Genomic DNA, 143823 nt, shown 5'->3' with positions numbered 1-143823 from the left:
TACATCCCCCCATCTACTTTTATATATATATACAAACTTTTTTTATTGAGTTATAGTCATTTTGCAAAGTTGTATCAAATTCCAGCATACAGCACAAGTTTTCAGTTATACATGAGTATACACATATATTTGTTGTCACTTTCTCTTTCACTGTGTCCTCCTGTGTACTTTAAGTTATCTCTAGATTACTCATGGTATCTAATACAACATGAATGTTATGTAAGTAGTTGCCAGTGTATGGCAAATTCAAGTGTTGCTTTTTGAAACTTTCTGTTTTTTCAACAATATTTTCAATCCACCGTTAGTTGAATCTGCTGGATAGGGAGGCCCTAGATATGGAGAATCCCCAAGCTCCTCCTTCCCACATCCTATATTTTCACTGCAAGCACTGAAGGGGTCCAAACATAGAAGAGACCCATCTACCTGCTGGAAACCCTGAGGAATTCCGTCAGCGTATGTAGAGCAGGAGAGAAGGTTTAGGGCCAACTAGTGGGAAAGGAGGGCCTGCCTGGAGAGGATGGAGGAAGGACAGTAGTGGAAGCCATCACGTACTCTTACTGGAACTAGCTGACAGCAGTGAGGGACGCCAAGGAACTGGGTACACGTCACGTGTGGGGCGATCCTGGCCACCAGGTGCAGGGTTCACATAACTGGGACCCAGTTTGCAAGATCAAAATAACAAGGAGGCAAAGGGGCTGCCTCAGTCCCAGGATCCTGACAACGGCCACAGCGACGTGACCCCAGCTAATGCGGTTCCCCTAGTAAGCCAGAAAAACGAAACTCTGAGCCAAGATATTGCAGATTCCACTGCAGCCACATGGATAACTAGATCTCTAACCTGACAAAATGTAACCACCAGAAACAGGAATCTTTCCTTTTCTCTTCCTTTGGAACTTTGGACAGGGAGTCACAAATCTTTGACGGGAACCACCTATAAACCAATTGAGAGCTCACTTTTTCAGGAATAAGCATGGAGAAAAAGAGTGGGGTGATGGTTTAAAGCAGAAGTCAAAGTTGAAGCCCATCTGAGAAATGGTAAAAACATGTTTCTCAATGAATTCGAGTTATGGCAAAAAGAAGGAGGAAGGTTAAGGAAATCTCTATTAATATCCATTCACCATAAAAGACTAGCCAGCCATAAAAAGACAACACCTTAAATTAATAATTTTTTTTTTTGGTGATGAAAAACAATGCCTTAATTTAAAACAAGGCTTGGGCCATCAACAACACTCTGAGAATTGTTGACGAGGAGAACATAAATCTGCATATAGATATGTAAGTGTTCCAAGTCCACCACTCAAAAACAATTAGTCAATCATGTGTCCAGTTGATTGGGAAATCCCAATAAGTAAATAACTCAAAAGTGGGAAAGACATGGGATTAAATAGTGGTAGTGAGCAATGAAATCCAAGATGTATATACCTATATTTTCTTTGTTAATGTAACAAACTTAAAGCAACTGTCTAAAAAGTAGTAACTGGAGCACACAAACACACACACACACAATTTAGAACAACAGAGAGGTAAAATATGCTAAATTTATCATTATTGAGGAACAGGATCTAATAGATTATTTCATTTTTGAGACTCTTATAGGAATACTGGTCCAATTGCATAAAAATTTATGAACTTAGAGATGATTTATAAAGATTTAGAGAGAATTTTCTTTAAGAGGCAATATAGCTTCCAAATCACTGAAGAGAAAATTAACAATAAAAAAATTAATTAATCTAGGTAATATGGAGTAACACTGACCATATTTACCACCCAAAAATAAACCACAAAATGGATAAAATATATGAAGCAATGATTTTTAAGACACGTGGAAACGATCATCCACTAGGACCTTGCCTTGCCACCTCAATACCAAGGCTCCTAGTCCTCCTACTGCCATCACAAAGGATGTCCACCAGGAGGCGACATTTCCTTCCTCTGCTCCTACTGCAGAGCCAGTCCTGAGCAGTCCTTTTCCAGGTGTTGGCAGGCAGCTCCCAGAAGTGCTCTCGTGGGCCTTGGTCCCTTTTGGCCACCAGCAAAGGGATCAAGGATGAGCAGTGAGCCTCCTTCCTCATCCAAGACCTAGGAAACTATCTGACTTCTGAGCAGCCCTTCACTCTTGTCTGCTGTCTGGTACTCTCCACCCGGCTTCCCGAGTCCCCGGCACGGGCAGCCTGCACACTGGCCACAGCCCATCAGAATCTGTTCCCCCGCCAAGAGGCCACGCATGATCATGAGCAGGGCTCCAGGCCTCTGGAGCAGTGCGGCTTGGACTGGGTCCTGGCCCTGGGCGCGCGAGCTCCATGCCCTTGGTTGAGTCAGTCAACATCTCTAAGCTACAGTTTCCTCATCAGTAAAATGAAGACATAATCAATATGGAAAAAAAAACAGAATCTGAGGGGGACTAAATTTCTGGTGATTGAAGATAATTTTAATTTTGATTTATACAGCAAAGGACATCATACAATTTTTACTACATCGTATTTCTAAAGGACAGCTTCTACTATTAAAAGTAATGCATGCACGTACACACAAACACACGTGCAGACACACTGGCTCTAGTCCACATACATCCCCACGGGCACACACACATGGAGTCATGTACCACCCACACACCCATAACATACGCACAACCACACACATCCTCAGGCGCACACACACACATAACATACAGAACCACATACATCCCCAGGTGCACGTGAGCACACACAAACACACAGTCATGTACAACACACGTCCCCAGGTGCGCGCGTGCACACACACACGTCTTACACACTTTGGCGTTATTCTAAATCAATTTACAATTGAGGGTCACAGTGTCCATTGTTTTATCCACTCAGAAGGTCCTGACTTTGGAACGTGAAGCAGGAGCTCTCCTCTCTGGAGATGGTCTTTACCAATTACAGTCTCAGTAGAGCCAACATAACTGCTCTGGACCTTTGGAAGTGCAGGCCAGAGCATACCTGGGAGCTCACATCCTGTACATGTAAACATGTTAAGTGCAGTAGGTTCTAAAGTCCTGCCTTTACAAATATACGTTCATTATAAGGGGGAAGACCAGGTTCAAATTTAGAATTCCAAGACACAGGGGAGTCCGGCAAAGAAAGTGAGCGTGTGGGGAGAGCTGATTCCCAGTCTCTGACCACTAGCCTGATCCTTTTCTTCCCAATGCTGGGTCCATCCCTTGCCACAAGTGGCCTTGGATGTTCACAGGGGGACACTCAAAACTCACATTCGGGATCTGCTCATACCCTCCATACATACAGCTGCCCTTTGGCCTCTCTGTGAGTCCTGGGAATCTGAGCTTCCGGGAGAGCCGGTGCAGGCACTAGGAATGGGTCAGGGGCTGCTGAGACAGGGCATCTGGGGTCCTGGGCTTCTAGAGCATGGGATGGAGCCAATGACCCTGCCCCCTTGGCCCTGCTGACTCCACCCCATGGAGGGCGTGGCCAGAGGAAGTGTCAGGGCCAGAGGGACCCTCTGCAGTGCAGGACCCAGGGCAGCGGGCCCCCTTGCCAGGGTCTAAGAGCAGAAGGCCTAAGGAAAGATCTGAAGAGGCTGTAAGGTATCTTCATTCCCATTAATTAAACAAAAATAAAAGCATACCACAGGCGTGAGTGGAAAGGGATTTGTTAGAACAAGGGAAGGCACTTGCCAAGGTCTGGCCATAGAGGGCTGGTGGGTTTGTCAGGTTGATGAGGAACCAAGAGGCTGTTAGTCCCTTCTGGGTCTAAACACCTCTTGAATTCCTCCGGGTGACACTGAAATGCAGTGAGACACGGAACTCTCTTAAGTTGTTAAAATCTTCATGGTGAACCATTCAACTCTCTCCTCATTCTTGGCTGCGAAAGCACGATAAACACAGGCCAGAAACTCATCAGCCTGTTGGTTGGTTCACTATCCGTCTGGCGCCTCCTCTTGTAGGAGCCTTTATCACATCACCCAGGGCTGACCCGGCTCAGGATTATAGCTGATTTTCCGCAGGTGGCATCACTTGCTAGTGACATGAAGCAGGCACATTAGCCACCTCCCAAACACTGAGGCTCTTCCTGGGAGGAGCCTTCAGACCCCCAATCCAGCCTCTGCACCACGATGTTCCTTAGTGTCACTACCGGTTTGCTGCCTTGGCCTCTAGCTTTGACCAGATCCTCGCCAGATTGTCGATAAATATCACCCATATACCACATCTAAGCTTGCGGTCCAGATGTGACCATGGTTCTTATTTTCTTCCCATCGATGGATTGTTTGATCTTTGTGTAATCATGTCGACAGCAAGGCCAGTACAGCCCTCTTGAGGCCTCCCCGAGCCGCCTCTGTGTATAACTGTCCTAGCACCCCAGGGGATCGGGTCTGAAGCCTGGCACTCAGACACGAGGATGTCAGCTGGAGAGACAGGAATCCACTCCTGCTGTGGCTTCTGCTGTGGCTCAATGTGGCCATAAAAACGGATCCCACAGGCCCTGACGTCACTTGATTCACTGCAGGGATGCTCCCACACTGCCGCGTTCCCCAAGAGACTGAGGGCTTTCTGCTTGTTCCGGAAGGCCCCACCCCCGAGGGGACACTGGGTCCAGTGGAGCGTCCAGCCTGCTTCCCCGCCAGCCCTTAGGGCCTTTGTGGGGCCTGGAACATCAACTAACCTCCCCTTAGGGACCCCTTTGTCCTTTGCAGCCAACAGACCTAGGTCATAAGCAGTTTAACTCACCTGAGGGTGTTTTCCTCACTTCAGGGGCAGTGAGGACTGGGCTTCTTCACACTCCAAGTGCCCCCGGTCTGGATGCAGACAGTCTGGCTCTCCCCCCAGTCCTGCAGGTTCCGGCCACACCTCCTGCTGGTCACGGAGTCTGTGCTGTATTCTCTTCCAGGACAACAGGTGCACTCTGCCCCCCACCCTGTCCCCACCAGCAGTGGCAGAGGTGGAGGACAGGCGGGTGAGCTTGGGCCTGAGACACTGCCCTGAAATCAGTGCCCCAGAGGCCGCTGGTGACTAGAGGGACCACGGGGAAGAAGGCAGCATGGGATGGGAGGGGGAGGAAGGTTCAGGATAACGAGACGAAAAGGGGAACAGATAGCACCGTGAGGACCTCGACCATGAAAGGGAAGAAGATAGACAGTGACAGCTGGAGCGGTGTTGGCGTTAAAAGCTGCGGGCATTTTCATTTAATTTTATTAATTACCATTACATATAGTGACATATTTTTATTTGATTAAAGATTAGGTGCCATGTCATATAACAGGATATAGTATATTATTTATTAAATAATACATAATAGTAGATATACTAGCATGTTATGTTCTGTTTATTTATTATCAGATAGTATATAATACATATGTAGTTATTTATATACATAATATATAATTCATGCATCTATATAATATATAACACATAACAATGTAGGATTATGAATATTATATTTTATAACAAGATTACATAACAATAATGATGTAATATTATCCATTGTATATCTTGGCTCATGACACATTCTCACCTTAGGTGCCTGTCAGAAGTATTTATGTATTAAAATTAATATTATAAGAAACAGTTGTGAACCTGTCACCCAGCACCAGAACAGGACTATTGACAGTGACATACTGTGTCCTATCCTGCCCTAGGCCTCTTCTCACAGGAAGTAACCAGCATCCTGAATCCTGGCTTACACTTGCCTTGTGTTACTGTCACACACACAACATTTAAGATCAGTTAAAACAAATGAACTGCAGGTACATGCAACGAAGTGGATGCATCATACACCCTATGTTAAATTGAAAAAGTAAGCCCAAGAAGGTAGCCTATAGTGTGCTAAGCTTTTAACTGTGTATATATATGTCAACTAAACTCACTAAATTAAGAACAACTACAGCTAGAGTCCAGGTGGGAGAGGGACAGATAAAAGGTGAGGTGAGCAGATTTGCTGCAGGTGAGCGAGTTCCCTTCAAGTAACATGTCATTCTCTCTGAAGCAGGAGGCAAGGCCATCTGCTGGGAGTCAGGGAAGAGACAGAGGGAAGCTTAGAGGTGTGCAGAGAGCATAGAATGTTGACACCACTGTGTGGCAAGTGGGGAAATGTGCTCACTAGAGAAATCCTGGAGGATTGCCTGGCAGTGGCAACATGCTGGGCATTGATTTGTAGTCTTAGAAATCTGTGCTGGGAGAGCCTGCTGCCTGCAGGCTCAGAACAAATAGAGCTGGGTGAACCGAGATGGAAGTCATCCTGGTGAGGAAATGAAAAGATCAAGGGTCAAGGGAGTTTTGTTTGTCATAAAGAGAGTGCTGACTGTGGATGCAGAGCTGGAAGGTGGGGAAGTGGAAGTAAGAGGAACGTGGACAGGTAGGAAAGCAGAGGAGTCAGTGCATGATGCCCCAGTGAGGGTGAAGGAGGGCCAACGAGGCTGGTGGAGAAGCAGCTGGATGGCTAGAGTTGGGCACATAAAGGAGAGAGGCTGGACCTGGGGTGGAGACACGCCCGGGTATGAGCCCGGGGGTAGGGTGAATGGGAGGTGTCTGGCTCAGGCTGACGGAGAAGAAGACCCTACAATGACCATACTGGGTGGTGGAGGGAGAATCAACATTGACGTCTTGATGGTAGGCGGTGAGGCAATACAGAGTTGGTGGTCCAGCTGCTCCTGACTGAGGCAGATGAGCAGGGAGGCCAGGGTGGCAGGCACTGCTAGGAATGGACTGGGTTTTCCAGGTGTTCCCAAGAGAGGAGGAGAAATCACCTCATGGGGGAAAGTGAGCACAAGGAGGTCAACCCAGGCTCCTGATCAAACGGAGAGTGTGAGGGGGCAAATCGTCAACTCCAGAGATGGTGGCCTAGGAAGCAGGGACCATGGGTGAAGTGAGGGGACACTCAGAGAAGAGAGAGAGATGAGTCTTCTGGGTGTAGGGGGAAGAGAGGCCCCAGGACAAAGGAGCACAGGGGCACAGTGATGAGGATGGACTGGCTCTGTTGTGACACTGCAGGAATGGCTGGATCTTTGTCCTGAGGGCTTAGTTTGGGGGGGCTACTGGCCTCATGAGGGCCCCCCTCTCAGCAGCCTGGACAGATGCTCCCGCTCCTGATAGCTCTGTGGCCACCACTGTTCCCGGAAGGGCTCTGCCTCCATCTTCTATCAGACATTCCTGCCCAGTCCCCGACTGCCAGCGAGGGAGCCTGGGCCTCAAAGCCGTTTGCCGTGGAGGGACACAGGCTCCTTGGAGAAGCAGGCTGATCTTATTTTTCTCCGTAACCCACGGCCTAGCAAAGCGCCAGCCTATGGGTGGGCCATTCAGGGGCTCGGATACTTCTTAAATTAACTCAAAGCAGTAGAATAGCAGAGCTGGAGGAAGTGACCACTGAGCTCACAGAGTTCACTGCCCACACCCCCATTCTACAGATGAAGAAACAGAGGCCAAGCAGCCAAGGTCATGCTGCTCTTTAATGCTGGCCTCTGTTGGGCATACCAAGTGATGAGCTGCACTGAAGGGCCTGAGAGGGGGCTCTGGGGTCAGACAGCTTGGGTTCAAGTCCCACCCCTGCCATTTACTAGCTGTGTGATTAATGACTGTCCTTCCTGTAAAGTGCCACCTCATTTGTTTGTCATGAACACAGAGTTCCTTGAACAGCAGGACAGAATTCTTTAAAGGTTTGCTGTTGCTTTTGTTACTATTATCACCAAGTGAACCCTGAAATGAAGAACAAAGACAGCAAGATTTTTTATTTTAAAAGATTTTAAAATACGATGATGACTGTTTGATTTAATCTATTCAAGTTTGCATTTGACCATTATTAACAACTGCACAATGGATGACTTTTGAGGAAATGTTACTTCATGTCTTTAATTCTCACTAACTACACAGGCTATTCAACAGGAAGCAATTTTTTTTCCAGGAAGAGGGACAAAAAGTTAACAATATCTCTGTACCTCTCGGTTCCCAGTGAGTTGGTTGTGATCTGTCAACCCAACTTTGGGGAAATGCCCTCTCCTCCTGGGCTCGCTGCACTGCCACGTGGCCTCCAGGGGGCGATTTACCCCCACACGAATCCAGTATCTTGGTTCATATCTTTGCTTCAGATCCCTCAAGGACTGCCCATGCACCAGGGCCCCATCTGCCCCGCCAGTCTCACCTGCTGGCCTCCAGGAAACTATCCTGGGTCTCAACCATCCTCTGTTCCTATGCCCGCCCCACTACTCTTCATTTTGTCCTTCAAGTGTGGGCTCCTGTGGCTTGCCACCAAGCAGGGGTCTCCCAGTCCTCCACCTTGGGGAACTGCATCGTCCTGCACAGTGCCTAGCGAAACTGTGTGGAGGCCGGGAGAATACAGAACAACAGGTGCTCAGAGGGGCTGCCTTTCCCACTGCAGGGGCCCTGGAGAGCTTTCTCCCAGCTGGTTATTCACAGGCGCTGAAGCTGTGGAATCTCGATCTTACCAATTTAAAGGGCATCATCACTAATTACAAAAGAAATCATTTTTTCAGTAGCAAAAGGAGAAAAGACTTTGTGCCCCATGCCCCCATCTTTCTTCCTCCGCCTTCAGAGGTGATTCTCACTCTCTGGGCAAGGGTAGAAAGCAACAAACAGAATATTATTTTTCAATGATTCTTCTTTCCCACTCTGAAGATTGCATCCCAAGACTGATGAAGGCTAGGATGGTTTGGCTTCCCTGTACTGAGTATTCAGAGGCTCAGGGTGGAGGGGGTTAGGGAGATAATTCAGCATTATGGAACCAAACAGAGACATTAAAAGGTTCTACTCTAAACAGAAAGGAAGCAGGATGCTATAGAAATGGGAAAACCATCATTGGAAATGAAATAACGAGTTACAAGACAATAAACATGAAGATGTAAAAAAGAAAAAGTATATCAAAATACAAAAAGGTGGGAAAGGGAGATGGTAGCAAGAAAAGATAGATTTTTTTCTCTTTCTTTTTCCTTTTTCTCATTATTCTTAGGATGTGTTGGAGCCTACGTGATTATCAGTCTAAAGGAAATAGATATGATAATGGGTTGATATACTTGAAAAATAGGGTAACCACAAATCGAAAGCATATAATAGAGTTGAAAAAAAAAAACCAAAAAAGAAACAAACTCTAAATGGCTTAAAGACTTAAACATTAGACAAGACGCTAAAAAACTCTCAGAAGAAAACATAGGCAAAACATTATTTGACATATATCTCAGCAGTGTTTTCCTAGGGCAATCCACCCAAGCAACAGAAAATAAAAGCCAAAATAAACAAATGGGACCTAGTTACACCTATCAGCTATTTCAAAGCAATAGAAACCATAAGCAAAATGAAAAGACAACCTATGGAATGTGAGAAAATATTTGCAAAAGATGAGACTGAACATGGCTTAACTTGTAGACTATAAAAATAGTTCATACAACTTAATAAGAAAAAAAAATAAACAACCCAATCCAAAAATGGGCAGAACAACTAAACAAGCAATTCTCCAATGAAGATATACAAATGGCCAATAGGCATATGAAAAAAAGGCACAATATCGCTAATTATCTTAGAAATGCAAATCAAAACTACAATAAGTTATCATCTCACACTACTCAGAATGGCCACCATTCAAACATCCACTCACCATAGATGCTGGAGAGGCTTGGAGAAAAGGGAACCCTCCTACATTATTGCTGGGAATGTAGTTTGGTGAAGCCAATGTGGAAAACAATATGGAGATACCACAAAAGACTAAAAAAAGACATCATTTGATCCAGCAATCCCACTCCTGGGCATATATCCAGAGGGAACCTTAATTTCAAAATATACCTGCACCCCAATGTTCACAGCAGCATTGTTTTCAATGACCAAGACATAGAAGCAACCTAAACGCCCACTGACAAATGACTGGATAAAGATGTAGTATTTAGATATAAAAGAATATTACACAGTTGTAACAAAGAAGGAAATAATGCCATTTACAGCAACATGGATGGACTTGGAGATTATCACACTAAAGTGAAATAACTCAGACAGAGAAAGACAAGTAACATATGATACCACTTATATGTGGAATTTTTAAAAAAGATACAAATAAACATTTACAAAACAAAAACAGACTCACAGACTTAGGAAACAAACTTAGGAGTTTGGGATTAACAATTACAAACTACTATATGTAAAACAGACAAACAGCAAGGATTCACTGTAGAACACAGGGGAAAATGTTCAGTATCTTGCAACCTATAATGGAAAAGAACCTGAAAAAGAATAGACTATGTATATGTACAACTGAATCACTATGCTGTATACCTGAAACTAACAAAACAGCTGTATATCTGAAACTAACTAAACATTGTAAATCAACCACATTTCAATTAAAAAAAAAGATAAGCTCTAAATAGCTGTATTCAAAGAAAATCTTCAAATCTTACCTCCTACAAAAAGTAAAATGGGAAGCTTGAGCAGGACCAAATTATACTGAATGAGAGGTTACATACCTTCTCCAGCACGTGGCCCATGGTACACATACATCGTGTTTTCCTTCAGGTAAGAATGGCCCTTACTGCCCAGGGAGCGAGTCCTGCTGGGACAAGGCCTCTGTGGCAGTGGCCTCCTTGTCACCGCTCCATCTCACCAGAAGGCCAGGGTTTTCAGAGGGGAGGGAACACAGAGCTCATACACTTCAGATATATTTCCTGAGAAAAACTGTGGAAAGACCAAATTCACCTGCAGTGCAGGAAACATGAGCACGGCCCCTAAGCAGACTGACAAACCCGAAGCAAGACGGCCCGATGTTCACATCGGAACCAGAACAAAAACCGTCTGGCCCCAGTTAAACGATCACCATCTCACCTGCAATGAACTGTTCGTACTCATTGTCAGGGATGTTTCTGTTGAGACTTGAGAGATCAAAAAAGTCAGACCAGGGAATCCGGACCTGGTGGATGTCCAGGCTCTGCTAATGGTAGAGGCGGCCCCAAGGGGGTATCACCAGCACCGACTCTTCCATTTTCAGCAGGGTCTTCAGGAGGAAGGCGATGTGGATACAGACGCCCCTACGGAGGCTGAAGCCCTCCGGAGGGTTGACATAACACAGAAGGTACCTGGCAGGGAGCAAAGGAGAGCGGGTCTTCAGAGCCAGGTCTCTGCACAGGAATCCCGGCTTAGATAGAACAGATACAATGGGAATCTCTGCACAGCACATGGCCTAGACTCAAGACACGTTCAGCAGCTTCTGGTTTGTATAGTGGAGGCACTGCCCACCGATCTCTGTGTGGCCAATTATTTCGAGTCCGGGAGCACATGCAGAAGACATCTTGGCATCTGTCTATCAACGCTAAGCACCTGACTAGTACCTGAGCACCCGTTCTCCAGGGAATCTCAAACTTCTTGGCCTAAAGACCCCTGTACACTCTTAAATACTGAGGACTTCAAAAGGCTGCTGTTTATGTGGGTTAAATCTATCAATAGTTCCTGTGTTAGAAGTTAAATAAGAACTTTAAAAAATGCTTATGAGTTCACTTAAAAATAATAACAACCTACTACATGATACCATTAATACTCTTAAGCAAAAAATAAGTATATTTTTCTAAACAAAAATCATTAATGAGAGGAATAGCAGTGATTTTAATTTCTGAGAATCTCTTTTGGACTGGTGAGAGCTTAATTCTATCTGCCTCTACATTACCTGTTTTGTGATATCACAGACTAGGTTTTCCCTGGAAAACCCCACAGGAAACTCGGGAGTGCAAGAGTGTGCAAAAGGCAGGTGACTTCCCGGCGTTCCTACGAAAATAGTCTTGCATCTCAGGGGCCTCGGACTCACTTTGATAACTGCTGCCCTACCCTAGGCGAGACTCTCCTACACAAGAGCCAGGCAAGTGTCCTGGCTTCTTTAATGAGTTACCGCAGCAACACCCCTCCCTTCTCTGTGTTAATGTTTCCCACAACCTCCATTACTGCAGATGAGGATGTAATCCTCAACTGAGGCCTCTAATCCCAGAAGACTACCAACCTTGAAAGGGAGGGCCCATCTACCATCTCTACACCCCGCACAGTCTATTTTGAGTCAAGCCCTAGATAACTGCTAATTGACACTGACCCTTGTCTTATTCCTGAGTTTTAGCGAAGGAGCCAACATCTGGATGGAACTGAAATTTCCCTGCTGATATACAAGGCTGATAAACCACCCTATTCCAACATCTGATTCTGGGGCTCTTCAAAACGCGGGTAAGGCCCCGCTTCATAAAAGACGGGTCCTCCACCTGCCCTTCCCAGGGGTTCTGGGAGGCCGCGGCCACGCAGGGCTACCCGGAGTCGCGGTCCAAGCCCCAGAGCCCGAGGGGGAGGAAAGCCGGAGGCTGTGCCCCAGCCCTGTCCCCCCCGCCCCAACCCGCTCCCCGGCACCACAGCCCTCCCCGGCCGCCACACCAACCCGGATCCCACCCCGGTCCATGTCCACTGGCCCCGCCAACGGCGCTGCCGTACGTTTACCGTCTGTGAGACGCCGCCCCAGAAAGGATGTCGGCCGCCGACTGACGCGGCCAGAACTAGTGGCCCGGCCAAGCAAGCCGCCATCCCCAGCAGCAAACACCGCCATGGTCCCGGGCAGCTGCACACTTCCGGAGCCCGCTGCCTGCCCCAGAAGCGCACGCCAGCCCGCGAGGAGCGCGGCGTCTTTATCCATGGCAACGCCGCGGGGCCCTCCCCTAGCGCTTGCGTCTGCGTCCTCCCGAGGTTAGACGTGCGAGAGCAGAACTTTCGGAGCCAATGGGAGCAAGGGCGCGGCCAGGACGGGGGTGGGGGGAGGCTTATGGGGCAGCTGGGTGGGGCCGGGGCGGGCGGGGCCGCGCGGAGGTCCTCAGCTGCAGGTGGCACCGGCCGGAGGCTGGGGCAATGCTGCCAACAGTGGGCGCGGCGGCGGGGCAGCGGGGCGGGGGCACCCTCACCTGTCTGTGTGCGGGGCTCAGCCTGGGCTCCGCGGCCTCCGCTTGCACCGGAAGTGGACCCAGGCTACCTGTGGGCAAGATAGAGGACTGAGCCCAGGCAGGCACGGCTGGCCAGGTAGGGCACCTGAAGTGCAGATCCGCCAGGCCGGCTGCCGGCCTTGAATACGCGCTGCTAGGCAGTTTCCAAGAAGACGGGATCTGTCCCAAGAGGGGAGGTAGGGCAGGGTGCCAGATGCCTGGTTGGGTGCGGTCTTACAGGAGAGCCACGTTGAGAGGGTGCAGAGCAGCCCCTGTGTTGGCGGGGCTAGGAATTTGGGGTATAGGGTGGGGATGATGTGTGCCATTCCCTGTGGTCTCCCAAAGAACTCGCACCCCCAAGCAAAGGACCCTGCTCCCTCCACCCTTCACTGCATCCCCTGCCTTCCCCAGCACCACCGCCCCTGCCCCCGGAGGGTCCCATGACCTCTCCCCACACCAGGCACCGTCCCTGTTACAGGTACTTATCTCCTGGTGGTTCCAGCCCAAGGGTGGGGGCTGTATCTGACCAGTTAGGATGCCTGGAGCCTTTGTATGAAACCTCAGACTATAATGCAGGCGTGCACAGAGGCCCCTCAAACAGGATTCCCTGCATTCCCTCCCCACCACGCACCCACAGCGCAGCTGCCACACCAGGCCAAGCCTGCTGGAGGACCGCTGTTCCCTCTCCACCTGTCCCTGATCAAGAGTGCACCGCCCACACTGCTGGGTATTTAGTGGGCCTTAGAAGAGCAGCTGGTATTTTCATGGACAAATATTTGCTCTTTTGGGAAGAGTTGAGTGCAAAGGGATGTAGGGTATGCCTTTTCTGTTGTCCTGGAACTGGTGACTAGGATGCAAACTTAAGTCAAAGCAGTTTTTAGAGAGAGCCGCAATATATCTTACCCAAAGATCACTGTTCCCCTACAAAGGCAACACCACCTGGCGGGTGGGGTCCTGGTCCCTCTTTCTGGAGGTTGGGCTTTGCACCCTCCAGCTGGGACAGAGCCCGAAACAGCTCTGAACACGCTCCAACAGGCTTTCCCAGCACAAACTGCCTTTATTTTGAATCTGGCTGAAGGAAGCAGCTGAGAAATCTGGGTAAATCTTCCTGGGTGTAACCATGCCTTTTGTGCTGAATGAAAGAGCGGCTCTCCACATGCTAACAGCTTAGAACTGAATGTGTGTCGAAGCCTTCATGCATGTAGCATGTTGGGAACAGCGTTTCATGGTGAGGGGAACTCTATAACTTACATGTGTATGGGGAAGCCCTCACTCCAACAGGGTTTTCCTGCACAAACTGCCTTTATTTCGAAATTGGCTCTTGCTGAGAAATCTTGGTAAGTGTTCTTAAGTGTAGCCATGCCCATTATGCAGGATGAAAGAGCGGCTCTACACTTTTTCACATCTCAGAAATGAATGTGTGTTGAAGCCGTCATTCATGTAGCGTGTTGGGAACACAGAATTTAGTGGTGAGAACTATGTAAATTACATGTCTATGATGAAGCACTCTCTCGAGCCGGGTATTCCAGTGCATACTGCCTTTATTTCGAAACTGGCTTCTCAGAAGCCTGTGGTCTCCACTGCAGGTCTGTCTCCAAACCCAGGGCCAGCATGGTAACTCTGCTCCCCCTGTCTATTCTGGAAGTTCTAGGTGTCCTCCATGGCCCTTCTACCATTATGTTTTTGGAAAACCCCGCAGATGGAATGGGCCTGAGAACAGGAGAGCTGGATGCCAGAAGCCACTGCCCAGTGTGAGGCTCCTGGGAGGGGCATCTCCTCTCCGTGGGCTCTGATCTAACCTCCCCTCTCCCCCACCCCCACCCCTCTCCTCCTGCATTTCCTGATTGATCCCTGGATAATGGTCCATACCAGGAATGACCTGGGAGAGGTTTTATGAGTCTTTAAGTGGAAAAAAAAAAAGAAATCTTTAGACAAGTTACTGAAAGTAACTTCCAGCTTTACCGGGAAAGACCTCATTCCAATGTTTAAGGCTAGTTGACAGGGTGTCAAATTGCTTAACCACTCACATCTGAGCAAGTGCTACCTCTCTCTCCAGCTCCCCGCAGCATCCACCTGTGGCAACTTGGCCAAAAGAAGGCAAGAAAGCTCTTTCCCCTCGCCAGCACCAGCGTGGCTTTGGAGTCAGTGGAGGCTGAGAGAAAGAGCCCCGCCCTGAGGTTTGAGGGGCCTCCAGCCACAGCCAGAGGAGCGGGGGTTTTCAGAGTGGCCCAGCAGGGAAACCAGGCAAGGCCACCTGGCCCAAGTCTTCCCTGCCCAGAGAGCCCCATGAACTGCTTTGGGCCACACTCCCCGTTTGGGCCCCCTGCAAAAAGTTACCACGGGAGCCACACCTGAGAAGGCAGAAGGACAGCCCTTTAGCCTGGGGTCCCAGCAGGTGTGTCCTGTGAGACCTGTGGCCACATAAGTTACTTGTCTCTCCAGGTCACTGAAGGGACTGTGCTGGGCATCTTGGTGGTCAGGGACATGGGAACACCTCTAAACTCTGAAGAAGGACAGAGAGACTCTTCCTGGAAGCAAGGATTCCAGGGAGACACCTTGCCCAGAACTGGGGGACTGTGTCCTGAGCAGACCCCTGGGAGGCAATGTGGGGCTGTGGGGTCCTCTTCTGAGAAGGGAGCAGGTGAGTTTTCCGTGGGTGGGGTCCTGCTTTGTCCAGACATGTCCTTGTGTAAGACTCATTTACAAACACCTCCAAGTCCACCTAGGTGTGGCCCCAGAGGTGGGGGTAGAGGAGGAGAGTGAAGGGTGCAGACTTAGGGCCCCCTGAGCCACCCAGGGAGCCAAGGGTCAGTGGGAACATCTTGGGAGTCTAGTGCAGGGGTGGAGGACGAGCACTAAGAACATGCCAAGTCATGCAATAAAGTGACCCGTGACCACGAGACACAGGTGGCCGTACACCAAAAGAGGCAGATAGAAATTTAGACCCAGGATCTGAGAACCTTGAGAGGGGCTGGAGGGTCCCAGGAACCCTCAGGAACAGCTCTTCTAGGGGCACAGACATCCCAATACACACATTTCTCATGGAAGCTTTTTGGGGTGCAGAGTGAGTTACCAGGATCCTGAACTTAGTATGGAATCCCACCCCCTTGTTCATCACGGTACCTGGCAATAAATTGCTGTCATTTGTCCCTGGACATGCACAGGGGAGCTGACTGCTGTGGGGGTCACTGCAGGACTAGAATCTTCTGGTGTCTGCTCTGTGACCACAGAAACCCAGGGGGATTTCTCAACGGGAGAACCTGGAGACCATGCCTGCAAGGACCACCCTCATGGGATGGCCAAGGAGCTCGTGGTACCCAGGTCACCAAGTGACGAAGTTGTGAGGTTGCCTGGGGTATCCTGGGGGCATGTAGATTTCTGAGGTCAGCACGTGGGCCCAGCACTGCTGGATGGTCTGCACAAAGAGGGGCCTGCCCTCCTGATGATGGCTCTTAACACCTGCAGGGAAACTGCTCCCAGGGCTCCTGGAGGTCCATATTGAGAGTGTCCTGCCAGCCTTGTGGGGTCACCTTCCCCTGATGCAGAAGCAGACCTCTCTCCCTTGAGGCCCAGGGGACACCTGGCTCAGGTGCCACCTGTGTGCCCTGGACACGCAGAGCCCCAGAGCTCTGGCACAGCCTGGGGTGTGGTGGTGTCCGGGCAAGAAAGGCCCTGGGAAGGGGGTCATTCAAGGGCAGAGGCCACTCTGCAGGGATGCTGGACCTGGCAGCAATGCACTGCTTCAGTACTCCCTTGGGTTGGGTCTCCAACCTGTGGGATGGAAGGACCACTCCTTCCTGCGGTGCAGTCGGGGGAACTAGATCCATCGTCAAGGTCAGCCCTGAAAATGGAGGCTGCGCTACCTCCATTCCTGGAAAGAAAATCAGTCCCCTCCAGTCCAGGTGATTCAGAAAGTCATTCAGCAATGTTCGGGGCCTCCACTTTAGGCTTTGAATTAGAGCTGAGCGGCTTAGGAGGCCAGATCCCTGTCCGTGGCTCCAGGAGCAGGCTTTCTGCTGGGGGACAGGATCCTCACAAACACCTGTGTCTTTGTGGGACACTCCCCTCTGACAAGCTGGGAGGCAGGGTGCAGTTGTGGGAAATCGTGTTTACATGAGCAGAGGGCCACCATGTGGTGGGGGCACAGGAGACTGTGAGAATGAGTCCCACAGCCTTTCTGGAATCAAAAAACTGGCAAATGTGAAAAAGTGCATAATTTGTTTTATTGAACAGGCTGCTTATGTACGTTTGGAGGACCAGGTTCAAGGACTCAGCATCCCTCCAGGACAATAGCCTCAAGAGAAGAACAGACAGAGCAGGAGGAGATCTGGGGTTTCTCCCAGGAATGAGGTGGAACAGGGATTTCTGCAGATTTGCAAGGAGTCCCCGACCACTGAGCATGGGTTTACAGCCCCACGAGCCCCTGTCATGTTTGGCTTGGGCTCTGGTTCTGGCCTGCTCATGTATTCTTCCAGCAGAGTTCCAGAAACTCAGAGGGTGGAATTAGAGGGGCTGCGTTTGGAACCTAGTGAGGAGTTGGAGGGTCCTTTATATTGAGTCCCTTCATCCTAATCACCGTAGCTGAAGCCCAACACCCCCCAGGCCCCCATGGTTGCCGTGGAGGGAGAACAAGCCTGGCAGGCGACCTAGGGGTCCCACTACTGTGTCCTTCCCTTGTCTTCGTTCCCTTTCACCCCGGAAGGTGTGATTGTCTCGTGTCATGGTGGCCTCCACAATGTCCCTCCCAGTAATCTCTCTTCTCCATCAGGTGGGGTTCCCAACCCCGCTCAGCCTTCTCTGCATGGATGCTGAAGGACCAGGCCCACCTGAAGTTCTGAGCTCGAGCAGTAAGGTGGAAAGAAAGAAACCAATGGAAAAAAGAAGCAAGTGATTGTGGCAAAGCTCCCCACCACAGAGAAGCTGCCCTGAGTGGAAGGGAGAGTGTGGGCATGCCCGTTTGTTTCCTATCTCCCAGTGCTCTTAGCTTTCTTATTGCCTACCTGCATGGTTACAACAAAATGATCTGCAAAACTGAAAATATTTACTCTCTCGCTGGCCAGCCTCTGGTCCGGTACCAGGCAAGAGATTGGAGTTCCTTTCCAGTTTGGAAACATCTTGGCAGGCCCAGGTTTGCAAAGGTCTTTAAGAGTAGTTACGGAGTTTTGCTTTTAAACTTTTTTACGGCTCTATATACTTGTGAGATGTGGTTGTGATGTATAATTCTGAGTCGGGATTTTCTCAAACTGTTTCTCACTTCTTATACCAGACATTCCTAAATTCCAAGTGGAACTGCATATTAAGGAAGCCATGGAATTTAGCAAAAGGATACAGATCTCATTTCCTTTTAAGCATCGGTGTACCTCCATCATGGCAGTATTTGTTATGTGTTATTGATAGGGGAACTAAGTAGTAAACAGATTAATAGAAAATAGGGGATTTTAGGTACACAGGTTCATCTTTTCAACATTGTTTGTAATATTTGCAGTTTAAGATGACCATTCCTGAGAAACAGGCAGCCTCTTAGAATGAAATAGCATTTCCTCTGAACCATAATTAATTTTTATTTTGTAGACAGCAGGAAGGGTAATAACACGTCACACATTTGGGGACGTCAAAGAGAAAATGTAACTTTCTGGGAGCGCACTCCCCCGCCTCCCCCTGCCCTTTTTACTGTCCCATTCTCCCTGGAAGGCTCTTTCTTATCTTCTGCTCATGGCTCCAGTAACTCTTTCTTCCTCCTTGTTCCTCAGCTGGTAAGGTTAGTTTTCTACTTTGAACAAGCAAACAAGCCAACAGAAGAGAAATTTCACAAGCAACTCCCAGCACATCCGCTCGCCTTCTGATGTCTGTGACCTCACTCTCGGTGCCCCACCGCTTATTAAAAGTGGCATCGAAAGCCAGTTCCTCCAAAAGTCCCCGAGGCCCCATCCCTCCCATCTTCTCTGGGTTGTCACTCCCAAAACCATCCTCTCTTTCACTGCCTCATCTATTTTGTTCTCCTGCTAGTTGGCACCATCAGTATATAAACGTCCATCCTCTTAAACCAACAGCACTCCTTGACCCTAATTCACCCCCACCAATTGCCACCCTGTGTCTTTGCAGCAAATCTTTAAGGAGTTGTTTAAACTCACTGTCTGCATCTTCTCTTGAGCCATCCCCTTTTACACCCATTCTGGCTTTTCGCCTGATCCCTCGCTCTATGGAAACTGCCCTGTCAAGGCCATCAGTGACCCCATGTTGCTAAATATAGTGGTCAATTTTGACTCCTCATCATGCTTGGCCCCTCGGCAGCATTTGACCCAGCTCTTCCATCCCTCCTACCCCGTGTTCCTGCTTCACTCAACCCCCAGCCCATCTCTCTGTCTGTTTCTGCTTTTGGCCTGCTGGCTGGTCCTTTGCCAATGTCTCCTGTTTTTTCCAAACATATACTGTGGGTGTTCCCCAGGGTGGGTTCCTGGGCCTCTCCTCTCTCTCTCTGCTATTCCTTTGGTGGAAGCAACCCAGCCTTGGAAATTGGCATGCCATCAATTTCTCGATTTCTCCAAAATTCCCTGATTTCCCCTTTCCATCTGAGCCTTTATCCCTGAGACTCACATCACATTCTTTTCCTTTCATTCATCTTGCTTTCACATTCATACATATGTTCTACTATGAAATTACTTTTCCAAATTTTGAATCAGTACATATATATCATGTAAAATGCTCAAATATGTATTATTTCCACTAAGATGCTAATTCTACCTTAGAACATTTCTGCACTTCTGTATTTATGTGAATAAAGCGAATAGTATTTCTACAAGCCTCATAGTTAAACACTGTTAGTTTGGGGCTATTATGTAACATGAAATAATGGTACATCAACATAGTCGTTTTTCATTTATTTTTATGTAACACCGAGATGAGGTTTTTGCCCTGAAGACTGGTTTTATTGAAATTTTACCTACGTTACGGACAGTCAGTTTATGTGAAAGCCCTCATTTCTCCCCTTTTTGATATATGCTCCATTTGGCTATATATAACATATAACTTGGCATGAAACAAAATTCCCAAATCATTCACATAATACAATTAATATGTTTAATTATATTTTTTAAATGTTAAAAAGAAAAAGAAAACAGATTCCTCTACCTATTAGGCACTTCTGTGGCAATATGTAACACACCCCTTAACCATGACATTGAAGAACTGAGCTGATACCAGCCCCTTTCCACCTGCTCAGCCCCACCTTTTCCCATCCCCTTTCCCATCCGGAGAGGACATCCCTCCCATTGTCCAGGCCCAGATGTTGGAACCATGTCCTTTCTCTCTCTTTCTTTTACACTCACAGACAGCAAATCCAGCTTGTTAGAAAATTCTGGATATTCTGTCTTAATTAAATACCTGCTCTCTGCTCCCCGCCCTCCTAAGAGCCACCTTCAGCCTTTCCTGGATACCAATAGCCTTCTGTTTCCATCTTTGCTTTCCTACAATCTCTCATCCACACAGAGTCAGAGGGAGCCTGTAAAAACATACATTGGGGGTGGTGGGTGTTGCTCAGTGGTAGGGCGCATGCTTAGCATGCTTGAGATCCTGGGTTCAATCACCAGCACATTTCATTAAAATAAATAAATTACTTCCCCCCAAAAAACACAAACACAAAAGCATAAGTTGGACTACATCACCCCTCCCCTCAAAACTCACTAAACGGGTCACCATGTCATTAGGAGCCAAAGTTGTCACAAAGGCCTCAGGACCCGGCGTGCTCTGCCTCTCTGCCCACACTCTCCCCCTCACTCTGGGGGCCTCTGGCTCCGGCTCTTCCTTCTTCCTCCGGATCTATTCTGCTTCAAGTTCATTACTCCGTGAGATCTGCCAGGATTGCCTTATTCTCTCCTGCCTGCCTCCCACCCCACCGCCATCACCCGAGTTTGCTCATATCACTCTTTTTTAAAAATTTATCCAAACTCTTGCTACCCCAACATGCTGCCTGTTTCCTCTGCTAAAATTCTGAGCCCCCAGTGATGGGGAGTCATGTCTATTTTGTTGACTGATAAAGCCCGAGAGCCTTGGGAACGGTCTAGTTAGGAGATTCCCGTATGTAGTAGGAGCTTATAAACATTTGCTGAATGAATGTAGATGCCCTGGTCCAATCCGATGGAGCACTTCTGTGACGTGCTCAAAGAATAACTCTCCTTTCCACCTGAGAGGGGGTGACAACTTCCCTGGTGATTAAAGGCAAGAATTTTTTGCTTTATGCTGTTAACCTTAGGCGGGGAGACTGGGGGATCTTCATATATATTTTTAAATTTGGTTCACTCTGCACTTGGTCTTTGGTCTCTGTATAATTTTGAGAAACTCTTTATGAGTGATCATTCTTTGATCAGATTGAACAGGTTCCAGGGGGAAGGACCAAGCCTGTCCCATCAGTCATTCTATGTGTCTTGTCCTGGGACCCAGTGGATGCTCAGCATGTAAGTGAACCGACAGGAGTGAGTGAAGAGATGGGAGCATCTCATTATTGTGGCGGATCTCTGTCCAATGCCTTGAGATTTGGGGAAGGGTTTACGAGTGCAGAAGGGAGAGGTCAGGTCCTCTGTGCTTTTCCTGAGTGCCCTGGCCTTACCCATTCCCCCAGCCCCCTCTGGGCAGCCAAGCCAAGGAGCTGGGCCACCAGGGGTTGTGCTGATCAATAATCCACCTTCACCCCAATTCCGGGGGTAGGTACACATGGTTGTAGACACTGGAGTCAGGTCCTTGGAGGAATTCCTCACCGAACTATGTTTTGGACCTTTTATTTTTCTCTAGAACCTCCAGCTGAAGAAGATTGTCTTAGACACATGAAAGTTGAGGACACCTTCTGTCCCCTCACAACCCAGGTGGGGCTGGGAGTCTGCTGTTTCTATAGCCGGTGGGCTCGTGTTGATTTGGGCATCCCTGTGCCTGAATTCCTGCAGTACACTCGGTGGTAAGGATGGGGGTGCCTGGCAGGGAGGGAAGCGGGTTGGGAGACTGTACAGCTGGGCTGATGTTAACCTGGGGTGAGCGGGAGCTTGCTGATGCATGGCATCTCGGGGCAGGGAACTCTCCACACTCAAGAGGGGTTCCCACTCCCGCAGGGTCCCTTTGATCAGGGTGCTGGGCTGTCAGGGGACCACAGGGGTCCCAGTGAGGATTAGGGTGCCTTCAGGCAATGGGAAGTGTGGGGTCCAGTGGCAATTGAATTAACTCTGCACCCAAACCCAGCCCCCACCTCTTTCAGCCTGTTTCCTAATCTGCAAAACTGGAATGTTATTAAACATCTCACGGGGTCATTGATGGGCTGGGACAGACTAGACAGTCAGGAGCTGGAATTCCTCTGTCCCCTGATTGTTTGCCTTCTTTCTGACTATTTGCTCTCACAAGCTCAGTCTCTCTGTCTCTCGCTCTTTCACTTCTAAGTGTCTCTCATGCTCTGGTTTCATTTGATTTCCAACCACCGCCCCTCCCCTCCGCCAAACTCCAGATGAGTGAACTTGATTTCTATGTGTCAGTTCCAAATTACCAGGAAAGATGCTCTGTCACCTCTGGATCTGCTGTCCAACCCATGAGTTGTGGCCAGAGGAGCGAGTCCTTCTGGGACCAGCAGAGGGTCTCTGCCGAGCCCCCAGCCACCACTGTGGGAGCACATAGCTCTCCGTGGAGGAAGTACTGGCTGTGACCTTGTGTCACTAAGTGTGAATTTATGTCTTCTCTTGAACCACCTTCATCCTCCTAAACAAAGATGAAAATTAAACACTCCCGGGATTTCTGTCATGGAACACTCAGGTTGGGGGCTAATGGGGCTGGAATTTCTGCTGTATTTAAGGGGCTACACTGAATCCCCAACGAGAGCCTACAAAGGGAACAGCACCGGCCCCACCCGGCACTTAGGGCGCTGAGTCTGCGTGACGGTGAGCCAGGCTTCTGACCACAGCTCAGGGGTCTGTTCTGACCAGTTAGCCTTTGAAACCAACCAGCTTTGGATTCCTCAATCCCACCCTGAGGTTTTACCTGAACCATCAGCTTCTGTATCTCTGAAGACAGATGCTGAGGACCCTTCACGTAAGCCGTTCGCACAGCCCTGTTCAGGCCTTTGTGCTGCACGGTCTGCCCGGCGAGCTGACCGAGGTTGGTATTTTACTGATGTTAGAAGTAGTCTGGTTTCCCGATGTACTGTTTCACTGAACAAGCAACAGAAGCCACTTCTCGCTGATAAAAGCAGAAAAGGGACATAATGAAAAGATACTGGGAGGGTGTGTGGAGTGGCCAGGACCGGAGCCAACCCAGGAGCTGTAGGAGGTGTTAGGGAGCCCCAGGCACCAGGCTGGGAGGGGTGCTACCGGGCCCCCTGCCACCCCAGAAGGGACCCCCCTCCACCCGACCCTCCACCTCACTCACTGCAGGTTCATGTCCCGGCAGGGCCAGGTCACACTGAAGCCACCAGCACACACCTCAGTTGGGGAGCTGGCCCCGTCTGAGCTGCGGGCGTGCCTGGTGTGGGGAGAGGCCCAGTTAGAGGAAGGCAGTTCCCCTACTGTTCCGAGTTAAGGTGCAAGTCAGTGCCCATCACTCAGGAGAGCCAGGCTGGACGGACCTCATTGTGGTGACTAGGCTGTCTGAGTTCACTTATTACTTTCTACATTTGAAGGCCCTGGAGGGAGAAAAAGTGAAGGTTCTAGTACTTATTTTGTGTTTCCCACGTACCAGGTGTGGTAAACAAGCCACTTCAGACAAGGCCCGGAGCAACCACGTAAATAGGCCACGGAGCAAGTCGTGCAGTCAGGCCTCTGTGGTCCCGAAACCCGTGTCCCCATCGGCTCCATAGTTACCAGTGGAAACTAGGGGGATTTATGGGACTGTGTGCTCCTGTGAGGGCTGGGATATGTGTGTTTAAGTCCACATCTTCAGAAACTCGGCTAGAACCACAGCCACTGATTGCACGGTGGCAGAGGAAGGGAGGATTCCAGCCTCTGGTCCAGCTCGTGTGGAGCTCAGAAGTTCTTCCTCCTGTCCTGAAAATAACACCAAATCTGAGGGAGCTGCAAACCCACTGCTCTTCTTAGATCCCAGAAGACTGAGGGGGAAAGCTGCTTCCAACCCAGAGAGGTTGCAAAGGGAACAGCGGGCAGGCTTGGAGAGTCACAGCTCCCAAGGCAGAACCTGCTTTTGTAAGAACCCTGGGGGCAGGCAGATTTAACAGGTCCCTGAGGCCAGCAGGAGGCTCAGTGTGGGGAAATCAGAGTGTGACAACTCCAGGGGGCCAGTCAGAGGGGCCCCATGCTCTTTTTCATGTATTTTACATCCAGGACCGTGTCCTGTTCTCAGAATGAAGGTCAGAGGATAACTCCTCATGCTTCCTGCCTGGAGAGGAGAAAATAACTGTATTGAAATACACCCAGAACATTCTGTTTCATTGGGGGAAGTTGTTTTTTGTTTGTTTTATTAATGAGAAATTATTTTACCAGAGCCTAACCAACCTGGGAGAAGGGAAATCCCTTCTGTGTCACCCAAATTGGGGTGGGGGGAAAGAGACACACTTGTGGAGGTCACAGCTCAGGGCACAGGCTCAATGAGAACTAATCACAGGACTGCAGATGCCCTGCTCTGTCCCGCTCCCCCAACACCTTACCTCCATGTCAGTAGGGCCCGTGTGTAATAACAGGAATAATACTAACAGAAGTAAATGTCTCAGGAGTGTCTAGGGAAAACCCAAAGACAGCGGGGAGATGAAAACAAGGACACACAGGCTGTTTTAGCCTCTCACACCAATAGCTGTAGCAAACTACACACAGCCCAGCCCCAGTAGATAAACAGACAACCTCACAGAAGAAATTATTTATTTTGGTTCTCTTACCCAGTGCATTCCATGGTGCATCCTCGCCTAGAATTGAGTGGAAGCAAGTCCATCTCAGAAGGGACATAACTGAAGAGGGATGGCTTCCCAGACTCTGAGGGGCAGAGAGAGCACCAGCCTGGGTTAGAGAAAGGTGAGGGGTGGGGTAGGGTGTGGGCTGCCTTCTTCCCCATATAAGGAACCTTCCTGAGGCCAGCACAGTAGGAGGGAGGGCCATGGGGTGGAAGCAGCCAGACTTCATCCTGAGAACTGTTGGGATGCCTCAAAGGGACCATTCAGGTGCCCAAACTGGGCCCTGATTGAGGGAGCCAGTCGGTCTGACTCAGAGCCCAGGACTGAGGTGGGCTCACAGCAGGCCGGTATTACTTGGCCGGATCCATTTCACTTCTCCGAAGCCCTGTGTAAAACATGAAGCGTGGACGGCCTGGTGAGCACAGCTCTGCCCTCAAGACCGGTTTCAACTCCTCTCTTCCCAGAGAACAGCATCTCTGAACCCGTCCTGGGTGACCTCACAGAGATCACCCTAGTGGCCCAGGCTAGTGACCGGGAACATGTACCTTCCTGCAGGCAAACCCTGACGTCCACTGATGCATCATATACTGGCAAAGAGTGAGTCACTGTGCATTGGTCTAACAGCAGAGACTCTGCCAAAGGCCCAAGAGGTGGTGTGTGGGACATGCAGGGGTGCAGGAGTGTAAGCAGTGCAAAAGTGTAACTGGTGACAGGGGTGCAGGGGCTGTGGAGGGCGCAGGCATTTCAGGGGATGTGGGGGTGGAGGGATGCAGAATTGCAGAGAGTAGCAGGGGTGCAGAGGTGCAGGGAGTGTAGGGATGCAGGGAGGTGCTCAGGGACCTGGCCAGGATAAGAAGGCAAGTGCACATCCTTGCAGTCAGCCTGACCCCGGTAGGCTATTGCAATGCTTTTGGGCGGCGGCGGCGGCGGTGGCGGTTGGGAGGCTGCCCGGGCAAGCCGATCGATTTCTTCTCTTCCCTGCAGCCTGGCCTGGGGTGGGGCTTGGCCGCCGGAGATTCGCCAGATGTTGCACTCCAGGTAAGCTTGCTCCTGGTAGGTGGGGCGGTTAGGTCAGAAGGCAGTGGCAGTGGCAGCGGCAGAGGGGCGGAGCGGGTCTACCCCTGGTGAACGGGTGGAATAGCTGCCTTGTCCCGGCTGCTGGGCCTGGGAGCGGCCTCTTCTTCCCCAGGTCGCCGGACACTCCTGTCCCACTCAGCTTGCTGAGTGCGGAGTGGGGGCGGGGCCGTTAAGGTGCGGGACCCACGGGGGGAGGGAGGCTGCCGCGGGGGAGCCGATCAATTCGCTCCGCTCTCCCCAGAGGCGGAGCCAGGGGCGGCTTCTGCTGCCCTAGAGGCGGGACGCGGGTCTCCAGATGAACTTGCTCCTGGGAGGCGGCGGCGGAGGCGGCAGGGGCAGGGGATGTGTTCCAGGGAGTTGCTCCATTTCTTCTCTCCCCCACGGCCTGGCTTGGGGGCGACGTCTGCCGCCGGAGATTTGCCTCAGGTCCGACTCCAGGTGAGCTTGCTCCTGGGAGATGGGTGCGGTGCGGTCAGGGGGCTGGTAAGGTGGTGGCTGCAGGCATAGGGAGGCTGCCCCGGAGGAGACTGTGGATTAGCTCCATGTCTGCACCGCGTGGCCTGAAGGCGGCCTCTGCTGCTCCAGGTCCCGGGACACCCCTGTCCCACTTTGCCTGCTGGGGGCGGGAGGCAGGGTAGTCAGGGTGCAGGGGTGGCGGTGGTCGGGGGCCTGCAGCGGGGGAGCGGACCATTTGCTCCCATCTTCCCCGCGTCTTGTCCTGGGGGCGGTCGCTGTTGCCCTGTGTTATGAGACGCGTGTATCCTAGTCGGCCTGACCCCGGGAGTTGGACTTGGTACTTTGGGGGTGGTGGCAGCAGCGGCAGGTTTTCCCATGGAACTTGTCCATTTGCTCCCACTTCCCCCCATGGTTTGCCCTGGGGGCGGTCCCTGTTGTCCCAAGTTCGTCGGACGTCCATCTCCAGGTCAGCCTGCTCCCTAGAGGAGGCCACTGTGAGGTCATGGGCAAGAGTGGTGGCTGCTGCGGGGGTAGGGGCTGCCTTGGGGAGCTGGTGGATTGGCTCCCGTCTCCCCGATGGCCTGGTGTGGGAGTGGCCTCTCCTGCCCCAGGTCACCAGACGCACCTGTCCCACTCAGCCTGCTGGGGGAGGGGCGCCCTGGGCGGTGCCTTTAAGGTGCGGGGGTGGCGATGGCGGGGGTAGAAGACCTGCAGCGCGGAGCCTGTCAATTTGCTCTCCTCTTCCCCGTGACCAATCCTGGGGGCGTCCTCTGCTGCCCAAGAAGCCGGATGCCCGTCTCCAGGTCAGCTTGCTCCTGGGAGACGGGCCCGATGTGGTCGAGGGGCAGAGGCAGTTGCGACGGCCGGCTGCCCCGCCTAATGGGGCCACTTCTTCTCCTCTCCCCTGACCTGGCCTGGGGACGTCCTCTCTGGCGCAAGATTCGCCTGACACCCCACACCTGGTCTGACTGCTCCTGGAAGGTGGGCGCGGTGAGATCAGGAGGTGGAGAGGACAGGGGCTGCCCCTGGAGAGCTGGAGGATAAGCTCCAATCTCTCTGCAGGCCTGACGTGGGGGCGGCCTCTGCTGCCCCTCGTTCCCAGGTCACACTTCTTCGGGTCATATTTCCCCGGGGTTGCGGTAGGGTGCGGGGGCGTCGGGGTGTTGGCGGGGGTATGGAGCCTGCCGCTCGGGAGCTGGGGGTTTAGCTCCCATCTTTTCCGCAGATTGGCCTGAGGGCAGCCTCTGTTGCTCCAGGTCGCAAAGCAATTTCCCTGACAGCTTAGCCACCAGAGGCGGGCAGGATGGGCTGAGAGGGCTGAGGCAGCCGCCAAGGCAGCGACGGAGGGGGCTGTCCCTGGCCAGCTGGTCAATTTGTTCCCATCTCAACCTTTGCTGCCGCAGTTTCGCAGAACGCCCTTCTCCAGTTTATTCTTCTCCAGGGAGGTGGGCGCAGTGCATGCAGCCCGAGGTCTGGGCTCTCCCTTGGGAGGGGCAGAACTCTCTTGTTCTCCTTTGTCTTTATTCTTCAGCGAAGTGGTTACTGGACGCAATTCTTAATTCTGAGAAAGTGTAGCCTGTGTTATGGAAGAGCTGCTGGACAGTGAGGTTTCTGGGTGGATTTTCACATCAGCTGATGCCCCAGGCAGGCAGGAAAGCTATTACTCAGAGCTTCTTAGTCTGGGGTTGGGGATGGCCCCGCCATCCTTGCCATGCTTTTTAAAAATGTGTTACTCCCCTCTTTTTCCTAGGTGACATTTTAGGTTATTGGGTCTCAGATTGCTGACACACTCATCCCAGTTCTCAGACATCTTTTAAACTTGGGTGAAGTGATAAGTAGGGGAAGATAATTTACTGAAAGTTAAGAATACTTAAATTCGCATTAAAGCTACATTCTGTCAATCTTTCTAAAATGATTTTCCTCTGATTCTAAATCCACGACCTAGTGAATGTTGTACTCCTGTGTAAATTATTGATCTTCACATCACATTTGTTGAGTGGTCAACGAGATTTGTTAATTAGATTATTCCTGAAAGGAAAAGTTCAGGCTTTTCAGAATTCCTTGTCTGATGTCACCCAGGCAGTCACAGTAGAAGACAGAGCTGATATAAAAATCCCTCAGCTGCCTGAACTGCAAAGCTTCTGGGATTACTGATCCCTGAAATGCAGGTGACTCTTGATGATAATCTGGGGGATGGTTTAAATGATCAGATTCTTCCAGTCCTATAAATGGGTTCCGTGGCCCCAGCCCCGGGAGAACTGGACATAAGGGCCATATCGTGTGTGGTGGGATGGGAAGGCAAGGTGTAAGAGCTGGAATCACTGAGATTCCACACTCGCTAAACACAGACTCCAGAGCCTAATTGTTGTCAGGTTCTGTTCTGGATTTGAGAGTGTGTTCATACATGATTCTTGCCCTTCTGGAGTCACTGCCTGGGTGGAAGTAACCTTTACATAGATCTGTGGAGGATGACATTTAAGTAGATGGGCTGTTATGGTTCTCAATGTGCCCAGGCTTGCTCTTCCAGGCACTCGTGGGACTAACGCGAGTCATGTTATTCACTCATTCACTGATTTATTACCCTTGAATTGATCACTCGTCCCACAGTAAGTGAAACAAGGTAACAGGAAGCTGAGTTTTGTCCCCTCTCCTATCACTGATTGTTTTTCAGTCGGGCGCCCTGCGTATGCATTGTGAAACGGTGGTATTTCGTGCCCAATGGGGCAGCACTGTCAGTTCTGAGAATCAGGGGAGACACATGGGTAGGACAGCACCCTGACACACATGGCACCCCCCATCCCGTGAGACAGAATTGTCGATGCTCAGGTGACCCGATGTAGACTGCGGTGCTAAACCTGAGCATGTTTAGTTATCCTGGTGGCTATGAAAATACAGACTACCAGTCGCTACCTCTGGAGACTCTGAGGGTGTGCACCCCAGGATTCTGCATTTTAAGAAGCACTTTAACGAATCCTGATGAAGAGATCTGAGTGTCCCACGGAGAAACACTGGTGTGTGAGGCACCAATATTGAGGATTCACAGGGAACGATGTCTTTTTAGGATGGTCCATGGGCCCTCACTTTAGACTTTTGCCTTGGGTTTAATTGTATGTGTTCAGAAGTGATGTCTTTCAATTCCAGTGCATGTCAGCATGCCCTGTGCAGGGATTTACTCTCAGTAGATGGCAAAAACTATGATTCTTCAGGTCACCGAGCTACACTGTGAACGATATTTTATTTTGGTTTTCTTTGTAGCAATGCAGAGTCTCCCGAGAAGAGATTTAGACTCAACAGCTTTGTGTCAGACTTTGGAAGACCGCTGCTGCCCAAGGTGTTCTCTGGCAGTGCAATGACGAATCTAGGTCCCTCTTTCACTGCTACATCAATGAAGTGGACCACTTGGACAAGGCCAAAGCTGGTATCCCTACCATAGCCCTTTACAGTGTTATTCGGCTCCAGGAAGCCATCAGATGCAGCAGGTGGCCAGAGGAGGAGCCGAACAGACTCATGAAATGTGACATCCCCAACTTTATCAACACGGACCAGAACTCTGCCTTTGTGGAAGATGATTTCCTGATTTTGTAACTACCGATTGTTCTAGAAAATAAGCCAGTTGCCCAGAACTCACACAAAGACTTGAATTGAGAAACGTGCTTTCTCAGGTATCTTTCTGAAGATGTGAAGTCTGTCTTTGTATGGAAGGAAGTCCCCTTTCACAAAACTGAATGTGTTTGTGTCTGAGAGAGGGAAATGGAGACAGAAAGACGAAGAAGCAGAAGAGAGCCCCCTCAGAAGAGATCTAGTTAAGGTGAGTTTTTGTGCCTTTAAAAAACATTTGGGGTTTTAGGGGGAACAAATTATTTACACTGTCTTATTCTCCTCATTGGAAACCTTGGCCCCGTCGTCAGAGTCAGCGGCCTTGAACGGGGGTTGCACGCTGCGTTTCATCTGGCACTGCCACTTCCACGCTCTGCCTTTAGCACGTTGCTTTGCCTGTCAGGGTTGCCACCCTTTTAACTGTAAGGTGAGGAGTCTGGAGTAGATGATCCACCCCAGCTCTGCTGTTTTGCAAATTTCTGATTTCGTATTCGGATGAGTCTGGGATACACCCAGAGCAGTATAAACCAGGCCCTACCTCCTGCCTATTGCTGGGGCATCCCTCAGGTCTGTGCCTTCTACTCAACCCTTTGCTGAGCCCAGCTTTTGTCAGGAGCCCAAGTGCCTACCGGGATGGCAGGGGACTTGTCTTTCGTGGTCACGGTGGCCAAGAATTCTATTGGTGTGCTGAAACAACTCTTCTGAGATCCTCCACCCACCCCTGCTCAAACCTAATGACAGCACTACGGTTCCTTTCCTAGGAGGAGAATCAATCCATGGTGCATTTTATGACAATCCTGTCCCCAGGGATGCACGGAAGTTTATCAGCTGAGTGAGGGGAGGTGCCTCTGTGTCCCTGTATCTCTGTCTGCTGACAGTTCGCTGCCACCGGCTACTGAACAAGAAAAGTGCTATTCACCATGTTGTGTGTTTTCCAAATGTGTAGGTGATGGTCTTGTGGCTCGTGCGTGGGCTTTGATTTGGGATGGTGAAGGGCTTATAAATACCTCATCAACATGTATTCGAGGTGGCCTGGTGCCACACAGATTTGATTCATGAAGGCATCAAGCCTGCACACTGGTTTGGAAACAACTTGGTTTTGATCATTCACACTGCGTGCATGACTCGCTGCTAATCTCTGGGTGGTTTTTTCATTTCAGATTTATTCACCCCATGTCTTGCTTAAGCTGAAAAATACATTTATTTCACCAGAATATTCCCTGATTCTTTGTTTACACACATCCAGTTTTTTTAATTCCTTTAAAAATGATTCTGTGTTTATAATGCCTCCTAATTTCTATCATCTCTATGTTGCCAGTGGCCTGAGACATGCACCAGATTTGATGCCGGAACAGTTCCACCAAAAGAAATCCCTTTGCCGTAATATCTTTTGAGGAAAATATTATTCTTTAAGGCTCTAACAGTAAATCGTAGAAGAAAGCATGGAACATTTCTTGTAGTTAATACATGTTCATGCGAAAAGAAATGATATTTTCATTAAACAATGTTGATTTTAATAACTTTTACAAATGTGAACATTATTATTCATAATTTAAGTAACCAGATAAAACCACAGTTATTTATTATGAAGATTGAAAACTATTTACACGGTCTCTTAATTAGAAGTAGCTTTATTAGAAGACTGAAGGGTATTTAAAAGATGGAAAAATACCCATGATGACACCATCATTTTTATTAACTAAATATCAAGAACTGTGCAGGGATAAGATTTAACCCTCTGCAAACTGCCAAGTTAGCATGAGGTAGTTTGTGGATGCTGCCAGAGGACAGGACACTCCCCCAGGATCAGAGACAAAGGACTTCCTGCCAGCACAGCAGGCAGCCTGTGGTTCAAGTTCATATTGGTTCCTGAGTTCCTTTCCTATTGCTGTTGTAACAAAGGACCACAGACTCAGTGGCTTAAAGCAATACACATTCATCTTCTCACTGTTCTAGGGTGCAGTAGTGCAAAGTCAATGTCAGTGGGCTAAAACCAAGGAGTGGCCAAGGCTAAGTTCCACACCGAGGCTCTTGGGAGGGATTCGTCATCCTACCTTTCCCAGCTTGCAGAGGTGCTCACACTCCTTGGCCCAGGGCCCTGTGTCACTGTGACCTCTGCTGCCACTTTACATCTCTGTCTCTGACTATATAGATATAGAGGAAGAGTCTTCTACATCTGGTATGGACCCTTTTTCCTACATGGACATTGTATCCCTATTTATGTGCAGATGAAAACCCCTTCCCTCCAGGGTGCGGTGGCATCAGCTCACAAGTTGACCACTCTGGGCTTTAAGTGTCCTCTTTGTATTGTCATCAGGGAACTTCTCTCTCCATAGTTAGCTCTGTGTTAATTTGTTGTTATATTTTACCCAGAATTACTGAAAGTTTTACTTAAAAGGGATCCTAATTAGCTCTGTTTACCTGTTTCCAGAGCTGAAAGCTTCAGTTCTAGAGTATCAGTTTGACTTTTCCTAAAAATACATTCCAGTATATTTCTCTGGTGAAAGTCTCTAAACTGTTATCTATTGTCCCATCATTTCCTTATTTTCTTGAATATATTAAAAGTATTTTATAGCCTTTATTGGTAACTCTGATGCCTACATCACCTGGGGTTTGCATCCTTTGTCTAATGCTCCTTATTCTCATGTTATCTGTCATATAGTCTGGACATGTTGCATGTCTAGAAATTCTTTATTACATGGCAGACATTGCAAATGAAAAATCCATGTTATCTTCCGTGAGAGCTTTTCTACCTTCCCGTTAGGCAGACAGTGTGAGGGACTGATCATGTCACTCCAATCAGGCGCTGAGGTGGATCAGGACTAAAGTGCCTTTTTTCTTAAAACAGCTTTGAGGTATACTTGGCAAAATAATTTTCACACGTTTAAAGTGTACAGCTTAATACGTTTTGACGTAAGTATACCCCAAGGAACCATGACCACACTCAAGACAGTGAACATACCCATCACCCACAAAGCTTCTCTCCTGACTTTTGTTGTCCCTCCCTCCCTCCCCGTCTCTTCCCCTGGGAACCATTGATCTGCTTTCTATCACAACATAGTGGTTTGCATTTTCAAGATCCTTATATGAATGGATTCATGCAGTATCTACTCTATGTTGTCTGACTTCTTTCATTCAGTGTAATTATTTTGAGAATCATCTGTGTTGCTGTATTAATAGCTTGTTTGTCTTATAGTAGAGTATTGTTTAGTGCTGAGTTTTTACTGAAGAGTTTATTGTGAGCAGTGTTTGTATAGACCATCATTCCTTTCTGCATTTACTTCTTGATGGATGCATGGGTTATTTACAACTTGTGCTATTATAAATAAAATAGCAGTGAATGTTTGGTTACAAGTCTTTGTATGGACATATGCTTTTCCTTTCTAAAGCACCAGATGAGGAATGTCTGGATTATATGGTACACAGGTGTTTACCTTTTTAAAAGATTCTGTTAAAGACTTTTCCAAAATGGTTGTACTATTGTAAATTCCTCGTGGTGTGTATCAGTTCTGGTTGCTCTACTTCCTTGCCAGCACCTTGTAAGGTCAGTCTTTCTAACTGTATTCATTCTAGTGTGTATGTGAACTAGTATCTCACTGTGGTTTTTAAAAGCATTTCTCTAATGACTAATGACACCTTTAATCAGCATCTTTTCATATGATTATTATCCATCTGGATATCTTTACTGAAGTGTGTTTTCTGGCCTCATTCATTCAGGTGTTTGAATTATTATTGAATTTTGAGACCTCTTTATTCTGGATCAGATACAAAGAGAGACCTTTATCAGATATATGATCTGCAAATAGCTTCTGTCTATGGCTTGTCTTTTCATTTGCTTAGCAGTGTTTAGAAGAGCATTGAAGAGTCTTCATGTTCATAAAGTTCACTCTATCAGTTTCTTTTTAAAATAGATGATACTTTTGGTGTCATAGCAAAGAAAAATTTGCCAAACCCAAGGCCATAAACCTTAAGCCTATGCTTGTTCTCCTAGCTGTTTTATAGTTTTAGATTTCCTATTAAGATCTATGATCCATTTTGAGGTAAATTTTGTATATTTTGTGAGGTGTGGATCAAAGTTCATTTTTTTTTTTTGCGTATCACGATCTAATTGTTCCAGCACTACATGCTGAAAAGATCCTTTCTCCACAGCATCCTTTTTGAGAATCAATTGTCTGTATAAGTCTTGGTTTAGTTCTGAACATTCTATTGTGTTCCATTATTCTATTTTCCTGTTTTACACCAACACCCTAATTTCTGATTACTGTAGCTTTACAAAAAAAGTTTGAAAATCAGATAGTGCAAGTCTTCCAACTTTGTTTTTCTTGTTCAAAGTTGTTTTGGATTTTTGGGATCCTTTGAATTTTTATATGAATTATAGAATAAGTTTTTAAATTCCTTACATCCTGTTCTGCCAAAATTCCACCCATGTCTTTGGCCGTCTCCAAAGCCACATTTTCTGAAGAAGTCTCTCTAGATCCCAGGTGAAAGGAATTTCTCTTTCGTCTGTGCTCAAATCACATTTGATATTATTTGATTCCATTTAATCATATTTGCCTGTATGTACTTGTCTGACCTTTCCAGCCATTTAGTAAATCTCAAAAGATTAGGAATCTTGACTTGGTTCCCTCTGTGTGCTGAGAAACAAGTTCTATGCTTTGCAGGAGTGAGCCCTGCAGTAAGAGGTATCTGCAGCACACATCTAGCTCATTGCTTGAATATTGTCAAGGAATTCTGCAGATTTAGAATTGTTTATTGATTGTTGTCTCCAAGACGGCTCAGTCTTTTTTATTTCTATTGCTACTGCTGCAGTTTCAAAGAACAATGGGCTAGTTATTTTCCAAATATCAAATCATACTCTAATTGTGTTGTCACGCAAATTATGTGCTGCTGTGTCTTAACAACCTGCTTAGGGTTCACAGGCTCCTTCACTCATGGAAAATTTGGGAGAATGTCATATCCTTAGAGATAGCAATGCTGTCTTTGGCGACCTGAGCAGCAGTATCTGAATTCACTCCTGCTGTTTTTCCAGTGTCCCCTCTAGACCTCCTCCAGCCCTCCATGGGGGGCCCTGCAGTTCTGCCCTAGAAAAGCCTGTTGCTTCTCAGGAAGACTTCCCTATGAAACATAACCATGTCCTTCTTGTGGGGACATTCAGTCCAGAGACCTGAAAGCAGGGGAAAATATTTAGCCTGCTTTTGGTAGAACCTAAATTCTTCCATACTTGTTAGAAGCAATTTCAATGAGGAAACTGTTTTGGCATCTAACAAATCAGCATAAATGACTGATGAGGAAGATCAGCTTCCCCATCCCACTCAGTCGTCATGTTGATGTGACACACACATTGGCAAACATTTTCTCCTGTGAGCAACATAAAGTTCAAGACGTTATGAATGGCTTTTTGTTTTTATTTCTTAGTCTTTCCACATTCACTGTGTCTCGTGAGATTATATGAATCCTGCTTATTTTCAGCCCAGCACTAAACTTTTTAAAAGGATCACGTGTTTAAAAGGCTAGTGGACAATTTTTTAGAAGACAGAAATCCTTAGATTTTGGTCCCAGAGTTGAATCTTGGTTAGTGGTGAATGAAAATTCCCGTTAAAATTTTAAATTCAGTGATATAAAGTCTTAAAAATAGTTAAATATTAGTCAATTTCATTAAACACTATAAGAGTTATTTACCTTTAAGCCTGTTTCTGGGGCAATTTTGCAATGATTCCCTCCCTTTATCGATTCCCTCTTTATCAGAATCCTTGAGAGGCCCCTGTCATCACTGTCAGTATCATCATCATCATCATGGAACTGATTCTTCTGGAAGATTCTAGGAAAATAAAGAGATGGACGGGATTATGTGTAGGTCAGTGTGTGCATATACAATAAGAACAGCTGTCAGACATTAGATGCAAGATACCCATTTCATTTAGGGGAGAATGTGGTCATGAAATCCTGATGTGGTGAATGAAGGAAGCGGTGGGAACAGGATAGTCAATGGAAAGGAGGAGGAAGTGAGTGAATTGGAGAGCATAGATCCTTGGTTAGTTGATCAGCACATTGGTGAGAATGAGGGGAGTGTGATGGCAGAATCATGTCCCTCCCCGGCCACAGGGTAGCAACCTGTGACATGTTACTGTACATGGCAAAAGGGATGACAGATATTTTAGGATTAAAAATCTTAGAGGATTTCTGTCTCCTAAATTGTCTATTAGTTAGCCTTTAAACCCATGATACATTATTATAGATTAGTGCAGGGGCACAAATAAAATGGATTCATATAATCTCACCAGACAAACTGAATGTAGAAAGGATAAGGAAGAAAAACAAAAAGTCACTTATAAGTGCCTTGAACCATAAATTGCTCATGAGGAAATGTTACACAAGGTGAATGTCACAGCCACATACACACTGCCTGAGTGGGATGGGACAAGGGGATCCTGAGATGAGACAATAGGGTGAGTAGTCTGGATTGTCCAGGTGGGCTGAATGTAATCACAGGGGTCCTTAAATTGGAGGATATTTCCCAGCTGAGTTTAAAATCAGAGGGAGGTGTAGCGATGGAGCAATGTTCAGAAAGGCTGCTGACCATGAAAATGGAGGAAGTTGAGGGGCACAAGCTGAGGAAGGTGGGTGACCTCTGTAAACTGGAAAAAAAAAGGAAACATTCTCTTCTAGACCCTCTAGAAGGAAGGAACCCTGCTGGTATCTTGAATTTATCCCAATGAGAACTATGTTGGATCTCTGACATCCACAGCCATAAGCTAATAAGTCTGTGCTGGTTTAAGCTATTAAGCTTATGGGAATTTGTTACAGTGGTAATAGGAAAATAACATAGTGAGTGGTAGTGTAAGGGATTAAAGGTCTAGGATGGGGTGTGGAGAGAATTCTGACATTTACACCTAAAAAACAACCAGGTGAAGTGGGAAGGTGTTTTAAGGAAGACCTACCTGGCAGGGCTGTCAAGCAGACTGGAGTGAGCGAATCCTTGGAGTTAGAGGAATCAATTAAACCTCACAAGGAAAATAAGAAATAAAATGTAGCAGGGCTTCAGTGTTAGTAGATGTAGGAATGGAAATGGGCAGAGAGATATAAACATTATTTTGAAATTAGCTACAGGTTTGATGACTGCATGTTTGGGAGAGTTAGCCGATGTGTGGACTGAATGCATCCCCTCAAAATCCATATGTCGAAACCTCATCTCCCAGGGTGATGATATAGGGATGCGGGGCCTTTGGGAGGTGATTAGTAGGATAAAATGAGGTCATGAGAGTAGAGCCCTCATGAATGGTATTAGTGTTCTTATACAGGGCCCCAAAGTGCTTGCTTCTCTCTCCTCTCTGGGCCATGAAGATAGTGGGAAGACAGCCATCTTCAAGCTGGCAATCCTCTCCCAGATACATTGACCTTGAAAGCCTCAGCCTCCAAACCATAAGGAATATGCTGGTTGTTTAAGCCACCCGACACACGGTAATTTGTTACAGAATCCCAGACTGACGAAGACAGTGGAGAATGCCACTGTGTTTTGCACTGATTGCCTGGAGAATGCTGAAACCCAGGGAAGTGGGCAGCACAGACGTTTACTCATTTAATCCTGCCAACACTGTAGGGGATAGAGTCTACATTTTCCTCGCTATTTAAAAGGTAAGGAAAAGAGGCACAAACAATAACAATGACAACGACAACAACAACAACAACAGCAACAATAATTTGTCCAAGATTCACACAGAACTCCCTGGAGGGAGAGTGAGAATTAATACTTATGCAGGCTGGCCCCAGAGCCCCTGCTCATAACTACTAAGTCAGATCACCTTGCTTATTTAATCAGTTTTTTTCAACTGTGATATGAGTGTACTGTGTCCAGTAACTTATAATTTCAAAATACCTCACTGTAAGGGAAACATTAGTCCCAGGCATTACAACCCACAGAAAGCTAGACATACAAAAATAACTTGTTAAGGCAAGATAACCAATAATGTTTTTAAATATTATACCTGCTGACCCTTTGCAATAAAGTGTTTTTTATAATTCTGTCTGGCTACAGAATAACATCATAATCCTGCATGTGGCTGGTGGCTCCCGTGTTGGACAGCACGGGTCTAGAGAATTTAAATGACTTGCCCAGCCTTGCCCAGGAAGCGCGTGGTGGGATCAGAGCTATAGTCTGGGACTGTTCCTTCCTATCCAAGTCCCTCATGGAAGTTTAGAAGCTTCTCCTTTGGTGCCCAGCTGTCTATCCGTACTTATGACATCTTGTCAGGTGCCCCGGCCTGCTCCTGAACATCAGCCAGAACCCACTTCTGCTCTTTTTTGGCCAGGTAATACCTTCTAGCAACTTCCATTGCCTTCTTGGCATCAGTTTTTACATGGAAGGGTAGTGGCTAGAGAAGGAAATGTGTCCACATGACAGGTTTTTCATAAATAAAGTAGGAGTGGTCAAGAGAAGAAAACCTCAGGAATACGAGTGGAAGCAGGTCATTTAATATACCAAATGCGTACTTTCAATGTATGTTTGTGTTTCCGAGTCCACGCTTGTTCTACTCGTGCATTATAGGCCAACACATCAGGAGACAAGGATTTGGGGCAAGAAATAGCGGCTTTAATTTGTAAAGCCAGTGGAGAAGATGGTAGACCAATGTCCTGGAGAACCATCATCCCAAGTCAGAATTCAGGCTCTTCTTATATTAAAAAGGGGAAGCGGGAATGCTTGGTTGTTGCAAACTTGGTGTATGAATTCTTTGTTTTTAGAATCCTTTGTTCTTGCAGCTCTTCACCTGGGTCAGATCCGTGTAAACCTCCAACAAGCAAATGTTATTTTCTATTCTGTATCTTGTTATCTTTATACGAATGGAAAAGTGATAATATCCTTCAAAGTCAGAGCCTTGAGAATAGGGTCTCCTGTATATTTCAGGATCTAGGCAACATTGTTTCACAAAAGGTGCAGAAACAGCAAGACTAAGCCTAGGAAACAGGGCACAGGTTTAAAGTCAAAGGAACAGATCTAATATGGAGTCAGATTTGTTCTTTCCTATTTCAGTAGTGCCATGGAGAAGGCACTGTGGGCAGCTTTCTGTAGGGTCCTGGAGGCTTTCTCTCTCAGCCTCTGTGCGCCTCTATTGAAAACCCGTCATCGCTATCTGGCCTGCTGGAAAACCAGTCCGCCTGTTTTGCCCTGAAGTTGTGTTCTGTTTATAACTCATCTCTACTCCTTGGAAAACAACTCAGTAAAAACTCAGTTGGTTTCCCACCAGCCCTGAGCAGGGGTGAGGGATAGCATGTTATTATTTTATAAAAAAAATATATAAAAATGTTTTAAAACAGCACTGGGCACATAGGAGAGAGACAATCAATGCTTCCTGGCTTAAATCGAAAATGATGACTCAGTGAGTCTATGGCTGCTGTATTTGCTGAGCTAGTTACTCCTTTGCTCCATTACACATTTATTTTAACTGAAAAAGAAATATATGCATATGGTTAAAAAAATTCAAACAGAGCAAAAAATACTCAAGTGAAAGAAGTTTTCCCTCATCCTCTGTTCTTACACGCCTCCCTGGAGATGCCAATGTTTACAATCCTTTGTGTGCTTTTCCAGATATGCTATGCAAGTTCCCACCAATGTATGTAAATTCCTTTAAAGTTTTACTTATTTTTAACTTTAAGGGATTTAAATCCTCAAGTGGCTTCTGCCACAGTAATAGAAAAGAAGAAATCTGACTCCATATTAGATCTGTTCCTTTGACTTTAACCCTGTGCTCTGTCTCCTAGGCTTCTTCTTGCTTGTAAAACAATGTTGCCTAGAGCCTAAAATATACAGGCGAGCCTATTCTGAAGGCTCTGACCTTTAAGGGTATTTAACACTTTTCCAATCATATAAAGATAACACGTTGCAGAATAGAAAATAACGTTTGTTTTGTTGGAGGTTTACAGGGATCTGACCCAGGGAGATAGCTGCAAGAACAAAGGATTCTAACAAGAAGGAATTCCTACACCAAGAAGTTTGCAAAAACCAAGCACATAGGAAAGCAGCCTGAATTCTGACTTGGGGAGATGGTTTTCCAGGACATTAGTTTGCCATCTAGGTCTACAGAAACTTGCTATTCCATGCCCCAACACTTGGTCTCCCAACTTACTGGCCTGTCCTGCACTGAGGAGAATGAATTTGGACTCAATAACACTTCTACCTACCTAGCAAGTTGGACACTGGGACTGAGGGCAGCTCTCCCACACACAGGGGCCTACGGTGAGCCCTTGATTATTCCCCGAGGTTGGGGTGTGGTTTACCCAGGAGGGATGGGGACTCTACACCAACACTCAGGCAGTCTGCTCCTTCTGGGGCTCTGACATTTTACCTCCCGCTCCCTGCCAGCCCAACATTTGGGACAGTGGAGCTAAGGCAGAGATCGTGCCTGCCTGTTTCCCAGCGTGTAAAAGGGGAATATGTACTCTTCCCAAGGTAGTTCTGAGAAACAACACCTGCGGGTGCTTGGTTCCCTGAGCAACAGTAAACCTAGCTCCTTGTGGGGGCAACGGGTATGATACCCGTAGGGTTTCTGCAGAGACCTTAGCTGGAGGGCTGGGCCAGGGACGTAAAATATGAGCTGTGGGCAATGACGGGTAAGAGAAGGGTGTATAGGCAGGACTGCTGCCTCCTTCGGGGTGCCACAAGAGGTAAAACGCTTTCTCCCCATCTCTGTTACTCCCCTCCCAATTCCAGATAACTGCCTTCCCTCTGCTCCTCCTGTCCATGTGTCTCCCTCCACTTTTCCCCGCCTCCCCTCCTCCTCCCCTATTCTCCCTCCCTCGGTTCCCCTTCTCTCTCAGGACCCAGAGCGGATCGCTGGCCCTCCTGCGCATGCGCAGTTGCTGCCAGCTGGACCGCGGGTTGGAAGCTCCAGCTCCGAGCCGGGGATCGGCCCCAATGGCTTCTCAGCTCTGTCGCCCTGTAGGCCTTTGGCTACTGCCTGGGGCCGGGGCCTCTGGCTGTGGAAGTGCAAGGTGAGGGGATATCGGGAAAGGGGTGAGGCGGCTGCGGGAGGGCGGTCGGCGTGTCACAGCCCCCCAGGGCGCCAGTCAGCGTGTGTTCAGCTGGATTGCTCGGGCCAGACCCCTCTGCCCGCGCCACCTGCCCCGGCGCCCCGGCCACAGCTGTCCAGGGCCAGGTGTGCCCCTGCGCCTCTTGGCCCAGCCGGGCTCCCCTCAGTCCGCGGCTGGCGTCCGCTTCCCCTCTCCCGCCCGCGAGTCCTCCCCTCCCGGGCTTCCTCTCCTAGGCCGCCGACCCGTCCCCACCACTGGGCGGGCTGTGTCCCGGGCGGGCGGGGTCTGCACACCCGGACGGGGCGGGCGGCTTGGGCTGGGGCTGGGGCTGGCCTCCGAGCGGGGCTGCAGCCCGCGTCCCCCACCCCGCTCTCCCTGCCCCGCGACCCCGGGGCTGCCTTCCTCTCCCTTTCCCGATCCCTGAGGTCCAGATTAGCGGCGTGGGCGCTGCTCCCCAGGCTGAGAGCCCGCGGCTGTAACTCCCAGCTTCTCCTGGTGGAGTCGGGAAAAGGGAGCGGCAGTGCTGAGGGAGCTTCTGTCTCCTTGATCAGGATTTCTGCCCCAGGTAAGTACCTTGAACACTTTCAGGTGTTATGATGGCGGTGCTTGTTGATGTCACATGTTTTTATACTGAGAGGGATTACAGTGGTGAAAGCAGGGCTTGGTTCAGTTAAAAATGAGCTGAAGGCATGAGGCTGTCTCATCCTCCATCATTCACTCTCCCAGGGTGAAACGTGAGACCGTCGATCTTAAAAAGATACTTATAGTCCCTAACTAGTCCAGCCCAGCTATTGTGTGTTAACAGGAACAGCACAACCTGAGGCGTTGGAGACCCAGGGACATTGCACTCCTAAAGAGCTCCTGGCAAAATCTGGTTTGTTTTGGTTTTTTTTGTTTGTTTGTTTTAATTAAATTGTGGGACAGACTAGTAGTATAGAGGGAAAAATAATTGGCAAGAAGGATTTTTTCATATAACAGCTTTATTGTGATATTGTTCACACACCATGAAGTCCACCCACTTGAATGTTACAATTCAGCAGCTTTTAGCATATTCACATTTGTGCAACCATTATTATTCCAGAACGTTTTCATCACATCAGAAAGACCAGTTGAAATGCATGACCTATCCACCCCTTCCCAGTGGTGGTTCTAAAGAAGTTTCTTGGCTGTTCCTGACCATAAATTAACTTGTTACATTCCATGAAATATCTGGGAGGAATTCTAATCAGAATTGCAATGAATCTGTCTATCAAAGCAGGAAGAATTAATGTCTTTATGGCATAAACTTCTTCTACACATGAATATATCTGGGACCCTATCTTTTCATCTGTCCAGAGCCAGGCCTATGGGAAATCTTGGGTTTGTGAATGATGAGATTCAATACATCATTAGATGCAACTGTAGCCTTTCACTGAAGAGAAAAGTAACCTCGTAGAAGCCAAGTGATTCTCTGATGGTTAGAATGAGTGACCGCCAGTGCTGGAGTATTCGAGTGGACTTGGTGCTTGCAGAGTTCTCCACCACCTACAGCTAAGGGGATTACCGTGTTCTTTTACTTTTTTTTTTTATGGCGTTGCTTTTATTTTTACTTATTATATAAAATTATTTTTTATTGAAGTGTTGTAAATTTACCATGTTAGCTTCAGATGTACAGCAGAGATTCAGTTATAAGCTTATGCATATGTATATAAATGTTTTTCAGATTGTTTTTAGTACAACTCATTACAAGAAATTGAAAATAGTACCCTGTGCTATATAGTAGGTCCTTGTCATTTAGTTTATATTTATTAATGTGTATCTGTTAATCCTCCCTTTCCTGCCTGCTAACAACAGTTTGCTTTCTATGTCCATGAGTCTATTTCTAGCAGCACCGTTTTTGCTAGCAATATATGCTGGTTGGCTCTTTTCTGTTTCAGTAGTTCCATCTTATGTGTGGGCGTTTTTCTTCTGGTGGGCCTGTGTGTGGTTTGCACACGTGATAATAGAGATCTGTATTTGGGAGAACTCCAGGCCTCGTGTAGTCCCTCGTATGGAGCGCCCACTGAACTGATGCTTGAACTTGGAAAAAAACAGTAAATGTTGGAATTTCCACTATGGTTGAGACTTCCAGGTTTCTATAACCTCTTTAGCCCACCTAAATTTTGGCTGCACCCAATACTGGATAATTTGGTGGAACTTCATGGTATGGTGGTGTAGAGACAGGGCCTTGTATGCTTCTTCTCTTTCCTTTTTCTAACAATCATTCTCCTGGGCCTTCCAGGTACTCCCCCAGAAGGGCCCAGGGCTGGCTTGGTGTTGCACTGAGGCAATATTTGTTAATAAGTCCCTTTCCTCATCTCTTCTGAGCCTCCATTTCCTTCTCTGCACAATGAGGGCTTAGACTAGATAAGTGCTTTTCAGTTTCTTTTAAAGCCATGTTTCCTTTGAGAAACAGAAAATTCAAATCTCTCCTCCCATCACAACCCTTTAGATTTTGACACGTCCTCCAAGGAGTCACATAGCTCTTTGTGGTAAATTGACGTGATTGTGATTCCACGTGGCACAGAAAAGACTCTTCAGAGATTTATTGCAGGGAGAGGGCAGGAAAGGGGCAGTATGTCACACTTTCTTGTGTGAGCACTGGAGCAAAGGCTTGGGTTTAAATACAGTGTCTGATGTGGCATCTCTCTAATCTTGCACAATGTGATAAACCTCTATCCCTAGTTTCTTAATGTGTCAAGTTGGGGTGGTAATGTTTTAAGGCTTTTGTGAAACATTATACACATAAGCCATTTGTGTCTCGGTAGATACAAGACCTGCTAGAGAGTCGGAATTTCTTTAAAAATACACATATATTGTCCACATCACTCTGTCTGTGTGTATTTTGAAGTTCCTGGAGGGTGAGGGTTGAGTGTAATGTCCATCGTGGGACAGGTGGCCCATGGGTCTGTGTGCCTCAGATTGCCCCCTCCTCCCCAGTCCTCTTCCTCTCAGTCCAGGATGAAGTTCCCTAGTAGATTTACACACAGGTCTTGTGGAAATGGCTTTTCATTTTATTGTTTCACCAAGGAGGGTTGCCATCATGATCTCTGTGGTCAGGTTTTGGTGACCTGAAGGCTATGCAATTGGGGATTTCTATTTTATAAAAAGAAAAAAAATTACAAATACAAAATTAGACCTAGGTTGGTGGCAGGGGCTTTTGAAAGTGGGGACCATTAGCTTTTTTAGCTTCAGGTGCAGTGGCCTCTGGCCACGAGGACACATCCTCATGCTCTGAATTTGGAGGGACCAGTGGGTTCAGTGGGAATATTTACTGAGTGCATCTCATGGGCTGCGCATTCTCTTATTTGTACTGTGTGTTCCTTATTTGAGACGGTGAGCTGATTTAAACTCAATAGCCTCTTTAAAATAATAGACTTTTTATTTTTAGATGTAATGTAGATTCCCATGTAGTTGTAAGAGATAATATGGAGAGGGCCTATGGACTCTTTGCCCAATTTTCTTTAATAGTTCCATCTTGCAAAGTTGGGGTACTATTCATTCGTGACTCACTAACCCTTTTAGGTTTGTGTTATTGCCCTCATTTCTATTTATGAATAAACTGGTGTTGAGAGAAGCACACAGGTCTGCCCAGGTCACCCACGTGGTTAGTGAAGATTTGGGTGGAACGTGGGCTTGGGATTTCCAGGAAGTACCATTATGATGGTCTGTGGCAGGGAGCAGCATTCACTTTGCTTGTTTATTCATTCATTCAACAAACATTTATTGAATAAACTCTGTGGGTCAGATGCTTTCATAGGGTTATCTGATTCTTCAGCAGTATGGAGAATCAGGTAATGTTTTCTTTTTCTTTTTTTTTTAATATGAGAAAAATATCTCTGAGAGGTTATAATCTCCCCAAGGGAAAAATAGCTCATAAATGAGGGATAGTACATTTGTACAGTTCCTTCTTCTTATGCAGGTGGTACCCTAGGCATTTTACATTTGCAAACTTCCATAATCCAGATATATTCTTGTAAGGCAAGAAGTTTTTTTTTTAATTGAAGTATAGTCATGTTTACAATGTTGTGTCAATTGCAAGGTGGTTTTTTTTGAATTTTGAATGGAGAAAATATTTTTTGAGGGGGTTAATTAAGTTTATTTATTTGTTTCATTTTTCTAAAATGAGGTACTGAGGATTGAGCCTAGGTCCTTGAACATGCTAAGCACGTGCTCTACCACTGAACTGTACCCTCCTCCCCAAAGCAAGTTTTCTTACCCATTATTCTGCACCTTAGGAGTTCAAATAAATTGGCGTTGAAATCCAGATATTTTGATCCTACTATGGTTCTTTGCATTATATCCTGCTGAGGGGTGGGGAAGCAGTTCCTTTATTCATTCATTTATTCAGCAGTTTTGAGCACCGACTTTGCATCAGGGCCTGCCTAGGTGCTTGGAAACAGAAAACAAGAAATGATCCTTTTCTGCAGGGGATGGAAGCCTAGACCAAAAGCTGGGTAATGTGATCTGAGCTTCAGTAGCCATGTGCAGATGCTGAGGACAAAATTATCCCCGATTTGCTTGGACTTCCCTTGCCTTCTGGCTGGTGCACACCAGGTCGCCGCATCCCAGTGAGGCCCGCAGCCCACAGCACAGTATGTACATCGATTTACCCTCCCTTCTCGGCAGGGCCTGCAACATGAACACCCCTGACTACGTGCAGTGCGCTGAGGACCACCAGACTCTCCCGATTGTGGTCCAACCTGTGGGGATCATCTTAGAGAATTTCTTTTGCATCTATAATGGAATCTCCTTGGTGAGCCAGATCAGACCTTGCGGCTCCCAGTGGGCACTCTTTATCTACTATAGGTATCTCTATGCGCCCGAGAATGGATGGAGTGACTTCCAGACCCACCGCAATGTCATGGGCCTTGTCACCATTACTGACTGCCTCTTGGCCAAGACCTTCTAGAAGCTCCACGCACAGAGGAGCTGTATGGCACCACGCTCTACGACTCTCAGCTCTTTGTCTTTATGCTGTATGGGGAGGTGGCCGAGCAGCCGCACACCGACGTGGCCTTCAATCTACGAGGACTGCGGGTGGTGGAGAAGAGGATCGAAGACTTCACTGAGTCACTCTTCATCTTGCCCAAGTCCAAGTGGCTGGATGGGGACCCCGAAAATTCTGGGGAGAAGACCCCCCTCCTCTACATCCTATTTGAGAAGGAGGACTTCGTGGGACTGGACACAGACAGCAGGCAAGTCAACCTGAAGGCCGGGCCACCCTGGCTGTGTGACAGATTGCTTCCTTACATCCAGAATGGGATCATCAAGGAGGAGGGCTTTCTTGTAGCCAAGGCGGGAAGGAGGTGTAGCCCGCCGGTTTTCAGACGTTTAAAACTAAATCCGCCTTTGTTTCAGAGAGATCCTTTTAGGGTTAGTGTGGACACTTACTCCCCCTTTTCAGCCAGGACACTTGGGGGGACCCCTGGAGTTGCTGTCCAATAGAGTAGCCACAGCTACTGATGTTAGTAGTGCTGGGGAGGAGGCCGGTCTGAGCTGAGATGTGCTGTAAGTCAAATGCACATCAGACGCTGAAACTTGTCTAGTAAAAAGAATATAAACTATCTTGTTACTTTCTATATTGATTACACGTCAAAATGATAGTATTTTACATACAGTAGAATAAGTAAGGTCTGTTCTTAAAATCAGTTACTTGGTTTTTTTTTTGTTACATTTTAAACGTGGCAACTGGGAAACGTTATTTACATGACTCTCATTTCATTCCTGTTGGACAGCCTGTCCTGGGACAGTTTCATCCCTTTGCTTATAAATGAGACTCTGAATCCCGAGACGCAGAATGAGGTGCTGGTTGAGCTCAGGGTGGAGCCGATGTCTCCTGCCTCCCAGGCCCAGCACCAGCACGGCTCAGGCCCTCTCCCCTGCCTGACAGCCACCATGCCAAGTTAGGACATCAGAAACACTGCCAGGGGCTTCCGAATTAGCTCCTTACGCAGGGAAAGGCGTGTCACGGTGTATGGGACACAGCAGGGAAAAATTCGTCCTCACTTTGTCCCTGTGATTAGGTCAAAGGCCCCACTCTGCCTTGGAAGTGCAGACGATCACTTCTGGGCTGCCTAACCCCTCACCCTCTACTATGTTTCCCTGTGTATCTTTCAAGCTGTCCCTCGGGCAGAAGAGGGTGAGACGTCTTTGCCGAGAGGTGGTCCCCCTTTACTGGGGAGAGTGAGGTGAGCTGTGTCCCCCCGGCCTACGGCCTCGGGCCTTGAGTCTGGAGAGCGCTCATGGCGGTCCCACAGGTGACGGTCGGAGGACATGGTACGTGCTGCCGGGCCCGCTGTGCAGGAGGGGCTCTGTGATTCTCTGTGATTCTAAGGTCAGATTCTACTTTCTTGTTGTTGGTAAGATGGAGGAGAAGATGCCAGAGAATTGATAAAAAGAAAATCCACACCAGTCCTGTGAATGACAGACACAGGGGATCCGTGTCCCACCTGCGTGTGGTGCCTGGCAGGCTCTGGAATAATTTTCACTTCCTCCCCGGACATTCCTCTATGGCTTAAGGAAGGGGAGAGGCATGTCGTGGCCATGATCTGTACTTGTCCTCACAGGGCCCTGTGATCGACATGCCCACAATACACTTCTGCTCCTTGGAGATGAGGTGTCAGGTTTAGGAAACTGGGCACTGCTGAGGGCATAGCTGCCAGAACCGTGCTACACCAAGGCTGGCTCCGTTCACCTCACCTGTCACCTCCTGTTGAGTCCTAAGGCGTCATTCAAGGTAGGTGCATCGGTGCAATGAAAGCAGGGACCTCCTTCACCCCCTGGACAGACTGGTGGGTGATCAGTGGAAGCCTGGAACCCTGCCCCAGCCCCACGCCAGTGCCTCCTATTTTGTCATAGGAGGCACTGGTGACATTTTTGCTCAGCAACTGCTTGGCTCTGATTCTGCAGAGCCAACAGAGAATGCCAGCTTGTTTTTGCCTTTTGAAGTCTGCCCTTGGGATTTGGCGGAGTAGCTGGATGTGTGCTTAGCCCATAGTGGTTGACACTGTCACCATTGTTTACCCAGAACCTCGTGTACCAGGCATGGCTGCCGGCATCAAAATACAGCAGCGCATTAAACCTCCCTCCTGGTGGGTCTGTCTGTTCTGGTACCATAAGGGCTCAGCCAGCATCTGAACGTCAGTGAGATAACGTGGCCAATGAGATCGGGTCAAGCACGTTCTCCGCCAGTGACTTTTACTCCATTGTTGCTTTTACTATTACACAGTCATTAATTTTTTAAACAATGCTTTGGTTCAGGAGCAGAACCTAATTCTCCCCTGTTCCTCTTGGTGGGAGTGAGTAAAGTTGTCCAGCTTGAAATGCGACCACATTTTGTAGCTCAAAAGCTGTCTACATGCATCTAGGTGAAGTTTTGGTTTGGGGCGCTGACCACGTTGGGGTCCCCCGGCAGCATCGCTCCCCTCAGGCCCCTGCCTTCCCTGGATCAGGAGGTGAGGGTGGGTCTCACCGTCCCTGCGTCCCTGTCCTCATCACACTGACGTAATTTCTTGTAAATGCTGTCAAAGTCATTTTTGTTCTCGTGTGTTTCTAATTTTGGCTGTTCCTCTATTCCTTTTTCTATTTTCCTTTTTCCCTTATACCACCCCTTGAGCATGTTGTTGGGTCTGAAAATGTGGGCTGTGCACACCCTGCATTGGAATAGCCAGATCGCCCTCTGTGCCGTCTCCATCGCTATAAAAAGCAAAAACTTAACAGTTGCCATGATTCGTATATTATCCTAGTCATCTTATTTTCTACTTTTTTGGAATTTTTGCTATGTTAGCACATCACCCACTGGAGTTTGATATATGTTAAAGTCCTTGCTTTGAGGAACCTGTTAGTTCGTCCTTATATTTGGTAACAAATGCTCTCTTACTAATTTTGTTTATTTGTTTTGAAGAAGTGAGATGCGAATTGATTTAGGCGGCTGCTGAGGGATTTTTTTCATGGAGTATTTAAACTTGGAAAGTCAAATTCTGCAGCACCTTGCTTGATTCTGGCTTTTACACAAACGTGCTCGGCACGAGGTTCCTGGCTGTCGCTGTGTGACGTGCGTGACGGCGCTTCCTGGCCGGCGGTCACTGGTGAGGAAGTGGCCGGCTCGGGGGTGAGCAGCTGCAGGGGACGCTGTTGGAGGAAGCAGTCACCGGTTTTTTGTTTTTTGGTTTTTTTTTTGCATTCACCTTCCCAGTGCCATTTACTTTACTTTGCATTCATAGAGGGGCAGGAGCGGGCCTAAAACCATGCCACTCTTTTGTTCCCTTTATGAGGCTGGTTTTTCTAAGTATCAGGAAAACATTGCCTTGTCCTAAGTAACTGGTTCACTTGGATCTGGTGGACACAGGGACCGCTAAAGGGGACCGTAGCTTCCTCTCTGCTTCAGCCAGTGGGCATTCAGAGCCAGGTCTGTGGTTTGCCTCAGCAGCCGTGCAGGCCTCCCTGCACCGGCCTTTACTTTTACCCCTTTTTGGCAGTAAATAGCTGACTCTGTGCCTGTTGCAGCTGATGTCCACCACTGACGGCCGTGTGGTTATTTTGCGGTAGTGAGTCTCCAACACCCCTGTCAGCCGTGAAGGGACCTTGCATTCTCACCCCGACCCTGGTTCATCTCACCCAGGGAAAGGGCTTGGCCACCACCGTCATGCTGGACATGAGGCCTTGTTTCTCCTTTCATGCTCTGGTCCAAATGTGGACACTTCATCCTTCACTGACTTGGTCTCGCTTGAGACAGTCCAGACTTTCTGAAAGAGTCCATCACATTCTGGGGGGAAACAGAACAGAAGTAAGAGTCGCAAGTAGGAGTCTAGGCTGTCTGGGTTGGCAAATGCAGGCTGGGATCTGTGATGGCCGGTCTGTGCCCTGGAAACTGGCCTTTCCCGTGGCTCCCGAGAGAAAAGGGGTCGGAGCGAGAACAGACTTGCCTGGGTTCCTACCATCCTCATCTGCTCACTGACAGGAGTGTCAGCTAACTAGGAGCTCCCCCAGACCTCGGGCCCTTCAAACCTCAGATCACGGGAGATCCTTGAGTCCTTTTTCTGGTCCTTCTTTGTGAGAATCCAGTGCCTTCTGAGGTGACTGGCAGCAGGAGATGCCTCCCCCTCCAGGGAACTCCCTTCGGAGGACTGTGACTCAGTGCACCTTGCTGTGAGCTTGTGGGTTTCCATCGTGCTCCCTGCAGAACCAGACTTGAGACTGGCTTAGCGACAGAAATAACAAGACTGATTCCAGGGCAGGGCCAGGTGGAGGGAACAGTGGAAATTGAATGTGACCTCAAACACCTAGGTGGGTGCTGGGGCTGTTACTAAAATGGGGAGCCTGGGAGGTACCTGCCAGGAATCGAAGTCTAGAGTAAATGGTGGACATAAGGCCTTTTTTTTTGACATATGGCATTTTTAAGATGCCATTTGTCATCCAAGTTAGGACTTCCAAGAGGCACTCGTGTCTATGAGCCTGGGGCTCAGGTGAAGGAGCCGGACTAGAGATACACATTGGGATTCGTCATTCTTAGCTGGTGTTCACAGCCGTGCAAGTGGATCAGCTCATCTCAAGAGGTGCAGACTGTGTCTGAGGGGGGGCAGGGCTGTGCCTGGTTTGGAGGAAAGCCCGGACCATGCAGCTTTGGTGTGTCAGTCAGCGGCGTTTGTGATTTTCAGAGCAATGGCATTTATCCTTAAGGTTCTGGGGGGTGGGCAGGGCCACACAGGAAGAAATCTGAAGAGAGGGTTTTGGCCACGTGTGCGCGTCTTGGGACGATCCAGAAGCTGCAGGGTCCAGAAGGGGAAACTCCTCAGAAGCTGGAGTCGGAGTGGGGAGTTGGGAGAATGTAGTCACACTCTCCTGTGATGAAGGGAGGGAGGCCTAGGGAGTCTGCACCCTAGCGGACTCTCTTTCCCACGAACAAAAGGCAATCAGACAGAAGATTTGAGGTAAGAAGGGATGGGCGTTGGGAGAGGAGCCAACCTGGAGAACGGTGGTTGAACAATTCTTGAATAGTCTCCCTGAAACATAGAGTTAAAAAAACCCAGACTCTTAAGAATATTGATAGTGACTGGGGAGGAGGCAGTTGTTTTTCTGACCTCCTAAGGGTAAGGTATGTATCCGGGGATATACAGAAGAATCGGGCAGTCTGTTCCTGGGGCTTCACCCTTACCAGGGGGAACAGTGCAAGTTTAAAGGGGGAGAAGGGCAGCGGAGGGAAACTAGCCAGGCCCCGTGTCACGTACCAGTCGGCCGCCCTACTTGCGTGTTGCATTCACATCCATGCCTCCCAAGTGGGCGGTGGCAGCCCCGTTTTGAAGATTGGGAAGCCTCCTCAGAGGTTTAAGGAATTGGTTCATTTAGCAGCTAGTAAATGCTGTAGCAGGATTCCAGCAGGGCCTTGTCAGACTTCAAGGGCATGTTCTCTCTACTAATTCCGGTTGTACCTGAAATGGTGAAGTGAGTCAGTTTCGGAGCCTTTCAGAGAAAGTACGCTTTAAGTGCCTCAGGACTGTTGCACAAAGCTCAGTGTTCTTTCATGGTTCAGAACCACCGCAGTGCTTTTTGCCCCACAGATGTAAGGTCTTACTCCTTTGACGATGGCGTGGTTGTAAATGACATACAGGTGCAAAACCACACTTAGCAGCTTCTGAAGGGAAACTCTCCTGTTCTCCCTTGATCGGCTTTCTTCCACGGGATGTAACTGTGCTGCAGCTAAGGCCTGAGCTTTCCGTATGGAGTGAGGGTTTGATATCCAAATTTAGCATAAAACAGTCAGATGGAGAAAATCGAAGATGACAATATATTTTGGGGTTTCATTAGACAAGACATACTATCTGTTAATGGCTCATAAAGCTAATGAAATTGAGTACAGAACATTGCATTTCTTACTTTCTACTGAGAGCTGTCTTCCAACATAAGGTTCTCTGCTTTGGAACTTCAGCTCAGCCACTAGGGCGCCTGTCATTGTGTTGGTGTGATTGCATTTACACAGTGCATGTAATCTGGGCTTCCTTAGCCCCAAACACTCCAGTGCAGAATCATAGGCTGTAGCCATCACTTAGTTATACAAATACTTCTAAAACTATATGATACCAAAAAAAATAAATAAATAAAAATAAAGAGAGAGAGGGAGATTGCCTTTATCAAAGTTCCTTTGGATTTTAACTGCAAAGTGTTGTTGAGCAGCTCTGGTTTCCTTTGGATATGAATATATACATTTCTTTGCATGTAACTTGGATTTCAGGCTTGAACACCAAGCTCTTGTTTTCCATGAGCCACAAAAATCATAGCCAAATGACACACGTATGAAACAGTTTATTCTTTTTATCTGAGACAGAATCCTTGAATTTGGGACTTGAGCTGCGACTTTCCTGTTTGCTCTTCCCACCCCTCTTGTCACCTCACTCCTTTTTCCCACGTGGCCTCCAAGAGGTCATGGTCTCATAAGAGCAGGTGGACAAATACCAGTTGGTCGCCAAGCAGTGCTGCTGTAGATGGAGCCCAGCCAAGAGCTAAAGGGCATCATCAGGGAGGACTTCCTGGAAGAAATTGGCTCTACATTCAGTTCTGGGGACAGAGTAAGAGTCAGCCAGGGGAAGGAATCAAGAGGGTGACTCAGGTGGCAGGAGCAGCCCGGGTAGAGGCCTGGAGGCTTGTGGGGTGGGGACTCGGGGAGACTGCCCTGTGTGGTCCAGGGTGGTGGGTGACCCTGCTTTGAAGGACACTGGAGAGGGCCTAGGGGTGGAGGGCTTTGGAGGAGCTTGGTTTTTACTAGAACTGACACAGAAGAGGCAGTGAAGGGTGTCAGCAGGAAGTGACCCTTAGGAGAGCAGCTCTGCCTGTCCTTTTGAGTCCCACCCCTTCATTCTTTTATTCACAAAACACGCAATTCTGAGTGTCTAGGGGAGAGGGGGTGGACCCACAGTAGTAAGCAAAATGTACTTGCTTCTTGAGAGCTTAGCAGTGTCAGAAGTTGACTTAGATTAAAATGTTTTATTAACACAGCAGGGCACCTAATCCAAAGTGCGGAGGTTGGAGGGAAGGAAGACTTCCTTGACAAACAGTTAAAATGAGCCTGGAGGCTAGTGGGAAGTAGCAGCAGGTCACGGGGCCCCTGAGGTCACTGGGGACCTGGTACTGAGGTGAGGATGGACAAGCAGGGTCGGGGGTGGGGCTAGAACTCTACCAGGGAGCCTCTGATGGGTTTGAAGTGGGGGAGATGTAATCAAATTTGTGCTTTGGGAAGGCTGCCTTGGCTGTGTGTGTGTGTGTGTGTGTGTAGCGGGGAAGAAGGGGAGGGTGTGACCAACTGGGAGGGTCATTAGAAGACCATTCACAGGCTCGGAGGCCACCAGTGGGAGAGGGGCGTCGGGACTGCTTGGGGACCGCAGGGGCAGAGTGGATGCCGGGTTTCCTTGTGTGGAGGGCTTGTTAGCGGGGTCGCTCTAGCGACACCTTGTGGCTGGAAGTAAACAGATGGAGGCCGCCAGGTGGACTTACCTCTTCTCTCCTTCCCTGCCTTGTGTGATGATCTTAGCTCTGCCAACATATGGAACAGAAGAGCTAAGTTCCAGAGTAGCCCAGGACTTTGCTGGGCTCGTTCAAGTGAGAGCAGATAGGATTTAGGCTTGTGTTGAGATCTGTAAGTTAACTTAGCTAGAAACGTCCTGTCTTTTGGATTTTCATAGGGGTAGTAATTCTTGATAAAGATTGCTTTCTTGGTGAGAGGAAATTTAATACAACTGATGTCTTTCTCAAAAAATATCTTATCTTTAAGAAATTTAATATTCAAAATAATAGGAATATTTTAAAATGATAAACTAAGGCTTTCGTGTAGTTTCTTTGGTTTCTGAGTTGATGTGTAGGTAGACCCTTTGCATTACATAATAGCACATCTTTGACAGTATTTAAAGAGCTGTTAGTGAGCGCCCCCAATTTGAAAGCATCATTAAAGCTTGCTCTGAAATAGTGAAGTCATATAGGTCTTGTTTGCAGAAGCCAGATATTTGGTTTATAATCTGCAGCATAGCTCCCTTTATAAAATAATAATAGATTCAAAATTAACAAAGTGGAAAATAATTGATTTTTTTTAAAAAATGAAACATAAACTTTCTTGTGCTATTGTTGCAACTGGAAATTTTGAAAAGAAAAATCCTATTGTAATATCATCTAAGTGAAATACATATATGTCTGTCACATTTGAATAGTAACTGCACAGTGGTTTTTGAAGTCAGGATCATTCCAGCTCAGATACTGGCAGTGATGGTTGCTGGTTTTCAATGGAAGAGCCTAAATTTGCTTTCTTAGCTTTATTCTTTTCTTTTCTTTTCTTTTCTTTTCTTTTCTTTTCTTTTCTTCTCTTTTCTTTTCTTTTCTCTCTCTCTCTTTTTTTTTTTTTTTGGGGGGTAGTGCGAGGGTTGAGTAGTGCTGTGCCAGCATGATTTGGGGGCAATTTGTGGGCAGATGTCGTGCAGCAGCAGTGAGATATTTCCATGCATTTTACTTTCCGGACATCACCAGGGAACATGTGTGGTTTGTGCCTGCAGGATGGGATGCTGCAGGACTCCCTGGTCCATCAATGTTATGTCTTGGAGCTGCTCCGGTCAGTGAATGATTTTCTGTGGCTTGGAGCTAATGTGGTCTGATGCAGATGATCAGATGTGTAACTAAAGTACTGTTACTTGAAATAAGAGAAAAGCTAGCAAAAATGTCTCTAAAATACAGGATGAGGGAGGAGAATTGGCTGAGCTGCTTGCAGTGGGGAATATTCTCAGGTGACTCCCTCACTGTGTCTCCTGTCACTATCCCCCACAGCCCTGCATGGCAGTCCTACTGAAGCAACCATGCACTTTCTCAGAAACGCGCTGAATTTCCTTGTGCCTCTGATTGTTCACTTTTTTTTTTGAAAGCACATCTTGCCCTTTGCTTAAATGCCATCCCTGCTAGCCACCACTTACACTCATTCTTCTGGACCTCGTCCATATATAGCTGCTGAATGAAAGAACAAAATGTAGTATCTCCATTTAGTGGAATATTATTCAGACATAAGAGTGAATAAAAAAGAAAAAATAAATAAAGGGGAATATGAAAAAAGCCATCTGCTCTGGGTAGTCCACCCTGACTGCTCAACCCGGCCTTTTCCCTTTGAAACCCCATCCCTTATACCCCACTCTACTATTTTTTATAGTATTTACCACCTTCTAATAAAGTTTAACATTTTCAAAAAAAAGAGACATGCTGATACCACTTCAACATGGGAAAGCCTTGATAACAGCACGTTAACTGAAAGGAACCAGACACAAACAGCCACATATTGTTGATTTCAGTGATCTTAGAAATGCCCAGAATTGGCTCATGCAGTGGCAGAGAGCAGATGATGGTTGCAAGGGGCTGGGTGGAGGGGGGTTGTGGAGTGACTGCTAGTGACAGGGGTGTTCTATTGGGGTGATGAAGTGTTCTGGAAATAGATGGTGGTGAGGGCTGCACAACCGTGAGTGTGCAGAAGACTGCTGAGCGCTGTCTCTGGGAGTGCTTGTTGTTGGGGCGGCTTTATTTTGTTCTCATCCTGTAATGTGAAGGGTCATCTTGTGCTGAGACCATTCAACTCCTGTGAGTGGTAAGGCTAAGAGACTTTGCAGAGTCATGTTTCTTTTTTCCCCCTTGCTGAGTGTAGGCAAAAATGGTTTAAGCCTGAGAAAGTGCTCCATATGCAGAAATGTCTTTCAGTTTTGGCTGGTGTAAAAATCTTGTGAGCTTTTTAATCATTTAGGACAGTCTGTAGGGGGAAACAGCCTGTGAAGCCTGGGTGAGACTTGGAAGAGCCGCGCTACCCTCCCAGACACGGGTGGGGATTTCACCCCCATTCAGGCAGTGAAGGGCCAAGACCCGTGAGAGGAGTTGACAGTCATGAATATTTATGTGTATCCGCTGCTTCATCTTGGATATTAATTTCTAGCTGAGTCATTTTGTGGCAGCAGCCTCATCCTACATCAGGAATTTATAGTATCTGCTCTTTGAGGTGAAGAGCTGACAGACTTGATTATTTAACAGTCTATCTTGTATTGATATCTCAGATTCCTTTGTCAACCGCAAAACAGCAGAAATACAGACGTCCTTTAATGCCGATGTGACCTGGAGCAGGTTTAGTTTCTGTACCTCAGTGACCTTATCTGCGTGTGGGGAAGATGATAACAGTGCTTCCCTCAGAGGGGCTGGTGAGAGGAGACTGAGAAGCACAAGTGGAAGACTTACACGAGATGCTCATGAATGACAAAATTTAGTGCTCTCAGCCTGGTGAGGCCTCAGGGGCAGAGATGTCAGAACAGAGCAGTCCTAGCCGGAGTTCGATCCGCATTGTCAGGTTTTATGATCACTATCACCACTGTGGGTTATCAGGTAGTTTTAAGACTTGGTAATATGAATTCATGAATAATGTTAAAGACTAGACAACTCAGATCCGGTTTACATAGTTCTCAAGATTTCCTGTGAGAAATGGATATTTTTTCCCCATCTTAAATCTGAGTGGATTCTCTAAAAAAATTCTGTAGTCCTCCATCTTTTTCCTTTAATTCTCCTTTTTTTTAAATAAAAGTTTTTAAATGGAGTTACTGGGGACTGAACTGAGGGCCTCATGCGTGCTGAGCACATACTCTCTCAACTGAGGTATACTCTCCCCCATAATTTTTTTAAACTTTACTTTCTTAGTATTCAGAGGTTAGAGGCCTCTAATTCTTTTTTTGGAGACTTGTCCATAAACCGGTAAATCTAAAATTAATGGACAAAATTTGGTTTATTAAAAAAATCATTAGAACTTTTATCAATCCATTCAAAAGGAAATGCTTATTGAGTTAAAATGTTTCTCCTTTATGGTGATTTCTAATTTTTGGTCTAGCTTAACTTATTAAAAGTAATCCTCATCATCATAATGACCAAGCTTGCTGTGAGTGGACACCTACCAAAGGCTAAACTGTTTTTCTCATGTTTTACTTCAAAGCAGGTGTTTGACGGTAGGTATCAATGTCTCCTTTTTGCAGCTGAGGGATTGAGAGGTGGGCAGCTTGTCCCAAATCAAACGCAGCTGGCGGTGCCTAGCTCGGTGCTGGAATCCAGGCTGCACAGGATGCATTCTCAATTTCTCCTCTGATCAGCCTCCCGTTGAGTGGTTTCCCGAACTCCTGTGAGTCCATAAATGACCGATTTTGGCGATCTCAGCCTGATGAGGCCTTCAAAGGAGAGACACCAGTGAGAATGTGAGACAGAGCGGCATAAATTAAAATTGTACATTTTCACAAATGTTGCATTCTCAGGTAATGACTTAAATAGTTTATGTTTTCTTTATATTAGTGCTATGTAAGCACTAAAAACAAAACATTAAAAATGATTATAGTGCAAAATAGGAGTGGGCTTTGAAAGTCCAATCATTGCTAATGATGTTGCTTGTTTTTCTCTAGTGGTGCTTATTGACAGAATAATTTACAATGACTGAATTTGTTTTATGTATGTAGTCTTAGTATGGAGGAAAAGTTTGTCAGTGCATATTGAAAGTAAAATCTTTACTCTTTTCTTTCCTGATGATAAATATGTACGTTGTTTCCATGGCTTAAGTATATTTCCTCATTTGTGAAATTTGAGTGATGCCGTTTACCATGTCTGACTGTGAGAGGTAGACGCCTTGTATACAAAGCATCCAAGAGCTGCTTAGTAAAAATGTGCTGTCACAATGACAGATAGTTTAGAAGGATCAACTGTGAATACTAAAGAGGGTGGCTTGTTTCTGATGCATATTCAATATGGATATATATGAATATGGCTTAAAGTAACAAGGATTCAGGGTTTTGTGTGTGTGTGTGCGTGCAGTATGAAGTTTTAATGAAATCTGTATCATTCTATTGAGACAGGGACTAGTTAAATTGACTTAAGCAGACGACCTTGAAGATTATTTACACAGAATGTGTATTGTTACAACTCAGTGTTCATGCTGCCGTGTAACTATACACTCAGACATTTAAATTCGTAGGACTCTGACCAGAAGCATTAAGTTTAGAAAAATCCACATTGATCATTTTCAGGGAATAAGCTTCTCTCTTTTGTGATTAAAGAAAATTTTGATTTATTTTTCTGCACTCTTAATAGGTTTTAAAATATCAAAACATTGATTTGACATGTCAGCTTTTTTAATAGAAAAAAGCTCATGCTGTTTTAATATGTAAATAAATGTTTTTGTATTTCAATACACTTCTATGATTTCCTGGCTCTTTGAGAAGTATTTTGCAAGATACTTAGATTACCTCCTGTTGGAAAAATACAGACATGACTTTTATGAATATAGGCCTAGTACAGGTCTGTTGGTTTTTGCTACAGTGCAAGACATGAGGACTAGGAGAGCAGTATGTGCTACATAAGCTTTTAGTTATCTGATTCTTGTTTCTGATCCACAGGCAATTTTTGTGTTGCACCTTTCCAGGCAACCAGGAAGGCCTTTTAAGCCATAGGTGGCGCTGTTGCACCTTCTTACAGTCTTAACTTTCCTGTTTGTAAAGGAAGTCTTAAACGTTTTTTTTTTTTTTGATTCCTTTGCTTAGTGCTTCAGGGTAGCACAATGTCCATTATGTCTGACTACCTGGAACTATTATTCTGCTTATGTCTTAGTTTTATTCTATCATCTCGCTGTGAACATTTCAGACTTCCTGTGCAAACAGTTGCAACATCGGACTTTTCTTGCAGTGTTAGAAACCAGTGAGCCGGGATTTTATAAAAGAGCTAGAAGCGGCCTCTGGAGCACCTTAAAGCTGAAAAGTGTACTGAGTTCCCTAAGTATTATCCCCACCGCTGTGTGTCAATGGGTGGTAGGAGATTTGGTACATATACAAAGGGGTGTGGTGTTTTGACTTGGGTTTGCGTGCACGCGCTGCCACTGAGCTACGTGATCCTGAGTCAGTTCTTTCTGAGTTTTTCCCTCGTCTGTGAGATGGGGACACTCATTTCTGCTTTGTAGAATTGTGAGAATTAGAAATTATGTAAAGTGTTTAGCACAGTGTGTGTGACAAGAGGGCTCATAATCTTAACTGCTGTTTGGTGTGAAGCCATCATTTGATAGTCTTTGGCAATTACTGAGAAACAGGAAAATAAGAAAAGCTGGTTTTATGATGAAAGATATTTGAGGAGGTTCCATAGTTCCTATACACATAATTTAGCATCAGCAGAGTCAGGACATTTACACAGTCGCCCTGAACCAATGTTAAGCCACAGAATTTTTGTTACTTCATATATGTTGGGGCTTAAGGGGACCCAATACTTATACACATGTTGTGTCCAGCAGCCAACTGAGAGATGACAAAGAAGAACAGGCAGGCGATAAATGTCTCCTTTATTACTGATGAAGCCACGTTCTCCATGAAATTCAGGGCTGTGGGAGAGTGAGTGTCATGACACTATGTCCCAGAATTAGAGACTTACGCAGTCCCAGGTAACTCTGGTCCACAGCGAGCATTCCCTTGAGAGATTCTGACCCATAATGCACAGGACTGTCTTGCCATGGAACTGAGCATCCCGGCTGCTTCCTAAGGGTGGCCAACACTGGAGGGGAAGGAAAGCTTTCATATGCCCTGCTTGTCTCCCCGGACTCACACCTCAATCTGTTAGTGTGAGGAGGGCTAGCCGTGGGCCAGTGGTCAGGGGTGTGAAGGGAGAAGCAGTCTCCCATGGACCAGAGGAGTGGGGAGGAGGGAATTCCCCCTCAGATTAAACAGGTGGTGGCTTGAAACAGAAGGGTGCTCCTCAAGAGTTTATAAGAGGGGAAATAAGGATTTCCTTTGGGACTCAGAATAGTCATGAAACACAGAAGATGATTAGATGGGAGACTTGTAAATCACTTTCTTATTAAATTGAAATTTGTTGGGCACCAAAAATGTGCTACATTCTTTTCTGAGAGTTTTACAGAAATGAATCCTCCAATTTTCACAACAAGCGAGTAAGAAAGATTTGATTGTTATCCCAGGTTTACAGTGTGGAAATTGAGGCACACAGAGGGTAAGTAATTTGGCCAAGGTAACAGAGCTAGTAAGTGGCAGAGCTGGGATTTAAATCCTGGCTATCTGGTTTCCAGGCTCCCAGGGATGGGCTTTGGGTGTTTACAGGTATCTGCATCCCTGGATCTCTGTACCTCTGCACCAGTTAGACCAGAAAGGACAGGGAAAGTGGAGTTATACAGGTACTCACAGTCGTGTTTCAGCCACTGTCCATGGAGTGTGCCCCGTGATTGGCATTAATTGTTTTCCAGGCAGTAGATCTGTTCTTATAACAGAAATTTAGTCCATTGAGTTAATCTAGAAACCCTTCCTGCTCTGCTTCTGTCCACGCTTGCCATGTGACTGCCTGCCCGAGATTGGGCCGTGGAGGAGAATCTGTACTCATGGTTGAACTCTGATATTTCAATCTGGTTTGTAGTTTCACATCTCCTGTTACATTAATAAATTAAATTTCTGGTTTTCTTGCATCAGTGTGTCATAAGTTTGCTTAATGTGAAACCAGTCCATGGGAGCCCAGGGGTGCTGACGGTATAATTTCTGAGCATGTGGCATTTCTACCCGTGCAGAAATGGCTGGAGGATGTCCACCTTCCTCACTGATTTCTCCCAGCAGCAGGGTCCTCTCCCACCCCCGGATGTAAGGATGGGATCTCTCTGAGTAGGCCATTCAGAGGCCGAGTCCACCAATCAGATGAAGTACCTGGAAGTGGGTTTAATAGAAGAAAAGGGCTTCCAGGTAGTCCGATGGGCTGTTTGAGTCCGTTTGGTGAAAAGATGTCCACTGTCTGTGGTTGAGCTGCTTCTTTGCTGTTTAAAAGTCTGTATTACATGAAGGGATTTTAAAAAGCAGAAAGGTGTGATTTCAGGTGGTACATCCGCACCGGTGAGTAGTGCTGGATGACCGCCTGTGTGAGGAATAGACAGAGTCTTACAAACTTCATAAAACAGCTTTTAAAGCTCTTCCATCTGAGTGCACTTCGTATGGGGTCCAGTTCATGACTGGTCGCGCTGAGAGGGCACGTAACTGATGATGGCAGAAAGGACACGGAGGCATCAAAAAGGTCCCAGACATGTTCTGTGTTTAGAGGATGGGGCACAGAGTAACATATTTGAGCTGGTTTTTCATTGAACACTTTTGAGTATTTTCTAGGACTCCCCAATCCCCCATGGTTCCATGCAGCTGGGTGTCCCCTCAGTGCAGCTCTGTCAGCGCTTGCCCTGGGCTGACGCGGTGTCACGGGGAGCAGGACGGTCAGTGTCCCCGGCTCCTCCGAGCTCCGTCTCCTCATCCGCAGAGCCGGGTTTCTCATCCGTGTCTACTTAGTAGGATTGCTGAGAATCACATGTGATGGTTGTCAGGTGTGACTTTTGGTTGTCTCTGTGATTGGCGTATAGTCAATATTTGATAGAAACACTTGTTTTTATTATAATTGTGGCTCCTAGATTGCAGTGGTTTTTAGTCTGCATTTATTTTTTTATATAAATTTATTCTTATTTTTAAGTAAGCACTTGTATTTATTTATTTTCATGAAGGTACAGGGGATTGAAGCCAGGAACATGTGCGTGCACAAAAGGTGCTCTACAATGGAGTAATACCCACCCTCCTTGTCTGCACTTAAAAATAAATATTTCAATACACAAAATATTTCTTAAACACCATCATGGGTCCTATTTTCTGCATAGACAATTGAATACATATGCCATCTCAATAAGAATAAATGTCATGGGGACATACCTTTCTAAATCTGTTTACGTGTTTTAAAACGATCATAGCTAGTGAAAAACACGAGTCTTGGATCCACTACTTCTTAGGGTCTGCTTTGCCATCATGGGGAATTACATTCTACAGAGAAGGCTAATTGGATCTCATTGATATTTGGATGATTTTGCAATGTTCAAGGCTTTCAAAAGCTGACCGTTTTGTATTTTAAACTAACTACAAAGTTATCTTCTAGAAGTTGTAAGTCCTTAGCTTGTGAAGTGCCCAGTAATTCAGTTTGTATATGTCTGTGTCTCTGTGAACGTGTATGTGTGTGATTTCAGGAATATAGCAATAAGTTCCATATAGCCTTCTGAAATCTTTCTCCTCCAGTTCAAGGTGTAGGTATATATTTACACAAATAAATTGATACTCTTTTGTGATTTGGCATATTGGTGGGAATAAGAGGTTCTCATAATTGTTTCAGAAGGGTTGGGGAGCATGAGCTTAGAAAATGGGAGGAGATAGAGGCAGGGAGGTTCTTTAAACTTTGTGCAAGATGAGAAACAGTAGCTTTTCTTTTTTCTTCTAAAGCAAACTGGCACTGAATTGTAACATACTAATACTCAGAATTGCTTTTCTGATCAGAGACAAGTGCCTCAGATTTTTCAAGGCAACATGAATGATGAAATGTGTTTTAGCAGTTATCTTTAAAAGTAGTTTTATTTTTCAAGTATAAGTCTATAGACTGTTCTTTTTTTCCCAGCTGTACAAGAATTTCTCATTGATCCAGGTACGTGATCAATGTGTTTAGTTTCTTTGGGTTATTTATTTTTTTTAAGTGCTTGATTCATTCTGGTGTGAATGAATGTTTAAAATTTCTGGATTTTGATCTTTAAAACTTGCTGATTTATCAGAACTGCAAAAAACCTGAGGTTTGTTCCTTGTTTGGTGGGGCAACCTATTGATTTATGTTGTCTGTTATAGAGGGAAATTCTTCCTCTAGCCTGTAGATAATTAAGTGAATGGTTTGCAGTGTGCCTTAAAAATTATTTGAATGCATTGAGCATGTTTGTCCAGTGAATTTTGGATTGACTCATAATAATGACTTTGCTTTGATTCTGTGGCTTTTGTCCTCTCCACAAGAATTTGAATTCTCTGTTGCATTTTGTATTCGTGTTCTTAACAGGGGAAGGAATTTTGCATTTTTTACAGAGGTGGGTTTTCCTATCCCCTCTGAATTCCTTCTGTAATTGATACAGCGAAAATCTGTTATTGCAGTGCTTAATTATTTCATAAAAAATTTTTTGGCTTAATCAGAAACAATGACAAAGAATGATAATAAAAAATACGAAAACCTTCCTTCCTTTGAAGAATAGAAATGAGGTGGTCAGGCTCACGCATGCTTTGTACCTGACACACTTACTCTCATGTCATTGTGTATCATGAGTCGGAGATGGAGTTGCTTCAGGTTTATAGATTTTTGTTTTAACATTTGTGTTGAATTCATTCTCTAGGCATGATGATTCCTGTTGCCTTTGTGGAAAGTGTAGATGAAGGGAAACAAATGCTTTGTTTTGTTTTCAGGAGGCCTGAGATGCTGATGAGAAAAGAGTAGAGGGTGGGCTGAGGAAAATAGTGATAGACCCTCACCTCCAGGCTGAAATTGATGAACAAAGAAATCAATTAAGTGTATCGGTATTTGACTAATAGAAGTCAGACAGCCCAGACTGTCTAGTTATGCCCAAAGGAAAGTACTGAATTCACCTGCAGAATTAGGTGCTTTACCATGTAGAAGCAGCTTAGAGCAATCAGAAAAATCAGTGATGAGATATAAAAAGAATATAATATCTTTTATTTCTGAAACTTTTCTACATTAAGTTGTGTAGAGCTAAAATTAAGTTTCAAGCACCAGGAGTTAAGAGTTTAGGTGGTTCTGTGGGATCGTTATTCAGGGATGTGTCTAGACCCTGCTGGAGTGGCCGAAGCTGGCAGGAAAAGATCCAGAGCCAGGATTTGTCATCCTAGGATGTCCTCCATAATGGTTCCATGTGGGAGCCCATGATTGAGTTAACAATTTGTAACACATCGCAGCCGCCTGTCAACTTTAAGAAAAAAAATGTGCTTATTAACTGCTTTAAAGCAAACACCTGTGCATCCTCACTCCTGTCTCCTTGCCATAAAAAGCAGAGACAATGCCTTGCTTGCATATTTGAGGTTATAGATAGCACACTGCTTATTGCACAGCAATGACCCAGGCCCTCAGCTATAAACGCCAGGCCTGCGTGGTGTTAGATAGTCTATTATCCCCAAAACAGGGACCAGGCTGGTCTGGTGGTCTGCTTTGTAATGAACATGTCTAAAAAATGTATCTTGTTCCCCTCAGCCCATGACTTCCCTAAAGGTAAACTAAGCCTTAGTACTCATGGTGGAGTCTACAATCTCTGTCTCATCCCTTCTTTCCCCAAGTTCCTGCCTACTATCTCACAACTGTTATTGACTTTTTACTTTGATTATACACAATAAATATGGGAGCATTTGAGAGACTCGTGGATTTGGCTCCCTAATCCCTCTCGCTTTCTTTCCTTTTTCCACAGTCTTGAGAAATTCATTCCGTGTCGGTAAGACTTCCGCCAGCCAGAACCCACAGTTCCAGGTGAGAAGGATGCAGGCTTTATCCCTCCTACCCGAGGGAGAGAGAGGAGATAATTGAGATATGCTCCCCTGTGGTCCCTTCCTGCCCCAGGGCCACTCCAGTTCACCTGCAGCCTTCTGGCCTCTGCTCACAGGGCCTCTGTCCCAGGATTGACCGCAGCCTTTTATTCCCTTGTCAACATTCCCTGTGCCTTTCAGAGGTTGCTCTCTTCTCTGCAATTCAACCCTGGCAGATGTGATGGTGGTCAGCGTGCTGATGGGCAGTTACTTGGGGACTCCCAGGAGCCATGCTGATTCTCCTGAGTCATTCGGGGTTACAGAACTGTCAAGCACTGCAGGAAGCCCATTCACGTGAGTTCAACACAGCATTACATCACTTTCATTTTATTTTTGAATTTTCAGTGGAGAAATTATTTGTAGCACACTGTTCCAGATTTTAGGCCGCCTGCTTTCCTCACCACCATTTCCTTGTTGGCTCTGGTGCTTGTTTTAAGAACCAGGTTTCTTCTCTGGTCATTTGTAGCAGCTGGGCTTGCCGAATCCTTGATTTGCATTTGAAGCAGAATGCTTCTTCGTGACGTCAAACTGATTTTCCTTGTCATGTCTGAATATTTCTTGTACACTCAGCAACAGTTTCAAGTGAAATGCTCTTGTCCAATTTCGGTTAACTAATATTTGCTGATCTCCTGCTTTCATGCTGAGGGCAGTTTCTTCTTCCTGTAATAAATGTTAGCAATTTGCATTTACTATGGAAGGTACTAATCCGAGGTGCTTTTGTTCTTAACAGTTTTAATACAAATCACCCATTAAAATGTACAGCGGATTTTACTCTATGCCCAGAAATGTGCATCCCAGTCAATCTTAGAATATTTTCTTCCCCCCAACAGGAAACCCAGTACGCATAAGCAGACATTATCAACTTCCCCATCCTCCCCAAGCCCCAGGGAGCCACTCTTCTGTCTCTGTGGATTTGCCTGTGCTGAACATTTCATGCAAATCGAGTCACTTCATGTAAGTGGAACCGTCTATTTTGACTGACTTCTTTCACACTGAGTAACGTTTTCAATGTTTGTCCACGTTGTGGCCTGGGTCAGTACTCTATGCTTTGCTATTGCTGAATAATATTTCACTGTATGGCTGGGCCCCTTTATTTACCCATTCATCACGTGATAGACATTTGGGTTGTTTCTGTTTTTTGGCTCTGAAAATTAATGGCGAAAAGTAATGGTGAATATTCCTGTAGGAGTTTTTATGTTAACATTTGTTTTCAGTTCTCTTACTTGTGTGCCCAGGAAGCAGAATTGCTGGATCATTCAGAAGCCAAATGTTCAACTCTCTGAGGACGTGCCAGGATGTTTTCCAAAGTGGTCACGCTGTGTTACATCCTCACCAGCAATGGCTGCGGGCTCCGCTTCCTCTGTGTCCTCATTAGTGCTTGTTAATCTTTTTTTGATTTTAACCTATTGTAGTGAATGTGAAGTGGTTTCTCCTAGTTGTTTTGACTTGATTTCCTTTAGAGCTAATGTTATTGAACACCGTTTCATTGTGCTTATTGGCCATTTGTATATTTTCCTTGAAAAATATCTTTTCAGATTCTTTTTTCATTTTTTAATTGAGTTGCCTTTTTATTGTTGAGCTGTGGAATTTTTTTTTTTTGATACACAAATTCCTTATCAGATAAATGATTTGAAAAAATTTTCTCCTGAGTGTTGTTTTTTCACTTTCTGGATGGTGTTTTTTGAAGCAAAGTTTTAAAGTTTAATGAACTCCAATTTATCTCTGTTTTCATTTTTCCTTGTGCTTTTGGGGTAATATTTAATATCTGATGTATTTTATTAAAACTTGTATATATAAAATAACTTAATTCTTAGGACCGTTCTAGGAGATGGGTGCGGTTGTTGTCCCCAGTCTATGCATCGGAGACTGAGGTGCAGAGAATTTGACTGACATATTAGTGTCAAAGCTACCCAGTGCTGTGGGAATTCAGACCCTCATGTTTTTCCCTAGCATCTGAGCTCAACACCACCATGCTCCAATCTTTCCAGGAAACGTTAATGAAAAAATCTTTACTTTTTTGATTTCTTGTTAGATTTTTTTCTTATTGGGGACCTCAAATTCTCATTTTCTTTTCGGATATCAGTGTCGATTTATTTTAGGTCTCATGTAGGGAGAAGCATTGCTATCAGTTAACTTCTTTATTACTCACTCTCCAGTGATGATTGTTGCTAGTTGATCTAATCAAGTCATGCTTAAGTCTTTCCTGCTCATGACACTAACAGCAGAGTCATGACTTATAGAATGCTCAAAGAAGAAAGTACTTGATTGATTTTATTTTGCCAACCAATCAAACCAATCAAATAAAACCCTGGTGTTGACACAGACTATAAGCCCTCCAAAATAGGGTCACTGTCTTCATTGTGTTTCATTTGTTGGGTCACAGTGTCTGGATAGTGCCTTGCTGTCCAGCAGTTTTGTGAGGATACGGTGCTCGTGAATCATTGTAAGGACAGAATTTTGACAACAGACTGTGTTGTTCATTTCACGACGGGAAAGGTAATATAGAATTACTGTTCAGATCTGTTTTAAAATTAAGCTTTGAATTTTGAGAATAGTTCAAGAAGCCATACAAAGCTCTTTTTCACTAATTTTAGATCTATCTTAGACACATTATGTTTACATAGCAGAGTAACTTATCAAGTAGATTTGACAAAGGAGTGTTATATTGATTATTTGTTTTAGTTGAAATATTCTACCAGGGATAAAGTCATAAGTGCCCATAAATGAACAAATATATTTGTATTTAAATGCAACATGGGAGCAGACTACATATGTTTCTATATAATATATATGACTGTGTGTTTTAATCTTTCTGTCAGTGTTTTAATAGTTTTTCAGCAATTTTGTAACTTTAGAATTCTTCTAAAAAATTCACCCCCAATTCTAGTGCAGTTTGTACTGTGTATCCTGTCTTATGCATGGGATTCCACTGTCCCCTCAGTGAGGAATTTCCTCTCCTATTGTGTTAGGAGCAGAGTTAAAGGAACTGTGATTTCTAGGCCTTTGCTCTCCATGTGTTTGCAGTTGGCTCTCAGTCACGATTTTCCCTTTCCAGAGTTTTCATTGTTAAATTAGAATTTCTGAAAATAACTATTAATATGTTGCATTGGTCTCCCTAGAAACTTGACGTCTTTGTGCTTTTCAGTTTTCAATTTATGAAAAATGCAAATGCACTCTTGTTTTTAAGTTGTCCTTTTTCAATAGATATTTATCTCTTAATTGATAGAATAATTTTTTCCCAATGAATGAATCGGTGTGCATGTTTTAAAGGATAACTTACTTTTTATTTTTCTTATTGTAACAGTAATATTCATTGTAGAGAATTTAGTAAATAAGGATTAACACAGTAATAACTTCACAATGGCCTCTAATCTCACCTGGAGATACAGTTGTAAGGTTTGAAATTGAGAATTATAAGTCCTCTCAAATTTTTCTTTTTCAAGTACGTATAGGTTACTGAGATCCTCGAATTCCCATATGAATTGTAGCAGCAGATAGTCAGTTTCTGCAGAGGAGCCCGCTGGGATTGTGATCGAGACCACGTTGAATATACGGATCGCTCTGGGGAGCACTGCCATTCCAAGAGCACTTTCTTTTGATAGGGGAATGTGTGTGGAGTGTCTGTCCTGGTATTTAGGTCTTCTTTAACTTTTTTTTTCAACAATGCTTTGAGTTTACAGAGTATTATTTTACTTTAATTATCTTTGCCTTTATATTGAGGACAAGTGTGCAAGGTACTGGGATCAGAAGTGTATTTGAGCCCCGCAACTTGCTGCCACCATGGACGCTGCACTCTTGCTTCACCCGCTGTACAATCTTGCACAGAATACGACCTCAGTAACTCTCTCTTGAATGAATGATTATATGATTGTTGGATGATGCTTGAGAGTCCTTGTGATGATTTTTTTCCCCAGCCTTTCCCCAGTTCTTAACTATGCCCTTTCTCTTCCTAAACTCCAGCCTGGGTTTCAGCCTGCCTGTGGCATTGATTTTCCTTGTCTGTGGACTCTTCCTTTCACTGGTTCCCGATAATGTTACATGTGGGCTGTGGAAACTTGCTAGATGTCAAGAAAGAGCTAATCCATTGTAGGCCAGTATTTTTAGAGTTTGTTATTGTTTTATTGATTGAAATTAAATGAGGCTGCCCCCTGAGCCCTCCCATGAGCACTTTTGACCTTCCTACAGCTGATACTGCTCTAGTTGCTGCATGTGCCCTTTCCCCAGCCTTGATTTTGTAATTGAATAAGTCACCATCACTGGAGCCCTCTCTTTAAAAGATAAAGAGAACATTTGCTCCTTTTCCCTGTTTGGGGACTTCAATGAGATGAGATCCCAGATAAAGAATGGAGCCCCACCTCTTTCTGACCCCCGCTGTTTCCGTTCCTTTCTTCAGGGGAAAAGAGTACAATTCAACAGTATAAAGATTGATTGTGAGCTAATGAGATAGACAAGACAACCGATCATTTATTAAATAACCTTTCATGATAGAAACAAATGTATTATACACACAAACAGCACACAAAGCAGTGTAGTACCATGGTTACAATCGTGGGTCCGAGTTCGTGTCCTGCTCTGGAGAGACCAGTCCTGTGAGATGGAGAACTGGTAAGTCGGCTTAGCCTCTCCAGAACTGGTTTTCTGTCCTGCAGAGACGGGGCTCGCTAGGCGTCCCCCCCGTAGAGGTGCTGTGGGGTGTAAATGACGCGCGTGGGCAGCCTGAGCACAGCTGCTCATTCCTCGTAAGTGCAGGGTAGCATAGCTTTTGCGGTGATGGCTTTATGACCGCCCCATGTAGACTGTCAGTGCTCTGAAGGGATGCCTTGTGGTTTGGAGATGGGATTCTCACTTCTGTAAATACCCAAGTATAGTGTTATTGGGTCCTGCTGATTTCAGTCTATTCTTTAGAAAGTACATATTGTAGATATATTTTTCAAGCATGCGTGCTTTTTTTCTTTTACTATTAAAGTTCTACCCTCTCATCTCTTGGTGTTACTTTTCATGGAATCCAGGAAACAGTCCTAAGCTACCTGCCTCTTCACACTTTTCCGTGGTGGTTTCCTTCCCTGATTAGAAGAGGGTTTTGCATAGGAAATTTTATTTGTTCCCCTTTTCTTGGAGTCTCTCTCTCTGTCTGCCCATCTCTCACCTCTCAATCTGTCCATTTCTCAACCCACTGCTTCTTCTGACATGTTCCAAAACGCATTTCAGGTAGCTTACAGAAGAACAGATACCAAATAAACAGGTGAGAAAATGGGGCCCAGTTCAGACATTGAGGCTAGGAGGCGAGCCTGTGTGAGGGTTGCAGGCGTGAGACACATGCCTCTGCCATGTGACTTATAAGATCGACAGCAGCAGTGTGTTTCAAGCTCCCAGCAGACACAGGGAAGCAGGATTTGAGGGAGATGCTTACTGGCTGTGAAATAAATAAGTGACTTAGGAGAAGCCCAGCCTTTCCAGCTACTAAGGCTTAGGAGAATATTTTGAGTGTCTTCCAAAATCAGAGTATGGCATCTTTTCTTTTTTCAGAGTTCTATGTATAGTTGGTTACATTCTATACCTGGAAATTTCTCCAAAACTTCTGCCCACGTGAGTCCCATGGCTCGGGGATTGGGTGGTTCTGCTCATTGATGGGGGTTGGCCAGAAACAGAAAATGAGAGCCTCAAAGGGGCCTGGGATTTGTCAGTTATGTTTTGTCAGTGCTGTAGGGTTCAAGAAATGCTTTCACCGTTTCTCTCCATCTGAGGCGGCAGCGTAATCTCTTACCAGCATCAGGAGCTCAGGGCCACGGGATGGTGGGGGCTGACTGCACTGCCGTCAAGACAGCTGAGCTAGTCACTGCAGGTGTGGTTCTTTTACATACTGCAGTTCATGCTCTTTACTAGAATGTTTCAACAGGGAGTTAATTAACTGAGTTAATTAACATTTAATAAATATGATCTTTGTTGAAAAGACAGTTATAGGCAGAATATAAGCTGTGAAGTCTTTAAAAACGGTTTCATTACTGAAATTTCATTTGGGGAGATACACGGTTTATCTTATATATGGCTCTCTTTTAAAGTAACAAAGAAACAAGACAGAAAAGGCAGAGGATGATTTCTGTTCTTCCTCTCGGCTTGCAGGTGCCCTCACCCCCAGTAGCATCAATCAAGACACCAGCACTGACACTGGCCGTGCTCAGAACTGCCTCAGCCCTGAAGACACTGCTGACAAATAGAAGGGGGCCACGCCCTGTTACAGCAGGTGCTCTCACTTTGTGGGTCCTTATGTAACTGCGTGGTGTTAATCAGGATCGCCCGTCCTATATTGTGTGATGCTGCTGCTTTGTCTCCTAGTTACTTGTTTCTCTAAGTATTCTTGTATTATTCTCCAATGCATAGTACTACACACCTAAAAATGCTTTTTTTCAGATGAAAAAGAATGTGCATTTAAAATAATAACTCTGAAAAAGGGGGCAAAAAAGGCTATCCTTGTCCCGCTATTCAAAGATAATAATTAACACGTTAACGTATATTTTCATCAGTGTGGATCACCTCTGTCATAAAAAACCAGAGAGCACTCTGTGACTGTTTACTGTGTGGACACCTCCATTTTCCATTCGGCTTTTTATATGTTTTTCTACAATATTCTATCTCCTCTGGCATGATTTTTGATGACCAGTATAGCATTCTGTCTTGTGGAGGCATTGTCCATTTTACTTCGGGCTTAAATAAACTTTTAAATTCCAAGTATACTTAACTGAAATACTGAAAAGAGAACTGTGGTGGTAGAGGAAGGCCCTACCTCCCTTCCCCTTATTTCCGAAGAGTAAAAACTGTTGAAAATTTGATATATATGTTTCATGACCTTTATGCCTATGACATACATATATACACACATATGAGAATTCCATGTATACGTGTGTGTATATATGCTTTATTTAAAAATGAGACCATACTATATGTTTTTCTGCAGCTCGCTTTAATCACTCAGGTGTATATCATAGACGTCCTCCCACTCCAGACTCACACGGTCCTTTCAGATAGAGTGGAGGGGTCTCCTGATTTGCGGGTGTGGTCTCTTTCCCACGCACACCTTTGGTGAGAGAATGCTGTGGACAAGGCCCTGGACCACGGCGAAATGCCGGCTCCCTCATTGCTCGCAGCTCGTCGTGATTTAACGCATCATTGTCTTGATGGTGGACAGTTAAGTTTTCTCCATTTTCCACTGTCAGAAAGGATATTTGACTGGCATCCTTCTTGTACAGACATTCCTGTGATCTTTTATGAGTATTCCTTTAGTTAAGGCTTCTGGAAATTTAGTCCCTGGATGTGACATTTACATTCATCACAGACTCCATTCAAGTAACTCTAGAAATTCCTTCCATAGGGGAATGAAAAGATGCACAATTACTTATGTAACCAATTCTCTATTGCTGGATATGATTTCACTTCAGTTTTTCTTCCCACCATTGTAAACAGTGCTGTGTAAATGCCCTGATGGGTACATCTTTTTGGACTAAATTTGTTTTTTCCTAGAGGAAACGATTCGTAGAAGTGGTGTTGAGTCAGTGTGTACGTACGTTTTTCAGAGTTTACATATCCATTGACATGTCGTCCTCTGAAAATGTCGCTCATGGTTTCTTCTCCCACAGATGGACACTAGATAGAATATCTTTTAAAAATATTTGCCAATATGATGAGCAAAAGTGCTTTTTCATTGTTTTAGTTTGCATTTGATGACCAGTGAGGTATTGAGCATTTTTCACTCATTAGCCATTTGACTTTTTTAAAATGAATGATTCCTTTTATCCTTTGCACACATTTAAGTGGGGGAGCTTCTTGTTGGTTTGTGACAGCTCTTTGTATGTTATGAACATTAACTTCTTGTCTTCAACAACATGTATCACAGAGCTTTTTCTTGTCATTTCTTGCCTTTCATTTTGTTTAGGAGGATTTTAATTTTGGTAGTGTCTCAAAATATTCTTATGATAATAAATGTATTCCTTATGTGTTTTATCTTTGAAATTATTCTTAAAAATAATTTCTTATACTGGAATAAATCTCCTCTGTAGGTTTTTTTTAATCTCTAAGATGGAGATGATAATAGTACTTGTTAATGTAAGGGTAAGTTGAGTTAATAAGAACAAAGTGTTGTATTTGCTGTTATTAGTCCTTTTTTATATTTACATCACTGTCTGTAAATTATCTTGTGGTCCTTATGAGAGGAATAGTATTTATTCTTTCTAGGTGATTGTCTGATTGTCTCAGGACAATTACTGAAGTCATACTTTTCTCTTTGATTTGAAATCCCACCTTTACAAAATACTTATGTACACTAGAGTCTCTTTTTGAGCTCATGGTTCCCTTCTGTCAATCTGCCTTTCTTACTCCAGCACCATAACTTACATATTGTAAAAATTTATTTAATAATTGGCAGTCTGAATTTTTTTTCATTCTTTTCTTCCATCCCAAATTTTCTTGTCTGGTATTATGATTTTATTATTCCTGAAGAATTCCAAAATATTTTGTTCAAGTTAAAAAAAAATCAGATTGGAGTTGTCATGGGAGTTTTCAGTAAGTTTTGAATTATTCTGATGAGAACTTACATCTTTACAAAACTGCTTTCCTCCATGCAATTTGTTGATGTCTCTACATTCTCACCTCTTACTTTACCCCTCAGTACAGCCCTGAAGTTTCTCCATTTAGAACATGGGCATTATTTTTTAACTTATTCCAGATTATTGTTTATGTTTTTGTCAATTTTGTAAGTGAAAATTTTTTGCTATTATATTTTTAAACGCTTAAAACTGAAATTTAGAAAGGAAGATTCGGTTTGTAAATACTCACTTTGTAATTTGTCATTTAAAATTGTAAATATTAAGTAGTTGTTCCAGAATCCTTTCTTTTTTGTTTTTAAAAATTTGTGTCGAAGATTCTCAAAATGTTCATAGCTAAGTAATATAGGTGGGGAGACAGATGGAGAGAGGTAGTGTGGCTCATGTACAAACTGTGAGCAGTTTCATGGCTGCCTTTAGGCTGGAGAAACCACAGAAGAGCCCAGGTTAGACAAGGAATGGCTTTGTATGCACTTGAAAGCCAGCTTTCCTGCCTGTATGGTGAAGCCTGGTGGGCGTGGCAGGTAGATGATCAAGGTCTGATCAAGGTCATTTGCTGCACAGAGCGCTGTGTCTGTGAGAAATGGTGACCATTGCCATGGCAAATGCTTGGTGCCAGGAACAATGCAGGGGAGCTGGGGAGCCTGTGTTAAGGATTTTCCAGTCCTGGGAGTGGGAAGATAAGACTCTGCATTCAGATCTGAGTTTGAATTAATCCTCTTTAGTTTACTGGACCTCTGACTTTTGTCAAGTTATGCATCCTGTTTGAACTCCTGCTTTGTTGTCTCTCAAAACAGAAGAATTACAGCCTGCTGCTAGAGTGTTTGATCAGGGTAAATGATTTGTGTCTATAAGATGCCACGTACAGTCACAAGCTCAGTGAGCAATGAGCTGTCCCCTCTTCTCCTGCAACTCAGTGCTCGATAAGTCATCAGCAGAAAGCGAGTCCCTAATTTGTATGTGGTGCAAGGAAGAACAAAACTAACGTCTTGCCTTTCCCTGGCAGTATTCTTACTTCTTTGCTTCATGTACCTCTTTCCTCCTTCACTCTCCCCTTTCACCTCCTCCACCAAGAGCCCGAGACTCTCTCAGAACACTAGATTCAAATTATTTAAATGTTGGCTCATTCCCATGAAATGACAGTGACTTAAAAAAACTGTACACATCCCAGAATTCATTGTATTTGATTTACACACACACACACGTGCACACACACACACACACACATCAGGCTACCTCCCATTTACTGAGGGAGAAGGGCCACTTTTTCTGAGTTTTCATTTACTCAGCGTGAGAGCAGTCTCTTAAGCAGAATTTCACCTGGCTTCGTGCATGGTTTTTTAAATTGGATTTCTGCTTTTTGTCCATAAAAATATTCTCCTATTAGAAGACAGGAAGTGGAGACATAGATATTCTGCTGAGATATTGGTGTTATCATATTTGAGTTTTAATGGACATAAGGCGGCATAGAGTCATACATTATTATGGATGAGAATCCTTGATGATGTAACTTGGACAAGAATCTGGGTCTCCTGCCATCGTGTCCATGCGGGTGAAGAGGCAACTGGGTGGGGGATGGCAGGGAACCTTCTTGCTTGAGTTCCAGGTTCTTGTTAGTTTTCATTGCTCAGCTGCCTTTAGTTTATGTCCATGAGGCCTCTCATGGGAAGGTCACTATGTCCTGAGAGACTGAGTTACTAATCAGCAGAAAGCTCTGGACCCACTCATATTTTCCAGAGTTTTTCTGCTGACCTGCTGACACTTTATATAAATGAGACCTAACAAACTACTGGATATAAAATCCTTATTGTTATCATTTGCCCTCAAGTTCCATAGGAATGGGGTGCTGTCTCAGGCTGTCTAAGGCTAGATCTGAACAAAGATAGGGTGATAGGCTCCGCTGCTGGACCCTCCCCAGTCGAATGGGATTTCCACCTTAGTTTTTAGAATCAGGCAGATGAGTTCAAATCTTGTCTTTACCAGTTATTAGCTTTGTGACCTTGGGGAAATAACTACTTTTTTGGTTCCAATTTTCTTTATCTGTAAATAAGTTCAGTATTTATTTTAGGGTTTTTGTTTTAGAATTGAATGTGCTAATTCCCTAATTTATTCCTAAAATACTGATCACATGGTTCTATGCTGGTGCCTTAGTAGTTGATTGCTAAGGGACTCAACAGTGAGAATGGGGATGGGGCCCCCTGGATCATACAGCTTATATTCCAGGATATGCTTGTAAAAGACAAGATTGCAGTGGATTTTTAGTAAATGTCCATTCCTTTCCTAATCCCCATTGATTGTGTATATATCTTTATACTAATATATGAACAATTTTTTTTGCAGTTTAAATCTCTTTGTAGTATTTAAAGAATGTAACTATAACAAAAATACGTGAAATAAAATGACTTGACTTTTATTTTCCTTTCAATAAGCAAAACAAAATAAAATAGAAAAGAAAAGAAAAAGTATTGAAGGAGTAGAAATAATTTTATTTCCGTGGAATCAACTCCCTATGTTAGGTTTTTCCATTGTGTTGTTCAACATCATATAAAATTGACAGGTTGTGACTTCAGTGTTGATAGCTAGGTGAGTATAGTTTCTTTTTGTGGTTGTCTTTGATGAATTATTTGCACTAGATCATAAATGATGTGCATGTTACATATTGGAAACGAGGAAACATTGGAGACATACTACCTCCAATGCAGTCATTTTGTTACCGAGTCCAAACTCGTTCTGCTCGCCGCATGACAGGCCAATAAACTGGGAGATGAGGTGTTGGAGCAAGGAATAGTGACTTCACTTGCAATGCTGGCAGACCCAGAAGACGGCAGACTGATGTCCTGGAGAACTATCTTCCCCAAGTAAGAATTCAGTCTCCTTTTATACTAAAAAGGGGGGGGTTGTGGTTGGTTGTTGCATACTTCTTGCTTTATGAATTGTTTGTCCTTTGAATCCGCTGTTCTTGCAGCTGTCCATGTGGATCAAATCATGGTACCCCTGTAAAACCTCCAAAAAAACAAAGGCTATTCTCTATTATGCAACTTGCCATCTCTACAGAAGTGCAGATGAGCTAACATTTTTAAAGATCAGGGCCAGGAGAATAGGCTTTCCTGCAGATTTCAGGCTAAAGGCAACTTTCTTTTTCAAATGGTGCAGAGCTACCAAGTCTGAGCCTAGGAAACAGGGCACAGGTTTAAACTCAAAGGAACAGATTTAACATAGGGTAAAAACTGTTACATTTTATTACAATTCCGTTTCCAGCTTCATAGATAATATTAGTAAGAAATACGAGCAATTTTGTATTTTTGCTTCTTAATAACCGATAAGTGTACCAACTATATTTTGTGAGCAGGGATGCTGTGCAGGCATTGGGGTGACAGCAAACTCTTGTAGGGGGTGGCCGACCCTGCAACATCTCTGATGCCCCGTGAGTGTTGGTGAGGGTCCCCGTAGCCAGGGGCTCTCTTCAGGAACCAGCATATGGGCATTGACCTCTGGAGACCTCTTTTTCGGCTGCAGGAATTTTTTCAGATATTGAGATTGAAAAATCACTCCAGCTGGGAATAATTAGGGAAAAAAAAAAGAAAAGGAAAAGGGTTTGGAGTAGAGTAGAAGAGTAGGACTTAAGATCACGGAGCCTGAGTGCTTGGCAGCGGGGACTCGGGAGAGAGGGGAGCAGAGGTGGGGAGGGGCCTGGCTCCGGAACCAGCTCCTGTAATTGTCCCTGCACGCAAGCCACATAGCTTTAAATTGGCCTGGGCCACCTCTCTGGGCTGGATATCACCCTGGGCAGAACCGTGGTATCTGTAAAGTAAAATGACTTCACAACTATTGCACAGAGCTGCAGGTGTAAGAGAGCCTAAGCCTGTCTCAGAGTGCAGGGGACAAGCGGAAAGGAATGGCAAAATTTCCACTGACAATTGAAATTTTGTTAAATAGCCTGCTACAGTTGTTTGCATCACTTGAATGAATGCAGGCATATTTCTGTGGGCATTTATAGGTTCACTGAACCCCACCAGCCCCTCTTGCCCCCATCGGAGATGGGCTTTCTCAAGCACAGTGCCCCTCCTGCTTGGGTGGAAAACGCTGCTGGTCCTTGCCTGGGGCCGGGCTGCTGCAGGGCACTGAATCCCCGAGGCACGGCCTGTGAGACACGACAGGAACATCTCTGCTCTTGACTGGGTGCCTCCGTTTCCCCTGCAGTGTAAAAATGCCGATGACTGAGTTAGAAGCATGCTTCCAAGCTGTCCATGTCCTTGGCATCCAGAAGCGGAGCCTGGAAGCTTTCGAATTTATCCAGAATGCGGTTTACATTCACCTTCAGCAGGTGAGTGTATGTCCTTACACAAGTGGAGGAATTACTGCAGTTTTCCTGGAACTTTCTCATTACAAGTCCATTTGATTTTTCTGTGCTAGGATTCAGTATGGCCTGCTAAAAACTCTGGAGTGAGATCTTGAAACCCTGATGAAGAGCATTATTTATTTCACTTCTCTATATGATACTCTTTTACTTTTAAAATTCAGAATTTTTGGTTGTTTCAAAAATTTTTTGGGGGGGTTGGAGAATCATGTTTACTCTAACCATCTTTGCAACCTGTTGCTTTGTGCCTCTCACCTGTCTTCTGTCACTTGTGAGGCGGTTCCATTTGTGACCCTGTCCGGGTTGTTCATGTTATAAAACATAAAGCCTGTAAAAGTACAGTCCCTTTTCCTCCGAAGACATTCCACAAATACTCCTTTAACCTGGGTGTGGTTTTAAGAAGACAGAATCTTTAGAACATGTCCTTGCAGGTTGCTAGTGCAAAATCCCAAAATCAATAGTCTAGCTCAACATCTAAAATCTTTCTAATTTACCTTGGAATTGTATGGATAAGTGAAGCAGTTTGCTAAGAACTCAGACCAGGTTTAGAATACAGGTTGGTGTAGCTCAGCAGGTCCTCCCAAGCTGATGCTCTGCCAGAGGGCGGGGCCGAGGGGAGAGGGCGGGTCCTGCCCTCCCTGAGGTGACAATTTCATGGCAAAGACTTTCACCTGGTGAAGAACTTGGAGTTTCTTCTAAGAAGAGTGGGTCTTAAAAGAGTCCAAAAAGCGCGGGAGTGGCACAGTCCCATTTGTCTCAAGTAGGGGAGAGCGGCTGTGGGGCCACTTAGGAGACTCGTGAGTCCAGGTGGGCAGTGTTGGTGGCTTCCACTTGAGCGGTGGGACGGTCAGTGTTTAAAAGCGAACATATTGAAGGCATGTTTAGATGGTAAAAAGGAAAGGATGAAGGCTGGCTGTGAATGCAGGATGGAGTAAGGCCCAGGTTTCTGGGTGGATTAATGAGGTAAATGATGGTCCTTCTGTGCTCTGAGGAGGGAAAGCTGCAGAGGGAGTTCTGCGGAAAACTGATGAGTTCAGCTGTGGGTAAAGTGAAAGGTTGTTAGATGTGTGGTCTGGGAGCTCGGGTGAGAGCCAGTAGTGAGTAGGGGGAGGTGAGAGGGACTTTCAAATAATTTTGTATTGTGAACATACAAATAAGTATGAGTAATGACACATTTAACACCTCTATATTCTGGATTTAAAGCCCAGTAACATTTTGCTATACTGACTGCAGAGGTTCTTAATATTTTTTAATAGAAATAAGTAGAAACAAAATAGTGGAGTTAGTGAGCATCTTAGAGTAGATGTGTGTCCTTGTATGTATTTTTATACCTCATCTGTTTATAACCATAATCTACAAAAAGTTATCTTGCTTAGCATAAGAGTTAAACACAGGGACGTGACACACATTGTTGGGGGTTGAAGCTGATCTTCTCGGGCAAATTATGGACCCTCTCTTTGCCTTAGTTGCATCGTCTCTGACTGCCCCAGGGCCCCTCATCACAGCTGATTTCCTAGAGTAGATGTTGGGAGGGAGGCTGCTGAAGGGAGTAAGAGGTGGCAACTGCTAGGGATATTGAAGAGAGACAAAAACAGATTAAAGCCGATAAACTGAGTACAAATACCCTCTAAATAGAAGGAATCCCGCAGTGTTTTGAGCCGCTTATCATAAGGGAAAGAAAATCACTTGGATCCAAAGCTCTTGACCATATGAGTATTGTGGGTGGGAGGGTGTCATTATAAAAGTGTTGAGAAAAGGCCTCTTTGTTTTCCTTGACATTACCAGTAAGGATGGGGAGCAGAAGCGAAACCCTCTGCTTCACAGTTGAAGGTGCTGTTTTGTGCGAAACTGACCAAAGTTTGGAAACCAGTCATCAGCGATGCTGGCAAATGAAGAGGCTTCTGGATTGGGTGGGGCACTTGCTGTGACTTCCAGGTGAACTGCTGGCTGGGGGCTGTGTGGCGGGCAGTAGTTTTGCAGGGTAGCCCGGGCATAATCCCTAGCTCTGATGCTGCTGGTCTGATTAACAGACCTGGGCGCACACTGTCCTAATGGGGCAGCTCGGGATGTGGCCCTGCCGTGCTGAGAGCGAGAAGAGGGCTCCCCTGAGGAGGTGTTCCTGCAGAGACTGGAAACGTCCTCCTGCAGGGGAGGAAGAGCCTCTGAGCAGCGGGCCGGATGCACAGGCAAGACCAGCATGAGCACTGATGTTTCCGGGAGCCGGAAGTCATACAGTGGCCCAAACGGCCTTGTTCCTGAGAGACTGGAGGGAATAGATGCTGAAAAGGCAGGCTAGGGTCAGACCCTGTGGTGGGTTATGAGTGACAGGAGAGGATTGTTCAGGCAGGCATGAGACAACCCTGTGGGCGTCCCAGCTGGGGCGTCACGCCGAAGGGAAGAGCAGAGTTATAGACTTTGCCACTTATTAGCTGTGTGACTTTAAGCAATATCACCCCACCTCTCTCTATATATATCTTCATCTGTAAAGTGACACAGTGACAAGGTCGTGTCATCAGAAGTATTAGCTTAGCTCTGATCCTCTTTGTCGACTCCTGTCAGTGCTTCCCTGCAAGGTTCTGCAACGGCTGCTTTTACCCTGAGACGGGAGGGCATAGAGGGACACTGTAATACCCGAGGGAAGGAAGGGGTTGCTTTAAAAGCAGACATGTAACAGCCTGCAGCTGCAGACCTGCAGGCAGTTTGGTTGACGGTCCTTGAGAGGACTTTGGAGGCCTTAGGGTCGTCTTAAGTCTTGTTTCCCCTTGGGGACCGGATTTGCCTTTGGGGATTGATGTTGAAGATTTGAGCTTCTGCAAAATTGTTTTCAGAGATGTGTATATACGTAAAATATCATATAAAATAAAATGATTTATTTAACGTGTGCGAATTTGTAGCTGTTAGGAACAGCTCTGTTGGCCTGGTCTCCACGGAGGACACCAAGGGTCAGCAGAGCGTGCAGGAGGGCAGGCAGCCTGCAGTGCTTCTGCGGGGTGTTCTCCCCAGCAGGGTGCTCTGCTGAGTTGAGTCTTCTACGAGTTTTGTTGCCAGAGGAGCAGACAGCAAATTAATGAGTTCTAGAGGGATTGTATAATGACAGGAAGAAATAGGAACCCGGAGATTTTCCGGACTAAAACACGCTTTGGTTCCTGATTCAGTGTGTTCCATTACAGAATTGATGAGTTGTGTCTATTCTGGAACGTCATTGAAATAAACGTTCAGCCTATATGTTAAGGGCTTTGTTTTATTTGGCTGGAGGACTCGAGCCGGGATGACAGCCTCTCAGATCACTCTGAGGGACTGCTCCCAAGAGGTAGGGGAGGAGCTAGGATATATAGAAGCTTACAACAAAGACCAGGTAATTGGAACAATAAAATATTGCTTGTTATCTAAAGAAAACCAGATATCTCAAGTTCAAGTATTTACTGCTTTTCTATGTATGGTGAGAAGCAAACATTTGAGTCATTGAATTCATTCCTTTGGCAAGCCCCTGGCTATCTAGGGCCAGTATCCTGTCCTTTCTTACTCTGAGTCTGCTCAGAGGGCACCACTGTGAGTGGCTGAGAGGCCGGGCTGTAGGCATGTACTCGCTGGGGGTTGGCAGCAGCCGCTGATGACTCGGATTCAGCATTCTTTGTTTACTGTCATGGTTGCAGTATTTTCATGCACATTGTAGTGTTTTCATTCACAGTGCTCCCACTTGGTCCTAAATTTGACCAATATTTTGAGAGAAATTTCATGACCAATTTTGTCCCACGGTGCTAGGATGGCTCATTCCTAGTTCAGGTGAAGAATCTTCTAAGTTGCCATTCAAGGTGTAAGTTTTTTTTTGTCAGGCCCTGTTGATACTAAAAGTTCTCTGGATCACCTGTCTTACTAGTCTATTATGATACAGAAAGTGTTTACCCATCTTTGCTCATTCCCATAAATAGAATCACACTATAATATTTATTTTATTCAGGGTTATAAATTTTATCTGTTTCTTCAAGATGTTTAGCCATCATCCATCTTGTGGGCCTAGTTACACATTGGGAAATGTAACAGACAACAATTTTATAAAATAGAAAGGATATAAGTAATACAGCTAGTAACGTTAATAAAGTCACGAGTAAGAATTTAATAGTCGAGAAGTTGTATTTTTGGGTTAAAATTTTGCTTGTGTTTCTGAGTTTGATCCTATGAGAAAGTTCATATTTATGGTCAGGGTCAGAGCAGGTATTAATTGGCCAGTTGAAATCTCCCACCTTGTAAGATCAACAGTGGCCTAAACAGAACTATAAATTCTTTTTAGAATAACGTTTCTGAGGGCTATCTAATTAGAGCCTTGGAGTAGGGAAACCCACCAAGGTAACACAGAAGTACTAGACATAGGTAATTTATCATAAACTTAACAAGTGGAGTAGATCATAATCAAAGGTTGGAGTAATTATCAAAGTAATTGGTATACAGTCCTGGTCCGGTGTCTTGGGTCAGCTGTCTAGCTCAGATGTCGTCTTCTTCTCATCCTGGTCTGGTAGCTTTTTCTCCATTTGGGCATTGTTTTAAGGTGAGCAGCACTCGATAGGCCAGTGCACTGCAGGGGATGTTTCAGATAGGAAATGAATCGGAGACTCCGTTTCCTTCAGCTTTGGTGTGTATGGTCTGGTAAAGAGTACCTGAAAAAGGGTCCTTCCATTCAGGTTGGAGACAGTTCTTTAAGTCATGCCTGTTGCAGTATGTATAATCCCCTGGCTGCAGGTCATGGGGCATTGGAACTTTACCCAAGGATAGATTTCTGAGCTTCAGAAACAAACCTAGAGTATCCTTTTCATAATTCAATTAAACCGTACAGTAATGTGACATAACAGCAAGGAATAATCTGGGAAGTGTCTTAGTAAATATGGACCTCAATTAACAAAACTAGAATTTAATATCCACTAAAATATAATTTATTTTCTCTCTTAAGTTACCCTCAGTTTTCTCAAATATAGCCAAATCAAGATTAATTTTTTACAAGTTAAGTCTGATTATTTGATCATATAGGCTTTTTTAAATTGGCTGTGTTGGAAGTTTTAATACGGAGTCTCAGGGTAGAATGTTAAGGTTTGCTAAGGCCAAGAAAGACACATCAAGGCTTTTCATGGGTTTCTGCCTTACAGATTTAGGTAAATTCTTTTCTCTTTAAAATCCTTAAAATATCTTTATACTCCTATATCTGTTAGGAGATGATCTCCCTAATTTGTTTGATAGAGCCACTGGGAACCTAAGTGTTTTTAGTCTCTTGAGGGATCAGATAGAGAGAAAAGATAAGTGTTCCAAGTGTGATTACATAGGTATAATTTATCAAATTGCTGTGAACCATAACTAGCTTAAGGAGAAGAGATTCTTTACGTCTGGGAAACAGGTTAAAAGCCAGTAGTATTTCAAACAATATCAAAAATTATAACCATATTCAGCAGGTTAATCAGTCCCTTGTAACTAATTCTTTTAATGAGAGTTTTCATTAGAACTTTAAAATGTCTTACCCAGTTTAGTTCAGTGCTATAGTGTGAAATTTATTAGGAATCAGTAAATCTCCTTGAAGAGAAAGCATTTTGCAAAACCATCAGAAGAAAACAATTAACTGTCTATAAATGACAAAAATTTAAAAGCATGGTTAAACACCGTTACACTATAATCAATAAAGAAATCTGTTCACTATACCCATAATTATCACTGGTAACATTTCAGATATACCAGAATTTTAGGGAGTCCATATAATTTCTACAATATCTATATTAATAATATTGTCTCATTCAATATAACCTTAGAAGTTTTATGATTCATTTGACAATTCCATGTTATTTAAAATGCCAAATGAAACTTTATAGTTAAAAATCTCTCTTTGGGATGTTTCAGGGGCCTTCTGTAGCATCCCAAACTTAACTGGAGATTAAAAGAATTTTAATTAATTAAATTAATTTTTATTTAATTAATTAGAATTTTATATTTGGGGAGCTTTTTGAAAGATTTCAGAACACTTGATCAGATAAACATATAGATCACTGTAAAGTAGTACTAATTCATTAACAAGAAAATACGTCAAAAGTAAAGGCAGAACAGATCAGCTAAGTGGTATAAGAAGTTTTACAATCTGTTACTGAAGGAGGATTAACATTTTAAGAAAATTTTTTCCTCTTAACAGAGAGAAAAACAATTCTAATCTTGTACCAGCTTACTTCTAAGATTCATTTACGTTGCCCAATTTGTTTCTAAACTTAGCCAATTCTGACCATGTACAAAACTCTTCCCTCAGGGTTCCTTTTCCACAAGCCTTCCACAGCTTTCTATACTTATATTAGTGTGTCCCTTATTTTTCTTCTATTCAGAAGTAACCAGGTTCAGGAGAAAGTCACTATTTTTCATTAACAAAATATAATTCCATTCTTATATCTTCCTTTATGCATTTATATTACTTTCCTAGGATACTGAGATCATTCCCTTACTAATAGAGACTATTTCAGTGTGGCACCAACCATTTATTAATATTTCTATATACCTTTAGTTTCACTGTAAGAGGAAGTTAAATGTTAAGTAATTCGTATTTCAATGTTATTTTATCTGAAAATGGCATAGCTATTTAATAAAATCTTGTCATTTAACTTAATTTAGCACAACACTAGAATTTAAAGATACCAAACACTTAGAGATTATCTTAAACATACATTTTAAAAATATATTTTAAATATTTACCCAAAGCTCTCATCTCATTTGCATTTAATTTAATTAAAATTTTACCACAGCACATTACTTTTATTTTTTTTTGACAAATCTGCAACAGATATAACAGGATCTTATTTGACTTTCATTAAACCTAGGTACAGTAAAGGTATTATACATAATATTGATGACTTTAAAGATGTCTATATTAATTAGAACATACTTAAACTAAACAATATCAAATATTATCTTAATATTGAATATTTTCCATTTCACATGACTCTGAAAGTCAATTTGTTCAGTTGTTATTTTAAAAATACTTAATGTTTAAGCTCTTATATTTTTACGTCAATTAAGCAGAGCTCTATGACTTTGAATTTTTTTTCTTTAGCAGTAGAAATATCTCACTTCTATAATGTGTACACAGGCTTATAATCAGAAAAAAGCTAGAGATCTCATAGCTTCACTTTAAAACTTACTTATAAGATAGGTATAATAATAGTTGGAGTAAGCTGAATTTGCTTGCTCAAATCATTAAGGCTTACTATTTATGAAACAGACAGTTAAAATTTCTTCACAATGTCTGAAGGACCCTTCAGAGTTCTGAGTTCTAATATGCCAAAAATTTCTTGGCCTTAAGGTTTATTTCGTTGAGCTAATTAGACTCAGTCCTAGGTCACTGTTTGTTGTATTTATATTTCTGATGTGCAAGACAAAGACACTGTCTTCCAGGTCCCCAGAAAACTGCTCTCTCACCCAGGCCGTATTTTATCTCCTTAAATGGCATTTTTGTATCAGTGAGAAGAGCTGTAAACAAAGAATTCCATGTTTTAAAACTTTAAGGCTTACTTAAATATGTCTTCCAAAACTTGCATAAGGCATTTAGTAAGATCTCTTTTCCTTGTGTTATAAGTTAAACCCAGGGTAAACCTGTATTTGTTTATTAGCCACTCAAATTAGTTTTTAGTTTTACATTATATTGGACGGCTTATGTAACTATATTGGTTTATTTTAATTTGTTCAATTAATATTTTCAGAGGGACAGATATGTGCCTAGCCTTATAATACCAAGAAGGGGAAGTGTTTTTCCTCTTAAACATATGTATCCCACAACACAAGCAAAAGTTTTGTATAAAGACCACTTAAATATACCAATTTCACAAACTTTTATCTCAATTTTATTAAATCTTATACCTTTAATTTTTATATTTATTAAGTTTAATCAATAATTCTTATTTCTAGAAGGAGTGCCAGAAACCTTTTTTTGTGTGTGTGTGCATTGTATATAATTTTATAGAAGTCTCTAGGATGCCCAAGATTCAGCCAAAGAGCTTAGGCACTTCTCAGTTTTTAATGTCATTAATTGGTCTGTTATCCCAATTATTGATCAAGTATTTCAGTCTATATATACATATATTTCAAACTGTGGTAAGTAAAATGGGCTTGTTTGAACTTTAATCTTGGGGGGGAGTAGGTGAACTCTTTGGCCCTTTTTTTTTTAACTTTACGTTGTGTAGTATCAAAACCCTGTATGTAAATCCAAAAATGTCCATTTTATTTATTTGATTCAAAATAACCATATAAAAATATTTATCCTTTTGGGATAAGCCACTTATTTTTTTTTTCGACATTTTTACAATCATTTTTCCAGTTATTCAACCTAATTAACATTAATTATTCTAAGTTTTTATTAGCATATCTAGAAACATTTATCAGAAAGGAAAACACAAACGTAGCTTTTCAAACCAGTTTTATTTTTTTAACTAAGTTCTTAGGTTAACCATTAGATATATTTTTCTACATTTAAACTTGATTTTAATAGAAACCATAAAACAACTGTTTATAATGAGATCTCTTTAAACTTTCACCAATTAAAAAGTTTTTCCAAATTAAAAAATCCATCATATGGCCGTCAATTTATATACAAATATAATATATATATAGTGATTTTAAACCAATAAGATGAAGAGGCCCTTCCACATGAGAGTCGGGGTGGTGCCTAAATAAAATTCAAAGGTTTACTCTCCAAAAGCTAAAAGCCTTTGTGGTCCAGGCTGATGCAGCAAAGTTTAAGATGGCAAAATATCTGAAAATTGGTACAATCAAAGAATTGCTTAGAATCCCAATTTATTTGCGTGGCCACCATATGTACACAATACTTGAAACTTTTGTATGGTGGAGTCCAAGGTTTCCTTTAAAAAATAAACTAAACATACATATACATACATACACACACTTAAAACACCCAGAGAAAGATAAAACATTTACATTTCAAGGACACAGGAAGAGAAATCCAAGTTACCCCTAAAGGGGATTTTGTTTTTATAAGTTCAGAATGCCAAAAAATGTTTTTATCAGGCCTGGTTAGTTATTTTCAGAGTGAGTTTTTTTTTTTCTTATTCCCAATTAATGTTGTAAATTTTGTATGTACATAAACCTGGCTGGGGTAATAGTTGGAGACTGGCAATCTGTCATTTCTTTTTCTTTTCTTTTCTGTTCTTTATTTTTTTTTTTTGAAAGTTCTATTCCCCATTGTAAGGTTGGGTTCTCAGAATAAATTTGCTAGTAAGATTTCCCACAGGGACAACTCTGTGGCATGAAGTCTTTGTGTCTACCACTCCTGGAAGATTCTCTGTCACCCGAGAAAGCTGTTACCAGCCAGGAGGATGGTCCGAATTTTGGAGTTGAAAGTTTCCTCATAAGAGTTTTACTTTTATCCTGAAAAATTCAATGGAGGTAACCAAATTGAGGAAAATATTAGACCAGAGTCTTACCTAACCACTCAGTCCTGAACCCAGTGTCTTTCAACTTGGACTCACTCAGGATGTCTCCACTGGGTGAGTATTTTCCTCATATGTTTCCACCAGCCCCACTTTGGACATATCCTCAAGGTGGATATTTCCTGTTATCTTTCAACCAGGCCCCACTCAATATGTCTCCACTGGGTGGGTAATTCACCTCAGTTTCTTTCAACTGTAGGGCCACGTACCTGGATACACCGCCAGATAAAACTTAGTATCATCAACCAATATGTGAGGTCCGAGAACCTAGAGAGACTCACCCAAATTCATCTGGACTCCCCGAGGAGGTGGATGGGCACAAAGGGCCACTGCTGGTACCAAGGCTCCGGTTACTTGGAGAGTTCAGGTGGAGAGAAATCTGCTGTGGTGCTTCATGGTGTCCAAAACTGTTGACTGAAATACATGTGCAGCCTAAAAGTTAAGAGTTATGTTTCATTTGGCGGGAGGACTCGAGCCAGGATGACAGCCTGTCAGAACTCTCTGAGGGACTGCTCCCAAGAGGTTGAGGCAGAGCTAGGATATATAGGAGCTTTACAACAAAGACCAGGTTGTTGGAACAATAAAAGATTGCTTGTTATCTAAAGAAAGCCAGGTATCTCAAGTTCAAGAATTTAGTACTTTTGTATGTGTGAGAGGAAGCAAATATTTGGACTCACTGAATTCATTTTTTAGACAAGCACCTAGCTATCTCGGGCCAGTAGCCTGTCCTTTCTTATTCTGAGTCTGCTCAGATGACACCATTGTGAGTTGCTGTAGCAGCTGAGCTGCAGGCCTGTCCTAGCTGGGGGGTGGCGGCAGCCTTTAATGACTTGGTTTCAGTATTCTTTGTTTACTGTCATGGTTGCAGTATTCTCATTCACATTGTAGTATTTTCGTTCACAGACTGATTATGGATAATCTGCAACCTTGGAAAGCAACCGAGATGGAATTACTGCAGGTACCTTCTGCTTTAATAAGCCGTGTGCAAACATAAACAGGGAGGAAGCATACACTTGGATTTGGAGGTGTAGGAAAGGGATCCTGCACATTGCAGGAGAACGCAATGCAGAATTCCTTAAGTCCACCTTTCTTTACTGTAGTGGTTTCTGAGAACAGTTTATGGTAATTAACCAACATTGACAAACTGCACAAATTGCATTTAAGAGCTGGCCGGCTGAAACTTGTGTATTGGAGAGGTGGAATTCAAAGGCAAGTGGTCAGGTGGATTGGAGAGAGATGGAGCCAAGGCCTGGGCCCAGATTCCGGTTTAAATTGCCATTTCTTCACCATAGGGCCTTGGAATAGAATTCAAAATCTCTTAACCTGTTGGTGAATCTGTGAAATGAGCATAATATTCGTTTCACCCTGGGATTGTTGTAAGATCTAAAGAGTATTATAGCACACATGAAGCACTTAACCCACTGGCACTTAGCAGTGTTCACTGTGTGGGGCCGCCCCGCTTAGCATGTGTCAGAGCCGTAAAGGCAGCATTTGTCTGTTGAGGATGCACTTGCAGCCCCTTGGCTAGGTTATGAATTTGGTGATTTCCTATAATCCTTGTAATTCTATGTGCCATGGACAGTTATTTTCATGGACAGATGAGGAATCTCATGGTAAAAAGACTGTATAATTTGCCCAAAATCAGACCATAATTTTGGGTGCAGAGGCCTCGGTTCAGCATGGGCCCCTGGGCCTTCTGCCCTCTCTGTTCAGCACCAGAGCCAGATATGGAGTCGGCTGTTTCCCTGCCCAGAATATCCGGCAGGCCGCAAGACACATCTGGCCCTGTGCTGCTTGAGCAAAAACTCCGAAGGAGAGACAGTTACAAAAGGGATAAACATAAAAACAGACGACAGCAAATTGTGATCAGCTCTGAGAAGGAAAGGAACATGTCTCGCCGTGCAGAGCTGGGAGCTTTCCCGTCTGGGCTGCTCTGGGGGTGTTCATCTCAGCTAAACAAGTTCTGCTGCTGCACCAAGGCAGGAAGGCAGGGCGCGTGTGGCCAGGTAGACAGGGCCTCGTTGATCTTACTCATTCCCCATTAAGCGACAGTTGTCTCGGGCACTTAACTAATAAACAGATGTTGGCCATAATCATCACGCACTTTGCTTGGTAGTTTTATTGGCCCCAGCATTGAGATGAGGTCATTGAAGCTGGGGAGTTTGCTGCATGCCCGTGATTACCTTGCAAATACCCCAACTGTTCTTTCAATCTAGACTGGTGTGGCTGTCATGTCCCAGCCCTGTGAATGGCATCGTGTAGCTTCTCCCAAGTGGCCCAAATGACTGACATTGATATGCTTAATTCGTTGGAAATAGTATGTGACAATAATAGAAAAAGGTAGTAAGAAATTGTTTGGAAAACTGGAAAAAACCTTTTCTTCCCCAGCTGGGGGAGCGTAACCTGTATCACTCACCCTACTCACTGCCTGTCACCTCCTCCCCGCCGACTCCGTGTTCATAAGCCACACTGAGTCTTGGGAGAACATTTTGCCTCATGACACTTTTGACTAGGACCTGCAACTTCTTTGTCCCTGGTTAACTCTCTCTTCAAAGCCATTCAACTTTTTGCAGGCTCCTCCACTCAGATGTAAGAATAGCCTCTTTAAACTTCTTGATGCAGCTCCTTAATGAAGATCTTGTGATGGAAACCTAGCCAAAACTGGGATGTATGCATATAGTGACTGCAAACTCAGCACTTTGTTAGTTCAGAATCAGAGGGGTGAGTGACTCAGGAAATGCTTTTTTAAGGTAACAAGGGGAAAGTGAAAGGACGCTTGCTGTGTGAGAAAGAAACATCTCAATCACAGCCAGTAAGGCACCTGTGTTCAGGATGGGGCGTGGCGAGTGCAGAGTTCTCACAAAGAAAATAGTGGTGTGATGGGAGCGAGGACAGTTGGGTACTTTATTGGGGAGGAAAAAAAGTGGGCTGAACATTTCCTTGTTGAACAAGAGGATTGTGACATGATGTGCTTGTATTTTGGAGAGAAGGGTTTTGTGGGGAGAAGCCTAGGAGTACGCTGTATGTCTGGGGAGTCAGCACAACAGAGAAACACAGAGAACCGGGCAGACCCCAAGACCCATGCTGGGGGAGAGACTGCCCACCAATTGGAGCCCTGGAGGCTGCTTCTGTCCCTTAGCTGTGGCCTCAGACCTCCCTTCACAGCCCAGTCCTGTTGATACAAGAATAAAACACGTTGGGCATGAGAAGGGCTGTGTCCCAGGCTTTCATTGAGCCCCTGGGATGTGCCCCACCAGATTTTGTTCCTTAACTTCATGCAGTAAAGAATTCAAGAGCAAGCCAGTGTTGAGTAAAGGTAGATTTATTCAGAGAGATACATTGATAGGCAAGAGAAACTTCACGAGGTGTGGGGGTTTGATGCTCATATTAGAAGTAGGTACACACTCCACACATTGTGGGCCTTCCCCAAAGAGGGAGAGAGAGTGGTGACCGCGAGGTGGCGCTGTGTTGCTTGTTTTCTTGGGCTTGGTGGTTTCATATGCTAATAAGTAGAAGGACCAGCCTTAGGGCAAGGGGCTAGGATTCCCAGGGAGTTGGCCATTTCCCACCCTTTGACCTTTTGTGGCTAGCATTGGGACTGCCATGTTGCCTGGGGCATGTTATTCACCAAGTTACTATTACAATGGATGTTTACTGAAGCTCAAGATCTGCTAGAAGTTAAATCTCTTCATCCTGAGCCTCAAGGCCTATTGGGGTTTGAATCCTTTAACATTTTGATGTTAATTGCTGTGGCCTTCCTTGAATGGCTGTGCTCTTCCCCCTTCCATCCTGTCTCACTGTGATGACACAGAGACAGCAAAGGTCGGGCCCTACCTGTGCTCCTGCATTTAAAGGTGGGAGGTGTGAGGTGGGCTTATGATGACCCTGAATGGTAAGAAAAATGTTTCAGATTTTCCTACGTGAGACATGGGGACCTGACAGCAACCTCCGCAGATTTATCTCACGGGCATTATCGCTTGTGTTGTTATAGAAACAACAGGCAAGCCAAGAAACAAGTATAACTCACAAGGTTGTAGTACTGAGATTTATTTCGCTGGCACGCTCAGAGGGGCTTCATTTCCAAAGCTCTGAGCACCTCCAAGACGTGCACATGAGGTTTTATAGGGTTAATTACAAGTATGGGGCTATTAGCCAATAAGGCTCAAACAACAAAAAGCAAGGAATCAGTACACTGAAGCTTATCAATTTGGAACAGATCCCGTTACTGACAATTGTTGTCCTTGGATTTACGTGTTAGCTTATTAGCCCATTAAACTGACACTAAACTTCAGATTTACCAGGTAGCCCAGCAAAACTTAGATCAGTAAACCGACACTTATCACACTTAGATTTGTGACTTGGCTTGTTAGGCCAGCTGGGGTTTTCCTTCACAGTGTCACTTATATTTTTTATTTTTCTTTTTATCTTTTTTTAAGTATTTAACCCAAATTTAATATCAGGGTTCTTTGGGAAAGAAATTTCTCTTTATCTTTTCTTTGGGGTTCTTTTGGGGGGGAGGTAATTAGATGTATTTATCTGTTAGTGGAGGCCCTGGGGCTTGAACCCAGGACCCCGTGCACGCTAAGCACATGCTCTACCACCCGCCCCTTCATCATTTTCTTTTTGCTTTAGCTGCCAAGAATCTTACAGCTGAATTTGTAGTCGGCCTTTAACACTTGCCCTGACTTCATGGAATCCATTTTTATGAGTTTATCTCCCCCTGGTTTAATTTAAGTATTGAATCTCCATTTTCTCTTCACTCTCCGTTTTGCATTTTTGTTGTTATGGTTGTTAAGCTGTGTTTAACAGAATTGTTTAAATTCTCTTTTAGCAAGAGGCTGAATGTAAATAAATATGTAAGCAAACAGCACAATTAAATGCTTTTATACATTCTGAGCTGTTTAGTAGTAACTTAAAAACCGAATTGAATATTAAAGTGATAGCATTTTAAAAATATTTTTTAATTTTTCATAAAAATATAGCTGATTTAAAATATGATATTAGTTTCAGGTGTACAATAGATGCTCCATTTATAGTTACTGTAAAACATTGTCTGTATTCCCTGTGTTGTAAGATACATCCCTCTAGCGTGTTTACATTACATGTTGCAGTTTGTATAAGAAAGTTGGGTAACGCAGAGTCTGGAACGTGGCTGTGTATGACTCAGGTTCACGCTCACCCTGCCTGTCAGAGCTCAGGCCTTCACTCCTTTCTGCAGGGGAGCGAGTGGAGGCAGCTCTCATCAGCGCTGTCACCACCCTCTGAGTGGCAGTGACAGCAGTGACTGTGTGTGGACGTGCAAATTGTTTTTCCAAGAGCTTTATATGCGTTTCTGCATTTAATAATTAAAGCCCTCCTGTGAGGAAGCGTTTTAAGTTTTTAATGCATAATACATTTTATTTTGATATTGATAGATTTCAAACCTCTGGAAAATTTACAGGAGTAGTACAATAAACGCTTAGATACAGTTCACTTTAAAGGGCACTATTTGGCTTTCTGTGTCTGGCTTATTTTAGCATAAAGTTTCAAGGTTCATCCATAATTGTAGCCTGAATCAGTACTTTATTCTTTTTGCTTGATAATATCCTTTTCCTTTGTTTTCGTTTTTGGTCTATTTAAAAATATTTTCATTGAAGTCTTGTTAGTTTATAATTTTGTGTTAGTTTCTTGTGTACAGCACAACACTTCAGCTAAATAGGAACCTACCTGTATTCATTTTCATCCTCTTTTTAAACATAAGTTACTATAAGATATTAAATATATTCTCCTGTGCTATACAGTATAAACTTGCTGTTTATTCTTTACATACTCAGTATCTGCAAATCTTGAACTCCCAGTTTATTCCTTCCCACACCCTCTCCCCACTGGTAACCATAGTTTGGTTTCTATGTCTCTGTGTCTGTTTCTGTTCTGTAGATAAGTTTATTTTTTTGTTTCTTTCTATTTTTTTTTTTTTTAGAGTCCACATGTGAGCAATCTCATATGGTATTTTCCTTTCTCTTTCTGGCTTACTTCACTTAGAATGACATTCTCCAGGTCCATTGATGTTGCTGCCAATGTCATTATTTTATTATTATTTTATGGCTGAATAGTAGTCTATTGGACAAATATGCTACAACCTCTTTATCCAGTCATCTCTCAGTGGACATTTCGGTTGCTTCCATGTCTTGATATTGTAAATAGTGCTGCTGTGTACATTGGGGTGTAGGTGTCTTTTTCAATTAGGGTTCCTTCTGGATATATGCCCAGGAGTGGGATTGCTGGGTCATCTGGGAGGTCAATTTTATGTCTTTAGAGGAACATCTATACACTTTTCCACAATGGCTCCACCAAACTGTATCCCCACCACAGTGCAGGTGTGTTCCCAATTGTCCGCAGCCTCTCCAGTATTTATTGTCTGTGAACTTCTCAATGATGGCTATTCTGACTGGTGAGAGGTGATATTTGATTGCAGTTTTGATTTGCATTTCTCTGATAATGATATTGAACATTTTTTCATGTGCCTACTGGCCATTTGTGCGTCTTCATTGGAGAAATGTTTCTTTAGGACTTCTGCCATTTTTTGAATTGAATTGTTTGTTTTTCTTTCTATTAAGTGTAAAAGCTGTTTACATATTCTGGGAATTAAGCCCCTAGCAGTTTCATTTATTGCAAATATTTTCTCCCATTCCATAGGTTGGGTGTCTTTTTGTTTTGCTTACTGTTTCCTTAGCTGTGCAAAAGTTTGTAAGTTTAATTAGATCCCTCTTGTATATTTTTGGTTGTTTTTCTATTGCTTGAGTAGACTGCTCTAGGAAAACATTGCTGAGATGTATGTCACATGTTTTGCCTATGGTTGCTTCTAAGAGGTTTATAGTGTCTTGTCTATATGTTTAATTCTTTAACACATTTTGAATTCATTTTTGTGTATGCTGTGAGGGAGTAGTCTAACTTCATTGATTTACATGCAGCTGTGCAGTTTTCCCTGCACCATTTGCTGAAGAGGCTGTCTTTACTCCATTGTATGTTCTCACCTCCTTTGTCAAAGTTTCAATGACCAAAAGTTTGTGGGCCTATTCTTGGTAAATGTGTTTATCCGTTCATTGATGGATGGATATTGTTAGTAACTTTTGGCTACTCTGAATGATACTGCTATGAATATTGATGTGAAATTTTTATGAGAATATGTTTTCATTCTGTTGGCTGTACAGTTGGCCCTCCATATCTGTAGTTTCCACTACATGGATCCAGATGGCTGATTGTAAAGGGACTCGAACATCCTTGGATTATGGTATCCAGGGTGTGGGGTTCCTGAAACCAACCCCCCAAGGGTATTGAGGGATGACTCTACATATAGGAGTGGAATTGCTGAGCCATATAACTCTAAGCTTTTGAGGAAATACCAGGCTTCTCCAAAGAAGTTGCACAATTGTCCCTTTCCCCTGGCCGCATATGAGGTTTCTCTGCCTCCTGAACGACATTTGTTATTGTCCGTGATTTGGTAATAACCATCCTAGTGGGTGCAAAATGAGATCTCATTTTGATTTTGGTTTGTCTAGTGATGTTGAGCATCTTTTCATATGCTTATTGGCCATTTGTATATGTATCTAAATTCGTGGTAAATTTAAAAATTGGGTCTGTTTTATTGTATTGTTCAGTTGTAAGAATTCGTTATATATCCTGGATGCTACTCTCTTATTAGATACATGTTTTGCAAAATTGTTCTTCTATTCTGCACATTGTCTTTCACTATATTTTTTTAAACATTAAAACAATTTCTTTACAGGGGAGGTAGTTAGATGTACTGATTTATTTTATTTTTCTTGCTAAGCAAGCACTCTCTGACTTGAGATACCCATTTCCCCTGTCATTTCACTTTCTTGATGATGTCCTTTGTAAGAAAAGGGTTTTAATTTTGATGAAGTCCAGTTTATCTGCTTCTTTCTTCTATCACTTGTGCTCTTTGTATTGTATCCAGGAAACCAAAGCCTATCCTAGGACCACAAAGATTTATACTGTGTCTTCTTTTAGAAAGTTTATAGGTTTAATTTTTACATTTCTGTCTGTGATCTACTTTGTTTTAATTTTTATTTGTTATATAAAATATGGGTGTTCAGATTCCAGATTGATTCTTTTGCCTGCAGACACCCAGCTGTCCCTGCACAATTTGTTGAATAGACTATTCTTTCAATGGGGTGTTTTTGGCCCCCTAGTGGAAAACTGTCTGTAAATGTAAGTTTTTCCCCGTGGGTTTTTATTGTGTCTCATAGATTTATTTATCCAAACTTATGCCAGCAACATACTGACTTATTACTATAGCATTTTAGTACCTTTTAAAGTGAGTCCTCCAACTTTACTCTTCTTTTGCAAGGTTGTTTTGGCTATCCTGGGCCCCTTGCACGTCCATATTAATTTTGGGATCAGTTTTTCAATTTTTGCAAAGAAGTCAGCTGGAATTTTGATAGGGATTCCACTGTATATGTAGATCATTTTGAGGAGTCTTAATATTTTTAATAATACTGTCTATCATTCCATGGAAATGGGATGTCTTCCATATATGTAGATCTTTTAAAATTTATTTTGGTGATACTTCAAAAAGTTCAATGTACAAATCTTGTAAATTTTTGTTAAATGTATCTCTCATTTTATTTTTAATGCTGCTGTAATTGGAAATGCTGAGTTTCTTATGGGTGGGACTATATATCAATCTTCTTATTTCTAGAATTCCTTAACAGCAATTACCCTAGTTATATATTTGCTACTTAAATCTATCCACAATTCCCCACCCCGTGTTATAAGAAACCAAGACCCAAGTTAAGCTACCTGAACACCTATGTGGAAATGTGAAATGAGACCCTTGGGTGGGGCTTTGTGCAGATGATACTGGAGCTTATTCAGGATGGCTTCATCGTAATTTCTTTTAAACAACCCTTTCGGTGTATTTAGTCAGATACATTAAGAACATGCCCTTTTGATGTGCGGAGTAGCTAAGACTATGATTTTCAAATAATTTCTAATGAGAGTGTTGTTCTTGAAACCTAATTTGCATCAATCTTTGAAGATTTATGTTTCAGGGGCTTTGACTAAAGAACACCTGTCTTTAATCAATAACGACAACTAAATGCTCAAGCAACATGTAAGAGCTTGAGCAAACTGCCCCTACCCCATAGTGCTGGGTGCCTGCAGCTGCAACTGGAGTCAGCGCTTACCTATCCCAGTACGCTTGTGTTGATCTGCTCAAAGTGGTTCGTCCAACAGTTTGTCAGTAGTCTGTTGGACAAAGTCATTAAAAATTGATTGAAGGTTGCTGGAATGCAATATAATCTTATTAATATTAATTAAGCACATATTGAGTGCTTATTGTATGATGGAATTGTCCCTCAGCCTCACATGAATATTATTTCTCTTGAAACCTCACATATTTCCTTGTTAATCTCACTTTACAGATAAGGAGACAGACAATTAGGTCTTCTCACTTTTGGGGGAGCTCATTATCAATGATGGGAAGTTATAAGGAAAAAGATATTGATTCATCATGAGAAAACATTTTTCTGAGGGTCAGCAAAGAAGAAGATGAACACTGAAGAAGGTGATCATTGTTCAAGTGAGACAAGCCCTGGGTTGTGCGGAGTCAGCATCCCTGTCCTAGAGAAGGCACGTGTAGAGCTGCGTACTGGGTGAGGCGGCGCGGCCGCGCAGGGAACGCGGATGCTGGGCCGTTGGGCTGTGCTCAGGCCCGGTGGGGCTTTCTCCTAAGGGCAGTGGACCATCATTGACAGATTTTATGTTGGAGAGTGGGGTGCTCTCGTAGTTCACTTTTGTCTTGTAGAATGCTTGGAAACATTTAGAAGGCTTGGCAGGAGGTGATGTGATGAGTCAGAGTAGGGTGGCTGCGAGGTGTAGCAGTGTTCAATTTTCAAGTTGTTTTCAGGCCCAGGCTTGTGGCTCAGTAGCCGTGTCAGTTTGAATGACGCACTCAAGGAAGTGAAACAATTTATCTAATCAATTGAAGCAGTGATGTACCCAATTCCCAGGACTGTTGTGGAGATCCAGTGAGATAACATTTGCAGTGTACAGCATGGTCCCAGCACAGAGTCAGTGCTGAGTGAGTGACAGTGAGTATCTGGTAGGTCAGGTGTGGGTGGTGGGACTCGGTGTCTGAGGATATCTGGGCCCTGAAGGAGGGGTCCATTCACATCTGTGAGTGATGGGTCTGAGTTGGGAGAGGCACGGAGAACTTAGCCCCGGACCAGAGGCCCTGGGCAGGACGGCTATTGGAGGAGCACCGTGAAGTCAGCTCTTTGCAGGTGGAGTTGGAGGTGCCCTTGTGACATCTAAGTGCAGTGTCACGAGCTGAAAGAGGAGGTCTGGGCCAAGGCTGTGCATTTTCGAATAATGTCAACTCCTGAGGACACCGAAGTATTGATCACTGAACGGAAGTCATACTTTATAGGACAAATGAATAGTAGTATCACCTCTGTCATCAAAGCTCACGTCTATTTATTCATCACTCAGTTTGCTAATTGGGTACTTACAGAGCTCACTTCACCGTCCTCCCGTGGGCTCAGGCTCCACAGAAAAGAGCTGGTGTGTCTTCCTCTTTTCCAGAAGAAGACACATTTAGCTTGTAGCCTTCTGTACCTCGCCAGACTTAGGATATTAGTTTGTTGGTTTAATTGTATTTTCTGTTGGCCATGTCCTGACAGGAGAGAAATTTTACCTCATGGTCATGTTTCAATTAGCTGTTACTGAGAATTGCTGATCTGATACATAGTGTATGTATTATATTAACTTTGTAGAGTAGTTATCATTTTTCTGTCTTTGCCCTTTAATTTTGATTGCCCCTTCAGTGTTCTATCCTTTTTGGGGCCTTATTTTTTTTTAATTAAAAAATGTCTGTTAACAGTTAAGAAAACAAAAACAAAGAAAAAATGCACATGGGAGCTAAATTTAGAAAATGTCTAGTGTGTTTTCTATCTCGGCAATGGAGGGTTCTAGAAACTCGTGAAAACTTTCATTACACAAGTTCCTTAAAATGCTGATTAAGAAATAAAACCTTCCTTCCTCATCTTTCAAGCTGCACAACAAATTGTCAAGAAAGTGAGGGGAAATTCTCAGAAGCCAAGACAAATTAGAAAGCAGGGTTTCTGGGAGATATGCGAGCCTTAGAATCCCTGGGGTGCTGGTTCGATCCTGAACTGATTTTCAGTTGCCTTGACAGGAGGGCAGGATGTGAGCCCCAGGCCTCTGACACTAGGAGTTGGATGGGGGATCATATTATGGGCCAAGCCCATCCTGAGGATCTTGGTTTACTAAAGGGTGAAATAGGAAAAAAAAAATTCCTCAAGGCAAGAAAATAAGGAAAGTCAATTTTGTTGGAAGAGGGGAAAAATAACAAATCCAAAGTAAGGATATAGTTTAAAGTTGTTCTGGCATGAGAGTGACCACAAACACCTGGCAGAAAAGCACAGCTACTCCTTGATTGATAAGTTGTGTTTTGAATGAATCAGTGAACAGCCATTCTGAAAAAGGCCTCCAGAGTCTTGTGGATCAAGATACTGGACAGCAAACACCTCCCTTCCAAGGTCTCATTCAAATAACCAGAAAGGTTTTAAAGGAAAGAAGCCATGATCATAGTCCTATTTATTAACATTTCTATATGCTACGAATTCAGAGGTGACTATGTAGTTGTCTCCTCTATTATGGACCTTACTTTCTCTTTGGGGAGACAAAATGACATAGTTGGTAATCTTGGTGGAGGGAGGTGTTAGTCTGTTGCACTTAGCCAGGAGAGGAGATTAAGAAAACAGTGAAGGGTGGGTGAAATTTTTAGCTGAGGACAGTCTTGTTCACTTGGCTTTTAATTGCAGGCTCAATGAGCTGTCACTGGAGGGACTAGATCTTACAGAGGATGGACTTAGCTCAGGCCTCATTGGAATGGACAAATGAACCTGGAGAAAGACAGTCAAATCTGTGCAGACATTAAAGTTCACTTGAACGTGCTGCATCCCTGAGCCAAAGATAGGACAAATATGCAGCAATTCTTGAGGACAGAAGAGTGGTTTTTAAGGTTCTCCAAGAATGAATCCCATGGAACCGAGAAGGCCAGTTGTCAAACTGAGACTTTGTTCTTTGGACGGTGTACCCAGCAAGGGTATTGGCCTTTAATATGTTTCCATTTGTCTTTAATACTTGTCTGTTGATGAGGACATGGGCACAAATGTTTGACACCTTGTCGAGGCGATTTTGGATACCTGCCTAGAAGCACGGGCACAGTTGCGGCTGCTTCATACATCTTGCAGCCCGTCCCTTTCCCCTGCTCCGTGATCACGGCAGAGTGGTTCCTTGTTGACCTGTCCGTTTCCTCTGTGACATCATAACCCATGAAAAGACCGGAGCATATTAACTTGGCTTTGTTAAAGTCAAAGAAACAGATCAAATATGGAGTCAGATTTGTTCTTTCCTATTTCAGTAGTACCATGGAGATGGCAGTTTGGGCAGCTTTTTGTAGTGTCCTGGAGGCTTTCTCTCTCAGCTTCTGGGCGCCTCTATTGAAAACCCTTCATTGCTGTCTGGCCGGCTGGTAATGCACACTGCCTGTTTTGCCCTGAAGATGTGTTCTGTTTATAAACTCATCTCTACTCCTTGGAAAACAACTCAAGAAAAACTCAGTTGGTTTTCCACCAGCCATGGGCAGGGGTGAGGTATACCATGTTATTATTTCATAAAATAATAGTAATAATAGAAATACTAATAGTACTAGAAATAATAATAGTATTATAATAATAATAATAATAATATAAAAGAAGTCTTAAAACAGGACTGAGCACACTTGAGAGAGTCAATAAATGCTTTCTGGCTTAAATCAAAAGTGATGACTTAGTGATTCCATGGCTGCTGTATTTGCTAAGCTAGTTACTCCTTTGCTCCATTACACATTATTTTAACTGAAAAAGAAATGCTAGCAAATGGTTAAAAAAAAAAACTCAGACAGAGCACAAAAATACACAAGTGAAAGAAGTTTTCCCTCATCCTCTGTTCTTTCAGCCCTGTCTGGAGATGCCACTGTTTACTATCTTTTGGGTGCTTTTCCAGATATGCTTTGCACATTCCCACCTATGTATGTAAATTCCTTTAAAATTTTAGTTATTTTTAACTTAAAGAGATTTAAATCCTCAAGTGGCTTCTGCCCGGGTAATAGAACAGAACAAATCTGACTCCATATTAGATCTGTTCCTTTGAATTTAACCCTATGCTCTGTCTCCTAGGCTTCATCTTGCTTGTAAAAAATTGTTGCCTAGAGCCTGAAATACACAGGAGAGCTTATTCTGAAGCTCTGACCTTTAAGGATATTTAACACTTTTTCATTCATTAAAAGATAGCAAATTGCAGAATAGAAAATAACGTTTGTTTTGTTGGAGATTTACAGGGATCTGACCCACGCAGATAGCTGTAAGAACAAATGATTCTAACAAGAAGGAATTCCTACACTAAGAAGTTTGCAACAACCAAGCGCGTAGGAAAGGAGCCTGAATTGTGACTTGGGGAGATGGTTTTCCAGAACATTAGTTTGCCAACTAGGTCTACAGAAACTTGCTATTCCAAGCCCCAACATCTGGTTTCCAAACTTATTGGCCTGTCCTGCACTGAGGAGAATGAATTTGGACTTGGTAACACTCCTATCTACCTAGAAAGCTGGGCACTGGAGCTGAGTGTTATGGAAACAGGCCAGCCAAGAAACAAGCACCAATCGGAGTGCTGGAGTACTCAGAATTATTATGCCGGCGGGCTCAGAGGGGCTTCTGCTCCGAAGTTCTGAGCACCTCCAAGACGTGCACATGAGGTTTTAAATACTTCAATACAAGTAAGGGGATATTAGCCAATAAGACTTAAAGAACATAAAGCAAGGAATCAGTACACTGGAGCTTATCAATTTGTAATAGATCACGTTACTGACACTTGTTGAGCTTGGAATTACGAGTTAGGTTGTTAGGCCAATAAACTGACACTAAACTTCAGATTTACGAGATAGCCCAGCAGAACTTAGATCAGTAAACCGACACTTATCACACTTAGATTTGTGACTTAGCTTGTTAGCCCAGCTGGACTTTTCCTTCACATGAGGACAGCTCTCCCACCCCCAGGAAACCACTGTGAGCCCTTGATGTTTCCACTAGGGTGGGGTATGGTTTACCCAGGAGGGATGGGGACTATGCACCAACACTCAGGCAGTCTGCTCTGTCTGGGGCTCTGATCTTGTACCGCACCACTCCCCCCAGCCCAACACCTGGGACAGTGGAGCTAAGGCAGTGATCCTTCCTGCCTGTTTCCCAGCGTGTAAAAGGGGAATATGTGCTCTTCCCAAGGAAGTTCTGAGCGACAACACCTGCGGGTGCTTGGTTCTCAGAGCAACAGAAAACCCAGCTCCGCATGGCGGCAACGGGTGTGATCCCCGTAGTGTTTCTGCAGAAGCATCTGATGGAGGGCTGGATCAGGGAGGTAAAACATGAGCTGCGAGACTTGAACGGTTACAGAAGGGTACAGAGGTAGGTCTGCCATCTCAGGGTGCCCTAGAGGTAAAGCTTTTTCTCTCCAACTCCGCTACGACACTCCCCTATCCAGACCCATCCCTTCTCTGCTCTTCCTGTCCATCTGTATCCCTCCACTTTTCCCCTCTTCTCCACCCGCTCCCATCTTCTCCCTCCCTCGCTGTCCCACCTTCTCTCGCAGAATCCAGAGGATCCATGTCCCTCCTGCGCATGCGCTGTCGGTGCCTGGTGGTCCGCTGGTTCGAAGCTCCACGTCCAAGCCGGGGATTGGCCCCAAATGCTTCTCAACTCTGTCGCCCGTTAGGCCTTTGGTTCCTGCCTGGGGCCGGGGCTTCTGGCTGTGGAAGTGCAAGGTGGGGGGCTCCCGGGAAAGGGTTCAGGCGGCTTCGGGAGGGTGATCCGCCTTTCACAGCCCCCAAGGGCGCCAGTCAGCCCCTGTTCAGCTGAATTTCTCTGGCCAGACCCTTCTGACAGCACCACCTGCCCCGGCGCCCCGGCCACAGCTGTCCAGGTCCAGGTGTGCGCCTGCCACCTCTCACGCAGCCGGGATCCCCTCAGTCCACGGCTGGCGTCCCCTTCCCCTCTCCCGCCCGCGAGTCCTCTCCTCCCGGGCTTCCTCTCCTCGGCCGCCTGCCCGTCCCCACCAATGGGCGGGCTGTTTCCCGGGTGGGCGTGGTCTGCGGACCTGGACGGGAGCGGGCGGCTTATGCTGGTGCTGGGGCTGGCCTCCGAGCGGGGCTGCAGCCCGCACCCCCCCTTTCCCTCCCCCCTAGGGCTGCCCTCCTTTCCCTTTCACCCTCCCTCAGGACCAGCTCAGTGGCGTGTGTGCTGCTCCCGGGGCTGAGGGCCTCTGGCTGTAGCGCCCAGCTTCACCTGGTGGAGTCGGGAAAAGGGAGCATCAGTGCTGAGCAAGCTTCTGTCTCCTCCCTCAGTGTTTCTGCCGCAGGTAAGTACCTTGAACACTTTCAGGTATTATGATGGCGGTGCTTGTTGATGTCACGTGTTTTTATAGTGAGAGGGATTAACAGTGGTGAAAGCAGGGCTTGGTTCTGTTAAAAATGAGCTGAAGGCATGAAGCTGTGATATCCTCCTTCCTTCCCTCTCCAAGGGTGAAACGTGTGACAGTCAATTTTAAAAAGATAGTTACAGTCCCTAGCTAGCCCAGCCCAGCTAGTGTGTGTTAACAGGAACAGCATCACCAGAGGCCTTGGAGACCCAGGGATATTGCAGTCCTAAAGAACTCCTGGCACAGTTTGGTTTGTATTGGTTTTTTGTTTTTCTTAAATTGTGGGACAGACTAGTGGTATAAAAAGAAAAATATTTGTCAAGAAATATTTTTTCATATAACAGCGTTATTGTGATATAGTTCACACACCATGAAGTACATCCATTTAAATGGTAAAATTCAGCAGCTTTTAGCATATTCACAGTTGTGCAACCATTATTATTCCAGAACGTTTTTATCACTTCAGAAAGAGCAGTGGAAATTAATGGCCTATCCACCCCTCCCCAGTGGTGGTTCTAAAGAAATTTCTTGGCTAATCTTGACCATAAATTCACTTGTTACATTCCAAGAAAAATCTGGTAGGAATTCTAATCAGAATTGCAATGAATCTGTCTATCAAAACAGGAAGAATTAACGTCTTTATGGCACAAACTTCTTCTACCCATGAATATATTTCGGACCCTATATTTTCCTCTGTCCAGAGCCTGGCCCATGGGAAGTCCTCACTACTTGTTGGGCTTGTGAATGATGAGATTCTATACATCGTTAGTTGCAGCTGTAGCCTTTCACAGAAGAGAAAAGAAACCTCAGTGAAACAAGTGACTCACTGATGGTCAGAAAGAGTGACAGCCATTGCTGGAGTGATCCAGTGGACTTGGTGTTTGCAACCAGAATTCTCCACCACCTACAGCTAAGGGGATTAGAGTGTTCTTTTATTTTTTCTTAATGGCATTGCTTTTATTTTTACTTATTTTTTAAATTATTTTTTATTTAAGTGTAGTCAATTTACAATGTTAGTTTCAGGTGTACAGCAGAGATTCAGTTATAAACATATGCATATGTATATATATATGTTTTAGATTGTTTTTAGTATAACTCATTACAAGAAATTGAATATAGTTCCCTGTGTTATATAGCAGGTCCTTGTCATTTATTTTATATTTACTAATTTGTATCTGTTAATCCCTCCTTTCCTGCCTGCTAAATACAGTTTGCTTTCTATGTCCATGAGTCCATTTATAGGAGCACCATTTTTCCTAGTAATATATGCTCTTTGGCTGCTTTCAGTTTCAGTAATTCCATCTTATCTGTGGGCGCTTTTCTTCTGGTTGCCTTTATGTGGTTTGCACACGTGGTAATAGAGATCTTTATTTGGGAGGACCCCAGGTCTCGTGTAGTCCCTGGTACAGAATGCCCACTGAATTGATGATTGAACTGGGAAAAAAGCACAGTAAATGCTGGAATTTCCACTATGGTTGAGAATTCCAGGTTTCAATAACCTGTTTAGACAACCTTACTATTGGCTGCACCCATACTGGGTAATTTGGTGGAAATTCATGGTATGGTGGTGTAGAGACGGGACCTTATATTCTTCTTCTCTTTCTATTTTCTAACACTCATTCTCCTGGGCCTTCCAGATCCTCCCCCAGAAGTGCCCAGGGCTGGCTTGGTGCTGCACTGAGGCAATATTTGTTAATAACGCCCTTTCCTCTTCTCCTCTGAGCCTCCGTTTCTTTCTGTGCACAATGAGCGCTTAGACTAGATAAATACTTTTCAGTTTCTTTTAAAGCCATGTTTCCTTTGAGAAACAGAAAATGCAAATATCTCCTCTCAACCCAACCCTTTAGATTTTGGTATGTCCTCCAAGGAGTGACATAGCTCTTTGTGAAAAATTGATGTGATTTTGATTGCAGGTGACACAGAAAAGACTCTTCAGAGATTTATTGCAGGGAGAGGGCAGGAAAGAGGCAGTATGTGACACTTTCTAGTGTGAGCAACGGAGCAGGGACTTGGATTTAAATACGGTGTCTGACGTGGCCTCTCTCTAATCTTGTAGAATGTGATAAACTTCTCTACCTCAGTTTCTTGATGTGTCAAGTTGGGGTGATAATATTTTAAGGCTTCTGTGAAACATTATACAAATAAGACATTTGTGTCTCGGTAGAAACAAGATCTGCTAGGGATTCAGGGATTTGTTTAAAAAAAATTGTTGTCCATAGCACTCTGTCTGTGTGTATTTAGACGTTCCTGGAGGGTGAGGGTGAGTCTAAAGTCCATTGTGGGACAGGTGGCCCATATTTCTCCGTGTCCCAGTTTACCCCCTACTCCCCAGTCCTCTTCCTCAGTCCAGGATGAAGTTCCCTAGTAGATTTACACAGAGGTCTTGTGGAAATGGCTTTTCATTTTATTGTTTCACCAAGAAGGGCTGCCATCATGATCTCTGTGGTCAGGTTTTGAAGGGCTGCCATCATGATATCTGGTAAGAATTCTATGCAATTTGGAGTTCCAATTTAATGAAAAGAAAAAAATTACAAATAGAAAATTAGAACAAGGGTGGTGACAGGGGCTCTTTTAAGTGGACACCATTAGCTTTGTTAGCTTCAGGTGCTGTGGCCTGTTGCCACGAGGACCCATCCTCTTGCTCTGAAGTTGGAGGGACTAGTGGGCTCAGTGGGAATGTTAACTGAGTGTATCTCATGGGCTGGGCATTGTCCTATTTGTACTGTGTGTTCCTTATTTGAGACAGTGAGCTCACCTAACCTCGATAACCTCTTTAAAATATTAGACTTTTAATTTTGAGATGTAATGTTGATTCCCATGTGGTAGTAAGAGATTATATGGAGAGGGCCTATGGACCCTTTGCCCAGTTTTCTTAATGGTTCCATCTTGCAGTGTTGGGGTACAATTCATTACTGACTCACTAACAATTTGAGGTTTGTGTTATTGCCCTTATTTCTATTCACGATTAAACTGGGGCTTCGAGAAGCACGCAGGCCTGTCCAGGTCACCCACATTGTTAATGCAGAGTCGGGTGAACGTGGGCTTGGGATTTCCAGGCAGTACCATTATGATGGTTTGTGGCAGGGAGCAGCATTCACTTTGCTTGTTTATTCATTCATTCAACAAACATTTATTGAGTAAACTCTGTGGGTCAGATGCTTTCATAGAGTTATCTGATTCTTCAGCAGTACTGAGAATCAGGTAATGTTTATATTTTTTAATCTGAGAAAATTAGCTCTGAGAGGTTATAACCCCCCCAAAGGAAGTATAACTCATAAAGGAGGGATAGAACATGTGTACAGTCACCTCCTTTTATGCAGGTGGTACCCTATGCATTTTACATTTTCAAACATCCGTAATCCAGATATATTCTTGTAAGGCAAGGCTTTTTTTTTTAATTGAAGTATAGTCAAGTTTACAATGTTGTGTCAATTGCAAGGTGTTTTTTGACTTTTGAATTAAAAAATACTTTTTCAGCTGGGTAATTAGGTGTATTTACTTGTTTCATTTTTAAAATGAGGTACTGGGGTTTGAACCCAGGACCTCGTACATGCTAAGCATATGCTCTACCAATGAACAATACCCTCTACCCCAAGGCAAGTTTTCTTATCCATTATTATGAAGCTTAGGAGTTCAAATAAATTGAATAGGAATCCAGATCTTTTGATCCTACTGTGGTCCTTTTCTTTATATTCTGCTGAAGGGGGTTGGGGAAGCATTTCCTTTGTTCATTTCTTTATTCAGCATTTTTGAGCAGTGACTTTGCATCAGGGCCTTGCTAGGTGCTTGGAAATAGAAAATAAGAAATGACCTTTCTCTGCAGAGGCAGGAAGCCTAGACCAAAAGCTGGGTAATGTGATCGAGCTACAGTAGCCATATGCAGACTCTGAGGACAAACTGTACCCTTGGATTTGCTTTGGCTTCCCTTGTCTTCTGGCTGGTACACACCAGGTCACCGCAACCCAGATGGGCCCGTAGCACACAGCAGAGAATGTACCTCGATCTCCTCTCCCCTCTCGGCAGGGCCTGCAACATGAGCATCCCTGACTACGTGCAGTGTGCTGAGGACCACCAGACTCGTCCCGTTGTGGTCCAATCCATAGAGATCATCTCAGAGGAGAATTTCTTTTGCATCTATCAGCTACTCACCTCGGTTAGCCATATCAGCCCTTGTGGCTCCCAGTGGACACTCTGTATCCACTACAGGCACCGCTATGTGCCCGAGAATCGGTGGAGCGTCTTCCAGAAACACCCCAAGGTCGTGGGCCTTGTCACCATTACCGAATGTCTCTCTGCCAAGGCCTTCGAGAAGCTCCACATGCAGAGGAGCTGTATGGCACATCGCTTAATGACTCTCAGCTTTTTGTCTTTGTGCAGCATGGGGAGGTAGCCGAGCAGACGCGCACCGACGTTGCCTTCAATCTAAGAGTACTGCAGGGTGGTGGAGAAGAGGATCGAGGACTTCACTGAGTCACTCTTCGTCTTGCTCAAGTCCAAGTGGCTGGATGGTGGCCCCAAGAATTCTGGGGACAAGATCCCCCTCCCCTACATCCCGTTTGAGAAGGAGGACTTCATGGGACTGGACACAGACAGCAGGTAAGTTTACCTGGAAGCCAGTCCACCTTGGCTGTGTGCTGGATTGCTTCCCTACATCCAGAAAGGGATCAGCAAGGAAGAAGTCAATCTTGTAGCCAAGGGGGGAGGGAGGTGCAGCCCGCCGGTTTCCAGACATTTCAAAGTGAATCCGCCTTTATTTCAGAGAGATCCTTTTAGGGTTAGTGTGGACACTTATTCCCGCTTTACAGCCAGGAACATGGTGGGACCCCTGGAGTTGCTGTCCAATAAAGTAGCCAAAGCCACTGATGCTAGGAGCACTGGGGAGGAGGCTGGACTCAGCTGAGATGTGCTGTAGGTCAAATGCACATCAGACGCTGAGGCTTGTCTAGTAAAAGTACATAAACTATCTCTTTACTTCCTATATTGATTACATGTCAAAATAATAGTATTTTACATACAGTAGATTAAGTAAGATCTGTTCTTAAAATCACATTCTAGTATTTGTTTTTTGTTTGTTGGTTTGTTTCTTTGTTTCAAATTTTAAACGTGGCAACTGGGAAACTTTCTTTACATGGCTCTCATTTCATTTCTGTTGGGCAGCCTGTCCTGGTACATGCTCATCCCTTTGCTTATAGATGAGATGCTGAGCCCCGAGAGGCAGAACGAGGCGCTGGTTGAGCTGCGGCTGGAGCCGCTGTCACCTGCCTCCCAGGCCCAGCACCTTTTCAGCTCAGGCCGTCTCTTCCTGCCCGACAGCCACCATGCCAAGTTAGGACATCAGAAACACCGCCAGGGACTTCCTAATGAACTCCTTATGCAGGGAAAGGCGTATCACGGTGTATGGGACAGAGCAGGGAAATGTTCATTCCCACTTTGTCCCTGTGATTAAGTCAATGGCCCCACTTTGCCTCGGAAGTACAGATGAGCTCTTCTGGGCTGCCTACCCCCCACCTTCTGCTCTGTTTCCCCATATATCTATTGTGTTGTCCCTCGGGCTGAAGAGGGTGAGATGCCTTTGCCGAGACGTGGTCCCCCTTTGCTGGGGTGAGTGAGGGAAGCTGTGTCCCCCCGGCCTACGGCCTCGGTCCTTGAGTCTGGAGAGGGCTCATGGTGGTCCCACAGGTGGCGGTCAGAAGACCTGGCATGTGCTACCGGGCCCTCTTTGGAGGTGGTGCTCTGTGATTCTTGAACTTACCTAAGATCAGATCCTACTTTCTGGTTGTTGGTAAGTTGGAGGAGAAGATGCTAGAGAATTGATAAAAAGAATGTCTAGACCAGCCCTGTGAGTGAGAAGCACAGGGGACACTAGTCCCACCTGCGAGAGCCCACCTAGCAGGCTCTGGATGAATTTTCTGTTCCTCCCCAGAAATACCTCTATGGCTTAAGGAAGAGGAGAGGCATGTCGTGGCCATGATCTGTACTTGTCCTCACAGGGCCCTGTGATCTATATGCTCGCACTCCCCATCTGCTTCTTGGAGATTAGTTGACATGTTTAGGAGCCTGGGCACTGCTGAGGGCATAGCTCCCAGCACCGTGCTACACAGAGTCTGGCTCTGTTCACCTCACCTGTCAACTCCTGCTGAGGCCCCAGACATTAGTCAAGGTAGGTGCATCAGCGAAACCTAAGCAGGGACCACCTTCTCCCCCTGGGCAGAGTGGTGAGTGAGCAGTGGAAGCCTGGAGCCCTGCCCCAGCCCCCACGCCAGTGCCACTTCTTTTGTCATAGGAGGCACTGGTGATATTTTTGCTCAACAAATGCTTGTCTCTGAGTCTGCAGACCCACCAGAGAATGCCAGCTTGTTTTTGCCTTTGAACTCTGCCCTTGGGACTTGGCGGAGTAGCCGGATGTGTACTTAGCCCACAGTGGTTCAGCGCATTAAACCTGCCTCCTTGTGGGTCTGTCTATTCTGGTACCATAAGGGCTCAGCCAGCATCTGAACGTCATTGAGATAACGCGGCCAGTGAGCTAGGGTCAAGCACATTCTCCTCCAGTCACTTTTACTCCATTGTTTCTTTTACTATTCCACAGTCATTAATTTTTTAAACAATGCTTTGGTGCAGGAGCAGAGCCTCATTCTCTCCTGCTACTCTTGGTGGAAGTGAGTAAAACGGTCCAGACTGAAATGCGACAACAATTTGTAGCTCAAAAGCTGCCTAGACGCTTGTAGGTCGAATTTTGGTTAGGGGAGCTGAACACGTTGTGGTCCCCCGGCAGCGCCGCTCCCCTCAGGCCCCTGCTTTCCCTTGAGCAGGAGGTGAGGTTGGGCCTCACCATCCCCGTGTCCCTGGCCTCACACACTCACATAAATTCTTGTACATGCAGTCAAAATCATTTTTGTTCTTGTGTGATTCTAATTTTCTCTTGTTCCTCTTTTCCTTTTTCTTTACTCCTGTTTCACTTGTACTGCCCAGTGAGCATGTTGTTGCTTCTGAAAATGTGGGCTGTGCACACCCTGCATTGGAAATAGCCAGATTGCCCTCCGTACAGTCTCCATCACTTTAAAAAGCAACAACTTAACAGCTGTTTTGATCCATCTATTATCTTAGTCATTTTTTATTTTCTAATTTTTTGGAATATTTGCTTTGTTAGCTCATCACCCACTGGTGTTTGATACCTGTTGAAATCCTTGCTTTTGAGGAACATGTTTGGTCCTCCTTTTATTTGGTGACAAATGCGCCCTTATTAAATTTGTTTGATTGTTTTGAAGAAGTAAGATGCGAATTGATTTTGTCGGGTGCTCAGGGATTCTTTTCATGGAGTATTTAAACTTGTAAGGTCAAACTCTGCAGCATTTTGCTCGATTCCTGCTTTTACACAAACGTGCTCGGCACGCGGTTCCTGGCTGTCGCTGTGTGACGTGCATGACGGCGCTTCCTGGCCGTCATGAGGAAGTGGTCGCCACGGAGGTGACAGCTGCAGGGGACGCTGTTGGAGGAAGCGGTCACCGTTTGGTTCTTTAATTTTTTTTTTTTGCATTCAACTTCCCCGTGCCATTTACTTTACTTTGCCTTCATAAAGGGGCAGAATTGGGTCTAAAATCCATGACACTATTTGTTCCCTTTACGAGGCTGGTTTTTCTGGGTATCAGGACAACATGACCTTCTCCTAAGTAGCTGGCTCACCTGGATCTGTTGGACACAGGGACAGCTAAAAGGGCCGTAGCTTCCTCTCTACTCCAGCCAGTGGGCATTCAGAGCTGGGTCTGTGGTTTGCCTCAGCAGCCGTGCAGACCTCCCTGCCCCGGCCTTTACTTTTAACCCATGTTGGCAGTAAAGATTTGAATCCGTTTCTGTTGCAGCTGACATCCACCACTGACAGCCGTGTCGTTAGTTTGTGGTAGTCAGTCTCCAACACCCCAGACAACCGTGAAGGAAGATGATTTGGCCGACCTAGGACCCTGGATTCTCACCCTCACCATGGTTCATCTCACCCGGTGGAAGGGTTTGGCCACCACCATCATGCTGACCATGAGGCCTTGTTTCTCCTTTCATGCTCTGGTCCAAATGTGGACACTTCATTTTTCACTGAATTTGTCTCTCTTGAGACAGGCCAGAATATCTGAATGAGTCCATCACATTCTGGGTGGGGAACAGAACAGAAGTAAGTGTCACAAATTGATGGAGTCTAGGCTGTCCGGGTTGGCAAATGCAGGCTGGGATCTGTGATGGCTGGGCTGTACACTGGACACAGGCCTTTCCCGTGGCTCCTGAGAGCCCATGAGTTGAAGTGATAACAGCGTTGCGTGGATTCCCCCATCCTCATCTGCTCATTGGCAAGTGTGTCTGCTAATTAGGAGCTCCCCCAGACCTCGGGCCCTTCAAAGCTCAGACCATGGGAGAACCTTGAGTCCCTTCTCCTGGGCCTCCTGTGTGAGAATCCACTGCCTTCTGAGGTGAACAGCAGCAGGAGATGCCTCCCCCTCCAGGGAGCACCCTACGGAGGACTGTTAGTGCACCATGCTGTGAGCTTGTGTGTTTCCGGCCATGGTCCCTACAGAACTACAGTTGAGATGGGCTTATTGATGGAAATAACAGGACTGATTCCAGGGCAGGGCCTGGGGGAGGGAACAGTGGAAATTGAATGTGACCTCAGACACCTCGGTGGGTGTTGGGGCTGTTACTAAAATGGGGAGTCTGGGAGATACCTGCCAGGAATGGAATTCTAGAGTAAATGGTGGACATGAGGCATTTTTAAGATGCCATTTGTCATCCAAATTAGGACTTCAAAGAGGCACTCGGGTCGATGAGCCTGGGGCTCAGGTGAAGGAGCCGGACTAGAGATACACGTTGGGAGTCGTCATTCTTAGCTGGTGTTCACAGCCTTGCATGTGAATTAGATCATCTCGAGAGCTGCAGACTGAGGCTGAGGGGGGGGAGGGCTGTGTCTTGGTTGGAGGAAAGCCCAGACCATACAGCTTTGGTGTGTCAGTCAGTGGCGTTTGCCATTTTCAAAGCAATGCCAGTTATCCTTAAGGGGCCAGGGGCTGGGCAGGGCCAGCCAGGAAGAAATCTGAAGGGAGGGTCGTGGCCACGTGTGCGTCTTGGGAAGGTGCAGAGTCTGCAGGGTACGGGAGGGTAGACTCCTCAGATGCTAGAGTTGCAGTGAGGAATGGGGAGAAGTTAGTCACAATCACCTGTGAGGGAGGGAGGGAGGTCTAGGGAGCCCCACCTTACCGGACTCGCTTTCCCATGAACAGAAGGCAGTCAGACAGAGGATCTGAGGTGAGAAGGGATGGGCACTGGGAGGGGAGCCAACCTGGAGAATGGTGCTTGCAAAATTCTGGAATAGTCTCCCTGAAAAATAGAGTTAAAAATACCCAGACTCTTAAGAACATTGTTAGTGACTTGGGAGGAGGCAGTTGTTTTTCTGGCCTCCTAAGGGTAAGGCATGTATCCAGGGATACACAGAAGATACGGGCAGTCTGTTCCGGGGGCTTGATCGTTACCGGGGGAACAGTGCAAGTTTAAAGGGGGAGAAGGGCAGCGGAGGGAAACTAGCCAGGCCCCGTGTCAGGTACCAGTCGGCCGCCCTACTTGCGTGTTGCATTCACATCCATGCCTCCCAGGTGGGCGCTGACAGCCCCCTTTTGGGGATTGGGAAGCCTTCTCAGAGGGGTTAAAGAATTGGTCCATTTAGTGACTAGTAAATGCTGTAGCAGGATTCAAGCAGGGCCTTGTCAGAATTCAAGGGCATGTTCTCTCTACTGTTTCCAGTACTTCCCTGTTATACCTGGAATGGTGAAGTGGGTCAGTTTTGGAGCCTTTCAGAAAAAGTATGATTTAAGCGCCTCTGGACTGTTTCACAAAGCTCAGCATTCTTTGATGGTTATGAAGCACGCAGTGATTTTCGCCCCAGAGAGGTAACGTCTAACTCATTTGATGATGACGTGGTTGCAAATGGTGTACAGGTGCAAAACCAGACTTTGCAGCTTCTGAAGGGAAACTCTCCAGTTCTCCCTTGGTCGGCTTTCTTCCTCGGGATGTATCTGTGCTGCAGCATAGGCCTGAGCTTTCCATATGGAGTGAGAGTTTAATATCCGATGTTAGCATAAAACGGTCAGATGAAGAAAATCGACGTTGACAATTTATTTTTGGGTTTCATTAGTCAAAATATACTATCAGTTAATGGCCCATATAGCAAATGAAATTGAGTACAGGACATTGCATTTCTTACTTTCTATTTAGAGTTCTCTTACAGAATAATGTTGCCTGCTTTGGAACATCAGCTCCACCACTCACGGCACCTATCAGTGTGTTGGTGTGATTGCATTTACAGAGTGAATGTAATCTGGGCTTCCTCAGCCCCAAACACTTCAGTGCAGAATCACGGGCTGTAGACGTCTGTTAGTCACGCAAATACTTCTAAAATTATATGATTCCAGAAAAGAAAGAAGAGAGAGAGAGAGATTGCCTTTATCAAATTTCCTTTCAGTTCTAAATGAAAACTGTTGTTGAGCAGCTCTGGTTTCCTTTGGATAAGAATATATACATTTCTTTGCATGTAACCTGGGTTTTGGGCTAGAACACCAAGTTCTTGCTGTCCACAAGCCACAAAAATAGTAGCCAAATTGCACACGTGTGAATTAGTTTATACCTTTTTCTGAGAAAGTATCCTTGAATTTGGGACTTGGGCTGTGATTTCTGCTTTTTGCTTCCCCCACCTGTCTTGTAATCTCTCACTCCTTCCCACGTGGTTCCCAAGTGTTCGTGGTCTCAAAGGAGCGGGCAAACACCCAGTTGGTCACCATGTACTGCTGCTATAGATAGAGCCCAGACAAGACCTAAAGGACATTATCAGAGAGGACTTCCTGGAAGAAATGGGCTGTACATTCAGTTGTGAGGACAGAGTAAGAGTCAGCCAGGAGAAGGAGTCAAGAATGTGTCTCAGATCGCAGGGGCAGCCCGGGCAGAGGCCTGGAGGCTTTTGGCGTGGGGACCCGGGGAGAGTGCCCTGTGCGGTCCAGGGTGGAGGGAGCCCCTGCTGGGGAGGACACTGGAGAGAGTCCGGGGTGTAGGGCTTTGGAAGAAGTTGAGTTTTACTAGAACTGACACAGTAGGCAGTGAAGGGTGTCAACAGAAGTGACCCTCAGGAAAGGTACTTCTGGTTTTGCTTCTGATATACTACAGACAAAAGGGTCGGGACGGGCGAGAGCAGGTATGTCTGTCCCTTTGAGATCCAACCCGTCATTCATTTATTCATAACACGTGCACTTCAGTGAGTCTAGGGGAGAGAGAGTGTAGCCACATAAATAAGCAAAATGTATTTGCTTCTTGAGAGCTTAGCGTTGTCAGTTAGCCTAGAATGTTCTAGGAAGAGAGGAACAAATTGTGGAGGTTGGAGGGAGGGAAGGCTTCCTTGGGAAACAGTCAAAATGAACCTGGAGGCAAGTGGGAAGTAGGAGCAGGTCAGGGGGCTCCTGAGGTCACTGGGGACCTATGTACTGAGATGAGGCTGGGCGAGCAGGGTCTGGGGTGGGGCTAGAACTCTACCAGGGAGCCTCTGAACTGTTTGAAGTGGGGTTGATGTAATCAAATTTGTGCTTTGGGAAGGCTGTCGTGGCTTTGTGTGTGTGTGTAGCGGGGAAGAGGTGGAGGGTGCCACCAACTGGGGGATCATTTGAAGACCATTCACAGGCTGGGATATGGGCTTCGGGGCTACTTGGGGACGGCAGGGGCAGTGTGGATGCCGGCTTTTCTTATGGGGGACTTGTTAGCGGGGCTGCCCTAGAGGCACCTTGTGGCTGGAAGAAAACTGATGGAGGCTGCCAGGGGGACATTCCTCTTCTCTCTTTCCATGCCTAGTGTGATTATCTTAGCTCAGCCAACATTTGGAACAAAAGAGCTAATCTCCAGGGTTGCCCAGGCCTTTGTAGAGCTCCTTCGAGTGAGATCTGATAGGATTTAGGTTTGTGTTCAGATCTGGATGTTCACTTAGCTAGAAACGTCCTGTCATTTCGATTTCCATAGGGGTTTTTATTCCTGATAAAGATTGCTTTCTTGGTGAGAGGAAAATTATTACAGCTGTTGTCTTTTTCAAAAAAAATCATATGTTTTAAGAGCTTTAATATTCAAAAGAATAGGAATATATAAAATATTTAAGGAAGTCTTTGGTGTGGTTTCTTTGCTTTCTGAGCTAATGTGGACTTAGAGCCTTTGTATTACTTAATAGCACATCCTTGTCAGTATTTAAAGAGCTGTTAGTGAGCACCCCAGGCCCCACCTCTCAAAGAATCGTTAAAGTTTGCTCTGAAATAGTGAGGTCATAAACGTCTTGTTTTCAGAAATCAAAAGGTTTTAAATACGCACCATAGCTCCATTTATAAAATAATAATAAGTTCAAAATTAAGAAAATGGAGGATAATTGATTTTTTTTAAAGCCTAAACATAAACTTTCTTGTGCTAATTTTGCAACTGGAAATTTTGAAAAGAAAAATCCTACTGCAATATCATCTACGTGGTATATATATATGAGTTTCACGTTTGAAAAGTAACTGCGCAGTGGTTCTCAAAGTCAGGAGCATTCCAGCTCAAATACTGGCAGTGGTGGCTGCTGGTTTTCAATGGAAGAGCCTAAATTTGCCTTCTTAGCTTTTTTTTTTTTGTACTGAGAAGGTTGAGTAGTGCTTTGCCAGCATGATTTTCGGGCAATTTGAGGGCAGCTGTCGTGTTCCAGCAGTGAGATATTTCCATGCATTTTATTTTCTGGACATCACCAGGGCACATGTGGGGTTTGTGCCTGCAGGCTGGAATGCTGCAGGACTCCCTAATCCATCACCATTATGTCCTGGTGCTGCTCCGGTCAGTGAATGATTTTCTGTGACTTGGAGGTAATGTGGTCTGATGGTGATGATCAGACGTGCAGTTAAATGCTATTAATTGAAATAAGAGTAACCTAGAAACATTGCTCTAACAATACAGGATGAGGGAGGAGGATTGGCTGAGCTGCTTGCAGTGGGATGTCTTCTCAGGTGACTCCCTCACCGTGATTCCTGCCAATATCCGCCCCAGCCCTGCACGGTAGTCCTGCCGAAGCAAGCAAGCACTTTGCTCAGAAACGCACTGAATTTCCTTGCGCCTCTGTTTGTTGGCTTTTTTTTGAAAACACATTTTGCCCTTTGCTTAAATGCCATCCATGCTAGTCACCCCTTACACTCATTCTTCTGGACCTCGTCCATACATAGCTGCTGAATGGATGAACAGAATGTAGTATCTCCATGTAGTGGAACATTATTCACACGTAAGAGTGAATAAAAAAGAAAAAAAAAAGAGGAAAATGAAAAATGCCACCTGTTTTGGGAAGTCCACCCTGACTGTTCAACCCACACTTTTCCCTTTGAAACACAATCACTTATGCTCCACTCTACTCTTTTTGATAGTACTTACCACCTTCTAATAATCTTTAACGTTTCCAAAAAAAATAAAAAATAAAGAGATGCTGATGCCACTTCAAAATATACAAGCCTTGCTAACAGCATGTTAATTGAAAGGAAGCAGACACAAACGGCCAGATATTGTTGATTTCAGTGATCTGAAAAGCCCAGAAAAGGCACATGCAGAGGCAGAGAGCAGGTGATGGTTGGAAGGGGCTGGGTGGAGGGGGATTACGGAGTGAATGCTAGTGATAGGGGGATTCTTTTGGGCTGATGAAGTGTTCTGGAAATAGAAGGTGTTGAGGGCTGCACAACTGTGATTGTGCAGAAGACTGCTGAGCGCTGTGTCTGGGAGTGCCTGTTGTTGGGGCATCTTTATTTTGTTCACATCCTGCAATGTGAAGGGCCATCTTCTGCTGTGGTCATTCTACTCCTGTGAGTGGTGAGGGTCAGGACTTTGTAGAGTCCTGTTTCTTTTCTCCCTCTGGCTGAGTGTAGGCAAAAAAATTTAAGCCTGAGAAAGTGCTCCATCTACAGAAATGTCTTTCAGTTTTGCCTGGTGTAAAAATCTTGAGAGCTTTTAACCGTTGAGGCTAGTCTGTGGGGGTAAATAGCCTATGAAGCCTGGGTGAGCCCGGGAAGAGCCGCGCTTCCCTCCCAGACACGGGTGGGGATTTCACCCCCTTTCAGGCAGTGAAGGGCCCAGACCCGTGGGCAGACTTGACAATCGTGAATATTTACGTGTATCCGCTGCTTCATCTTGGATATTAATTTCAAGCTGAGTCAGTTTGTGACGGCAGCCTCATCCTACATCAGGAATTTATAGTATCTGCTCTTTGAGGTGAAGACCTGACAGACTTGATTATTTAACAGTCTGCTTTGAATTGATATCTCAGATTCCTTTGTCAAAAGCAAAACAGCAGAAATACAGACGTCCTTTAATTCCAATGTGGCCTGGAACGGGTTTAGTGTCTGTGCCTCAGTGGCCTTATCTGCGGGTGGGGAAGATGATAACAGTGCTTCCCTCAGAGGAGCTGGTGAGGGGAGAGTGAGAAGCACAAATGGAGGACTTACACGAGATGCTCATAAATGACCGAATTTAGTGCTCTCCGCCTGGTGAGGCCTTAGGGGTAGAGATGTCAGAACAGAGCAGTCCTAGCCGGAGCTCGATACGTGATGGTAGCTGTTATGATCAGTATCACCACTGTGGGTTATCAGGTAGTTTTAAGACTTGGTAATATGATTTCATGAATAATGTTAAAAGACTAGACATCTCAGATCCAGTTTACATAGTCCTCAAGATTTCTTCTGAGAATTGGATGGTTTCTTCCCTATCTTAAATCTGAGATGAGTCTCTAAAAATTTCCGTATTCCTCCATCCTTTTGCTTTAATTCTCTATTTCTTAAAAAACAAAGTTTTTAGATGGAGTTACTGGGGACTGAATTGAGGGCCTCATGCATGCTAAGCACATACTCTCCCAAATGAGGTATAATCTCTTCCCTGATTTTTTTTTTAAATTTACATCTTAATTTTCAGAGGTTAGAGGCCTCTAATTATTTTTCTGGAGACTTGTCCATGAACCTGTAAATCTACAATTAATGGACAAAATTTGGTTTATTAAAAAAAAATCTATAGAATATTCTACAGTCCACCCAAAAGGAAATACTCATGGACTTAAAATGTTTCTCCTTTAAGGTGATTTCTCCTGTTTGGTCGAGCTTAATTTGTTAACAGCCATCCTCATCATCATAATGACCAAACTCGCTGTGAGTGGACGCCTAACTGAGGCTAAAATGCTTTGCTCATATTTTACTTCATAGCAAGTGTTTGATTGTAGGTATCAGTGTCTCCTTTTTTGTAGCTGAGGGATTGAGAGATGGGTCAGCTTGCCCCAAATGACACGCAGCTGGCGGTGGCTAGCTCGATGCTGGAATCCAGGCTGCACAGGATGAATTCTCAATTGCTCCTCTAATCAGCTTCCCGTTGAGTGTTTTCCCGAACTCCTGTGAGCCCATAAATGACCGATTTTAGCTATCTCAGCCTGATGAGGTCTTCAAAGGAGAGACACCAGTGAGAATGAGAGGCAGAGTGGCATAAATTAAAATTGTACATTTTCACAAATGTTTTATTCTCAGGTAATGACTGTAAAGGAAATAGTTTTTTAATTTAGTGCTTTGTGAGAACTAAAAACAAAACATTTAAAATAACTATTGTGCAAGAGAGAAGTGGTCTTTGAAAGTCCAACTGTTGCTAATGATGTTACTTGTTTTTTCTAGTGGTGCTTATTTACTGAAAAATTTCCAAACACTGAATTTGTTTTATGTAGTCTTAGTATGAAAGAAAACTTTGTCAGTGAGTATTGTAAGTAAAATCCTTACTCTTTTCTTTCCTGATGATGAATATCTTAGTTGTTTACATGGCTTAAGTATATTTCGTCATTTGTGAAATTTGAGTAATATGGTTTACCTTGTCTGACTGTGAGAGCTGGACGCCTTGTATACAAAGCACCGTAGAGGTGCTTAATAAAAATGTGCTTTCACAGTGACTGATAGTTTAGAAGTATCAACTCTGAATACTAAAAAGGGTAGCTTATTTCTGATGCATATTCAATATGTGTATATATGATATACATTAATATGGCTTAAAGTAACTAGGATTGTTTTTTTTAAGTGCAGTATGAAGCTTTAATGAAATCTGTGTCATTCTAGTGAGACAGGGACTACTTAAATTGCCTTAAGCAGACGACCTTGAAGATTATTTACACAGAATGTAAGCTCAGAATTCATGTTGCCGTGTAACCATCCATCAGACATTTAATTTCTCGGGATCCTGACCAGAACCATTAAGTTTAGAAGAATCCACATTGATTATTATCAGGGAATAAGCTTCTCTCTTTTGTGACTAAAGAAAATTTTGATTTTTTTCTGCACTCTTTTCAGGTTTTAAAATTTCAAAATTTTGATTTGACATGTCACTTTTTTAATAGAGAGAATAAAGCTCATGCTGTTTTAATATGTAAATAAATGTTTTTGTATTTCAATACCCTTCTATGATTTCCTGGCTCTTTGAGAAGTATTTTGCAAGATACTTAGATTACCTACTGTTGGAAAAATACAGACGTGACTTTTATGAATATAGGCCTAGTACAGTTCTGTTGGTTTTTACTACAGTGCAAGACATGAGACCTAGGAGAGCTTTGCTGCTGATTGCCAGGAGGACAGATCTCAGGTCTCAGTCTCCCCTCGTGTAAAATGAAGTGGCTGGACTGGATTCTTTCCTCTTCTAAGATGAGCTTCCATGAGCCTATGTCTTTTGTTTATATTTAGGAGTATTAGCAATATCAGATTAAATACTGAATACCCCTCCATCCCCCCGAAGCAAAGTGCAGTATATGCTACATAAGCTTCTAGTTATCTGATTCTCGTTTCTCATCTTACAGTCAATTTTTGTGTTGCATGTTTCCCGGCAACCTGGAAGGTCTTTTTAGCCATAGGTGGCGCTGTTGCAACTTTTTACAGTCTTAATTTTTCTGTTTGTAAAATAAGGCTTAAACAATGTGATTTTATTTTGATTCCTTTGCTTAATGCTTCAGAATAGCACAACGTCCATTATGTCTTCCTACCTGGAAAATTTTTTCTGCTTATATCATAGTTTTATTCTTTTATCTCGCTGTGAACATTTCAGACTTGCTGTGCAAACAATGGCAAAATCGGGCTTTTCTTCTAGTGTTAGAAACCAGTGAGCCGGGATATTATAAAACAGCTAGAAGCTGCCTCTGGAGCACCATAAAGCTGAAAGGTGTGTTGAGTTCCCTGAGTATTGACCCCGCCGCTGTGTGTTAATTGGTGGGAGTTGATTTGGTACATATATGATGGGGTGTAGTTTCTTGACTTGGGTTTGCCTGCACGTGCTGACACTGAACCATGTGATCCTGAGTCAGCTCGTTCTGAGTTTTCCCCTCGTCTGTGAGAAGGGGACACTCATATCTGCTTTGTAGAATTGTGAGAATTAGTAATTATGTAACATGTTTACCACAGTGGGTATGTCAAGAGAGCTCATAAACTTTAGCTGCTGTTTTGTGTGCAGCCATCATTTTATAGTCTTTGGTAATTACAAAGAAACAAGAAAATAAGAAAAGCTGATTTTATGATGAAAGATATTTGAGGACGTTCCATAATTCCTACACCCATAATTTAGCATCAGCAGAGTCAGAACTGTTACACAGTCGCCCTGGACCAACGTTAAGCCACAGAAATTTTTGTTACTTCATATATGTTGGGGCCTAAGGGGAACCAATACTTATACACATGTTGTCTCCAGCAGCCAACTGAGAGATGACACAAAAGAGTAGGCAGGCGATAAATGTCTTCTTTGTTACTGATGAAGCCACGTTCTCCATGAACTTCAGGGCTGTGGATAAATGAGTGTCATGATACTGTGTCCCAGAAGTAGAGACTCACCCTGTCCCAGGTATCTCTGGGCCACAGCAAGCCTTCCCTTGAGAGAATGAGCCCCATCATGCACAGGGCTGTTCTGCAATGGAGCTGAGCATCCAGGGTGCTTCCCTAGGGTAGTCAACACTGGAGGGAAAGGAAGGGTTTCACATGCCCTGCTTGTCTCCCCGGAATCACAACTCAATCTGTTAATGTGAGGAGGGCTAGCTGTGGGCCAGGGGTCAGGGCTGTGAAGGGAGTAGCACTCTGCATGGCCCAGAGGAGTGGGGAGGAGGTATCCCTTCCATCAGTTTAAACAGGTGGTGGGATGGAACAGAAGGGTTCATCCCATGAGTTTATAAAAGGAGAAATAAGAATTTCCTTTGGGTATTAGTCTAGCCAGGAAACACAGAAGATGATTAGGAAGGAGACTTGTAAACCACTGTAATATTAATTTGACATTTGTTGAGCACCCAAAATGTGCTACATTCTTTTCTGAGCGTTTTACAGAAATGAATCCTTCAATCTTCTCAACAAGCGAGTAAGGAAGGTTTGATTGTTATCCCAGTTTCACAGTGTGGAAATTGAGGCACACAGAGGGTAAGTTGACCAAGGTCACAGAACTAGTAAGTGGCAGAGCAAGTATTTTAACCCTGGCTGTATGGTATTGTGGCTCCCAGAATGGGCTTTGGGTGTTTAGATGTATCTGCATCCCTCGATTTCTGTACGTCTGTGCATCAATTAGCCCAGAAAGGACAGGGAAAGGAGAGTTACACAGGTGCTCACAGTCGTGTCTCGGCAACTGTCCACGAAGAGTGCACCGTGATTAGAATTAATTGTTTTCCAGGCAGCAGATCTGTTGGTATAACAGAAATTTAGTCCATTGAATTCATCTAGAAATCCTTCCTGCTCTGCTTCTGTCCACACTTGCCATGTGACTGCCTGCCCGTGTTTGGGCCGTGGAGGAGAACATATACTCATGGTTGAACTCTGATATTGCAGTCTGGTTCATAGTTTCACATCTTCTGTTACATTAATAAGTTAAATTTCTGGTTTTCTTGCATCAGTGTCTCATGAGTTTGGTTAATGTGAAACCAGTCCATGGGAGCCCAGGGGTTATGATGGTATAAATTTTTAGCACGTTGTGGCACTTCTAGCCATGCAGACATGACTGGGGGATGTACGCCTTTCTCACTGATTTCTCCCAACAGCAGGGTCCTCTCACGGATGTGAGGCTGGGAGCTCTCTGAGTAGCTCAGTCAGAGGCCAAGTCCACCAATCCGAAAATGATGAAGTACCTGGAAGTGGGTTTAATAAAAGTAAAGGGCTTCCAGGTAGTCCGATGGGCTGTTCAAGAAATTTGGTGAAAAGCTGTCCACTGTCTGTGGTTTAGCTGCTTCTTTGCTATTGAAAAGTCTGGAGTAGATGAAGGGATTTTAAAAAGCAGAAAGGAGTGATTTCAGGTGGTACATCCACACCGGTGAGAAGTGATGGATGACCGCCTGTGTGAGGCACAGACAGAGTCTTACAAACTTCATAAAACAGCTTCAAATGCTCTGCCATCTGAGTGCGCTTCATATGGGGTCCAGTTCATCACTGGTCACGCTGTGAGGGCAAGTAACTGACGATGGCAGAAAGGACACGGAGGCATCAAAAAGGTCTCACTCATCTTCCCTGTTTAAAGAATGTGGCACAGTGTATTATATTTGAGCTGGTTTTTCACTGAACAGTTTTTAGTGTTTTCTGGGACTCCCCAGTGCCCCAAGGTTCCATGCAGCTGGGTGTCCCCTCATTGCAGCTCCGTCAGCGCTTGCCCTGGGCTGATGTGGTGTCACGGGAAGCAGGACGGTCAGCGTCCCCGGCTCCTCTGAGCTCCGTCTCCTCATCTGCAGAGCCTGGTTTCCCATCCGTGTCTACTTAGTAGGGTTGCTGAGAATCACACGTGATGGTTATCAGGTGTGATTTCTGGTTGTCTCTGCGATTGGCAAATAGCCAATAATTGATAGAAACTCTTGTTTTTTTTATTGTAATTGTGTCTCCTAGATTGCAGTGGTTTTTAGTCTGCATTTTTTTATAACTTTACTCATTTTTAAATATGCCCTTATTTTATTTATTTTTTTTTTGAGGTACTGGGGACTGAAGCCAGGACATTGTGCATGCTATGCAGGTGCTCTACAACTGAGTAATACCCACCCTCCTTTTCTGCACTTAAAAATAAATATTGCAATACACAAAATAGCTCTTAAACTCCATCATGGGACCTGGTCTCTGTATAGGCAAATGAACACGTATACTATTTCAATAAGAATAAATGCTGTTGAGACATAAGTTTCTGAATCTGTTAATGTGCTTAAAAACGATCATAGCTAGTGATAAACACGAGACTTAGATCAAGGACTTTTTAGGGTATGTTTTGCCATCATGGGAAATTACATTCTACCGAGAAGGCTAATTGGGTCTCTTTGATATTTGGATGGTTTAGCAGGTGATCAAGGCTTTCCAAAGCTGACAGTTTTGTATTTTAAACTAACTACAAAGTTATCTTCTAGAAGATGGAAATCCTAAGCTTGTGAATTTCCCAGTAATCCAGGGGGTATGTGTCTGTGTCTGTGTCTGTGTGAACGTTTGTGTGTGTGATTTCAGGAATGTAGAAATAAGTTCCATATAGACTTCTGATATCTTTCTCTTCCAGTTCAAGGTTTAAGCATATACTTACACAAATAAATTGATTTTCTTTTGTCATTTGGCATATTGGCGGGAATAAGAGGTTCTCATACTTGTTTCAGAAGGGTTGGGAAGCATGAGCTTAGAAAACGGGAGGAGAAAGAGGCAGGGAGACACTTCACACTTTGTGCAGTATATGAGAAACGGTAGCTTTTCTTTTCTCTTTTCTTCTAAAGCAAACTGGCTCTGAATTGTAACACACTATTACTCAGAATTGCTTTTCTAATCAGATACAAGTGCCTCAGATTTTTCAAGGCAACATGAATGATGAAATGTGTTTTAGCATTTATCTTTAAAAGTAGTTTTATTTCTCAAGTAAAAGACTATAGCCTGTTTCTTCCAGCGTCTCAAGAAATTCTCATTGATCTATGTACATGTTCTATGTGCTTATTTTCTTTTCTTTTTTTTTAAGTGCTTGTTTCATTGTGGTGTGAATCAATGTTTAAAATTTCTGGATTTTGATCTTTAGAAAATGCTGATATATCAGAACTGTTAAAAACCTGATTGTTCTTTGGTCCTTGTTTGGTGGGGCACCCTATTGATTACTCTTGTCTGTTAAAGAGAGAAATTCTTCCTCTAGCCTGCAGATCATTAAGTGTATGGTTTGCAGTATGCCTTTAAATTTCATTGAATGCATTGAACATGATTGTCCAGTGAATTTTGAGTTGACTCATAGTAATGACTTTGCTTTGATTCTGTGGCTTTTGCTCCTCTCCACAAGAGCTTGAATTCTCTGTTGCATTTTGTATACGTGTTCTTCACAGTGGAAGAAATTTTGCATTTTTTACAGAGGTGGTTTTTCCTAACACCTCTGAATGCCTTCTGTAATTGATACAACAAAAATCTGTTATTTCAATGCTTAATTATTTCATAAACTAGTTTTTGGCTTAATCAGAAACAATGACAGAGTGATAATAAAAAATAGGAAAACTTTCCTTCCTTTGAAGAATAGAAATCAGGTGGTCAGGCTCACCCATGCTTTGGGCCTGACACACTTAATCTCATGTCATTGTGTATCATGATTCGGAGATGGAGTTGCTTCAGGTTTATTGATTTTTGTTTTAACATTTGTGTTGAATTCTTTCTCCAGGCTTATGTATCCTGTTGGGTTTGTTGAAACTGTAGAAGGGAAACAAAAGCTTTTTTTGGTTTCCGGAGGCCTGAGTTGCTGATGATAAGGGTTGAGGGTGGGCTGAGGAACAGAGTGACACTCCCTCTGCTCCCAGCTGAAATTGATGAACAATGAAATCAATTAAGTGTATCGGTATTTGACCAATAGAAGTTAGCGAGCCCAAACTGGCTAGTTATGCCCAAAGAAAGTACTGAATTCACCTGCAGAATTAGGTGCTTTACCAAGAAGAAGCAGCTTAGAGCAATCAGAAAAATCAGTCCTATGATGAGATATAAAGTAAATATAATATCTTTTATTTCTGAAACTTTTCTACGTTAAGTTGTGTAGAGCTAAAATTAAGTTTCAAGCACCAGGAGTTAACAGTGTGGGTGGTTCTGTATGATCATTATTCAGGAATGTGCCTAGACTCTGCTAGAGTGGCTGAAGCTGGCAGGAAAAGACCCAGAGCCAGGATTTGTCACCTTAGGGTGTCCTCCATAATGGTTCCATGTGGGAGCCCATGATTGGGTTAACAAATTGTAACAGATCCCAGCCGCCTGTCAAATTTAAGAAGAAAACGTATGCTTAGTAACTGCTTTGCAAGCAAGTGCCTGTGCATCCTCACTCCTGTCTCCTTGCCTTAAAAAGCAGAGATAATGCTTTGCTTGCGTAGATGATGTTTTAGATAGCACTCTGCTCATCGCAAAGCAATGACCCAGGCCCACAGCTATAAAGGCTGGGCTTGTGTGCAGTTAGATACTCTATTATCCCCCAAGCAAGGACCTAGCTGGTCTGGTGGTCTGCTTTGTAATTCACATGTCTAAAGGATGTATCTTATTCCCCTCACCCCATGACTTACCTAAAGATACACTAAGCCTTTGTACTCATGGTGGATTCTACAATCTCTGTCTCATCCTTCTTTCCCCAAGTTCCTGCTTACTATCACACAACTGTTAATGACGTTTTCCTTTGATTATACACAATAAATATGGGATCATTTGAGAGGCTCGTGGAGTTGGGTCCCTACGCCCTCTCTCTTTCGTGACTTTTTCCACAGAGTCTTGAGTATTCATTCCCTGTACGTAAGACTTCTGCCAGCCAGAACCCACAGTTCCAGGTGAGAAGGATGCAGGCTTTATCTCTCCTACCCGAGGGAGAGAGAGTAGAAAATTGAGATCTGCTCTTCCGTGGTCCCTTCCTGCCCCAGGTCTGCTCCAGTTCACCTGCAGCCTTCTGGCCTCTGCTCACACTGCCTCTGTCCCAGGACTGACAGCAGCCTTTTCTTCCCTGGTAAACATTTCCTGTGCCTTTTAGAAGTTGGTCTCTTCTCTGCAATACAACCCTGGCAGATGTGATGGTGGTAAACGTGCTGGAGGGCAGTCACTTGGGGACTGCCAGGAGCCATGCTGATTCTCCTGAGTCTCTCATTCGGGGTTACAGAACTGTCGAGCAGCAGAGGAAGCCCTTTAACGTGAGGCCAGCTCAGCATTGCATCACTTTCATTTTATTTTTGAATTTTCAGTGGAGAAATTATTTGTAGCAAACTGTTCCAGATTTTTGGCTGCCTGCTTTCCTCACCACCATTTCCTTGTTGGCTCTGGTGCTTGTTGTAAGAACCAGGTTTCTTCTCTGGTTATTTCTAGCAGCTGGGCTTGCCGAATCCTTGATCTGCATTTGAAGCAGAATGCTTCTTCGTGATGTCAAGCTGATTTTCCTATTTCTGAATATTTCGTGTACACTCAGCAACTCTTTCAAGTGAAATGCTCTTGTCCAATTCTGTTAACCCATATTTGCCGATCTCCTGCTTTCATGCTGAGGGCAGTTTCTTCTTCCTGTAATAAAAGTTAGCAATTTGCATTTACTATTTGAAGGTTCTGGCCCTAGGTGCTTTTGTCCTTAACAGTTTTAATACAATTCACCCATTAAAATGTGCAGCGGTTTTTACTCAAAGCCCAGAATTGTGCATCGCAGTCAATCTTAGAATATTTTCATCCCCCAACAGGAAGCCCTGTATGCACAAGCAGTCATTCCCATCTTCCTCATCCTCCCCCAGCCCCAGGCAGCCATTGTTCTCTCTCTATGGATGTGCCTGTGCTGGACATTTCATGTAAAACAAGTTATTTCATGTAAATGGAACTGTCTATTGTGACTGACTTCTTTCACACTGAGTAACTTTTTCAATGTATTTCCAGGTTGTGGCCTGGGTCAGTACTCTATGCTTTGCTATTGCTGAATTATATTCTACTGTATATCTGGGCCCTACTGTTTACCCATTCATCAGGTGATAGTCGTTTGTGTTGTGTCTGCTTTTTGTTTGTGAAGAGTAATGGCGCCGTGAATACTCCTGTAGGAATTTTTATGTGGACATTTTTTTCAGTTCTCTTACTTGTGTGACCAGAGAGCAGAAATGCTGGGTCATTCATAAACCAAATGTTCAACTCTCTGAGGACCTGCCAGGCTGTTTTCTAAAGTGGCCACCCTGTGTTACATCCTCAAAAGCAAGGGCTGCGCGCTCCGCTTCCTCTGTGTCTTCATTAGTGCTTGTTACACATTTTTTTTATTATAACCTATTGTAGTAAGTGTGAAGCGGTTTCTCCTAGTGGTTTTGACTTGATTTCTTTTACAGCTAATGATATTGAACATCGTTTGATTGTGCTTATTGGCCATTTGTATATTTTCTTTGAAAAATACATTTTCAGATACTTTATACACATTTTAATTGAGTTCTCTTTTTCTTGTTGAGTTGTAGGAGTTTTTTCTTTTATTTGAAGATACAAATACTTAATCAGATAAATAATTTGAAAAAATTTTCTCCTCTCAGATGTTTTTTCACCTTCTGGATGGTGTCCTTTGAAGCAAATTTTTAACATTTGATGAACTCCAATTTATCACTGTTTTCTTTGTTCCTTGAGCTTTTGGGGTAATATTTAAAATCTGAGGTATTTTATTTAAACTTTTATATAAAAAATAACTTAATTCTTAAGACTGTTCTAGGAGATGGGTGCTGTGGCTGTCCCCAGTCTATGGATAGGAGACTGAGGTGCAGAAAATTTCACTGAAATATCAGTGTCACAGCTACCCAGTGCTGTGGGATTTCAGACCCTCATGTTTGTCCCCAGCATTTGTGATCTTCACCACCATGCTCCACTACTGCCTGGAATCATTAATGAAAAAGTTTTCCTTTTTTGATTTCTTGATTGTTTGTTTTCTCATTGGGGAACTCACCTCTTCATTTTCCTTGCAGAGATCTGTGTAGGTTTATTTTAGATCTCATGTACTTATTTATTACACAGGCTCCAGCGATGATTGTGCCTAGTTGATCTAATCAATTCATACTCAAGTCTTTCCTGCTCATGACACTAAAAAGAGAGTCATGATTTACATAATGCTCAAAGAAGAATGTACTTGAGTGATTTTATTTTTCTAACCAATCAAACAAATCAAATAAAAACCCGGTGTTGGAACAGATTATAAGCCCTGCAGAATAGGGTCACTGTCTTCCTTGTGTTTCATTTGATTTGTCACAGTGTCTGGATAGTGCCTTGCTGTCCAGCAGTTTTGTGAGTATACGGTGCTCGTGAATCATTGTAAGGAAAGAATTTTGACAACAGACTGTGTTGTTCATTTCACAAGGGAAAAGATCATATAGAAATACTGCTCAGATTTATTTTAAAATTAAGCTTGGTGTCTTGAGAAGGGTTCAAGAAACCATACAATAATCTTTTTCACTAATTTTAAATCTATCTTAGACACATTATGCATACATAGCAGAGTAACTTATCAACTAGTTTTGACAAGAGGAGTGTATTATTGATTATCTATTTTAGTTGAAATATTCTACCTGGGATAAAGTAATCAGTGCCCATAAATGAACAAATATGTTTGTATTTCTATGCAACATGGGGGCAGACTTCATATGTTTTTATATAATATATATGACTGTGTGTTTTAATCTGTCTGTCAGTGTTTTTATAGTTTTTCATCAATGTTGTAACTTTAGAATTCTTCTATGGAAATCACCCCCAATTCTAGTGCAGTTTGTACTGTGTATCCTGTCTTATGCATGGGATTCCACTGTCCCCTCACTGAGGAATTTCCTCTCCTATTGAGTTAGTAGCAGAGTTAAAGGAACTGTGATTTCTAGGCCTTTGCTCTCCATGTGTTTGCAGTTGGCTGTCAATCAAGATTTTGTCTTTCGTGAGTTTTCATTGTTCAATTAGAATTTTGGAAATAACAATTAATATGTTGCAACACTCTCCCTAGAAACTTGATGTGTTTGTGCTTTTCCGTTTCCAATTTACAAAAAATGTAAATGCACTCTTGTTTTTAAATAGTCCTTTTTCACTAGATATTTGTTTACTTCTTTATAGTCAAAATATTTTTTTCCCAATGAATGAATAGGTTTGCATGTTTTAAAAGATACCTTACTTTTTAAATTTCTTATTCTAACAGGTATATTCGTTGTACAGAATTTAGAAAATAAGGATAAACACAATTATAACTTAAAAATGGCCTCTAATCTCACCTGGAGATACAGTTGTAAGGTTTGAAATTGAGAATTACAAGTCCTCTCAAACTGTTCTTCTATTTCAAGTACGGTTTGGTTACTGAGATCCTCGAATTCCCATATGAATTGTAGCAGCAGATAGTCAGTTTCTGCAGAGGAACCCACTGGGATTGTGATCGAGTCCACGTTGAATATATGGATCGCTCTGGGGAGCACTGCCATCCCAAGAATGCTGTCATTTGATTCAGGAATGTGCGTGGTGTGTCTGTCCAGGTATTTAGGTATTCTTTAATTTTTTTCAGCATTGCATAGAGTTTACATTGGATTATTTTACTATATATTTTGCCTTTATACTGAGGACAAGTGTGCAAGGTACCGGGATCAGAAGTGTACTGGAGCTCCGCAGCTTGCTGCCACCATGGACGCTGTGCTCTTGCTTCGCCCACTGTACAATGTTGCACAAAATAGGACCTAAGTAACTCTCTCTTGAAAGAATGATTATATGATTGCTGGATGATGCTTGAGATTCCTTGTGATGATGTCTTTTTCCCAGAATTTCCCCTCTTCTTTACTATGCCCTTTCCCTTCCTTTCCTCCAGCCTGTGTTTCAGCCTGCCTGTGGCATTGATTTTCCTTGTCTGTGGACTCTTCCTTTCACTAGTTCGTGATAATGTTACATGTGAGATGTGGAAACTTGCTAGATGTCAAGAAAGAGGAAATCCATTGCATTCTAGTTTTTTTAGAGTGTGCTATTGTATTATCGATTGAAATGAAATCAGGCTGACCCATTGAGCCATCCCCTGAGCTCTTTTTGCCTTCCTACAGGTGATACTGCTCTCGTTGCTGCATGTGCCCTTCCCCCAGACTTGGTTTTGGGGTTGAGTAAGTCACCGTCACTGGAGCCCTCTCTTTAAATGATGAAGAGAACATTTGCTCTTTCTCCCTGTTTGGGGACTTGGATGAGATGAGGCAACAGATAAAGAATGGAGCCCCACCTCATTCTGACCCCCGCTCTTTCCGTTCCTTTCTCCAGGGGAAGAGTACAATTCAAAAATATAAAGATTGTGAACTAATGAGATAGACAAGACAACCGATCATTTATTAAATACCCTTTCATGCCAGAAACAAATGTATTATACACACAAAAAGCACATAAAATACGGTAGTACTGTGGTTACAAACGTGGGTCCGAGTTCGAGTCCTGGTCTGGAGTGACAAGTCCTGTGAGATGGAGAATTGGTAGGTCGGCTTAGCCTCTCTTGGACTTGTTTTCTGTCCTGCAGAGATGGGGCTCGCTAGGCGTTCCTCCCCCGTAGAGGTGCTGAGGGGTGTAAAAGACACGTGTAGGCAGACCGAGCACAGCTGCTCTTTCCTCGTAAGTGCAGGATAGCATCGCTTTTGCGGTGATGGCTTTATGACTGCACCGTGTAGACTCTCAGTGCTCCAAAGGGATGCCTTGCAGATTGGAGATGGGATTCTCACTTCTGTATATACCCAAGGATTGTGTTATTGGGCCTTGCTAATTTGACTCTATTCTTTAGAAAGTACATAATGTAGATATATTTTTCAAACATGCATGATTTTTTCTTTTATTATTTATAGTTCTACCCTCTCATCTCTTGGTGTGACTTTTCATGGAATCCAGGAAACAGTCCTAAGCAACCTGCCTCTTCACACTTCTCCGTGGTGGTTTCCTTCCCTGACTAGAAGAGGGTTTTGCATAGGTAATTTTGATTGCTCCCCTTCTCTTGGAGACTCTCTGTTTTTCTGCCCATCTCTCACCTGTCCATCTGTCCATTTCTCTACCCACTCATTCTTCTGACTTGTTTCAATAAGCATTTCAGGCAGCTTACAGAAGAACAGGTACCAAATAAACAGGTGAGAAAATGGGGCCAAGTTCATACAGTGAGGCTAGGAGTTGAGCCTGTGTGAGAGTTGCCAGCGTGAGACACACGCCTCTGCCTTGTGACTTATAAGATAGACAACATCAATGTGCCTGAAGCTCCCAGCAGACACAGGGAAACAGGGTTTGTGGGAGATGCTCATTGGCTGTGAAATAAATAAGTGGCTTAGTAGAAGCCCAGCCTTTCCAAGTACTAAGGCTTAGGAGAATATTTTAGTGTCTTCCAAAATCAGATTATTGCATCTTTTCTTTTTCAGAGTTTTATGTATAGTTGGTTTACATTCTATACCTGGAAATTTCTCCAAAACTTCTGCCCACGTGAGTCCCATGACTCGGGAATGGGGTGGTTCTGCTCATTGACGGGTGTTGGCCAGAAACGGAAAATGACAGCCTCAAAGGAGCCTGGGATTTATCAGTTATGTTTTGTCAGTGCTGTAGATTTCAGAAAATGCTTTCACCTTTTCTTTCCATCTGAGGCAGCAGCGCGCTCTCTTACCAGCATCAGGAGCTCAGGGCCACGGGATGGTGGGGGCTGACTGCACTGCCGTCAAGACAGCTGAGCTAGTCACTGCAGGTGTGGTTCTTTTACATACTGCAGTTCATGCTCTTTACTAGAATGTTTCAACAGGGAGTTAATTAACTGAGTTAATTAACATTTTATAAATATGATGCTTTGTTGAAAAGACAGTCATAGGCAGAATATAAGTTGTGATCACTTTAAAAATGGTTTCATTACTGAAATTTCAGTAGGAAAGATCCAGTTTATCTTATTTCCGCCTCTCTTTAAAAGTAACAAAGAAACAAGACAGAAAAAGCAGAGGATGATTTCTGTTCTTCCTCTCGGCTTGCAGGTGCCCTCACCTCCAGTGGCATCCATCCAGACACCAGCACTGACACTGGCCGTGCTCAGAACTGCCTCAGCCCTGAAGACACATCTGACAAATGGAAGGGGGCCGCGCCCTGTTACAGCAGGTGCTCTCACTTTGTGGGTCCTTATGTAACTGCGCGGTGTTATTCAGGATCGCCCTTTCTACACTTTGTGACGCTGCTGCGGTGTCTCCTAGTTATTTGTTTCTGTAAGTACTCGTGTAATTTTCCAATGTGTGGTACTAGACATCTAAAAATGCATTTTTCAGATGAAAAATAGTGTGTATTTAATATAAATGTATTAAAAAAAGGGTCAAATGGATCTATCCTGGTGCCAGTACTCAGAGATAATAATTAACACATTAACATCTATTTTCTGTTCTTTTCATCAGTGTGTATTACCTCTGTCATAAAAACCAGCGAGCAATGTGTGCCTGTATACTGTGTGGAGACCTCCATTTTCCATTCGGCTTATTACACATTTTTCTACAATATTCTATCTCCCCTGGCATGATTTTTAATGACTAGTATAGCATTCTGTCTTGTGGAGTCCTCGTCCATTTTACTTTGGACTTAAATAAACTTTTAAATTCCAAGTATACTTAACTGAAATTCTGAAAAGAGATCTGTTGTGGTACCGAAAGTCCCCTACATCCCTTCCCCTTTTTTCCTGAGAGTAAAAACTGCTGACAATGTGGAGTATATATTTCATGACCTTTATGCCTATGTCATATAAATAAACTCATACATACACGTATATGAGAAATCTATGTCTATGTGTGTGTATATATGCTTTATTGAAAAATAAGGCCATACTATATGTTTTCTGCAGCTCGGTTTATTCACTCAGGTATATATCACAGACGTCCTCTCTCTCCAGACTCACCCGGTCCTTTCAGATAGAGTAGAGGGTTTTCCTGATATGCAGGTTTGGTCTCTTGTGTAAGGACACCTTTCGTGGGGGCGTACTGTGGACAAGGCCTTGGACCACGCCGAAACACCGGAACTTTAGTGCCCACAGCTCACCGTGATTTACCGCATCATTGTCTTGATGGTGGACACTTAAGTTTTCTCCATTTTCCACTGTCAGAAAGGGTGTTTGACTGGCATACTTCTTATACAAACATTCCTGTGATCTTGTATGAGTATTATTTTCGTTAAGGTTTCTGGAAATTTAGTCCTTGGATGTGACAACTACATAAATCACAGGCTCCTTTCAAGTGAATCAAGAAATTCCTTCTCCTGTGGGGCATGAAAAGATGTAGAATAACTTATGTAACCAATTCTCTATCGCTGGATATGATTTCACTTCAGCTTTTCTTCTCACCATTGTAAACAGTGCTGTGTAAATGCTCTGATAAGTACATCTTTTTGAACTGAATTTTTCTAAATGAAACGATTCCAAAATGTGGAGTTCAGCCTGTGTGTACACACGTTTTTCAGAGTTTACATATCCATTGACATGTCATCCTCCAAAAGATCGCTCACAGTTTGTTCTCTCAAAGATGGACACTAGCTAGAATATCTTTTAAAAATATGTGCCAATATGATGAGCAAAAGTACTTTTTCATTGTTTTAATTTGCACTTGATGACCAGTGAGGTATTGAGCATTTTTCACTCATTAGCCATCTGACTTTTAAAAAGTGAATGATCTCTTTTGTCCTTTGCACACATTTAAGTGAGGCAGCTTCTTGTTGCTTTGTGACAGCTCTATGTATATTATGAACATTAACCCCTTGTCTTCATCAACATGTATCAGAGAGCTTTTCCTTGTCATATTTTGCCTTTCATTTTGTTCAGTAGGTTCATTTTTGTTGTGGCCCAAAATAATCTTAAGATTGTAAATGTCTTCTTTTTGGGTTTTATTCCTGATATTATTCTTAGAAATACTTTCTTATAATGGTATAAATTTCTTCTGTAGGTTTTTTTAATCTCTAAGATGGAGATGATGATGGTACTTGTTATAGTGAAGAGAAGTTGAATTAATATGAGCAAAGAATTATATTCGCTGTTATTAGTACTTTCTAATATTCACATCACATTCTGTAATTTTTCTTGCGGTCATTATGACTGGAATAGAATTTGTTTTTTCCAGGGGATTCTCTGATTGTCCCAAGACAATTATTGAATTCCTACTTTGCTTTTTAACTTGAAATCCCACCTGTAAAGAATACTTATGTACACTAGAGTCTCTTTTTGAGCTCATGGTTTATTTTTATCAATCATACTTTCTTACACTAGCACTATACCTTACATATTGTAAACATTTATTTAATATCTGACAGTGTGATTTTTTGATTCTCTTTTCGATCCCAAATTTTCTTGGTTAGTATTATGACTTTATTATTCCTGAAGAATTCTAATATAATTTTTCAAGTTAAAAAAAAAAAGAAGTGCTCTCGTGGGATTTTTTAGTACTTTTGAATTATCTTTAGGAGAACGTACATTTTTACAAAACTGCTTTCCTGCATACAAAATGTTGATGTCTCTACTTTCACACCTCTTACTTTACCCCACAGTACAGTCCTGTACTTCCTCCATGTACAACATGGGCATTGTTTTTGAGTTTATTCCAGATTATTGTTGATGTTTTTGTTAATTATTTAAGTCAGAATTTTTTGCTATTGTATATTTTAACTGTTAAAACTGACACCTAGGAAGGCAGATTCGGTTTGTAAATACTCACTTTGTAACTTCTCATTTAAAATTGTAAGTATTAAGTACTTGTTACAGAATCCTTTCTTTTCTGTTTTTAAAAATTTGTTTCCAAGATTCTCAAAATGGTCATAGCAAAGTAGTATAGGTGGGGACAGAGATGGAGAGAGGTAGTGTGGCTCATGTACAAACTGTGAGCACTTTCATGGCTGTGCTTACGCTGGAAAAGCCGCTGAAGAGTCCAGGATAAAACAGGGGTGGCTTTGTATGCAGTTGAAAGCCAGCTTTCTTGCCTGGTGAAGCCTGGTGGGCGTGACAGGTAGATGATCAAGGTCGAATGGAGGTTATTGGCTGCACAGAGCGCTGTGTCTGAGAACTGGAGAATATCGCCATGGGAAATGCTTGGTGCCAGGAACAAAGCAGAGGAGCTGGGGACCCTGTGTGTTAAGGAATTTCCAGCCCTCGGAGTGGGAAGATCAGACTCTGCATTCAGATCTGAGTTTGAATTCATCTTCTTTAGTTTACTTGTCCTCTGACTTTGGTCAAGCTATATACCCTATTTCACTTCCTGTTTTCTTATCTCTCAAAATAGGAGAATTACAGCCTGCTGCTAGATTGTTTGATCAGGTTAAATAATTAGTGTCTATAAGATGCCACGTACAGTCACAAGCTCAGTGAGAAATGGGCTGTCACCTGTTCTTCTGCAACTCAGTGCTTGACAAGACATGTGGGAAAGCCAGTCCCTAATTTGTGTGTGATGCAAGTAGGAACAAAATTAATGTCTTGCCTTTCCCTAGCAGTATACTTACAGCTTTGCTTCATTTACTTCTTTCCTCCTTTCCTTTCCCCTTTCCCATCCTCCACCAAAAGATCCTGAGACTCTCTCAGAATAGTAGATTCAAATTACTTTAAAGGTTGGCTCATCCTCATGAAATGATAGTAACATAAAAAAAATCTGTGCACATCCCACAATACATTGTATTTGATTTACACACACACGTGTGCACACATACACACACACAATCAGGCTACCTTCCACTTGCAGAGGGATAAGGACCACTTTTTCTGAGTTTTCACTCACTGAGCTTGAGAACAATGTCTCTTACACAGACTTTCACCAGGCTTCGTGCATGGTGTTTTTAATTGAATTTCGGCTTTGTGGCCATAGATATAGTCTCCTAATAGAAGAGAGAAAGTGGAGACATAGACATTCCGCTGAGATATTGGTGTCATCATATTTTAGTTGGAAAGGACTTAAGACAGCATAGAGTCGTAATATTATATGGGTGAGAATCCATGATGTTGTAACTTGGACAAGAACATGGACCTTCTGCCGTCTTGTCCACAAAGGTGAAGAGGCAACTGGGCAGGGGATGGTAGGGATCCTTCTTGCTTGAGTTCCATGTTCTTGCTAGTTTTCATTGCTCAGTTGCCTTTAGTTTATGTCCATGAGGCCTCTCATGGGAAGGTCACTCTGTCCTGATAGATTGAGTTTCTTATCAGCAAAAAGCTCTGGACCCACTCATATTTCCCAGAGTTTTCTGCTGACCTGCTGACACTTTATATAATTGAGACCTAAGAAACTACTGAATATAAAATCCTTATTGTTATTGTTTGCCCTCGAGTTCCATAGGAAGGGGTGCTGTCTCAGGCTGTCTAAAGCCAGATCTGAACAAAGATAGGGTGACAGGCTGTGCTGCTGGTCCTCCACAGTTGAAGGGGATTTCCAACTTAGCTTTATATTCAAGGCAGATGAGTTCAAATCTTGCCTTTACCAGTTATTATCTTTGTGAATTTGGGGAGAAACTGTACTTTTTTGTGTCCAAATTTGTTTATCTGTAAGTAAGTTCAGTATTTATTTTAAGGTTTCTGTTTTAGAATTGAATGAGCTAATACTCTCATTTATACCTAAACTAGTGATCTCATGGTTCTATGCTGGTGCCTTGGTAGTTGATTACTAAGGGACTCCGCAGTGAGATTGGGGGTGGGGGACCCTGGATAATAGAGCTTATATTCCAGGATATGCTTGTAAAAGACTGGATGTGCAGTGGATTTTTAGTAAATATCTACTCCTTTCCTAATCTGCATTGATTGTGTATATATCTTTATACTAATATATGAACAATTTTTATTGCAATTTAAATATCTTTGTAGTATTTACAATATCTAGTTATAAAAATACGTGAAATAAAAAGATTTGAATTTATTTTCTTTTCAATAAGCAAAACAAAATAAAATAGAAAAGAAAAAAGTTTTGAAGGAGTAGAAATAATTTTATTTCTGTGGAATCAATTCCTTGTAATAGGTTTTTTGTTCATGTTGTTAAAAAGCATATAAAATTGATAGGTGGTGAAATACTGGAAATGAGGAAACAGTGGAGACATACTACCTCTAAGGCAGTCAATTTGTTACCAAGTCCAAACTCGTTCTGCTTGCTGCATGACAGGCCGATTAATCGGGAGATGAGATGTTGGAGTAAGGAAAAGAGACTTTATTTGTAAAGCTGGCAGACCCAGAAAATGGCATATTGTTATCCAGTAGAACTCTCTTCCCCAGGGCAGAATTCAGTCTCCTTTTATACTAAAAAGCGGCAGGGATGTGGCTGGTTGTTGCAAACTTCTTGCTGTATGAATTGTTTGTCCTTGAAATCCTTTGTTCCTGCAGCTGTCCATGTGGGTCAAATTAAGGTGCCCCTGTAAAACCTCCAAAAAAAAGAAAGGTTATTCACTATTTTACAACTTGCCATCTATACATAAGTGTAGAAGAGCAAATATCCTTAAAGATCAGAGCCCGGAGAATAGGCCCTCCTGGATATTTCAGGCTAAAGGCAACTTTCTTTTACAAAAGGTGCAGAGATAGCAAGTCTGAGCCTAGAAAACAAGGTACAGGATTAAAGCCAAATGAACACATCTAACATGGAGTGAAATTTGTTCTTTCTATTACAATTTCTTTTTCTCCCTCATAAATAATTTTAGTAAGAAACGTGAGCAATTTTTTTATTTTTGCTTCTTAATAAAGGACTACAACTACAATTTAGTGAGCAGGGATGCTGTGCGTGCCTTGGTGTCACAGCAAACTCTTGTTGGTGGTGCAACATGCCTGATGCCCCGTGAGTGTTGGTGAGGGTCCCCCTAACCAGGGGCTCTATTCAGGAACCACCATATGCGCGTTGACCTCTGGCACCTCTTTTTCAGCTGCAGGAAATTTTTTCAGATTCTATGATAGAAAAATCACTCCAGCTAGGGATAATCAGGGAATAAAGGAAGAGGAAAAGGGCTTGAAGTAGAGTAGAAGAGAAAGACAGAAGCTCAGGGAGCCTGGGGGCTTGGCAGCGCTGCCTCGGGAGAGAGAGGAGCAGAGGTGTGGATGGGACCGGCTACGGAACCAGCTCCTGCAGCTTTCCCTGCACCCAAGCCACACAGCTTTTAATAGGGCCCAGGACTCTCTCCTGGCTGGATGTCACCCTGGGCAGAACCTTGAGAATCGAAGGTAAGGGGTGGGCAGCACTCACCTAGGGGGTCACTGAGGACTTTGGTCAAGTCCACATTGACTTTTCCAGTCAAGTGCCTTCACCTGTTCTTTATCTCAGGATCTGAGAAGCAGGAGCAAGGAACTCAGGGAGAGATCCAGGAAGATATCTGACTGTGTTAAGAGACGACAGTCACAGTGACACTGGGAGCGAAGACACTTGCAGCAAAGTAAAATAACTTCACAACCATTGCATCAGAGCTGCATGTGTGAGAGAGCCTAAGCCTGTCTCAGAGTGCAGGGGACAAGCGGAATGGAATGGTAAAATTAACACTGACAATTGAAATTTTGTTAAATAGCCTGCTACTTTTAATTTTATCACTTCAATGTAAGCAGGTGTATTTCTATGAGCATTTATAGGTTCACACAACCCCACCAGCCCCTCTTGCCCCCATGGGGGATGGGATTTCTCAAGCACAGTGCCCCTCCTGCTTGCTTGGGCCACGCTGCGGGTCCTCACCTGGGGCCGGACTGCTACAGTACACTGAGTCCCCGAGGCACGGCCTGGGATACATGACAGGAACAACTGTGCTCTTGGCTGAGGGCCTCCATTTCCCCCTGCAGTGTAAGAATGCCGGTGACTCAGTTAGAAGCATGCATCCAAGCCGTCCTTCCGTGTCATCACCATCTAGAAGCGGTGCCTGAATCTTCTGAATTTCTGCAGAATGTGGTTTACAATCACCTTGAACAAGTGAGTGTGTGTTCTCTTTCAAGTGGAGGAGTTACTGCCATTTTCCTGGAACTTACTCACCACTAGTCCATCTGATTTTTCTGTGCTAGGATTCAGTATGGCCTGCTAATAACTCTGCAGTCAGGTCTAGAAACCCTGATGAAGAGGATTATTTATTTTCTTTCTTTATATGATAGTATTTTACTTTCAAATTTCTGAGTTTTCAGTTCTTGGAGGAATGTTTTGGGGGTTGGAGAAACAATTTTGCTCTTACCATCTTTGTGACCTGTTGCTATATGCGTCTCACCTGTCTTCTGTCACTTGTGAGGCGGTTCTATTTTTGACCCTGTCCGGGTTGTTCATATTTTAAAACATAAAATCTGTAAAAGTACAGTCCCTTTTACTCTGAAGACATTCCACAAATACTCCTTTAATCTGGGTATGGTTTTAAGAAGACACAATAATTGGAATATATACTTGCAGGTTGCCAGTGCAAAATCCCCAAATTAATAGTCGAGCTTAACATCTAAAATCTTTCTAATCTACCATGGATTTGTATGGATAAGTGAAGTAGTTTGCTAAGAACTCAATCCTCCCAAGCTGATGCTCTGCCAGATGGTGGAGCCGAGGGACGAGGGTGTGTCCTGCCCTTACTGAGCTGACAGTTTCATGGCAAGGACCTTCACCAGGTGAAGAAATTGAAGTTTCTTCTAAGAACAGTGGGTCTGAAATGAGTCCAAAAGCGTGGGAGAGACACAATCACATTTGTCTCAAGTAGGGGAGAGTGGCTGTGGGGCCACCTGGGAGACTCATGAGTCCAGGTGGGCAGTGTTGTTGGCTTCCAATTGAGCGGTGGGACGGTCAGTGGGTAAAAGCGAACAGATTGAAGGCATGTTTAGATGGTAAAGAGGAAAGGATCAATGCTGTCTGTGAAGGTAGGATGGAGTAAGGCCCAGGTTTCTGGGTGGATTAATGAGTTAAATAATGGTCCTGCTGTGTTCTGAGGAGGGAAAGCAGCAGAGGGAGTTCTGGGGGAAAACTGATGAGTTCAGCTGTGGGTAAAGTGAAAGGCTGTTAGATGTGTGGTCTGGGAGCTCTGGTGAGAGCCAGTAGTGAGTAGGGGGCGGGGAGAGAGACTTTCAAATCATTTTGTCTTGTGAAAATACATACAAGAATGAGTAATGACACAACCCCTGTATATTCTGGATTTAAAACCCAGTAACATTTTGCTATATTGACTGCAGGGGTTCTTAATTTTTTAATAGAAATAAAATAAATAGAAACAAAATAGTGGAGTTAATGAATATCTTAGAGTTGATGTGTGTCCTTGTATGTATTTTCATACCTCATCTGTTTATAAACATAATCTACAAAAAGTTAACTTGCTTAGCATTAGAGTTAAACAGAGGGACGTGACACACTCTGTTGGTGGTTCAAGGTGATTTCTTGGGCAAATTATGTAGCCTCTCTGTGCCTTAGTTGCATCTTCTGTGACTGCCCCCATGCCCCTCATCACAGCTGATTTCCTAGACTTGAAGTTGGGAGGGAGGCTGCTGAAGGGAGTAAGAGGTGGCAACTGCTAGGGTCACTGAAGAGAGAGACAAAAACAGATTAAAGCCGAGAAACTGAGTGCTAATACCCTCAAAGGAGAAAGAATCCCTTAGTTTTTTGAGCCACTTAGCCTAAGAGAACGAAAATCATGTGGATCCAAAGCTCTTGAGCATATGAGTATTGTGGGTGGGAGGGTTTCATCAGAAAAGGGTTGAGAAAAGGCCTTTTGGTTTCCTTTTACGTTTCCAGTAAGGATGAGGCGCAGAAGAAAAACCACCCGTTTCACAGTAGAAGGTGCTGTTTTGTGCGAAACTGTCCGAAGGTTGGAAACCATTCATCAGTGGTGCTGGCAAAAGAAGAGACTTCTGGATTGGGTGGGGCACTTGCTGTGACTTCCAGGTGACCTGCTGGCTGGGGGCTGTGAGGCGGGCAGTAGGTTTGCAGTGTGACCTGGGTATAATCCCTGGCATTGAGGCTGCTGATCTGACTAGCAGAGCTGGGCAGACACCGTCCTAACGGGGCTGCTCGGGATGAGGCCTGGGACACCTGCCATGCTGAGGGCGAGAGGAGAGCTCCCCTGAGGTTGTGTCCCTGTGAAGATTAGAAACGTCCTCCTGCAGGGGAGGAAGAGCCTCTGAGCAGCGGGCCGGATGCACAGGCAAGACCAGCCTGAGCACGGAGATTTCAGGAAGCCGGAATTCATACAGGCCCGAACAGCCTTGTTCCTGAGAAACTGGAGGGAAAAGATGCTGCAAATGCAGGCTAAGTTCAGACACTATTGTGTGTCATGAGTGATAGGAAAAGACTGTTCAGGCAGCCACGAGAGAACCCTGTGGTTGTCCCAGTTGGGCGTCACACAGGAGGGAGGAGCAGAGTTATATACTTTGCCACTTATTAGCTGTGTGACTTTGAGCAATATCACCCCACTTCTCTCTATATATATCTACATCTGTAAAGAGACACAGTGACAAGCTCGTGTCATCAGAATGCTTTGTTTAGCTCTGATCCTCTTTGTCCAGTCCTGTCAGTGCTGCCCTGCAAGGTTCTGCAGCGGCTGCTCTTGCCCTGTGATGGGAGGGCATAAAAGGGCATTGTAGCACCCGAGGGCAGAAAGGGGTTGCTTTAAAAGCAGACATGTAGCGTCCTGCAGCTGCAGACCTGCAGGCAGTTTGGTTCATGGTCGTGGAGAGGACTTTGGAGGCCTTAGCGTCGTCTTAAGACTTGTTTTCCCTTGGGGACCTGATTTGCCTTTGCAGATTAATGTTGAAGATTTGGGCTTCTGGCAAAGCTGTTTTCAGAGATGGGTATATACGTAAAATATCATATAAAATAAAATGATTTATTTAACGTGAGCGACTTTGCAGCTGTTGGGAAGAGCTGTGTTGGCCTGGTCTCCACGGAGGACACCAAGGGTCAGCAGAGCGTGCGGGAGGGAAGGCAGCCTGCAGTGCTTCTGCGGGGGGTTCTCCCCAGCATGGTGCTCTGCTGAGTTGACTCTTCTCTGATTTTGGTTGCCAGAGGAGCAGACAGCAAAGTAATGAGTTCTGGAGGGATTGTATAATGACAGGAAGAAATAGGAACCTGGAGATTTTCTGGACTAAAACACGCTTTTGGTTCCTGATTCAGTGTGTTCCATTACAGAATTGATGAGTTGTGTCTATTCTGGGACTTCACTGAAATAAACGTTCAGCCTAAATGTTAAGGGCTTTGGTTTATTTGGCTGGAGGACTCGAGCCGGGATGACAGCCTCTCAGATCACTCTGAGGGACTGCTCCCAAGAGGTAGTGGAGGAGCTAGGATAAATAGAATCTTTACAACAAAGATCAGGTAATTGGAACAATAAAATATTGCTTGTTATCTAAAGAAAACCAGATATCTCAAGTTCAAGTATTTAGTGGTTTTCTATGTATGGTGGGAAGCAAACATTTGGGTCATTGAATTCATTCCTTTGGCAAGCACCTGGCTATCTAGGGCCAGTATCCTGTCCTTTCTTGCACTGAGTCTGCTCAGAGGGCACCACTGTGAGTGGCTGAGAGGCCGGGCTGTAGGCATGAACTCGCTGGGGGTTGGCAGCAGCCGCTGATGATTTGGATTCAGCATTCTTTGTTTACTGACATGGTTGCAGTATTTTCATGCACATTGTAGTATTTTCATTCACAGTGTTCCCCCTTGGTCCTAAATTCGACCAATATTTTGAGAGACATTTCATGACCAATTTTGTCCCACGGTGCTAGGATGGCTCATTCCTAGTTCAGGTGAAGAATCTTCTGAGTTGCCATTCAAGGTGTTAGTTTTTTTTATCAGGCCCTGTTGATACTAAAAGTTCTCTGGATCACCTGTCTTACTACTCTATTATGATCCAGGAAGTGTTTACCCATCTTTGCTCATTCCCATACCTAGAATCACACTATTATATTTATTTTATTCAGGGTTATAAATTTTATCTGTTTCTTCAAGATGTTTAGCCATCATCCATCTTGTGGGCCTAGTTACACATTGGGAAATGTAACAGACAACAATTTTATAAAATAGACAGGATATAAGTAATACAGCTAGTAACGTTAATAAAGTCACGAGTAAGAATTTAATAGTCGAGAAGTTGTATTTTTGGGTTAAAATTTTGCTTGTGTTTCTGAGTTTGATCCTATGAGAAAGTTCATATTTATGGTCAGGGTCAGAGCAGGTATTAATTGGCCAGTTGAAATCTCCCACCTTGTAAGATCAACAGTGGCCTAAACAGAACTATAAATTCTTTTTAGAATAACGTTTCTGAGGGCTATCTAGTTAGAGCCTTGTATTAGGGAAACCCACCAAGGTAACACAGAAGTACTAGACATAGGTAATTTATCATAAACTTAACAATTGGAGTAGTTCATAATCAAAGGTTGGAGAAATTATCAAAGTAATTGGTATACAGTCCTGGTCCGGTGTCTTGGGTCTGCAGTCTAGCTCAGATGTCGTCTTCTTCTCATCCTGGTATGGAAGCTTTTTCTCCATTTGGGCATTGTTTTAAGGTGAGCAGCGCTCTATAGGCCAGTGCACTGCAGGGGCTGTTTCAGATAGGAAATGAATCCGAGACTCCGTTTCCTTCAGCTTTGGTGTGTATGGTCTAGTTAAGAGTATCTGAAAAAGGGTCTTTCCATTCAGGTTGGAGACAGTTCTTTAAGTCATGCCTGTTGCAGTATGTATAATCCCCTGGCTGCAGGTCATGGGGCTTTGGAATTTTACCCAAGGATAGATTACTGAGCTTCAGAATCAAACCTAGAGTATTCTTTTCATAATTCAATTAAACTGTACAGCAGTGTGACATAACAGCAAGGAATGATCTGGGAAGTGTCTTAGTAAATATGGACCTCAATTAACAAAACTAGAATTTAATATCGACTAAAATATAATTTTTTTCTCTCTAAAGTTACCCTCAGTTTTCTCAAATATAGCCAAATCAAGATTAATTTCTTTACAAATTAAATCTGATTATTTGATCATATAGGCTTTTTAAATTGACTGTGTTGGAAGTTTTAATACGGAGTCTCAGGGTAGAATGTTAATAAGGTTTTCTAAGGCCAAGAAAGCCACGTCAAGGCTTTTCATGGATTTTTGCCTTACAGATTTAGGTAAATTCTTTTCTCTTTAAAATCCTTAAAATACCTTTATACTCCTATATCTCTTAGGAGATGATCTCCCTAATTTGTCTGATAGAGCCACTGGGGACCTAAGTATTTTTAGTCTTTTGAGGGATCAGATAGAGAGAAAAGATAACTGTTCCAAGTCTGTATACATAGTTATAATTTATCAAATTGCTGTGAACCATAACTAGCTTAAGGAGAAGAGATTCTTTATGTCTGGGAAACAGGTTAAAAGGCAGTAGTATTTCAAACAATATCAAAAATTATAACCATATTCAGCTGGTTAATCAGTCCCATGTAACTAATTCTTTTAATGAGAGTTTTCATTAGAACTTTAAAATGTCTTACCCAGTTTAGTTCAGTGCTGTAGTTTGAAATTTATTAGAAATCAGTAAATCTCCTTGAAGAGAAAGCATTTTGCAAAACCATCAGAAGAAAACAATTAACTGTCTATAAATGACAAAAGATTTAAAAGCATGGTTAAACACCGTTACACTATAATCAATAAAGAAACCTGTTCACTATA

At 44.0% G+C, this 143823-nt stretch overlaps 2 protein-coding genes and 1 long non-coding RNA gene across 3 annotated transcripts; 2 read left to right on the top strand and 1 right to left on the bottom strand.

Annotated features, from left to right (window-relative positions):
* Positions 1-7440: 7440 nt before the first annotated feature.
* LOC140695033 (uncharacterized) lies at positions 7441-12651 on the bottom strand. Its single transcript, XR_012070722.1, has 4 exons — positions 12425-12651; positions 10784-11034; positions 10429-10636; positions 7441-7663 (listed from the first exon to the last, which is right to left on the bottom strand). It is a non-coding gene; the product is annotated as an uncharacterized lncRNA (long non-coding RNA).
* Positions 12372-17874, top strand: LOC140695032 (uncharacterized). Its single transcript, XM_072957989.1, has 6 exons — positions 12372-12667; positions 14954-15141; positions 15340-15538; positions 16128-16218; positions 17131-17247; positions 17666-17874. Exons 1-6 carry the CDS (start codon positions 12385-12387, stop codon positions 17733-17735), a joined length of 948 nt encoding a protein of 315 aa, XP_072814090.1. The 5' UTR covers positions 12372-12384; the 3' UTR covers positions 17736-17874.
* Positions 17875-37391: 19517 nt separating this feature from the next.
* Positions 37392-131331, top strand: LOC140695029 (uncharacterized). The gene is made up of 16 exons (XM_072957988.1): positions 37392-37522; positions 39798-40118; positions 40593-40873; positions 41399-41477; positions 62408-62434; positions 64239-64297; positions 64495-64647; positions 65184-65307; positions 70052-70195; positions 70474-70594; positions 75696-75805; positions 77148-77271; positions 102094-102233; positions 106671-106889; positions 130099-130220; positions 131251-131331. The coding sequence occupies exons 2-7, from the start codon at positions 39926-39928 to the stop codon at positions 64588-64590; spliced, it is 735 nt and encodes a 244-aa protein (XP_072814089.1). The 5' UTR covers positions 37392-37522; positions 39798-39925; the 3' UTR covers positions 64591-64647; positions 65184-65307; positions 70052-70195; positions 70474-70594; positions 75696-75805; positions 77148-77271; positions 102094-102233; positions 106671-106889; positions 130099-130220; positions 131251-131331.
* The last annotated feature ends 12492 nt before the right edge of the window (positions 131332-143823 follow it).

The sequence above is a fragment of the Vicugna pacos genome, unplaced genomic scaffold (genome assembly GCF_048564905.1).
Source record: "Vicugna pacos unplaced genomic scaffold, VicPac4 scaffold_124, whole genome shotgun sequence".
Classification (NCBI taxonomy): Eukaryota; Metazoa; Chordata; class Mammalia; order Artiodactyla; family Camelidae; genus Vicugna; species Vicugna pacos.
Note: the sequence above shows the minus strand (reverse complement) of the source record. Positions and strands in the feature narration are given on the sequence as shown.

What these genes read in the sequence shown, in the direction of transcription:
- LOC140695032 (XM_072957989.1), top strand. Translation starts at nt 12,385, where the DNA reads ATGTCCACTGGCCCCGCCAACGGCGCTGCCGTACGTTTACCGTCTGTG. An exon ending in TGCGTCTGCGTCCTCCCGAG is followed by an intron (nt 12,668 to 14,953) that starts GTTAGACGTGCG and finishes CTCTCTCTCCAG; the next exon opens with CTCCCCGCAGCATCCACCTG. An exon ending in TGGCCCAGCAGGGAAACCAG is followed by an intron (nt 15,142 to 15,339) that starts GCAAGGCCACCT and finishes TTGTCTCTCCAG; the next exon opens with GTCACTGAAGGGACTGTGCT.
- LOC140695029 (XM_072957988.1), top strand. Translation starts at nt 39,926, where the DNA reads ATGGTTTTCCAGGACATTAGTTTGCCATCTAGGTCTACAGAAACTTGC. An exon ending in GATCAGGATTTCTGCCCCAG is followed by an intron (nt 41,478 to 62,407) that starts GTAAGTACCTTG and finishes TTTTTTTCCCAG; the next exon opens with CTGTACAAGAATTTCTCATT. An exon ending in GCCAGAACCCACAGTTCCAG is followed by an intron (nt 64,298 to 64,494) that starts GTGAGAAGGATG and finishes TGTGCCTTTCAG; the next exon opens with AGGTTGCTCTCTTCTCTGCA.